The sequence below is a fragment of the Podarcis liolepis genome (assembly GCF_965112155.1).
Source record: "Podarcis liolepis genome assembly, chromosome: 3".
In the NCBI taxonomy this organism is placed as follows: domain Eukaryota; kingdom Metazoa; phylum Chordata; class Lepidosauria; order Squamata; family Lacertidae; genus Podarcis; species Podarcis liolepis.
This window is the reverse complement of record NC_139557.1, coordinates 3,209,720-3,322,780: the sequence shown is the minus strand read 5'-3', so window position 1 is coordinate 3,322,780 and position 113,061 is coordinate 3,209,720. Positions and strand designations below refer to the sequence as shown.

At 43.0% G+C, this 113,061-nt stretch overlaps 2 protein-coding genes and 3 long non-coding RNA genes across 13 annotated transcripts; 2 read left to right on the top strand and 3 right to left on the bottom strand.

The window, feature by feature from the left end:
* Positions 1 to 3,262: 3,262 nt before the first annotated feature.
* On the top strand, positions 3,263 to 55,008 carry B3GNT2 (UDP-GlcNAc:betaGal beta-1,3-N-acetylglucosaminyltransferase 2). 6 transcript variants are annotated; one of them, XM_083495278.1, is made up of 3 exons: positions 3,263 to 3,381; positions 20,535 to 20,625; positions 51,377 to 55,008. In XM_083495278.1, exon 3 carries the CDS (start codon positions 51,386 to 51,388, stop codon positions 52,577 to 52,579), a length of 1,194 nt encoding a protein of 397 aa, XP_083351404.1. In that variant the 5' UTR covers positions 3,263 to 3,381; positions 20,535 to 20,625; positions 51,377 to 51,385; the 3' UTR covers positions 52,580 to 55,008. The 6 variants fall into 6 exon arrangements, with proteins under 6 accessions (XP_083351404.1, XP_083351403.1, XP_083351401.1 ...); XM_083495277.1 differs by lacking the exon at positions 3,263 to 3,381 and adding an exon at positions 3,762 to 3,791; XM_083495276.1 differs by lacking the exons at positions 3,263 to 3,381; positions 20,535 to 20,625 and adding exons at positions 44,277 to 44,408; positions 47,116 to 47,446.
* Positions 13,435 to 17,740, bottom strand: LOC310703575. Its single transcript, XR_014524267.1, has 2 exons — positions 16,150 to 17,740; positions 13,435 to 13,977 (listed from the first exon to the last, which is right to left on the bottom strand). It is a non-coding gene; the product is annotated as an uncharacterized lncRNA (long non-coding RNA).
* Positions 21,301 to 24,126, bottom strand: LOC310703219. The gene is made up of 2 exons (XR_014524005.1): positions 23,446 to 24,126; positions 21,301 to 23,210 (listed from the first exon to the last, which is right to left on the bottom strand). It is a non-coding gene; the product is annotated as an uncharacterized lncRNA (long non-coding RNA).
* On the bottom strand, positions 38,817 to 44,074 carry LOC310703215. The gene is made up of 3 exons (XR_014524001.1): positions 43,262 to 44,074; positions 40,224 to 40,298; positions 38,817 to 39,998 (listed from the first exon to the last, which is right to left on the bottom strand). It is a non-coding gene; the product is annotated as an uncharacterized lncRNA (long non-coding RNA).
* Positions 55,009 to 67,051: 12,043 nt separating the features above from the next.
* On the top strand, positions 67,052 to 94,857 carry LOC310703093 (uncharacterized protein). 4 transcript variants are annotated; one of them, XM_083495136.1, is made up of 10 exons: positions 67,052 to 71,660; positions 80,613 to 80,686; positions 80,982 to 81,021; positions 83,284 to 84,903; positions 85,625 to 85,690; positions 86,576 to 86,676; positions 87,429 to 87,517; positions 87,802 to 87,947; positions 92,867 to 93,019; positions 94,255 to 94,857. In XM_083495136.1, exons 1-10 carry the CDS (start codon positions 71,582 to 71,584, stop codon positions 94,566 to 94,568), a joined length of 2,682 nt encoding a protein of 893 aa, XP_083351262.1. In that variant the 5' UTR covers positions 67,052 to 71,581; the 3' UTR covers positions 94,569 to 94,857. The 4 variants fall into 4 exon arrangements, with proteins under 4 accessions (XP_083351262.1, XP_083351263.1, XP_083351264.1 ...); XM_083495138.1 differs by lacking the exon at positions 67,052 to 71,660 and adding an exon at positions 81,985 to 82,301 and having other exon boundaries at positions 80,607 to 80,686; positions 83,290 to 84,903; XM_083495139.1 differs by lacking the exon at positions 67,052 to 71,660 and adding an exon at positions 81,982 to 82,301 and having other exon boundaries at positions 80,611 to 80,686; positions 83,290 to 84,903.
* The last annotated feature ends 18,204 nt before the right edge of the window (positions 94,858 to 113,061 follow it).

The window sequence follows — 113,061 nt, the reverse complement described above, 5'->3', positions numbered from 1 at the left end:
AGGTCGGTGGTTCGAATCCCCGTGACGGGGTGAGCTCCCGTTGCTCGGTCCCTGCTCCTGCCAACCTAGCAGTTTGAAAGCACGTCAAAGTGCAAGTAGATAAATAGGTACCGCTCTGGCGGGAAGGTAAACGGCATTTCCGTGTGCTGCTCTGGTACACCAGAAGCGGCTTAGTCATGCTGGCCACATGACCCGGAAGCTGTACGCCGGCTCCCTCGGCCAATAAAGCGAGATGAGCGCTGCAACCCAGGAGTTGGTCATGACTGGACCTAATGGTCAGGGGTCGCTTTACCTTTAAGAACATAAGAACCAGGAGTGCCAGCTTGCCCCCTGACCATGGGTGCCCTGGGTCGTGGGTGCCCAGCCCCTTCATGGGGAATTTGGTGGGTGCTCGGGCACCCAGGGCCGCAGAGAGTTGGCACCTGTGATAAGAACCCTGCCTAGGTCCATCTAGTCCAGTTTCCCCCTCTAGAATCATAGAATCATGGAGTTGGAAGAGACCACAAGGGCCATCGAGTCCAACCTCCTGCCAAGCAGGAAACACCATGCTCTAACCATTTGGATGCTACTGGGTAGCCCACAAGCAAGACCAGTTCCCCACTAACTGGTGTTCAGTGACCTGTTTCCTGGACATCCTGGACATGGTTGGTTCCAGTTGGCTGTCATGAAAAGGAGTCATGGGTAGACTTCTCCTTAAATTTCTCTAATTAAAACAGAGCACTTCATTTTGTCTGTCTTGCATTCACTCCCAACCCATTTCATTTGGGAACCCTCAATTCTAGTGGTACGGTCAGGGTGGGGGCAGAGAGAGAAAAGCAGTTTTCTATCCATTCTCCCCACCGTCGGGGATGATAAGAGACTGTGGGAGTGGAGCTCACTTATAAGCTTGCTAACATCTTATTCTGCTCTACGTCATTATTTGAATTCTTATAACACTTCCTAAAACAGATGTTGCTTATTTTATTTTATTAGACTACAACTTCACTAATCCCTGACCACCAGGGCTTTTTTAGCCAGAACCCAGTTCCAGCACCTCTCAGGTGGGTGCCATGGCCATTATAAGAGAACAAGGAAGGCATTCATGGTGAGTTCCAGCACCTCTTTCTCTAGAAAAATAGCCTGGCTAACCTCTGACTATATTGGTCGGGGCTGAAGAGAGTTGGTCCACTATCTGGAGGGTACAGCTTAGCCACCCACCATAGAGGCTGACAAACTGACTCCATCACAGACAGTTACTATCTCTACCTTATTTCACAGGGTTATTTGGATTAAAAGGTGGGGGGAACCCACTGGCTCTCCCTCGAGCTCTTTGGAGGACTGATATAATTGGCATCCATCTGTCTCAAGAGACAATGGCGTGCGCCTCTGGAAGTGAAGCCAAACGGCTGCATTAGCAGAACCAAAGTGACCTCTCTAGGGTGAAGCCTGGCCAGTCTGTCTGGAGGTCCTGGGCTGCCCAGACGACAAGACCCCCCTCTCGGCCTCACTGATGTGGTCCAAAGGAAAGCAGAGCAAGATGCATGGGGTGTTAGGGGAAGGGTAGAACCTCTGGTGAGGGACACGCCGTGCTCCTTCTGTGGTAGTTTGTCCACCTTGGTCCCCACCCTGCCCTCAGCGCTCACCTATGGCTCCTAGAAACTGTCAGAATGCGACAGCAGCAAAGCCCCAAAGAACGGCTTCAAGTAGCTGTCTAAACCTGGTCAGAGTAGCCGATGGGTCTCAAACCCTTGGTGGTGAGGGACTTCCCCTGCATGCAAGGACAGGGTGCAGTGGATTGAGCAGACAAGACCAATAGCAGACTGATAGAAATATGATTAATAAACAATAAAAAGTGTTGGTTATTATTCTGAATGCATTAGCACTCTCTCTCTCTCTCTATATATATAGCAACACACACACACACACACACATTATATATAATACCATATCCTCCCATCTTTGGGGACAGGGCTTGGCTGGCAATGGAGAAATCTGCCAAGCAGCTTTCACACTAGATTGACTCTAAGGGGATTCATGAAGAATGACACGTCTAGCTTGTGCTGGCTGGAGGCTCTGCTTTTTTCAAGATCTGCTTTCTCATATGTCTAACATCTCTCATCACTAATTGTGCTGCTCCTTTACAAGTTACATAATACTGCACTGCTGAAAAAGCTTTTGTTTGCTGAAAAGGGTAAAATTTCACAATGGAGGTAAAACACACTAAAAAGGATATGGTTATAATCTCATTCCAGTAGAAGATCCTTCTCTTTGCAGTGCCTTGCCCACCCCCTTCTCCATCAGCCAAGGTTGATCAGGTTGCCATCTCTTCTCTGAAGTGGTCCTCAAGACTCTGAATACAATTGTAATTTGCACATAACAGTCTCTTCTGTGTATTAGATTTTGAAGCCCTGTTGATTAAAACAAATATACACAGATCTCCAGCTTTTAAAATGTGCTATTGCAAGCAGAGGTGTAGCAAGAAGTACGCTCAAAGGAAAATCCTGGATATTAAAACGACATTGTCTTATCCCATCAATTTCCCTTTGGAAATTTATTTGCCTGCCAGGAAGGGACACCTATTGATGGAAGATTCAAATGTGCAAGAGGATCCAGCTAAGCTTTGGGAATGGCTGTCCAGTCAACTGTATCAGCCCCAAATGATGGCGTGGGGACAGAGGTTCCCTAGATGCAGGGCTGTATTTTTGTTAAAACAGTTCTGGATGCAGATCTTTGCTACAGATAATACGGATATTACTGGTCAGCCTTGCTTGAATCTATCTGTGCCTTATAGGGAAATGGTGGTGATGCTATTAGGAGTGGCATGTATTGAGATTGCACAGCACTGGATGTACAGTGGTACCTCGGGTTAAGTACTTAATTCGTCCCAGAGATCTGTACTTAACCTGAAACTGCTCTTAACCTGAAGCACCACTTTAGCTAATGGGGCCTCCCGCTCCTGCTGCGCCGCCGGAGCAAAATTTCTGTTCTTATCCTGAAGCAAAGTTCTTAACCTGAAGCACTATTTCTGGGTTAGCGGAGTCTGTAACCTGAAGCGCATGTAACCCAAGGTACCACTGTACATATAAGGTTTCTCCTTTAACAGGTTGATGGCCTGTGTCTGATCTGTTGCACTCAAAACATTTGCTGTTTTTAAAAGAAATATCATTTTGACACAGTGTGATGTAACCTTTTTATGTCAACTGCCATATATATATCATCCCCCATCCCCCTTGTTATGTAGTTGAGAGGTTATGTATCCCCAGGTTTTTGAGTGTGAGAATTTCAAATCTGCAGTTACTTCTGTGATTGGACAACATTTCGCTTGGTCAGTCTACGTTTGATGCAGAAGCACATAAACTGCTTTCGGAAAAGAATTTGAATTTTACCTTCTGAAAATGTCAGGTAATGCCTAAGAATAAGTATGCAACTGCAAGTACTTGGCATTTTTTTTAATGATTTCTGTGCCATTTCACACAATTTTTACTCACCAAGCAAAACTAAATTGTATTAATTTGACCCAAATGTATTTTGCATTTCCACGTCATGGTGCAATTTTTTAGCACCTCTCAATTTTGGAATTGGAAAGCTGGAAAATCCAGCCCGTGGTGCCGACGCAGGGCCTGTTTGCCAGGGCCCCCACTGTCTGCTGTTCTCTGGGTGGCCGTTTGGAGGGCCCCCGGGCTGTGGGGGGCCCAGACTTTGGCCCCAGGGCCTCCTTGCCTTGGCAGCAGCTCTGGGCCTTGGAGAAGAAGGAGGCCCCTGGAGGTGGGGGAAGGGGAGAGGCTTGCGCTGTGTGGAAGAGGGCCAGAGAGGTAAGGGGGCAGAAAACAAGCAGCCATGGGGCTGGAAGAGGGTCAGGGAATGGAGCTGCTGTGAGAGGGGACGGGGGTGTGGGGTGTGTGTGTATGAAGGGAGAATACTGAAGCATCCCAGAGGAGGGAAGGGGGACTGGCAGCCATTTTGTGGCAGGGCTTGAAACTCCACATTTCCGACTTCGCCCCGGGGGCCCAAGAGGCTTTCAGGAGCCTTCAGATTTATGGCTTCCTCGTGTTTGATTCCCTTCCCACAGCAGAAGCCTGTTAAGGTTGTTCTGCTCCCCATGTATAAATGCAGGGAAACCTTGGTGGCGCTGACTTCCCACCATCATTCCTGTGGCCTGTGAGGTTGGAAAGGGCCTGGGGGGCTGGAGGGGGGTCCCTCTGTCAGTTTTCTGCCTTTGAGGCCTTGTGCTCTCAAACTTCCTCCACAAAAATATACATAAATATAAATAAAAGAGGGTCAGAAATAAGAAAGCACATTCAATTTGCACACCTTTGTTTATGTACAGGTGAGGAAAAATAATTCAGATTGAAACATCCTTTTATATTGCAGTGCAGATCAGATCATCAGAAGACATAAGCATTAGTAAAAAAAGAAAGAAAAAAGGTGAACTTACTATTTGCTTTTTAAAAAAGACCTTTTCTGGCCTTTTTTGCGAAAAAATTCAAACTACCGCATGAAAATCAATAGCTTTGGCAGTGTTTGATTCAACACTTAGCCTAGCCAAATTCACAAGACATTTCTGAGACATTGTAGATAATTATTAATTAGCTAAAATTTGCTAAACAACCTCTCTCCAGAAGCTACTGTTGCTGAAATTGTCAATAGTATACTTAATACTATTAACACAAACATTTGGAAACAGGTCACAAGTTTACTAGATCTAATGGCTTTAACTTGATATTTGATTTGATTTATTATATTTCTATGCTGCTTTTTATTCAAATGAATCTCAAAGCGGCTTACAAACAATAAATAACAAGAACATAATAGAACATAGTAGAACATACAGCATAAATCATAAAACAATTAACAAATCATCAATGAAACAATTACAATCTATAAAACACTTAACGAAGCAGCAACTAAAAAAATATGCCAAACATCACAATTTCCCTCCCAGATCCCCTTTTTGACCCTGGGCAGGAGTACAATGTACCCCCCTGCAGCCCCCTCCCCTGGTTTCCAAACAGGTGTCATTGTGTCAATGGGACTTTGTTCTGAGTAAATGTGCTGAGTGTTGCATTATTGTATGAGGCCAGCTAGTTGCTAGTTCAAATCTTACTTTGATGGAGAATTCACAAAGTGGCCCTAACAGTAAGTGGAAAACCTACATTCTAGGTTGTTCGATAGATTGCTGAGAAATGAGCTGGGCCTGAGTGAATCATAGAATCATCGAGTTGGAATAGACCACAAGGGCCATCGAGTCCAACCCCCTGCCAAGCAGGAAACAGTGAAAAGTGCTTGGAAGCTCCTAAAACACTTTAGTATTGTGCACCTGTTTGGCTTTCTTTTAGAATCTAGCCTGATTGCATTTTTAGTTTCTGTTCTGCATTCTCATTCAGACATAGTCGAAGATGTTTCCTCGTGCTACTTCCACTTCTCTGCTTTAAAAAGGTCCTCTTCTTTCTCAGCAAGCCATAGCTTATTTCTCACAAGGGCAGAAATGTCTGTTGTGCCTTTCCCCCCAAAATTGAAATTCTATAATATTCTTAATTTGATTACTTACGTCTGTCTTGCCATCCTTAGTCTCTCTTCTTACTGACTTTAAATTGTTTTCTCCGGCACATTTCTTCACAATACAGATGAACCCACCAGCTGGGATGGGATTAAATAACAGGATAACCAACCCCTAGGAAAAATGGTACTGTATTGTAGTTCTCTGCTTATTTTAAGAGAGATGCAATTTTCATACTCTTTACTGACCATATTAGGCAGTATGCAATGTGAGGGTCTCCCTCTAATCTTTACTAGTGCTGTTATGTGCCTTCTCCATGTAGGGTCTAATTTCTTACCCCACATTATGCCCCAGTCGTCTCCTGCAAGGGAAGAAATATTCAGACCAAACATCTTTCTGGCAGTATGCTTGTGAAACAGACAGGATCAGGAAGTGGTGGGCTTTTCTTCATTTGCAATATTTTTAGCAGCTGTCGGATGACTACCTGTCAGGGATGCTGGAACGGTAGATTTCCTGCATTAGGAGGGGTCTGACTAGATGGCTTTTGAAGCCCATTCTAATTCTGTGATTGCGTGATTGGCTGCCACTAGCATAGGATGAATAATGTTGGAGGGAAATCAGGTCTGGACTATCAGATGTTACAGGGAAAGGGAGAAAGTTAAATGTGGTGGATCCTTATCCGAGAGATGTTCACAGATGATGCAGACTTGACAGCACACTCCAATGAATCTCTACAGAGACTCATCAGCCATTTTGCCGAAGCCTGCAGGGAGTTCAGCCTTACCCATAGCCTGATGAAGACCAATATCTTAGGTCAGGACATTGCCAGGATTCCACACATCAGCATTGGTGATCACACACTTGAGGTGTTGACAATTTTGTCTACCTACGTTCCACCATAACCAGCAATCTCTCCATCAACGTTGAGCTGGCGAGGCAGCTATGGCAATGGCTCACCTCTCCAAAAGGGTATGGGAGAACGTGATGCTAATGTCCAATACCACGATAAAAGTTTACCAGTCTTGCGTATTGAGTATGCTGCTTTATAGAAGTGAGTCGTGGGCAACTTACAACCTATTTGGAGTGATGTCTCAATGCCTTCCACATGAGCCATGTCAGGAGGATTTGGGGTATCAAATGACAAGACAGAATTCCAAACAAAGATGTGCTCACATTCCCAGCATGTTCACATTCCTGTCTCAGCGACGTATATGCTGGCATGGTCATGTCCACAGAATGGAAGATGTCCCAAGGATGTGTTTCCAGCACCAGGCCAATTGGCAGACCAACTCTGCATTACAGAGATGTCTGCAAATGTGACAAGAAGGCTGGTAACATCAACCATGCTATGTCTCCAGGCACTTGCAGACAACCACAATCAGGGACAGATTTGGGTTTAATGAGACCCTAAGCTACTGAAAATAGGACGCGGGTGGCGCTGTGGGTAAAACCTCAGAGACTAGGACTTGCCGATCATATGGTCGGCGGTTCGAATCCCCGCGGCGGGGTGAGCTCCCGTCGTTCGGTCCCAGCTCCCGTCGTTTGGTCCCAGCTCCTGCTTTATAGCGGGAAGGTAAATGGCGTTTCTGTGTGCTGCGCTAGTGCTGGCTCGCCAGAGCAGCTTCGTCACGCTGGCCACGTGACCCGGAAGTGTCTGTGGACAGCGCTGGCCCCCGGCCTCTTAAGCGAGATGGGCGCGCAACCCCAGAGTCGGTCACGACTGGCCCGTACGGGCAGGGGTACCTTTACCTTTACCTTTAAGCTACTGATGGTAATGGGGCTTAATATATGTCCAGCTGTCCTTTATCAACAACAAATTGTCACTGTTTTTTGTGTTGAATATATGCTATATGGTAATTTATAGACTTAATGGATATCTAAAGCCATTTGCACATAACAAAATATGTACATCATAGGAGCCTACACAACACAAAACAATGTTGCTGCATGTAGGTTTTATTTTATTTGTTTTTTATCTTATATTTTGGAAATGTACATCCAGTTGTTTTTTCCTTTAATTTTTTTGGGGGACCCCAAGAGATTGGGGCCCTAAGCTATAGCTTGTTTAGTTTATACATAAATCCAGCACTGACTGCAATGCCTGGAGATAGGCAATCAAATTGTGCATCCATAGCAGTGACCACAGGAGAAATGACCCCTGGTAGGAGCACAGAGAGAAGAAACATCATAGTCCCAGTGGGACGCCTTCATCTGCCCCAGCTGCAACAAAACAGGTCTCTCCCACATTGTTCTCTACAGCAGTCACTAAAATCATCCAACAGCTTGACCCACCCCCAAAAAGTACACTCCTCCATTGTCTCCCAAGACAGACGGATTCCAGCCTCAGTACAGTGCAGCCTCAAAATGCAGGAAATTTTGGTCCTGACACACTTCCTCCTCCTCCCCATTCTGCCTCCAGTTCTCCATCTCTGCATTTACTGCAGCACTACAAATGCATACCACACCTTTAATGTTTAAATGCAGAATAGTTTGTTGTTGTTTTTTAAAGCTGCTGTTCCTGCCATTGCTACTATAATAAACACCACTTACAGGAGATATTTTAAGACTGGGAGAAAGTCAAAAGATGGATGGAAGATTGGCATGATGTTTATTGGACAAATGGCTAAACAAATTAGTACCTGTACTGGATCTGGGAGTTCAGAAAGTGGAGGCTTGTTCAGCCTGCTTCAGTTCCCTCTGAGAAATCTGCATGCAGAAAGAAGCATTCTGTTCATCATGGTGGACAGATGTAATACAATTCTGGCAAGACAGAGGCCTGTGGATGATTGGTTATGCTATATGAGAAATATGTCAGTTTCCTGTTCTGGATGAAGCTACCTTCCGTCTGCAGGAGCATGTTTGTAGTCTGGGAGGATTCTTTGATCCATCATTGTCATGGAGGTTCAAATGACTAGGAATGCTTTTTACCAGCTTCCAGCCATGTGCCAAGTCCAACCATTTTTGGATAGGGATATTTTAGCTACAGTGGATGATGCACTGGTGGCCTCAAGACTGGATTATTGCATTTTATGTGGAGCTCCCCTTATGGTTGGTCCAAGAAAGCAGCAGGCAAGTGCAGAAGGCGGTAGCATGACTTCTAGCTACTTCTGCTTTCCGACAGCACTGCCCATTATGCTACTGGGCCACATTTAATATTTTGCCACTAGTTTATAAAACCATAAATAACTTGATCTGAGGAATGACCGCCTTCCCTACATTTCTGTCCTGCCACTGTGGTCATCTGTAGGCACCCTCATGGTACTGCATTGCATCAGAGAATCATTCTATGGCTATACCGGTTAGGTCAGCAGTGGGGATTCTTTATCTTTAACCAGGTATTTATCTCCCCTCCACCCTGCAGGCCAACTTTGACAGTTGGGTTGAGACCTGTCAGAGTTGCCCCATGGGGCTGGAAGTGACCAAACAAGACTGAACTCCCCACACATCAGCTGATGCACAGAGAGCTCAGTCCTGCTTTCTGCAGGGATCAGCTGTGTGAGCCACAAATCTATCTCTGCCTGCGCCACATCTGACATCGCATATGATGTGCACACTAGATTTAAGCCTCCTAAGTATTGCTCAAAGGGACGCAGGTGGCGCTGTGGGTTAAACCACAGAGCCTAGGACTTGCCGCTCAGAAGGTTGGTGGCTCGAATCCCCGCAACGGGGTGAGCTCCCGTTGCTTGGTCTCTGCTCCTGCTAACCTAGCAGTTTGAAAGCACATCAAAGTGCAAGTAGATAAATAGGTACCGCTGTGGTGGGAAGGTAAATGGTGTTTCCGTGCGCTGCTCTGGTTCGCCAGAAGCGGCTTAGTCATGTTGGCCACATGACCCGGAAGCTGTACTCCGGCTCCCTCAGCCAATAAAGTGAGATGAGCGCCACAACCCCAGAGTTGGCCACGACTGGACCTAATGGACCCTTTACCTTTAAGTATTGCTAACAGCTGAGCTAAAGAAGGACTTATTCTTTTTCATATGTATGGGGTAGGGAGAAAATGCAGTATGTCAAGTAGTGCTAGAGTGATGGAAAAGTTGCACTTGGCCAAATGTGCTAATGTTCACTTCAGAGGCACAAGCTGAGAAAGGCAGGGAAAGGCAGCAAAGACACTTTTGGCAGAATAGTTGCCTGTTCTTGCCTCCTGGTTGACTGGGGACTGGAGCTAGTAAAGGAAAGTATTTGTCTTCTGAGCAAATATTGTTGAGCGAGAACTTATTATGAATGGTGGCAGATATGTGAGACGGTTGGCTGGGAGCATCTTCTGTGATCCTCAGAGTGCCCTTTCCTGAACTGATCATCCATTGATAGAGCTCTTCTCTGACATTTTCTGGTGCCGCTCTGTTTTACATTATAGTGAAACCAGGGTGTTCTGTCTTATGACAGACCCTGGGCATTTTATAATCCTAATTGAATAACATTAATGTAATTAAAATAGCACAAACAGGATGTTCTTGTTCATTCAGTACAGTGGATCTGGTTCTTTGTAGAAGATTTCACTTTTGAAAGCTTTTTCTGTCATGACAGCTTTGTCATGAAGGAACAGGTTTTCAGTTGTATTTCTGCCTGATCTGTCTTTTTGTGCATGCAAAATCCCAATTTTTCGGCCAAGAATGCAGCTTGCGCCACTGTATTTTGCTACATCTTTTCTTTTGCAACAGTCAAAAAGGTCAACTGAATCTACAGCATTTTTGGTCAAGAGACAAATTCAATAGAACCATGAGGTCAAATGGTGTTAGAGCTAAGCTGGAAAGACCCCTTCCTTTAGCTTCCATACTCAAGGCAGAGAAATGGGGTGGCGAATTGGGCCATTTTTTGCAGCAAGAAGTGAAACTACCCTAAACCATTTCAAGGGGTACTTCAAGATATAGTGCTATTCCATTGTACCCAGCCACTCCCACACCACCCCCAGAGTTCTCTCTCTTTTTGCTCTGTAGAGATGAATGGGGACATCATTCTTAGCCAATGAAACTGTACCAGGTTAATCCAAACTGGTTTGGCCCACCCCTACTGTAAATACAAACTGAAACAAAGATTTTACTATTGAACAAAAGACATAATTTTATCATATGCTTGAAGAAAGCACCCCTTTTTGTTGTGATTAATAACTGGGAGGGGAGAATAGTTTTTCCCAATGCCTGTGAGACCATGGTGGTTTGAATAAGTGCCTGAAATGTAATTTAATGCAAATTACTATTTGCATAGAGCCCACAGCATCACTGATGTCACAGCTCCTCTTCTCCCCAATGTTTACACCATGTTCAGATAGAAACACCGGACCTCAGTCTGCTAAGAGGTGTTTACATGTCATAGGAAATGCCCATAGTTCAAGGCACAATGTGAAGAAGGTGGTTTAAAACTATGGCCATAGCTAGTTTTACTTTGGGAAGGGATTAATCAGTAGTGGGTCAACACTGCACCTCACTCTGCCCTCCCAACAGAAGATAGCTGGCCCCAGATGTTGCTCTGTAAACGTATACCTTTTGTCTCTGGGATAGCAACCATATAAAAGGTAAAGGTACCCCTGCCCATACGGGCCAGTCGTGTCCAACTCTAGGGTTGCGCGCTCATCTCGCTCAAGAGGCCAGGAGCTAGCGCTGTCCGAAGACACTTCCGGGTCACGTGGCCAGCGTGACTAAGCTGCATCTGGCGATCCAGCACCAGCGCAGCACACGGAAACACCGTTTACCTTCCCGCTATAAAGCGGTACCTATTTATCTACTTGTACGTAAGGGTGCTTTTGAACTGCTAGGTGGGCAGGAGCTGGGACCGAACAATGGGAGCTCACCCCGCCGCGGGGATTTGAACCGCCGACCTTACGATCAGCAAGTCCTAGGCACTGAGGTTTTACCCACAGCACCACCCAGCAACCATATAGTACCTGGGTAATACAGGGACGCAGGTGGCGCTGTGGGTTAAACCACAGAGCCTAGGGCTTGCCGATCATAAGGTGAGAAGGGTGAGCTCCCGTTGCTCGATCCCTGCTCCTGCTAACCTAGCAGTTCAAAAGCATGAAGTGCAAGTAGATAAATAGCTCCAGCAGGAAGGTAAACAGTGTTTCCATGCGCTGCTCTGGTTTGCCAGAAGTGGCTTTGAAATATACTCAGAGTCGCAAAGTGATTTAGGCTTAGTCATGCTGGCTACATGACCCAGAATCTGTACGCTGGCTCCCTCGGCCAATAAAGCGAGATGAGCGCTGCAACTCCAGAGTCGTCCGCCACTGGATCTAATGGTTAGGGTAGCGATTTTTATGTTGTGGACAGAGGAGACCTGCCTCTTGCAGAAATGCAGTGAGCACAGCTGTTTCTGGCACTGGAGATGCAGTGGTAGATCCTTGCCTGCCCGTTTAAGGCACAGAGTCTTGGCTTGTAAAATGGCAGGGGGACCACTATTTGAGTGTCATGGCAAATGACTCATACACACTACATTGGGAGACGTTTGCATTTGTCCTATATTGAAAGACAGGTCACTTATAGGATGTGGGCCCTTTTGGTGGATATGAAGAATTGCAGATAGTGGCTGAGCTCTGCAGAATGCTAGTTTTTCCACGACCTTGCCATCCAGCAATACTTTCAATCAGGGCTGGCTCAAGACATTTTGGCAACTGAGGCAGACCCCAAAATGGTGTCTCTCCTCCTTGCCAGGGAAGAAGGGGTAAGGGAAGATCAGGAACAAATGGGGAAGAAAAATCAATATTGGGATCTTCTGCCCTGGTGGATCCTGCTGCCTGAGGTGGTCACTTCACCTTGCCTGATGGGTGGGCCGGCCCTACTTTAACATTCCTTGGGAGCATACAGAAGCTCTAGGGGAAAGACTGTGACAGATTGGGAAGGATGGTGAAAACATGCTGATAGCAACTCCATAAAAATGAACGTGGCCCTCTTTTCTAGCACTGAACAAATAAGTATTACCCTTATGTATCTGAGCTAGCTCACCCCCTCTCCGCTGACCTTTTTGCATAGAAGCAGAGGCTATTGCTCAAATGCCTTGAACTACATAGATGTGTCTACACTGATTTATTTAAAGTTTCACATCAGAGTGCTGAGTTCTTTCACAAATGAATACTGAAAATATGTGACTGCAACCCCTGGGAAAGGTTGCCTGCCATTCTTCCTATATCGTCAAGGACTGTGTACACACTAAAGCTTTAAAACACATTCCAAGCACATTCTTTCCCTCAAGGAATTCTGGCCACTAAAGTTTGCCTGTCACAGAGTTACAATCCTCAGCAATCCTTAACAAACTAGAAGGCCCAGAATCCTTTGAGGGAAAGAATGTGCTTGGAATATGCTTTAAGGTGTTGTGTATACCCAGCCCTTGACAATGTACAAAGAATGGCAGGCATGCTTTCTCAAGTGTTGCAGTTGCATAGTTTTCAGTATTCACTTTGGAAATCAGGAGAGCTGGGTCTGCTTCCATCCCTGCCCTGATAAATGTCCCAAATGACCTTTGGCAATGCTTTCTTCTTACATAAGAGGAAAACAACACATACCTGCTCCCAGGCCGCTTAATGCATGGATACTAATGCAGTAGTGTGTGTTGATGATGTCTCTTTCTTCTTATTGCTGTAACAAAGTGCAATAATCTTGTTAATGTTATGATTCTTTAGCCTTTGGTAAAGGAAGATTTGCACAGCAGTTGGTTTGGGGTGGGGGCTGCCAAGTCAGCATTGCACTGGTACCTTGGTTCTTAAACTTAAATCATTCTGCAAGTCTGTTCCAAAACCAAAGTGTTCCAAAACCAAGGCACATTTTCCCATAGAAAGTAATGCAAAATGGATTAATTCATTCCAGACTTTTAAAAACAACCCCTAAAACAGCAATTTAACATGAATTTTACTATCCAACAAGACCATTGATCCATCAAATCAAAGCAATAACCAATGTACTGTGCTATAAAATAAATAAGACAGTATTGTAGATGATAACATTTTTTAAAACAAATCTTACCTGCACTGATGATAGTCATTGTTTAGATGGGGGGCTTTTATTCATTTCCGCAGTCACACAATCAATCACAAGGGGCTTGTCTTATACACAGGTAGTGCTGAGGGGTGTTTTCTTAATTTGGAGTCCCCAAAATTATACATGGGGGTGTCTTATGCACTGAAAAATATGGCAATAATGATTTGCCTATCTCAAAATTTTTACATATGAACTGGATTTCACTCTTGACTTTGAAAGGGAACTTAGAAGGGTATCTCACAAAAGATAAGACATAGGCCAGACATTCTCTGTTCTTCCCTTCTGAATTCAGCTTCTCTGGCTTCAAGATGATGATCCATGTTCCAAGGTGTAGCCAGATAGCAACTGCTGAACCTCGCTTGACAAGTTTCCATGACTTCTGCGTAATGTTTTTCTCCCCAGAGTGAGACACGCATTGCCTGGAGAGATAGCATGACAGGATTGTAGCTTTAAAATGAATGTGTTCAAATTCCCCATCCACCAGTCACTTCTCTGTATAGCCTTGGGGAATTCACTTAACTTCTTTCTGTTTTATTTCCTTACCTGTGAAAGAGAGATGGGTAAGCACAGTACTACCACTGGGGAGCCAGTTAATAGCTTTAACAGGTTTACGAGACTCAAGCCCTCAGCCAAAAAGACCCTACTTACTTCAAATTAGGGGGCGCCATAACAGAAGATATAAAAATATCTAAAGGGACAAGACAGGGCTGCCCGCTCTCTCCGCTGCTCTTTATAGTGGTGTTGGAGGTTCTGCTAAACGCAATAAGGCAAAACAAACAAATTAAGGGAATATCATTAGGTTCAAACGAATACAAAGTTAAAGCATATGCTGATGACGTGGCATTAACGGTAGAAGATCCTATAAACAGCTTAAAGGGAATTCTGGAGGAGATGGAGGAATTCGGGAAGTTAGCTGGATTCAAACTAAATAAGAATAAGACAAAGATGATCGTTAAAAACTTAGACCAAGACAAGATAGAATTATTACAGGAACAAACAGGAATTGAAGTAGTTAAAAAAGTTAAATATTTAGGACTCTGGCTTACCAATAAAAATATTGACCTATACCAAAATAATTATATCCCAGTGTGGAATGAAATTAAGAAAAATTTGGAGATTTGGGCAAGGATGAAATTATCACTCTGGGGTAGAGTGTCCATGGTCAAAATGATGGTACTCCCCAAAATGCTTTTTCTATTCCAAACAATCCCGATAATAAAGGGCACAAAAAACTTTAAAGAATGGCAAAGGGTGATTTCTAGATTTGTCTGGGAAGGAAAGAAGCCCAGAATTAAGTTTAAGATATTAACAGATACCACTGAAAGAGGGGGCTTCGCCCTGCCAGACATGAGACTGTACTACGAAGCGGCATGCCTTTGCTGGATTAAAGAGTGGATAAAGTTGGAGGATACAGAGTTATTGGATTTAGAAGGGTATAAGAACAAATTTGGATGGCATGCCTATTTGTGGAGAGATAAGATAAAAGTACATAAGGGATTTTGCAGCCATATCTTTAAGGGACCTTTGATAGAAGTTTGGAATAGATATAAGAACATACTAGAACCAAAAACCCCACACTGGTTATCACCAGTGGAGTTAATAAGTGTAAAGAAAGTCAATATGGGGAAAAAATGGGGTAGGTACGAAGAAATGATATTGAAGGAAGGAGGGAAGTGGAAAATTAAACCATACGACCAGGTAAAAAGATATACATACGATTGGCTGAGTTACTATCAGATAAATGAGATATTTAAAAAAGAAGTGAAAGAGAGGGGCTACGATGAAAAGACATCGAAATTTCAGAGAGAGATAATAAACTGTGATCGGAAAAATCTGTCAAGTATGTATAAAATACTGTTAGAATGGAACATGAAAGATGAGAAAGTCAAAAAAGTGATGACTCAGTGGGCAAAGGACCTCGGTCATGAGATTCAATTGGAGAATTGGGAAAAATTGTGGAGAGTGAATATAAAATTTACAGCATGTGTACTGTTAAGGGAGAATATGTTAAAAATGTTATATAGGTGGTATATAACACCCGTTAAACTAGCCAAGATGTATAAAACAGATAACAAATGTTGGAAATGTAGACAAAAAGAAGGGACGTTCTATCACCAATGGTGGGAATGTGGGAAGGTTAAAAGCTTCTGGGGCGAAGTCTATAATGAAATCAAAAAGATATTAAGCTACACATTTGTAAAGAAACCCGAAGCTTTTCTATTAGGTATGGTCGGAAAAGATATTAAAAGAAAGGATTGTAAAATCTTCCAATATGCGGTAACAGCAGCTAGAATCGTGGTGGCGCAGAAGTGGAAGCAGGAAGAAAGCCCAACGTTAACAGAGTGGAGATTAAAATTGACGGAATATGCGGAGTTAGATAAATTAACAGGGAAAATTAGATATATGAAGGATCAAAAATTTATAGATGACTGGGGAAAATTTGCGGATTATCTGGAGAACAAATGTTTAGTAAACACAACGCTAGTAGGATTTAAAGAGGCACTGTAAAACACTAAGAAGTATTGCTTATGGAAAACAATGTCTGAAAGATGGTACTAATGGCAGTACGAAAGACTGGAATGCGTTATAAAGAGATAAATACGAATGAATGTCAAGGACGTTGAAGGAAGTCCAAAAAAATGAGATGTATGAAACACGGATTTAATGTATATATATGGAAAGATTAATAAATTTTTTTATTTTTTTTTTAAATACTTCAAATTAGGGGGATCCTTTCAGGATAAATGGGGTCCTTTGTGGCTGTTATCTTGAGGTGAACACCACACTTCTCTGCTTATGAAAACAGAAACTACTCAGGAATGAGTAACGGTTCATTTGGTGCCTCCTATCTCTTCTTTTTCTTCTTCATTTCAGTTTCCTTAGCCAGGGCCAGATTATATGATGTGTGACAGTGGGGCGCACAAGGTTCAGAGAGAGAGAACAGTGAGAGCACATTCTAGCAAAAGAATCTGATCATTGGAAACTAAAAAAAGGGATGTGTAGTAATAATAATAAAAAGTGCCATGATTTGTGCACTTAGAGAGTGACAAAGGATCCTTGATTGTATGTGTAAAACAAAAGCATTCCTTGTTGCATTCCATTTGCATTTAACATTTTTATTATTAGAGTCAATTTTAAAAACTAATTTATATACCACTTGATTGTAACAAAAAACTAAGTGGTTTATGAAAATGTTAAATAAAGCATTAAAATTATCAGTGACAACAGTTAAAAACAGGTATTTAAAAACATTATTAAAATCAACAGTAGCTAAAAAGAGATAAAACACACATTATTTTTACATGTCTGGATAGGCTTGTCTGAACAAAAATGTTTTAAGAAGGTTCCAAAAATAGAAGGTTGCACTGAGTCTTGAAGACACCAGGGCATGAACTACTGTGGCCAAGGTTTCCCTGTCCAGGAATGGCTGTAATGGTTACACCAGTCACAACTTCTAAAAGGCACGTCTATCCACTAAGACTACCTGGGCCTCTAGTGACAATACTGGATCTAAAAGCACTCCCAAACTGCGGTCCTGTTTCTTCAGGAGAAGTGCAACCCCTGGCCAGAGCTGGCAGTTGACCAATTTCTGGAAAACAGGAACTTTGATCTTATATTTGTTCTTATTTTGTTTGGGGGTACCTGTTTAGCATTTTAAATACAGACCATAGGTCTGCAGAGGTGTATGGGGTGGTAGGGAAGGGGTAGAACCTCTGGTGGGAGACATGTCCTGCTCCTTCTGCGGTAGTTTGTCCACCTTTAGTCCCCAAGCTGTACTCAGCTCCCGTCTGTGGTTCCTAGAAGCTGTCAGCATGCAACAGCAACCACACCCCAGGAACCAGCCAGCTAAACTAGGTGAGGGTAGCCGATGGGTCTTAAACCCTCAATGAATTAGGGACTTTCTCTGCATACAAAGACAGGCTCCGGCAGATTGAGTAGATGCGACCAAAAGTGGGTCTAAAGGCCAAGAAGGCAGTTTCTGCATGTGGTGTAGAGGGAAATGAGGGGCAGATGGGGCTCATCAGCCAGGGAAGGTACCCCATCTAAATGAAGGAAAACTCTGATCCTTAATCTCCACTGCCTTGTCAGATATCTTTGGGAGAAGACTAAGGAGTAAATCCTAATATCTAGAGTGGAGTCCCTAAGCTGCCTGGATGGTGGCTTGTATGCCTTGTTCCAGTAACTCTTGCAACCCAGTTGGTCCCAAATGTATTGCTCTGCTTTCCTTTGGACATCAGTGAGACTGAGGGGGGAGGTCTTGTTGTCTTGGCAGCCCAGGACTTCCATACACCAGTGGCATAGTTAGGGGGTGATCACCCCAGGCAACACTGGGCCTGCAGGGCACCCAAGCTGCCAGCTGGAGGGCGCCTGGGAGGAATACTCTTTACCTTGGCACTCAGGTCTGTTCATCTTTCTGTTCTTGCATTGCACCAGGGTGTTTTGTTTTGTCTTGATTTTTTGATATTATGTCAAATAGGAATTAGTCAATGCCTTTCTTAATGGACTCATTAAATGAAGAGCCCTTTGATCATTTATCTGAAATTTGGCAGATGTGCTTCATTGGGGGAGGGGGAGGAAAATGTCTGAAATTTTTGTTGCAGCTGGATGGAAAATTTGTGTTTCTCTCCTATATCTTATCATCTGATTGAAGGTTAGTGAAATACAAATGAGAATCCAGCACATGATTCTTCTTTTCAAGATCTTCTGACTACAATAAAGTGTTTCAGATACTAACCACCCATCAGTGTTTCTGGATTAAATGATATTTTTAACCAGGGCCTTGTGGCTTCCTCAGGCACTCCTTAATAATGCTATTACAGATAGTTCTTTCATTATGACCATCTTAGGAAAAGGGGGACTTACTTTTGTAAAAAGGGATCTACATCAGACTTTGCTAATCTTGAATTGTATCTTTCTACCATTGGAAGCATCTTGTGAGTGGAGTTCCATTCACAGGATGCTTCTGCTGATGAGAAGGAGTGAGGCAACACACAGTTTCCTTGTCGCTACAGCCCCTGAAAATGTGCTCAGTAAGGGGAGCTGCAAGCAGAGGGGAGAATCAGTGAAAACTGCCTCCCTTTTTCCGCCCATTTGTTAGAATGACATTTATTTCATCACAAAATTTTACCAGCTTTCATAATTCACAGTTGTTCCAATGATTTCAATTAGAGACTCTACTTCTACAGCCTGAAACATCTATACTTTCTGATATTGGTGACATTTATGAACATTTGATAACGGGATATTAAGTTTTCCATTCTGAAATGACTTATTCCAGAAATACCTGCACACAAATTACAGCTGCCAGCTGCTTTGTGAGTGCAGGGTAAAGGGGAAATATCTTGGAGGACGGGGGGAGGGGGAGTACCCATCATTAATTAGTATAAATATGGGTAACTATCAGCTTCTTGCCATCTATTTAACTTTATTCCTGCCTACTTCTTGATGTGAGATTAACATTGAACATTTTGTGGTTGAGTCAAACAATCAGTGGTGCCTCTGTTTAAACGCTATGAGCAGCTGTTTACTAGCTTAGGGGAAATGATTGTACAGTTCCAAAATCCATTAGCCTCAGTACTTGTTGCATTAAAATGTATTTAGCTGGACAACCATGTGTGACAAAGCTACACATATTCCTTGTGAGGTAGGTGAAGCTGAGAGCGAGAGGCAGCCACCACCCACATTATATAACCCTAGTCTGAATGTGTAAGAATTCAGACCTCTTCTGTGGAGAACAGCAGATCTGGGCCAGTTTCCTTCTTTTAACCAGGTAGCTTTAGGCACAAGTAGCCAACTGTGGGTGAGGAAGACTGTGGGCAAACAAAACCTTATTCAGTCAGCTCCAGGTTTATCATTAAACTTTTTATTAAAGGCTTCAAAATAAGCAAGTAGAAGAACAAGAAGCAGCATGAAATTTAAAAATAAACAAGTGTTTTCTAGCTAACCTCACCCTGATATAGATTCTAAGCTAGGTTTGATAAGTTGAAAGTAGAGTCCCTTCAGGCGCCATGCAAACAAGTCATTGCAGGGTACCCTAGAAGGCATTCAAAGGGGTGACAAAAGCACCAGGGGAGATCTCATTGTGTGGAATTCAATGTAGCCCAAAGTGGGTATGCATGCATGCCTAAAACAAGGTTGCCACCCTCTCTTCTCTCTGCGTGCACCCCCTTAACCTGTGCTGGGGGTTCCCCAAAACCCTACAGACAGATTTAGGGGATGCAAGGGTGGGGTCCCATTGCACAAGTGGACCTCATTCTGTGTACACATCAGCTTAAATGAATCCTGCCCATTCTTTTTCTCTCTGGAGATTCAAGAAAAGGGCTGGCCAGGAAGAAATGAATTGATGAATCAGGGGAAAGCCAATTCTTCTTGGGACACCTGGGGTTCATCATGTACACAGAGGGGAATTGACCATTAACACTTGCCAACAACCAAGTAAGCTGATAGAGTACTGGTAGGTAAGAATGGTAACAGTCTCCTCTTGGTCCCTGTCCGATGAGATTAACTAAGAATAAACACGACCTTAGAAAGTTTCTGGACTGAGATAGAATTTCTTAAAGTAAAGAAAGTCTGACCTGGTTTGTATATTTGAGGCCTGGGAGTCCCAGTAGCCAAGTCACCAGTTCCCTGCAAGTTTGGGTCAGTAGAGGGGATGGCATGAAGCTGGTGTCCCGTTCTATTTTTCTGATCACTGCCACTAACTATGCCATACCTTCTCCTCCCAGAAATAACAGCAGGATATTCATACTCCCCTCACACCTACCCCCACCATGCTTACTCCAACATATCCTGCCATGCTCATCACACCACAATTAATTGCTTCTCAGTTCTCCACATCCTCTGCCACTGAGGAGTGACCCATTCACTCCAGGATCACAGATTAACATCCACAAACAAATATGTTCCCAAAACCAAAGAAAGATTTTTCCACACAACAGGGCCACTACCCTGTATCACTATATCATATGAACTATTGATGCAAATTCTGCATTACAGTCCCAGCATCTAGCAGACGGCATCATGCCTTTTTGAAAAAGCCTCCAGGACATCCAATACCCTCAATATATATACTTACTTTTAAATTAATATTTCAATTTTAGGTCCAAGGAGACTGAACAAATTGAAGTGAAAACTACCGTCCGCTGTTGTCGACACATTTGAATTCTCTGCTTCGCTCCTCTCTTATTTCTTGTAAGTTACATTTTGTCTTATATATACATTAATGGTTTTTAATGGTGGTGAAAATATGGGCCATTAGCCAAAATAATACTCATAAAAATATGAATTTGTTCAAAAGTGACTGGCAAAAGATTTTTGAAAACTGCACATATCTTTTTTATATTTTACTGTATAAAATTTTTATACTTTTATAAAACCATGTAAAAATGGAGTTTCCCCCCATTATGAACATTTCTCCACCCACCCATGTTTATTATTCTTGTGGTTGCCTAGAAACTTCTATGTGCAACTGAAACTGCAAAGAAATTATAATAGTGAGTTGACTACTACTTGAGAGTGAAAGTATACATTGCTTTATATTAAGATGAAACCTTATTCAACTTTAGTGCCTGACAGAAGTCTAGAAAGCAGGAATACTGGACTTAATTGTTTAACAGTAGACACGACAACTTGTTATATGTCCCCATGGATTGTTATAAATTGTTTCTTTCAACAAAAAGCTCTTACCCTGGGAGGGACATGGAGAATGATAGTCATGTGACCATACCAAGATATGGTTAGCTTCCCTCTTCCCAAATATGTTCACTTGGATTCCAGATTTTTTCACTGCTCTCCCTGTGAGCAATGTTTCCTTTGGTCTTTTATTGGAAGAACTGTACTCTCAAGGACAGACCTATCACATGCATGTAGTGTTATATTTATTGTGATTTATTTAAAATATCTTCACCCCAACTCACCTCAAAAAGGGTTCCAGAGCAGCTTACAAGGATAAAATACAAGAACATATCTGACATTGTGCTGATAATCTAAGATACAACGCAAAAGAAGACATTGAGAGGGAGGGAAAAAGAAACACTCAGCCACTAGACCTCAGTGAACAATGTTCTTATAATGACCAGCTGGAAAGGAGCAGTTCAAGAAAAGGAGGAGCCAAAAGTTGCTCATCTCCCACTGAGGGTTAGCAACACTTGCTTCCTTGCAGCTTGATGGTATGAAATGACTGCTGCCAGATGACAGTGGATGAGGAAGGAACATGATGGAGGTGGTTTAAAGAGATTACTAAATCCCTTTAGGGTGTGGGGAAATGTTACAGTATTGTTTTCTTAAGTGATCCAGATCCTTTGTCTTCAGTATACTGTATAGTGTACAAAGGTCTCTATTACAGATTTTTGCTTCTAGCTGTTCCAGGCTCTATTCCCAAACATACCTGGACTGCAATGTCACATGTGTGACAGAGAGAGTGCATGGGCAATAAACATATGATAACGGTGCATTGCAAAGTGGACCCAGATTGGTCATGCTTGTGGAAAGTAAAACATTAATGCACACAGGGAAGAAGATTTAAGAGGTTTTCTGGTGCCTTGTATAGCAGGTTGAAGTGTGACATAACCATCAACTCTTTGATTCTATTATTCATGCCATTGCGTGTAATGTTTATAGACCAATCAAAGTCAATTAAATCCCATTTGGGGAGAAAGCAGAGGGTTATGCATGGGCTTCTATCACAGTTTCTTCCTAAAGTTTGAAACACATGGTTGTCTTTCTTACAAGATGACTGTAATATTTGATTAGCTTTCCCTGGTGGAAGGCTTACTCTGTGAGGTGGCATCAGCAGAATCCAGGCAAGCACTCTCACTCTCAGTTTCTATGGCTGTTCCAGATTTGTGTTGCTGCAGAATTGACTCCGTATATGTGCCAACGAAGTACTCAAGAGTCTTGTCAAAGAAAAGACTCAGATTGTGGTCTTGTAAGCGTCCATCACCAATTTAGTTTAAAACTGAATGCTGAAGGCTTTTTGGGTTGCTGAGAAAATAATCATTTCTGAGGGGAACGAAAGGAAGCAAAAAGTGAAGAGAATGCCTAAGCTTTCTTACAACCCAACGTCACAGGGACATGTCTGGGGCAGGCAGTATTGCTGAATCGAGCTCTGTGTCCTTCAGTCATGTTAATCCTTTTGGCTGAGACATTACATAACCATTCCCTTCCATATTTCTGTCCTGTCTGGCCTTTCAGCAGCCTTGGCTTCACATTGGCTTCGCATTATGAACATATCCCAGGCTGAATCTGGTGGTGGTGGCTTTCATGCTAAATAAATAGCTTGTAAGCCAAATTATGTTATGTAGTCAAGAAGAAATTCACCTTTTCTTATGAGCATTTATTGGGGGAAGTCACTGAAAGCTAGGACTATAATTTTCTCAGTTATGTACTATGAAATTTGGAACGCTACAAAACCCAGAAGTTTTAAAAGAACAGAAAGCAAGGCAAACTTACCACAATAACAAAGGAGGTACTGGGGTGGGGGAATCCATTGGAATCCAGCAAGATCTTATTTTGACATGGGTAAATAAGGCAAATTTGTTTGTTTGCAGATGTGGGTATTGTAAGCAATATATAACGTGTGTTCTCAGCTTCAACTGGAGAAAGACTAGGTTTTGAGAGTCCTGTGGGCAGTTTGAAAGAGTGATCACATCTTATGGTGAATATAGTCATCCCACCTTTTCTACTAGTAAACAGGTTTTGCAGGTTTTTGTATCTTTTCATTTCTAAATATCTCTCCCACAAGTTGTAACCATGAGCGACTCATAATAGAACAAATCCTTCCAGTAGCACCTTAAAGACCAACTAAGTTAGTTCTTGGTATGAGCTTTCGTGTGCATGCACACTTCTTCAGATACACTGAGTCAGTGTATCTGAAGAAGTGTGCATGCACACGAAAGCTCATACCAAGAACTAACTTAGTTGGTCTTTAAGGTGCTACTGGAAGGAATTTTTTTATTTTGACTATGGCAGACCAACACGGCTACCTATCTGTAACTCATAATAGAACATAACCCTAGAACCACTTCTGAATAAGAAGATGAGTAGCTCTGCTGTATCAGATCTAAGGACCACCAAGTCCAGCATTCTGTTTCAAGATGTGGCCTTCCAGATGCCTTTGGGAAGCCCACAAGCAGGATATGAAGGCAAGAATTCAAGTAGGCGTCAAGAATCTGGTGTTGAGGAATGCTAGGCTCCACCTGCCATGCAAGGGAATAATTGAGAAGGCCTTGCATATACACATAATAACTTTGCTTTAGAACTGAGTAAGCCACAAGCAGCCTGCAGGGATCTGGGATAAAGAGAAAGCTGTAGGGCAGACCTGAAACAGGTCTAATTCCCATTGCTTCAAATTCTGTCATATAATTCTTAGCTATATGCACATATATATGTGAAAGTAATCACTAGGAAGCAAGCAGCTACTATAGCAAACAGTTATTTTTCCTGAACTCATTCCAGCATTTGGACCCTGGCCTGTTCCAGCAAGTGGTCAGTTTTGCTTGCACATGCAAGACTGCTAGTCGCAGTGTCTAATGCTGATGCTGTTTTATATACAGATAGAAAATGAAACATGCATTCTAAAAAAAAGTTGCATTCTGCAAGCATATATAAAAGTGCCCAAGTTTGCCTTTTAGATATAAAAGGCATTTTAAAACATGTTTACAAAGAGATCAGTCCCACTGTTGTCAAATGGTTCCCCCCCCCCCTAGAATTGGGAGCCACTTTCACTGAGGTTCCATTATAGGACATGTGTAAGTGGGGATTCCCCCATTCTACCCACCACCACACCCCATTCCACCTTTTTTAGGGCAGAAAAAAATGGAGAGATTTGGCGCAGAAAAAAGAGGATTTGCAGATATGCAGAAAGCATGGGTGACATGAAGAGGGAGAGAAAGAGAGAAGAAGGGCACCCCACAGCACCCCTGACCAATTGTTGTCACCCAAGGGTGCCGAGGCACACAGGTTGAAAACCTCTGGTTTAGACAGATAAACAAGCATGTATCTAGTTATGATGAAGACTGTGTAATTCTTTTTTATACTTTAAAAAGAGGGATCCTCCTACTCTGAAGCATGATTATTTCCTTTTAACAAATGAAAATACTCCCCTTATAATATTTGTATCTGTGCATTACATGAGAAAAGAGACTGCCATTTCCAAGGTAATAGAAGGACATGATACAAATGTGAGGGATAAATAATTACTTGGGCACATCAGGAAATAAAAATTAGTTGCCTCATCACACACTAGTGCTTCTCATCCCATTTCAGCAAATAATAGCACCACACTGCAAGGATCAATATTACAAGCTATACAATGTAAACACCATCAAATCAAAGGAAAAGTACCCCTTCCTTTTTTTTAAGTCCATAAGCAACAGAGTGAAGGTGAAATTTGCAGTGATTTGCTTACTGAATACAATAAGGTGAGGCTTGATCTGGCAAGCAATAGTTCCTACTCAGTTATTTCCCAAGAGAGAAGCATTCAAGGGCTTTCACCTCAACTTTTATCTTATCGTACATAATCAGTCTTATCTTTCAAGTCTACTTCTCATGTTACTTTTTCCGGTACAGAGACAATCTGATGTTGCAAAAAGTCTGTATCTTGTACTGTCTGATTTAATTTCACCACGATTCTGCAGAATTCAGCTTCCTGAGAATCTCAGCTTTCATTTGAAATAAAGCATGTTTCTTGCCCTTACCTTGATGATGATATGCTTGAAAGTGCATCTGCTTGGTCACATGTCAGAAAAACAAAACAATAATCCTCAAAGAATTAGTTAAGTAATTAGCAGATAAAGTCATTGCATCCATGCCTACTTTGATGCCATAGTTGTGACAGTGTGTGCCATATGGTCATGTCACAGCTTGTGAAACATGAAGATGTGTACCACCTACTTGGAGGGATAAGGTCTACTATTTGTCTTCCGGAGTCATGCCTATCTTAGCTGATGAAAACTGCCAGGGTTGGGTGTGTGAATCTTTGATGTCGTGAAAACCTTTTTTGAGGGGAGAATGATCCCTGCTATTTTTAAAGAGGCAGTAGTGAGACCCATGGTAAGAAGCTTAATTTAGACATTTGGTTTAAGAGATCTACCTCCCAGTTTTTAATGTTCCATTTTTGGTAAGCTGATGTGAGCAGGCAGTGTCAGGTGATACTAGCAGCCATAATTGCCCAAGTGGATGACTTATGCTGGAAATGGATGGACCTGTTGCCTGGGCTGGGATGCAGTGTTGTGGTAGCTCTGGTTCTTCTTGGAGAATCAGTTACAGAAGGTGCTGCTGAGGAATTTGTTTCATAGGCCTTTGACTTGTGGGGTGCCTCAGTTTTATTCTGTCCACCATATGTTTTAACCTCTACATGAAACCAGAGAAAGTTATCTGCATGCATAAGTGAATTGTGTGTAAGTGAGGAGCACCCCACTGCATCTCCAACTCATGAAGAGACCTTCGCCAGAGCCCAAAAGGGACATCCCCTTCAGGCTCCAGGGAGGGCCTCCTTGTGAGCCGGAGGCACAGCAGGGCTTTGATAAGGCTCTTCAGGTCTCTCCCCCCACTTCGAGTTTTCTGGTACCATGTATATGCATGGTCGCACATGACTTGAACACACGTGAGATGCCTGTACACTAATATTGATCCAGTGTCGTAGGCTGCCAGTGCCCAGTTACCACACCCAATTCAAAGTGGTCATGAATTTTAAAGCCCCAAATAGTTTGGGGCAGGTTAAGTTCTACTCTAGAGGAACTGTTGAGATATTCACTTGCAGAAATCACTAGGAATGCTGAACAGAGCCTTCTCTGCAGTGATTCCCCCAATTATGGAACTTGATTCAGCATGAGATCAATTGCTCATAAAGAGGACAAATGAACCAGCAGAGACAGCAAGGAAGATGTAGTGGTACTTGTAACATGGAATGGTACCTTCAATTGCATGACAGCTTCAGTTACAGAAACTCCATGTCTATTCCAGTTTTCTGGCATTTAAAGGTAAAGGGACCCCTGACCATTAGGTCCAGTCTAAAGTATCTCTGGATCCTAGCCCTTAGAAGCTTGTGAATGTCCCCAAGAAGAGGGAGACCAAAGCTTTTCTTATAAACTACACATGGCTTCTACTTATCTGAGGGGGGGGGGGGAATGCATTAAATTGATCTACATATACATTTCCCAACATTGTGCCCATGGGCACCGCAGCATCCTCAGGTACATCCCTTGGCACCTGCCAGCACCCCTGCCTGGAGTTTGGCTTTGTTGTTGTTTTGTGGGGTGGCATTGCCTGTAGTTTTGGGTGGACTATTGCCTCCTTTTTACTATTTTATTTATTTTTGGAGTGTAAATAGCTGTTATGCTCGAGGGGCTGTTGCATGCAGGAGTGGTCTGAGTATCACTAGTTTATCTGGTGTGAATTGAGCACTTTGTGGTGCCCACAGCAGTTTCTTAGATTTCCAAATCTGCTCCCAGGCCCAAAAAGGTTGGGGACCCCGATTTACATTAAGCAGAGCTTTCCAAACTGTGTGTTGTGACACGTTAGTGTGTTGGCTGCAGTGTGTCACACAAACGCTCCCCACACTCCTCCTGGGGCTGGAAAGGGATTAGTTTAACCTCTGGTTTGCTAGTAAAACTCAATTACTGTGTCACGAAATGATGCATGTCTAAAAAGTGTGTCACCAACATGAAAAGTTTGGAAAGCTCTGAATTAAATACAGATTTTTTTTCTAAGCTTAAAATACACACTTTTTACAACTATACTCTTGAGAACTTTGCACTCATCTACAAGTTTTAGCAGGATGATTAATATATACCAGTGTTTCCCAACCTTTTTTGGGCAAAGGCACACTTGTTTCATGAAAAAAATCTCGAGGCACACCACCATTACAGCCCCGTGACATCAGTGCGCAGCGTCACGCCGGGAGGGACGCACGAAAGTGTAAGTTTCAATCTTTTTCCCTCCCCCTTGCCTTCCTTCTGTGCCAACCGCCAAAAAGCCAAGAATCGTGGGACCGCCGGCGGAGGGGGGGAGGGCGAGCGGAGGCAGCGGCGAGCCCCGTTCCTCCCCATCCACCCCATTCCGTGCAAGGAGCGTGAACAGGTGTGAGAAGGGGGTCAAACCTGCGGGTCGGCGCCGGGGAACCTCCAAGCTTTGGGGGTGGGGGGGGGAGGAGGCAGCAAAGCGAGGCAGGAAGGAGAGCGCGGCTTGGCTGGGTGAGCTTTGGCAGGGGCAGGGAATGAGAGCCGCGAGGCGGGCGCTGCGGACGGAGGCGCTGCCCGCCGAGCTCGCAGGCAGCCAGGCAGGCAGACGGCGAGAGCCCCGCGCTGGGGGGCCTCTCCTCGTCGCCGCCGCCCCGCCTCTCGCCACCCGACTCGCCCGCCTCCCTCCGGGGACGGCGCCCCAATCAAAAATTTTACTTTAAAAAAAAAAAATCTTTCGAATTTTTTAATTTTTCCCACGGCACACCAGGCAACATCTCGCGGCACACTAGTGTGCCGCGGAACAGTGGTTGAAAAACACTGATATATACTGACATTAAACTGCATGACATTAATTTAGAAATTTGATGACACATGAACTCTCTTACACACAAAAATATACTGTAGTCTTTAAGACATAGTGCTACAGTGTGAACTAAGAACTTGTTTACATTTTCCTGTATGACTTGTGTTGGGAAGGATGTTGTCACTGCAGTTCTATCCTAAGTGAGGTTACTTTAAAGTTGGAGTGCACAGAACTGAACCCTTAATTTTGTTGCACTCGGGTGAGAGAGTAGATGAAAGTGCTGGAGGGGGAAAGGGGCTCCATAGTTTTTAGATGAAAAATGGACTCACCCATACACTTTGCTATTATATGGCTCACTGATGCTTATAAAAGCAAAATGAGTCGGCTGCTATGGACATACAACCAACTCAAGTGAGTCTATTTTAAGTTTATACATAAATTGTTTGAATGTACCAACATACCACAATGCTCTCAAACTACACTGCTTTGTAACAGTTTAACCTCAAATTTACATGAGAGTTGGATTGACCTTTGGAACCTGATGACTCTTACTCCTTTCCCCCAAAATAGCTTTCCCCTTCCATACCAAGGTCTGAATTCTTGTCCTGTTAATAGCAATTATTACATTGACTTTGGTAATGAAGTGACTATCAGAACTAGCAGATGTCTTGTAGAATTTAGACTGGCTGACAGCTGGGGACGATATGCAAGGATCCGTTTCCTTGTATTTGTGCTGAATTCTAATGAGAATTTACTACAGCAAACCCCTAGAGGAGATTCTGTTTTGGTGCACTAATTGCTTGTGTGTGTAATTATACCAAATGTAGATGAAAAACTGAAGCCCTAATTTGTCCTGATGATAGTGAAGGAAGAACAGAAAAGCAACAAAGCAATTGGGGGGCTTCCAGACAAATGAGTTACCGTAAATTTGGATTGAGTTCATGAACTTTTCATATGCTTTTCACAGAGTCCACACAACATTGTGGGCATCAAAACGTTAGCCTGCATTTATTGATTTATTGATTTACACACCCTTAATCCAGATTTCCCCTTAATGTAAAAAATCTAATAAGTAAAAATAACCCAGCCACCCATCCAATCACCCCCGGTAGAAGATTGTTAGTGTATTTTTTTGAGTTGGCCTTTTGTCACACATGATGTTTCAATAAGCAGCCTCCTATCACCACACCCCTAATGTCTATTTGCCCCTCACCTGAGCACAGTAGATGGTCACTCATCACACCAATTTCCTCCAACTGCTGTACCCTGAAAGTACATCTATAATCTATAATTCTGCCACCTCTGTACAACTCTTAAACAAACCTTATGCAAGTCAAGTAAATACCACTCTTCCACAAGATCTCAGTATTTAAAAAACAACAGGAATGGATATTGCCTCATGCAAAAAACCACAAGCTTCCATTTTTCCTATTGTGAAGAGAATAACTAAGGCTATTGTTATTATTGTTTATTAAATTTGTATACCACCCTCATCCAAAGATCTCGGGGCGGTTTACAACAGAAAAATACAAAACAGCTAGTAAGATTTATTCTTGTGTGCTTCCTGGGATTATTTTTAAAGGCGCACCCAGGTGCCGAAATGCCTCTGTACATGCCCAGAATGGAAAGAGGGCTGGCAGACCTTTGATTGAGGAGCTGGCAGAAATATGCAACCCAAACAGCCAAAACCCACCCACCGGGGAAGAGGGCTGAAGAAGCAGGAATGTGGTGGGGGCCAAGGTGCCAAACCCACGGGGGGGGGGAAGGATCTTTACGACCCGTTTACACGAAAGGCTCTTGTCTGCAACTGCAAACGCCCTCGTTGGCACCTCACCCGCGGGCTTTACAGCAGAAACCCTGCCAGGCGCTCCGGCGGCGTCCCGCACCTGCCAAGGTGCCTTCAAACCCCCACCCCGGCCCCCTCCGGCTACGTCGTGCTTCGCCCAGCGGCCAAGGGAAGTTTGAGCAAGTTTGTTTGTTCAGACGTGGCCGCGATGGGCTTGTTTCCTCGTTAGATCCGCAGCTGCTGTTTGGCGGGAATTGCCAGCCTTGCGTTTTCCGACGGCGGCGCTTCGCCGCGCTCTTCTTCCCCCTTCGCCCCCCGCTCCCTCCTTTGCTGAACTTGGAGCGGGCGCGGGGAAGGAGCGGGACTCTTTCGGGCTCCCTCTCCCTTTCCGCCTCCCCCCGCGAGGCCTGTCTCCGAGGGGCCGCCCAGGAGGTGGAGCTTGGCTCCGCTCGCTCGCTCGCTGGCTCGCTGCTCTCCCCGTTCGCCGTCTGTTTCCTCCGGTGGCAGCGGCAGCGTGGCTGCCTTGGGTTCCTGCGCGAGCGGGGCGAGAGGCTGGCGGGAAGCGGAGCAACCTCGGAGGGCACCCGAGCAACAAGTGGCCGCGCCGCCGCCGCCGGCGCCCTGCCCTCCCCTCGGAGCAGGTAGCCTCCTGGCCAGCATGTCCCCCGGCACCCGGCGAGCTGGCGGGCCCGCGGCGCCGGTACCGAAGCTGCTGCTGCTGGGTTAGGCATTGCCCGCGCTGCGCCCTCCAGAGCGCCGAGCGAGCGAGCGAGGGAGTGAGTCACTCGCGCGCCAAAGAGGGAGGAGGGAGGCCGGCGGAAGCGGCGTCTCCCCCCCGCCCTTTCCCGGACTTCAACTCTCCCTTCCCTGCTGCCGTCGGGGAGAGCCGAGGGAAGCCGCCGCCAGGCCTCCAGCACCGGCCTCGTTCCCGGCGAGAAGAGCGGAGGGAGCCGCACCTGGGGGCGGGGAGGCGCGCCGCGGCGGAAGCGGCGCGCAATGGGAGCAGCCGCGGCGGGTTCGGGCGCCCCAGACGAGGCCATCGCCACCTGAAAGGCGATGGTGGCGGGTCCACCGACGACGGCACGAGTAGGAGCAGCAGCCGCGGCGGCCCGGGCCATTGTCTGCCAAGGTACTGCGAGCCTCCATCGCCAAGGTGGGTGTTTGTGTGGAGCGAGGGCGAGGCGGGAAAGGCAGGACTGGACCCGCGGCCACAGCCCTCCTGCGGGGGGGGGGGAGGGGAGGCTGCGCTTTCGGCCGGGCGTCGGAAGGGGTCACGCGCAAGGAGTTGGCGGACTTGGCGCCCTCTCCCTCCCTCCCTGGCTCCCCTTCCCAGCCCCAGGCTCCGCCGGGCGCCCTCAGCCGCCAGCCTGCTGCGGGTGTTTGGCTCGCTTTCCGCCCCGCTCCCCGGGCTTGGACGTGGAAAATTCTAGCTCAGCCTGTGGCTTCAAGAATGGGCGTTGAGGTCTCCGAGACAAAGTGGGGAATTTCCTCTTCGGGCGGCCTCGGTGGCCGCGTGCGAGCGAGACTCAGATTTGTGGCGTTGAGATTGGAGCCTGTCTTCTTCTCGCCTGGCTCTTTTCTTCTCTTTCTCTTCTCTTTCTCTTCTCTTTCTCTCTCCCCCCCCCCCAGTCCGCTGCCTGTCCGACCTGCACAGGCCATTCATCAGCCTTGTCTATACTGTATTCAGGAATGGTAGAGGTCATGTGGGCGCAAGTGAAAATGTAGAGGGGTTTTGTCTACAAAGACATTTAGGTTGCAATCCCAGACACATGGACTTTTCCATTTGACTGGGGGCGGGGGCGACGACTTCTAAGTGCATATGTATATGGTTGCCCCGTTGGGAGGGGGCGGGTGGTTGATTAAGGGTGATGGTGAAATCTGGCTAGTAAAAAGAAGTTGGGCCAGATTTCTGCTGCTGTTATTCAGGTATCAACATGACACAGAGCTGTTCCTGTTTCTGCTTGAGTGGAAAAGTAAGTTGGCCTTGAGATTTGTTTAGTGTTAACTAAACAGGGCTCCCCCTAGTTGCAAATTTGGAAGGAGGAATATAGCAGGCGCTTGCCCTGGCTGCTCTTACCTTGTGATCTTCTGGCATTGGTCATGAATTACAGTATATTAAAGAAATTTGCAACACAGAGCCCTTGTTGTGAAGTGGGACAGTTCTACTGACAGTTGCCCCTTAGAAGCTGCAGCCCTCTGCTGTAAAGTGGAAAAATAATTCATTCTAAATTGGAAGTGGCAAGCATAATCCATGCCAACTTGCTCCAAGCATAGAAGCATCCTCTGGAATTCAATTGGAGTTCTTTTTTTAGCATCTGTGCAGGTTTTCTTCTTTCACATTTAGTGGAGTTAATTTTATTGTAGGGTTTGACACAATGATCTCACTCCATGAGGGTGATTTCACGCATAAAGAATTTACCACACTGATATAGGTGCAGACATCAAACATGAATAAGCCTTAAAATAACCTACTTTAAATTTAGTTGGTCTTTAACACAAGAATGTATAGCAGAAATTGTTTTAAAAGCCTTTAGCATGACCTCCAGATAACAGCCCACCATGGTGTAGTTTAATGATTAACTTTAGGATTCAGCTAGGTAATATGGAATCTGTTTTGACAGGAATTGGTTACCTTTCATCAAATAAGGGGAATCCTTGATTCTTTTGTGCTCTTGAATCTTTCCATTCTTGCCAAAGATCACAAAAATTACGTGTTGCAATGAGTTTTTGTTATGTTACGAAGCACTTTATTAAAATTGGTAAATACCACTGTTTCATAGATAGGGATATAGTCATGGTTATTTATGTTTCCATACCTCTACCTCTAACTAGTCACCTGTATGACAACAGTAATGTTAGCTTTCATGAAATGTCCCATTCTGTAGATTTTTCCCAATAAGTGTCATTTAATTTTCATATAAAATTTTGATTTTCTTTTTTAGACCTGAGTAGAATATATCTGGTATGGCTTAGGTGAAAGGTAGCAAAAGGGTGTCTTTTGAGACTTCTCATAATCCAAGGAAGTGAATGGACTATTTCCATAATTCCCTGGTGTGTCACCATGTTATCAGGGTGTTAATAGGCCTTCCCCTTTATGTCACATGCTGGGTCAGTTGTACAACAACCTGGAGAAAACTTGCCATGCTACAGGTAGGGAGGGATCAACTGGCTGCTTAAGAGTCTGGTTGCAAAGAGTAGCATGTAGCCATGGTAGAGAAATAAACTTTTAACATAAGCACCGGAATTTTGTGGCAACTTGGGAGATGTTTGTGATATACATGAAAGAACTTCAGCCTGCTATAAACATGTCACCTGCATTCCTCAGGTTCTGGGACAGAACTTAATACACTTACTTATGAGAGACAAACACACATCCTCACCTGTTTTGTTTTGTACATTATAATCAAAAATATATATTTTTTAAAGATGGGGGGGAAAGCTGACTGCTTAAGAGTCTGACGTAACCTCCCTCAACCTGATACCAGCCAGATGTTTTGTGTACTTTAAACACCCATCACCCCCCAACCAGGATGCTTAATTCTTAGGATTGATGGAAGTTGTAATCTAAAACCAATGTTGAACACCAGATTGGGGAAACCTGGAATGGTGGAGGAGAAGGGACTGTTGGCAAGGGAGTGGCACTGGAGAGTATGGAAGGCAGTAGCAGAACACCAGCACGCTGATTGGAGCCGAGGCAGACTGAAGAGAATTATGGTGAATCTGATTCCAGGCTGTAGGAAGTACTGAAGCTCGATAATTGCGACCATTCTGTTTACAGACACTGGTAAATGAAGGCAACTGCTCAGTTTCAAGTGTCTTCCAAATATGCTGCTTGGTAGTGTTTGCATATGTGTTTTCATGAAAGAAGCCTTAGGGCTCGTTGTGCATGATGCAGATTAAAGGTAGATTACAGAAACTGAAAAAAGAGTTTATGCTTGGAAGTAAATCCTGTTGAGTAAATCCTTTGTAATAACTCAGTGAAAGTTATTACTGAATAAAGGTTTAAGTGTACGTCAAATGTTATGGACAAAGGACAAAACAAACATAGAGAAGTGTGTTTGTCAATGCATAGCTCTTACATGCTACTCCACTTTTCAGACTTTGAAATCTATATGCTATTTTGTAGTTAATCAGGATTGTAAAAATCATGAGTCTGCTAGTCTGACACACACACTTTAAGGAACAAGTTATAATAAAAGGTGAGAATCTCTTAGAAGACCATGTTCTTAAAAAGTCAGGATGTTCTGTGTGGGTGGATCAAGGGGATTTAAAGTCATGCTTTGAATTGCCAGGGGAAAGGGCTGATTATAAAATGTCCTGAATGTCTTGGTTGCCGTAGCAATTAAAACTTACAGAATCATCAAACTGGAAGGGACCATGAGGGTAATGTAGTCCAACCCCTGCAATGCAGGAATCTTTTTGCCTAATGTGGGGCTCAAACCCATAACTTTGCGATTAAAAATCTCATTCTCTTCTAACATTATCAAAGAACCTCTGGTCATACTTCTGGGAGTGTAGCCCACACATGTGAGCTGCAATGATTTGTAATTGCTTGGGGCAGCAATTGTGAAACTGAGGATTTCTGCAAGTATACCAAGCAGCATAACACATGAAGACTTAAGTTTGGGCACTGTCGAGAAGCAAGGACACCTAGATAGTTGACAGAAATGTTTCTCCTTGTTACAAAAGTAAAACGTTCTTGCCACCTGATTGACAGTAAAGATAGTCCTAGCTTGCCGTGCACAATAATAAATACCTAACAATACACCACACATTTTAGGGTGGGCATACTTTAGGCTAATGGGGGTCTATTTCGTTTTTTCATTCCAGAGCCCCAGATCCACTAGCTGGAGTTGCTCAAAAACAGCAACTTAAACATAAGGGTTATCTGCGGCAATTCATAAAATAGCAGGTCAGATTTTAGCTGAATGCAGTAGGCCTTATAGTCCTTGGTGGGCCAAAGATTGTACCTGGAATATTCAACAGCGTACGCTGCATGTTTACCCAGAAGTAGCCCTGTCAAGTTTCTAGACTTGATTCATTGTGTAAGTGCTTACCCTTTTAAAGCCTTATATAAATTGGGACCCAGGTACTAAAGTATTGCCTTCAGCGAATGAACTGGTCCATATGCTAAGTAGACCTTTGGAGAACCTTTTCTCTTTATCTCTGCTTTTTTTGGTGTTGGCTTCCTGCCTCTGGAATGTCTTCCTTAGGGAAGCTTCTGGCAAAGGCTCTAACACATTAGTGTTGTTATGCAAATGCCTGCTTATTTCCCCAGACCACCTTGGCTGAATTTTGTTTTATTATGCTGTTGCAATTTTATGCTTTTGCTATTTTATTGCCCTTTGATTTTATTGTTTCTAACTGTTTTATTTATTTAATTAATTAATTAATTATTTATTTTCTATACTGCCCTATACCTGAAGGTCTCAGGGCAGTTCACATAAAATATCAAATACATAAAATCAAAACAAAAATAACAACCCAATAACTCCCCTCCCCCCCCAAAAGAGCCAGCATTTTAAAAAGGGTATAGGATGTTAAGACAGGGAGCCACTGCAGAGAAGGCCCATTCTCATGTTGCCACCCTCCTCAAGAAGAAGGGCCTCAGAAGATGATCTCAGGGTTCGGGTAGGTTAACATGGGAAGAGACGGTCCTTGAGGTATTTAGGTTAGCCATCCTGGCAGCAACAATGTCACTTCAGCAATACTGAGGGAGGGGGTAAAAATATTCCTAAATAAATAAGCACCACTTATTCTGCTGGGCACCAACACAATGTAAATTCTGGATCTGAGAGGGGGGGAGTACCAGTGCATGCTACTAATTCAACTACTATGAGAGAGAGAGCATACTTTCAATGAGTACTTACATAATAATATGAGATCACTGAGCAGAGAAAACGGAGTCGAGAATAGGGCTGTGTAATTCTAACCTTACTGGCTTAGCCAAACATTTCAGTTGCTAGCCCTCCCCCCACCAGTTATAACCCCTTCTCTGATCCAGAAAGATGTAGAGAGGATCATGCACTGTTGGGCAGTATTTCCTGAAGGCACACAGTGGGCATTAGGCCCTGCTATCAAACATTTTGCCTGCATGCCTCTTTCGTCTGAGAACCACATTGTCTTCTGGACAACTTTCCAGGGATCTCATGTAATTTGTTGGCAGGGCTAGAGGCCAGGGTGGGAATAAATGCAATCTTGTGAGTTTATACAGTAGGCTACCTTCTACCCACCCACCCATCCACACCATTCCCTCTTCCATCCAGGCAAGCTAGGGCTGCCATATTTCAAAAGGTGAAAATCCGGACAAAATCCCCCCCCCCCCCAAGGAAGTTGTTGAGCTATTTTTAAGGGAAATCAGCAAAAACAACACTGCTGACATGGATTGCCATACGTCCAGATTTTCCCAGACATTTCAGCAATTTCTGCCCAGACTGCTGAATCCTGGCTATGTCCAGGAAATTCTGGGTGTATGGCAACCCTAAGGTAAGCAAGAGTCATTGTTAGAGTGGAGGAACACAAGGTCATTGAGGGATGTGGCCTGGGGAGAGTTTCAAGAGCTAGTTAGAGATCTTGAGGGCCACATTTGACCCTCAGGCCTTTGGTTCTCCCATCCACAATATGTAGCCTTTATCCAAACCTTGGAACTGGAGAGGGAGTGGGGGGGGGGTCACCACATAGTTGCTTGGAGATCTCCCATGTACCTCAGGACCTTCAGAGCTTGGAGGATAGCTGGCAGATACTAGAGAGCAGCAGCATGTGGCTGAGACTGATAAACGCTACTTGTTCTTAGCCATTGCTCAACCAGCCATTATCACACTTATGTTCCAAGCACTACTACTGGAGTGTCTTTCAGGAATGCAGACTACTCTGCATTCTGCTACCACTTGACCAGAAAAGGAGTGAAGCAGCTGATTGATTTACCCTCCAAACACTGGCTCCCTCGGCCAGTAAAGCGAGATGAGCGCCGCAAGCCCAGAGTCATCCGCGACTGGACTTAATGGTCAGGGGTCCCTTTACCTTTACCATTTCAAATTATACATGTGCCCACAAGCAGTTTTCCATGCTTTTTCCTCACCTTCCCTGTATGCATCCATGATGTCTGCTGTTATAGAAGAAGGGCCAGCACAATCTGAGCATCACATTTAAAAAGGGAACACAAGTGACAGTTTCTACCATGACCAAGACAGTAGTCAGCATGTCCCCACCTCAGAGCTCTTGACCTATTTACAATGACTTCACCTTCAGAAGTCAAATACAGTGGTACCTCGGGTTAAGTACTTAATTCGTTCTGGAGGTCCTTTCTTAACCTGAAACTATTCTTAACCTGAAGCACCACTTTAGCTAATGGGGCCTCCCGCGGCTGCTGCGCCGCCGTCGTGCAATTTCTGTTCTCATCCTGAATCCAAGTTCTTAACCCGAGGTACTATTTCTGGGTTAGCGAAATCTGTAACCTGAAGCGTCTGTAACCTGAAGCATATGTAACCCGAGGTACCACTGTGTTTTTTGTCCCTGGGTTTGTTTTTAAATAGAAAGAGTTTGGGTAGTATTCAACTAAATTTTACTTTGAGTAGAGCCATTGAAATGAATGAACATGACTGTTAGATGCATTGATTTCACTGGGTCTACTCTGAGTAAAACCTAGTTGAAAGCACTCTTAAACTCTAGTAAAGGGTGTTGGATGAAATTTAATGGGTTCAGTTCAAATAGGTTTTGTGTTTAGACCTTTAATAATGCAGTCACATAATTTCAAACCATGATATTTTAAAATGAAATGTGTTGTTTTATGTTTATATTCTTCAAAGAATCTGATTTAAATAACAAGTGTGTAATGATTGCAAGTGTGTAATGATTTAATGATTTAAAATTATTTAAATAGCAAGTGTGTAATGATTGCAGTCCTAATATTTTCATCTTAGCTCTGAAATGTGGTTATTTGGTTTCCCTTTCAGATAAGAAAAACTTAACATGCTCTTTACATATTTGTAGAATCATAGCTACTAAATTATCCTCGAGTTTTTTCATGTGCATCTTTAACCAGTGACTCATCTGACACCTCACAGTAAGCCAAGGGTTGCTAGTGTGGCAAACATGTGCTAACAGAGGCTTTCCCCACTTTCCCTGGTGTTTCCTTTTTGGATGTCAAGTAGAGAGACAGCCGAGAGTGGGAATAAGAGAATAGAAGGAGGACAAAGTGTGTTAAAGCAAGCCATAGTTCCTTTGGTCACCTGAAGGCCATTGAATCTGGCCGTTGTGCACAGTGGACAGAACAACATGGATACTAAACAGATGCTAACCTTGTAGAGCAGGGGTAGGCGATGCGGCCCAATCGCCTTCTCAATCCAGCCCACGGACAGTCTGGGAATCAGTGTGTTTTTACATGAGTAGAATGTGTCCTTTTATTTAAAATGCATCTCTGGGTTATCTGTGGGACATAGGAATTTGTTCATTTTTTTATTTTATTTTTCAAAATATAGTCTGGCCCACCACATGGTCTGAGGGACGGTGGACCGGCCCACGGCTGAAAAAGGTTGCTGACCCCTATTGTAGAGTAACAACTTTCACTCTGGAAATTAGCGCTAGCATTGGTGGCAACAGCTAGATAAGTCACACATCTTTAGAACATTTAGATGCAGCACAGAAGATGAATAATGAAATGTTGCATTACTGTATACTCAGCTAAGAAAAAATAGAGCAGAAACCCCTTGAGAGGCAATTGATATTTAATCAAATAGAAGTCCTAACCAGTGTTTTAATGCTGGTTGGATTTTTTTTTTTAAGCAGAGGGAAACTTGATGAAATAATTTCATCATCAGTAGCTTAGTATAGAGCCTAATTAGACATGACTAGAATGAATAGAATGTTATGGGGTGCAGGTGGCTCTGTTGGGTTAAACCACAGAGCCTAGGGCTTGCCGATCAGAAGGTCGGCGGTTCAAATCTCCGTGATGAGGTGAGCTCCCGTTGCTCGGTCCCTGCTCCTGCCAACCTCGCAGTTGGAAAGCACATCAAAGTGCAAGTAGATAAATAGGTACCGCTCCTGCGGGGAGGTAAATGGCGTTTCCGTGCAGCTTAGTCATGCTGGCCACATGACCTGGAAGCTGTACGCTGGCTCCCTCGGCCAATAAAGCGAGATGAGCGCCGCAGCCCCAGAGTCGTCCCCGGCTGGACCTAATGGTCAGGGGTCCCTTTACCTTTACCTTTAGAATGTTACTTGGCATGGTTAAATATTTCTGAGGTCTAAACTTACTCATGGAAAACATCAAGGCTTCATTTCAGGCCCCTGCAGTATAATGTGGGTGATCCACTAGCAGAATGCAGCACCTCTTCAACAGTTGTTGGATAAACTGGGACTAAGCTCACTTGCATTGTCCATGATCCCATTCCAGGAGTGCTGAGCAATAACTGATCTTTCTTTCCATTTTTTGTTGGCCATCTATGGAAGGGGAGGACGTAAGCCAAGTAGCCCAGTTCAGAAATCATAAAAATACCCATGTTATAGAGCAGGGGTGTCCAACAGGTCGATCACGATGTACCTGTCGATCACGGAGGTACCTGGTTGATCCTGGCCAGTCGAGGGACACTGATGCCCCCCCAAACAAACACAACAACTTTGGCTGATCCTCCCCCCAAAAAAGCTCAACAACTCCAGTCAATCCAATGTGTAGATCACTGCCAGTTTGTTTATAGTGGAAGTAGATTGCAATCTCTTGGAAGTTGGACACCCCCGTGAACAGAGGACAAGCATGAGGGCTCCTGGCTAGTCTTTTTCTTTTTCTTTTCGTTTCATAGTTGAAGAGTTTGGGTTTGTCACTGTGGAAAGCTTGTAATCTTAGTCACCATGGCACTTGGAAAGTGTTGCATGATTCATTACTCCGTCCTTTCTTTTTGACACATCATTGACTATTCAGATGTTACTAAGAATCTGAACACATGATGGATGCATAACATAGTGCAACACAGGGGTGGCCCTTCTGAGCTGCCCTCTCATTGAATTGCTGATATTTTCCCACAAACATAGTCAAAGCAATTGTAACTGGCTCATGGTGTTTACCTATTCACAACATCGCTGCTTATCTTGTTAGATGGTCATGCATTGCAAACAGTAATATTTGGGTTAAAGGTCTGTTCTTTGCTGGTGGAAAAAAACCCAAAGTTTCAGAAGAGGCAGCCAAGCAACTAGTGATCCATTTAACCCCTCTTGTCTTTTCTTCCAGCTTCTGTTAATTAGTAGCTGAACTCCAGCTTTTTATCATTCTTTTTCATAGTAGTTTAGCTGCTAGGAGCTCTGCAAGCTGTTGAAAAGCAGTCAGAGATTAATTCAAATTCTGCTCTCTTTAATTTTGACTGTTGTTACTGAAATAAAAGTTCTCTTTTTACCATATAATTCATTATCTCAACTATCAAAAACTAGTTGTATATTCTGTCATCATATCTTTGTTATTTCTTTTAAAACAATATTTCTGAATTTTATTTCAGTCCCTTGATTTCCATTACATGAATTTTGTGGTGCTACTTACAGCATATCAGGAGTTCATAGTTCAAAGTATATAGAACCCATTTCAAGGAACTGTAATGCAGGTTTACCACAATCCCTGTTGGAAAAGAAATTGACTAAGAACTTGACACAGACATGGGCTTATGAGAACTAAATTAACCAGAAGCTGAAATGCTTTACCATTTCAACCTTTACTGACTGCAATCTTAAATATTCTTACCAAAAAGTACCTCGTGGGATCCAGATTCTAAGTAAACCTGTTCAAAATCAAGGTGAATGACAGGCAGAGCAATCCTAAGAATTCTTTCTCAGAAATAAGTCTTTTTGAGTAAATAGGACTTACTCCTTAGAAAGTATGCATAGGCTTGTAGAATTGGATACTTGAAAATTAGACATTAACGTATGTAAGTGCAAACTGAATTTTGTGCCTTGTGAGCAGAACCTGTGTTCCTGGAAGGGAGAAAATGTGATTAAGTAATCAGAGTTTCTATAGTCGTATCACAGGAACAAAATTAACCTACTTGGGCATCTGGAAATTCCCATGCTGTAACCAGTTTGATCTAGCTATTCAAATACCATTGCTTCAACAGCTTTTTTCATCAGCATTACAGAACAAGCATTTAATATTATCCCTTAGACATTGTGGCTGGGGTAGGAAGGATTCCGGCTGAAAAAATTAATACTTGCATGATTGACTTTGTGTAGTTTAACCCTGTTTCTTCTTTTCATGTGGAGGGGCTAAGGCAATGATCTGAGTTCACACAACAAAGAATTAATAAGCCATTTATTGCAGTCTGCACAATGTAACATAGTCAACACTAGAAAGATCCTTTTGGTGTAACAGTAGATAACCGATATAAGACAGTCTAGAAAGTAGCGCTTCTTGAGAGACTAACAAATAAGCTGTGGTTGACATGTGGACAGATCAAGAAGGGTGGCTTCACCCCAGTGGTTTGATTTTATTACATATGCTATGTTGTAAACAAAATCTGCCCTTTTTCCCTTATGGGGTATCCAAAAGCCCGTATAGAGTCCTTACGTGGGTTCCCTCTTGGTAGGAGAAAATAACAGAAAATAGACATTTTTAATTCCCTGCCCTGGAGCTCAAGACCACTCCTCCATACATCATACATACATCACAGAAGGTGTAACCCAAGACACCCCCCCCACAAACATCATACCTACATCACAGAAAAGGTGGTCTACAACAGAAATTTGAATGTTGTTTCTTTTCCTGTCAGTCGGGTTATCTGATAATGCCTTATCTGATTGCCTTTCCTGGTAGTCTGCCCGTTCCTTTGAAATGGTGATTACCCAATTCCTGTAACAAGGAAGGTTTTTCACTTCCTTCCTCCTTGCAGAGAAACATTTGGTCAGCTTGGGAGTCAAAATGGTTTCAGGTCGGTCTTCCTGTGCTGATCTGTGCTTGGTTGGTACATTTATGAACATATATAAGACCTGAAATTTTATTATTACAGCTAGTATGTATGAACAATCCCGCCCCCAGCCTTTGGCCCACTTTGGTTTATTTAAACAAGATCTTCACTTCCATTCTCACGTTCAATTATATATCAGTACCCAATTTTGCCTTATTTGAAACCTAAAAAGAAAATGATTATTATCCATATTCAGTTTTAACACAACCACAAGGATATTTGACTGGACAGTTGGCTACGTGATATTGAATGTTAACTGTTACTTTTATCTTGTTTAAATTATAAACCAGGAACCTATATATTGGCCACTAACCACAAGCCAAATGTCTGAGATATGCTATTTTTGTTATCCATGAATGATGATACAAGATGGTTTTGGTCTATTTATTTGGTTTATTTATTTATAATTGTGGTCCTTTATATAAAACCCAATAAAGAGTTATTAAAAAAAAAATTCCAGCCAGTGGCCAGTGAAAGAAGAAAAGTTAGAAGTACTGTATCTCTTGTTTATACCGTAATCCTTCCCAGGATTAAAACTGCATAAAACAAGTGAAGCAGTTTCAGGATGGAGCTGCTAACTTGAATTTATTGTTGTCTGACACAACAATAATAATACTGAAGCATTAAGTGGGCCTTCCCCAATTTGTGGCCTTTCAAATGAGACACAGCTCTCATTAGCCCCAGTCCTCATGACCAATGGTCAGAGATTATGGAAGCTGCTGAAGAAGGCTGCCAACCTATTGACTTTATAAAGTGTACATTAATCTAAAATATGCTATCTATGATTTGAAGCTAATTGTTTAAAATTCACGAACATCAACCCCAAATCTTTATTTGCTTGTCGCCCCCCCCCCAATCCTTTTACTGATACAGAACTTTGCATATTACTAAATTGATGATAACTTTACTGTTCAAGTGCCAGGTTAACAGAGGCTAGCCATAATTCCACTTTTATAATAGAAGCGAAACTTTTTTTCAATAATATGAAAGCTGCTGTATTTACTTATTTATTTGTAAGATTCCTTGCCCTTTGCCATAAAGTCCCAGGACAGGTTGCAACAATATACAATTACAAAAACAAGTAAAGCAATTATCATTTTAAAATAAGTAAAACACATAATATAGGTAGCAACCATTTTGCACGGGGGTTCCATTCCTGCCCCCCCCCCCATTAGTGGAGCATGCATAAGCTTGCTCTGTTCCATCCCTTGTTCTGCCCTCTTCTGGGTCTAAAAGGACCCAAGTGTTGGTGGTTGTGTGTCAATCAGACGTGCGCAAAATGGTCGCTCCCTGTACAGTTGTAATAACCTGAACGGTACATATTCAACAAAAGGCATCCACACACTGAACACCTTTTCTGTGGTGGCTCCCTGCTTGTGGAATGCTCTCCCCAGGCACCTTCATTACATATCTTTAGGTGCCAGGCAAAAACATACTTCTTCTTCTTTCAGGCCTTTGGCTAATTAGCCAATCTATGGTCTTTTAAACTGTTAGACGGGGTATTGTTTTTATTTGTTGCTATGTTATGTATTTTTGCCTTTTTTAGATTGTAAACCTCTCTGTGATCCTTGGATGAAGGGCAAAATAGAAATTTAATAATTCATTATCACCATCATCATCTTACCTAGTTTCTCCTGCCCACCTAGAGTGTCTTAGGAAGTGGAGGCAGCTGAAAGTTAGGTGGAGAAAGCAGACCATGTGTTGAAAGTTGAGGATCTGAAGGTGAATATCTAGAAGCCTTGAAAGCAAGTGACGCCTTAGGAATCACATACATTTTTGTGCTTGAATCCCAGAAACAATGCACTGTGCATTGTAATTTAAAACGATTTCGTAGATTGACTTAAGACTGCAACCCCAACCCCATTTACCTGCCCTATCGAGTTCAATACGATGTATTTTTAGTAGTCATGTTTAGGATTGTACTGTTTAGTTTCTAGAGATGGGCAGCCTGATCCTATGCATGTTTACTCAAGATGTAAGCTCCACGAAGTTCAGTTTGACTTGCTTCCATATAAGCGCACAGTCTCACATCATTATGCAGAAGTTCCATTTAATGCTGTGGGCTTCATGACACACTTTGTATTTACAAAATTTAGCTCAAAAAACAAAGTAAACTACACATATGTAAATTATTGTGTAAAATTGTTTAGAAGATTTGTTCTTTTTCATGGCAGTTTATCAGATGACATTTGCAAAAGCCTCTGAATTACACAATCTCTGCAGCTCCAAATATGGGCAGCAGCTACTAATATTGACCTACCTGAATACATAATATTGGCCTACCTATATAGTTTGCTGTTACTTGAAATCAGTTTTCACGAGTGTGTTGGATATCTAAAATCTTACACTTCCTACCCAATTGTGTTGGTGCTGGTACATGAAACTCATGCTGTGTTGCAGACGGTGTCCCTTCTTTCTGAAGTCTGGAGAGGACTTTTAAATATCACTTCAGTGTATCCAGCTCCTAATATGTGCTAACAATGCACTCTGATGTCACGGCATACAGAAGAAAGTGCCAGTGCAGTTTTATGTAGCAGCTTCTCCCCTGTATGCCTTACAGTTTTTCTGTTAGGAAGAGTCAATACCAAATCCTCTCCTTTCCATCTGAAATTGTAATAAATTCAGGTTTGCTAGCCTGATATCATAGCTCATTAATGCCATCCTGTCTGTATTTTATATAGTAGTTTGATAGTCATTGAGCTAGAATGAAGTTTTTTATTTGCTTAATTTGAGTATCTTCCATATTGCCTTCAACCATCTGGAAGTACTTGGTAAGTTTCCTTTTGCTATATACAATATTATTAACTGCTTATCTGATTGGCTGTTGATTCATAGTCAAAAGGCCAACTGTGTGCCATCTGAAGCAGTGAGGTTGTGTTCGCACGTAATACTTAAGCCATGGATTAAAATGCAGCACTTAAAAAAACTAATTCAATCAGTAATAATGCTGTGAGAAAATTTCTTCCAGGCCCACACTGAATGAAGTGCATGGGGAAGACTAACAGATCATATGACCCACCATCTTCTAGCCACAGGGCCAGCCAACCACCACCATTGCTATTAACAAACCAGCTGGCTGTCCGCTAACATAATTACCATATTTTTCGCTCTATGAGATGCACTTTTCCCCTCCTAAAAAGCAAGGGGAAATGTGTGTGCATCTTATGGAGCGAATGCAGGCTGCACAGCTTTCGCTGAAGCCAGGAGAGCAAGAGGGATTGGTCCCTCTTTCTCTCCTGGCTTCAGGGATAGCCGCCCGAAGCCTCCTGAGCACAGCAGGAGCCTCCCACTGTGCTCAGGAGGCTTTGCATTGCTTTCACTCCCACTGCGCTCAGGCCCCTTCAGCGAAGCGGGAGAAGAAACTGAGCCCCTTCCTTTTCTCCTCCCGCTTTGCTGCAGAGGCGCTGAACAGAGAGGGAGAGAATATTTTTTTCTCTTGTTCTCCTCCTCTAAAACTAGGTGCGTCTTATAGAGCGAAAAATATGGTGGCTGGTCTGCCCATCTACTGCTGCCACTTCCCCCTACTCCCTCAACTGCTCCCACCAGCTGCAGTGGCATTAGAAGGCCTGGCTTCACTTTGACAAAGAGTTCCCTAGAGTGAGGCCTTGTGGAAGCAGTCCCCCAGAGAGTGCTTGCACAGTTTTTGCTTCAGAATACACGTCAACATTTTCTTAAAACTTTAGTGTTTTGAAGAAGTTTATAATTGTATAGTTAAGCTGTGATTGAAGTGCTGCAAAGTGAGGGCCACACTGGCACTCTCTGGACGCCCTCTTCCGCAATGCCTTGCTCTCCCTTTCCTCAGAGAAGCCAGGAGCAAAGAAAGGAATATGCAAGGCAGCACAGCAGTATTAGGAGGCTGGGCCCAGTCTTAGGGGTGCAATGTCTTGCCCCCACTCTGGTTTCTGCTAATGTTAGCAGAAATCTGCTTCTCTGCATTTTCTACCCATCTGTTCTAATCCCACCCTCTGGAGCAACAGGGAATACTCATACATGAGAACCCTTCAGATATTTGAAGACCACAGTCATGTACTCCATTAATCTTTTTGAGAATAAATGTACATAACTCATATCACTTAGTTACCAGACCCCTCTTCCTTCTTTGGAAGCACTGTAGTTAGTAAGTATCATTCTTTTAATGTGGTGCCCCCGACTGGGCACAATACTTCAGATGCAACTAAGTCACATAGGACAGGATTCAGCTAACGAGTCCCGTCAATGGAAGCCCTGCGCAAGGGCTTCCAGTTGTTCTCCTCTCCTCCCCAGCACCCCCAGAATTGGCTTGGGGGAATCAGGAGAACCACAATTGGGCTAAAATCATGGTTTAACTTTGCATGAAAACACAACCCTTAAGTGTAGCCAAAGCCTGCAATCTGCTATATCTCAACAAGTGAGTAAAATTCGCTTAGATAGCCAAGATTCCTTCTCCTTAGTGTGCAACAAAAGCGGCCATAAGATTGATGCCTACCTTATTTTTTTTGCACATGTCTCCTATGAAGACGTAAATGGATTAATTTACATTTAAATAGCTCAGTCCTGGCAATTACTTTGATCATAATTATTTTGTTTTTAGAAGTGGTTTGTCCTGGAGTTCAGTTATTTATTTTTACTATTTATTACAGCATTTTTATACTATCAACAATAATTACTCTTTTTCACACTATGTACCCCCCTCCAATACAGTGGTGCCTTGCAAGACGAAATTAATTCATTCCGCGTGTTTTTTCGTTTAGCGAATTTTTCGTCTTGCGCAGCACGGTGTCGGGAAAGTTTTGGAAAAGCTTCAAAAATCACCAAAGTCTTCAAAAACCTCAAAAAAGGCTACCACACCGCGTTCTATGAGTTGCTCCTCGAAGTCAAGTCGCAACTGTATTAACGGTGTTAAGAAAAAGGAAACAAACTTGCAAGATGTTTTCGTCTTGCGAAGCAAGCCCATAGGGAAATTCGTCTTGCGAAGCAGCTCAAAAAACAAAAAACCCTTTCGTTTTGCGAGTTTTCCGTCTTGCGAGGCATTCGTCTTGCGAGGCACCACTGTATAAAATATAAAAATACAATGTGAACATAAAATGAAAATTCAAGATTACGCCTTTATGGGAAAATTCAAATGGATATTTTAACGCTGGGCTTGCAAACAGCCACTTGCCTGATAATCTGTGGTGAATAAGAATTGCCACCAGAATTGCTACATTAAGACTTTAGGTTGCTTACAGTGCAGCATGACTTTCCCATTCCCTATACAACCCCCAAAGCTTATCCCAGGTGTTGAGGAATCCTCAGAAAATGGTTGGAATTGGAGGAGGAAAAAATTGGTATGAAGCCATTTTGCACAAGAAGCATTTATAATTTCCTATCTAACTGCTCTTGATTGATCTTGTCTTGCTTCTTAAATTTCTCCCATGGTAAGCAGTAGTGAGAACTTAAATGGTGGGGACCCTAACTCTTTTACTTGCCTGCTCCTTCTCTGATTTTTTGTGTGTATAGGAAGCATGCAGGAGAAGGAATGAGAGCAATATAGATCACCGTCTGCCTGTCAATACACCTCTAGGCATACCAGATGAAGGTGGCTACAGAACAACACACACAGTACAGTTGTGTACCAGGGTGCAGGTTGGATCCAGACAGCTGCTGGCAGGGGGCGGGTTTCTCAGCTTTTGGCAACTCCTTCCAGTAGTAGCTCCCCATGCTGTTCCTTAGGGTTTACAAGCCCTCTGGATTGGCTTTTCAAGGGGGAGCAGGGAACTTCAGTGGAAAGGAGGAGGGGGGAAAGCCTCTAGATTCTTAGGATCCATCTTGATATCAAGCTACGTTTAAGGTAAGCTTACGTTCCTGCTACTGTTCCTCATTCACGGTTTAGTATTAAATACTGGGCAAAGTTATTGCCCCAAGATAAAAGCATATTTGCTTTTTAGCATCCTAAAAATAATTTTGCTCTCTTTTAAATAACTAAGGAGCTTGCCTTTATCTTCAGAATGCTTTAATTAAAAATCAGGCATAAAATAATTAGCAGGTAGTTAATTCCACAGACTGTTTTGACTCTTTAATTATGAGGAAAGGCTGTGTTCTCCTGCATTTTGGCGGATGTGTGGGTGTTTTACTAGGGCAGGGCCTTATCAGCCATTGCACACAGGCTCTGAATCTCCCTCACCTCAGTGAGACATCTGGCCTCTTCACTCCTGGCTTCTGTCTCCACACTAAGAGCGCAATCCTATACATTTCTACTCAGAAGTAAGCTCCACTGAGTTCAATGGAACTTAGTCCCAGATAAGTGAGTATAATATTGCAGCCAAAAACTGTTTTGAGAGCTTTGGGAATAGTTTACTTTCTGTTTGCTGTATTTGTTTCTGTGCTTGTTTTGCTCTCGGCTATTTGGGTTTATCTATCCTGCCTACATGAGCTTTTTATATATATATCATTGAGATTGTGGCCGCTTCTTTAAATGTTCTGTTTAGCAGAAAAGCATGTTGTAAATATTTTTAAATGAAAGTAATGCAAGTGGCATAATTCCAAGGGGAATTCAGGAATTATTTGTGTGATATCCAACTGAGTAATGCCCTGACTGCCATTGAATATCACCCTTTGCCATGAGTATTTTTTGAAAAGAAATTCTAATTGCTACTCTTGCACATTCCCTTAGGCCTGTAGGGTAAAGATTGCTGCTTAACCAGTACTGTACGGTGGAACTGGTATTACAACTTCCAAACAAGTAACTTTGCTGCTGTTATTTATGTGTTCTACGCTGTAAAGTGCCACAGATGTCTAAAGGCACCCCTTGTTTTCAGTCTGACCTGCTACACGCATGTGGGAAGGGTTTGGTTATTTAGCAAACAGAAAACCTTCCTCCTCCGAGATAGTCTGGTACAGATGGATGTGTCCCGTCCTGTCTCCCCCACCCCCAGCACTCATTTGTATCCTTGCACCAGCCTTGATAGTTGGTTATGCTGAGAATGAGTGGCAGGCCAAGGTGAGCTTCATAACTGAGGGGGGGGATCTGAACCTGAGTCTTTCAGGTTCAAGCCTGGCACTGCCCATAATGCCACACTGGCGCTAGTTGTAGAATCGTATAAGGGCACTGCTGCAGCTACAGAAGACGACCAGCCCTTGGGTCTCTGCGGTTGAATGATAAAATTTAGGAGCAAATTGAAAAGCATTAATTCCCAGTCTGCTGCACTAGAATTTAATGCAAGCTTTTCTATGAAAGGGAATTTTGAAATATTTTTCAGGGCTGGGAGGGGGAGGGGAATCTTAAGCACACAATCTTTCATATAAACTTTAAGGTGCCAATATATGAAAGGTCTCTGTCACATAATTCGCATGCTTAAATCAACTGTATACATCAAGTTTTACTTTACAGACTCCTTCAGCCTTTCCTGACCCATAACTTCCAGTTAGTGCAATATGTTTGTTGGTGCTGATGGGAGTTGTAGCTCAAAACATCTGAGGGGGCAATAGGTTGGGGAAATTGTGCTACTTTTTCCCCTAGGAGGATCAAAAGCAATATTTTTGGATCCTCCAAACGTGAAAATGAGAGTTGACAAAAGCCTCTCCTTGTTCAAACACTCCATTTGGAAATGGGAGGAAAAACAACCAATGAGCTAGAGCTATATGAAGGTAAACTCAGGCTAGTTTTCTAACCACTTACACTCTTGGTGTGAGCTGTTTTCACAATTGCCTCCTTTAGAGTAAGATCAGACATTGGTAAGATGGGGTTCAGGGGACCTTCATTAACATCCTGGTTATTAAGCAACATTTTACTTACCGTATTTTTCGCTCTATAACACGCACCCGACCACAACACGCACGTAGTTTTTAGAGGAGGAAAATCCGTAGGCATGCCACCCGTAGGCATTCCCTCCATAACACGCACAGACATTTCCCCTTACTTTTTAGGAGGAAAAAAGTGAGTGTTATGGTGCAAAAATTACGGTAATTTGTTCTTAAATTACATGTTCATGTTGCAACAGTGACTTAGAATTAGATTGGTCATAGCAAGATCTTTTATCTGATCATATTGAAGAACGTCAAAAGAAGCCTTGTATCATCCTCAGAGATCTGATGAGTGGTCTTCTGTTGAGATTTGGACAGGGTCAATGAATGACGGCCTTTTCGGCCATGCCTGTGGATCATTCTCCCCAAGGGAGCTTCTTCTCCTGCCCCACCCCTTCAAGTCTCCTTGGTGCCAGACAGAAACCTTTCTTTTCTCAGAAGTCTTTTAATTGTTTTCAACATTTAAAAAATCTTAGCTTCTTTTTCAGCCAGTGTTTTAATTTTGCTTATTGGAATTATATAACCTAAGAGCGATGTGTGTGTGTGTGTGTGTGTGTGTGTGTGTGAGAGAGAGAGAGAGAGAGAGAGAGAGAGAGAGAGAGCCCGTGCTTGTGGTGGGATTGTGTTGCTAGCTGTAGTTTGATCATTATGTTCAATACCGTTAATCTGTTTTAAACTATACATTGCCTAGAGGCATACATAATACTGTACTTGTAATAATATTCCACACACTTGTAATAATATTCCACACACTGCAATGCAACATATGGGCAGTGCTTTGTAAGTCAAAACTTATAATGAAAACTACAAGTAGTACTATGGAAATAAATTTCTCTAAGTTTATTTTATACTCCATATTCAGTTCCGCTTTGGTGGATAATATGGTATGCCTTATCAGTAATACAAATGACTAATCCAGTACATTAAGAACTATTTTGTTAGGTAGCTTGTTCTCCTAGTCGGATATAAGAGCATGTGTCCGAGAGAGAGAGGTACCCTTGAGGTTTAGCTGCCTTTATCAGGGCCAAACCTTTAGTGTGTGGCCCCCCCCCCGCCCTGTGGAACTCCTAGCTTATATTTTATTATCTATTTATTAAATTTCTATACCACCATACATCCGTGATCACAGGGCAGTTTACAATATAAAAACACAGACATACATAACATAATGGCAAACAAAAACAATTCGTCCCCCAGTATTTATTTTATTATAGTAGTTTGGCAGGAGCATTCCTTGCACATTTTTAGACACCTTCTAAAAACTTTTATTCAGACAGGCCTTTCAGATCTGAGATTCTTTGCCAATCAGTTCTCAGTGATATGTTTCACATTTTTACAGTGGTACCTCGCAAGACGAAAAACGCGCAAGACGAAAGAGTTTTCCGGTTTTTGAGTCGTTCCGCAAGACAAATTTCCCTATGGGCTTGCTTCGCAAGACGAAACATCTTGCGAGTTCTTGGAGTTTGTTTCCTTTTTCTTTAAGCCGCTAAGCTGTTAATAGCCGCTAAGCCGCTAATAGCCGCTAAGCCGCTAATAGCCGTGCTTCGCAAGACGAAAAAACCGCAAGACGAAGAGACTCGCGGAACGGATTAATTTCGTCTTGCAAGGCACCACTGTATTTTAATACTGTGTTTTTAGTCTGTATATTGCCCTGTGATATTTTATATGAAAATGTGGTTTATAACTTTCAATAAACTGTAAGGGGTTGGACTAGATGAGCCTTGGGTCCCTTCCAATTCTATAGTTCTATGAAATAAAATCTTGTCGTTTGTTCAGTTTTATACCTTTCATTCATACTGGTTGCTGTAAGCAGCTTGTGCATTACTGTATTCCCAGTTCAGGATGAGATTTTGATTTACTGAGCTTCGCATTCTTCCAAATACCTAGTCACACAATAATTGCATTCATCTGGAACAATATCTTGCTATATATACCATTACATGTTTTTCAGATGTTAATGGCTCTTTCTTTTTTCTAGATATGAGACATGAGTGTTGGACGCAGAAGATTAAAGTTGCTGGGAATTCTAATGATGGTCAACTTCTTTATATATGTGATTGTGGAGGTGTCAAAGAGCAGTGGCCAAGCAAAGAATTCAAAAAGGCACGTTATAATACCACAGGCCAAATTCTGGAGAAAATTTGTTCCTCACAAGGCATATTGGAATAAACAGCAGCAGAAGCTGGAACGCTTATCCAATCCGATTTTTGCATTGCTTACAAATATGACAGTGGAAGAAAGCTTATCTTCTAATGGCAGCTTTTCAAATGCGTGTGATCCTGACCCATTTGTAGCTCTACAAATTAATGGCTTTAAAGACTTGCCAGATAGATTTAAAGACTTCTTGCATTACTTGAGATGTAGAAACTATTCATTATTAGTGGACCAACCACACAAGTGCAAACATAAACCTTTTCTGCTTCTGGCTATCAAATCACTTATTCCCCATTTTGACAGAAGACAAGCAATCCGACAGTCTTGGGGGAAAGAAATTAAATCGGGAGATGCAACTGTTGTGAGGGTCTTCCTGTTAGGCCAGAACTCTCCGGAGGATAACTTTCCTGATCTCTCAGATATGTTGAAATTTGAGAGTGAAACCCACCAAGATATTCTTTTATGGGACTACAAAGATACTTTCTTCAATTTGACCCTGAAAGAGGTACTGTTTCTGAAATGGGTGAGCAATACCTGCCCAGATGCCCAGTTTATTTTTAAGGGAGATGATGATGTTTTTGTGAACACGCATCAGATCCTGGATTACTTGAAGAGTTTAACCAAGGATAAAGCCAAAGACTTGTTCATAGGTGATGTGATCAAAGATGCTGGACCTCATCGTGACAAGACACTGAAGTACTACATCCCAGAAAGTATTTATGAAGGCTCTTACCCTCCGTATGCAGGAGGTGGTGGGTTTCTCTATTCTGGTGATCTTGCATTAAGATTAGCCAATGCATCTGACCAAGTCCTACTCTATCCCATTGATGATGTCTATACTGGAATGTGCCTTCAGAAACTTGGGCTTGCTCCCGAAAAACATAAAGGCTTCAAGACTTTTGGCATTGAAGAGAAACACAGGGATAATATTTGTTCCTACACAAATCTAATGCTGGTCCACAGCAGGCAACCCCAAGAAATTATTAAGATTTGGACGAACTTGCAAGATCCAGATTTAAGTTGTTGAGTACATATATGTCCAAAAGTTCTCTCCAAATTTGGGTTTAATTTCTTGGCTAAATGGTTAGTACTTTGAATAGTTTGTTTTGCAAAGCAAAACTCGCTATAAATGGTTTGTCCAGAACTTCTAAAAGAACAATTACATCAGTAACCATGCACATCATGAGGATATGGCATGTAGATGCAATCCTTTATCTTTCCACTGCCACGCATTCAATACTTTGACCGAATAAAAACCTGAAAAAGAATACCCTTCAGAAGTTGTGATTAAACTATTAATTTAATGACCATTTAGCTCAAATATTAGAAGACCTTTCCTGTTTTCTAATTATAATAATTATTTAATTGTGGTGATAGAAGCTATACACTGATTTGTTTTCCTGAGATAAGATATCTCAGAGACTGTTTTGGAACTCAAATTCGGGAAAGTAACTTCAAAATAAATAGACTTGGGTGGAGTGTTCAGCTCTCATACTCTGAGTACTCCTATTGGAATTAAGTTACAAGTAATTTAAGTTTATGGATTTAAATGGACCTACTCCTGAGTAAAATGCAACTCATGCCACCAAACAGTTGGTTTTTATGGCTTTCCTTTTCCACTGTCTCGTTATATCCTCCCACTGAACAGTATTCAGTTAAATGTTATGGAGATCTGTGTAATGTGTATGTAACTGTGTTTAAAATATCAGATGATACATATCTATGGCTGAGAAGCTGTATAGTTTAAAGTTAAGTGGAGGTTAAGTGTTGCTTTGCATCAGACTTAGCTAATGGTCAAGCACTTTTTCTTAAACTGGTATCAGACCTACACAGTCTCTTTATTTCCACAGTAGGCTTAACATTTGCTCTGTTGTCTTTTATGTTGCTAAAAAAAATCAGGCAACTTCACTGATAAAATTAACTGATATGTGAATTGTTAATTGGCTTACAAAAACTGGGTCTTCCTTATGGTCTAGGGTTAGAACCTTATGAAAACGTGCAATTTCTGAGATTCCAAATCACTCAAATGACCCCTATAATTATTAAGGGTATCTCAAAGGCACAGGTCCTAAAACCCTCTATCTGCCATATCTTCATCTGTGTTATATCAGACAATTATTCAAAACAATGACTGCTTTCTTTATATACGTAGAAGTGCCTGTATTTATTGTTCAGATGGAAGACCAAAACATTTTCTTAAATATATTTAAGAAATATTTGTATAGTGTTGTCAGTCATATTTAAATAGAGTAAACTATTTTAAATGTGTTGAAATATAAAAAGTTAAATAAAGTTAATTGTTTTTGAATTTCAAAAAGTACATGTGTGTACATCCCAATTTGTATAGACAAGTCTAAATAATTCACACTATAATGATCACCATCAGTATGTCAACTTTAATGTACTTGGGTCTGTGGTTTGTTGCCCCATAAGATGGGGCCATGTTCTTGTCCATCGCACTGGTGCAATTTCTACCATTGCACTGCTTGCCAGGAACAAATTATAACCAGTCAACAAGGAGTGACATTTTGCGCTGGAAAAGCCCCTCTGTTTCTGTGGGTGCAGCAAAGTTGTCCAAGTTCATTTCCATTTCCATGGTGTAGGGGAGGCTTAGTGGTATTATGAGGTAACATTTCAGTGGCAGAGAGACTGAGAAAGAGATCTACAGGCAGCAGCCTTGGTACTAAAGGGGCTTACAGGGGCATATATAATGCTTGTCTTGACGATAATCCAAAACGTAGAGCAGTGGCATTCTTCCACATTGTTTTGAGATAGGCTCCAGTCTCCTCAGAGGGGTTTCTATCTTTTTGATGTTTAGATTTGAAGGGAAATCTGTTCACTCTTAAAAATATTCTATCCTGATATAGTTGTATGCTTACGTTAAGAAAGAAAATTGCTGAGGGAGGAATTCATCATGGCAGTCATTAGCACAAGCTTTTCAGCTTGCAAGAGGAAACCTTCTTCTTCCCCCGCATGCATTTCTGGAGGTTGTTCTTATACCCCACAGCCAATTTGGGGTGGGGGTGGAGGAGAGGAAGGGGGAAGCCCCATTGCAGTAGCAGCACTCATTAGTGTATTCCCCTACTCTAAGGCCACTGTTCTGTTCCCCCTTACATGGAACAAGCACCGTTGAACTCAAAGGGGCTTATTCCTGAGTAGACATGTAGAGGACTGGACTTTAAGGCCCGTATCCTGTGAACATTTGCCTGTGGATAAGCCCCAAAGAATACATTGCAACACACTTCTGAGAAAACACACAGTAAGCTTGTTCACCTTAGTCCTTGTCACTCACCTCGTTTTTCCCCATTTTTCTGTATTCTGTTTTGTTGCTTTACTCCACGCTTACTGCACCACAAAGTTCATATTGTCTGCAATCTCCACGTTTTATCAAGAGATAAAAATGAGTTTTTTAATTCTATTTTTGTAAATAAAATAAAATGTCTTTGAATTTGAAAAGTGTGTTTCTGTAAGTTTTGATTAGAAACTTGTTTGCAGTATTTTAATACTTTGACTTTACAGCAGATTGGTTCTATCTGGTACGTTCTGTGTATGCAAAAGCAGGAACGTATTCCACTTTATGTTGGTAGCAGCATTTTGGCTCTACTGAAATAGGTGGGTCAAGTTACTTTTGACTTCAATCTCATTGATTTCAGTGCTGAAATCACTAGACATTATCCCAAAATAAAACTGAAAACAACACCTGGCCATTGAGTAAACTCCATGTATGCTGCTCTGAGCTTCTTAGAGAGGAAAGATACAATATAAATGTGATTGATTGATTGATTGATTGATTGATTGATAAATAAATGGTAAAGCCCTTAACACAACAGTAAGTTCCCAATAACTTAATGAATGTAATGAAATTCAGACAATTTAGACTGTTGCCTAAGGCTGTAACTCCTAATAGGGAACAGGTGCTGTAAACTTAGGAACAGTCCAAGATGTGCTGTACATCTTAAAAAGCAAGTTAATGAGAAATACACAACAGTCCCATTTCAAAATTACATGTGCAGCCCAAATTCATGTTTATTCAGAAGTCTTCCTAGTTCAGTGGCACATACTCCCTTTCCCTTCATCATGGGGTTCCAGACCTGTTCATGAGGGCAGCACGAGTAGTTTAGAAGCATTACAGTAGAAATCGATGACGAATGCAGCACAAACACTCTTAAGAATCTGAAAGCATGCGCTGCCAACTTGTACCTGTTAAAGTGGTCAACTAGAGCTCTAGCTATAGTAGTCTATTGCAGCAAAAGCAAGAGTCTTGTGGTGTCTTAGAATGTTTGGCATAATCTTTCCCTGGAAAAAGGAACCCCAGCTGCAAGAGTACACCACTTCCAGACGCACTAAAATCCCTGTACAATACTTGGATAAGGCAGCACAAATGTTACAAAAATCGATTTAACCCACAGCTCTAAAGTTCTTAAAATTTAACCAACTATTTTAAACTGCTTTGAATAGATAAGCTGAACTGAAAATGACACTGAGAAGTTAAGAAAAGGACAGCAGAAAAATGATGAGTATCTGAAACAGCGTCACCTTAATTTGTTTTGACTGAGTATACACCTTGTTGCACCATTGAGAGTAAACCTTTGCTGTTAAGATAATAAAAATATAAATCCTATAATATATGTATCAAATAACAATAGCCTTAATAAAGACACATGAAACCTCCATAAACCATGAATCAAAATAGTTTATTGGGCAGACTGAGCCTTGGGCACTCATTTATCCCCTTCTTGGCTTTGAGAAGGTACTATGGGAGTGGTTCTCAAAGGGTGTGACTGACGTGCCACATTGGCAAGATCCGGCAAGATTCAAGGACAATAAAGAAACATTTAAACATTTCAGTTAATATTATATATATATATATATATATATATATATATATATATATATATATGCAGAATATGGATAGATATCTTTTCAAAATAAGAGCACCAAGTGATATTTAGGACATATTGTTGTGAACAGGGATTTTCAACTGACAAATATGATAGCTCAGAAAAGAGAAAGGTTTCTTTTTGTTGATTAGGAGATGATTTCTTTGTCTCAAATTAGACCTAATATAAATGAGATTATCCAGCAAAAGCAAGTTCACACCTCTCGATGAGTTTGTACACATATTAAGGTTCAAATATAAGAGGCTTGTTTATAATTATAGTTTGGGAATCATTCATGATCTTATGTAGTTGCATTATTTTATACTTTCTGGATGTTCCATGATCCTATTATAAAGTAATTGTGTTCTGTACTATGAATCAAGCACAGCTAGGAGTTGTTTCTTTTTAGTTTTTCAGTGTATTCCTTACCAATAAAAAATTGGGTGTGGTGCAAGTTTATTCTGAAAGTATGGGCCAGAGAATTTTCTTTTGATAACTGCTGTACTGTGGTTTGTTAAACCCAATCCTGGTTTGTAAGCAGTACTTAGTTTGGACATCATGGAAAGCCATGGATTAACAAACCACAGCATATTCTGCAGCTGTGTCTTTATATATTGTTGCATGATTGTGCTATAATGCGATCAAATAGCATTGTAATTCTCTGACAACAGTAGTTATGACTTCAGTTCTGTAATTAGGTTTCTAAAATAAGTTAATCTTTCACTGTAGTCTTTTCTCTCCAACATGTTTCATGAGCAGAATATGTTAAGCATTCTCCACTTTAGGACAGCAGTTTAATATGGAGATAATGTTAGATGAGGCTGTGTAAATAAATACTGGAGTGGAGAGTGGGAGGCAGAGTGTGAGCTTTTCAGATTTGAGTGCCTTCAACTTGACCTGGCACAGCAGGACTGGATAAAACGCTTCTTTCTTCTTTCGTCTTGTTTTGAGCAAGGCCTGCCCTGGGTTGCTTGGACAATATTCAAAAACATGCTTCTTGTCTGAAAAGGTTCCACAGGGATCAATTAGACAATGGTAATAGCTAGCAAAGCACTACTTAGGTACGTACATAAATGATAAACAAATCCATATTTTAAAGTAGTGCCATCTCTTACGGGGGGGAAAATCGCATGAAATAATTTCATGTTCACAAAGGCCCTTTTCAAAATGTGAATGCACATCCAGATTTTCCACATACTTAACTGTGGAGTGTTTTGTTTTTTAGGGCATAGGCAGGCGATGTATTTCAGGTTCTAAAGTGAAACTCACATTACAATGCAAGGTTTAAAATACTTGAGAAATTTAAACAAATACCAGAAAGATCTGTGCCTGTTTGAAATGCTCCTACAATGGATGTTGAATGCTCCTACAATTACACGCTCTCTTGTTTCTGTGGAGCAAGTGTGCAGTTTAAGAAATGCAGGTAGATCAGTCTCCTCTGCTGTGCATCAGGCTGTATGTCTGATTTATCATTCTTTAGGTCTATTCTTTCTTAGCATAAGCAAAAGTGAACCTGTGAACTAGGAACACATGAGAAAGGCACAGGGTGCGAAGAATAGCACCTGTTCTAACCTGGTGCTGATCATATTCTTTTTTTTTATAAATATTTTATTAGATTTTCAAATACAAAATTAGAAGCATACACTGAAGGAAAAATAATTATATTCTTTTAGGGTCATACTAGGTGTGAGGTTAACTGCATATTTTAATGCAAATAGTGTTTACAGGGAAGCCTGAGCAACTTTTTTAAATACTGTTTTTATTTATTTTCATGGTACAGAAAATTTTTGAGAAAACAACTAGTAACTTGTCCTGATAAAATTACAGACATTTATCATGCCAGGTGTTAAAGTTTCATTTGATCACGCCACATTTTCCCATGAGTGCTGGGTGGATTCCTGCCACAGCCTGAACGATTTATGTATTCAGTAAATATTTGCCATATGTTATACAAGGAATATGGATTGTGTTTGCCCTTTACCACAAGCCTGAGCAACTTGGAGGGGAGGGGATTCATAGAATCTTAGAGGTGGAAGGGACCCAAGGGTCATCTAGTCCAACCCCTTCAATGCAGGGATTGAATTGATGGTTTCCCCTCTGAGACGTGCATTTTAAAATGTGTTGTTGTTTTTTGCCGTTTGCATTTTGAAGGAAGCAAAGATGGTGGCTGTGAAGGCTTCCCGTGGAATGCATATAGCTGCTTCAGAAAGACAATTTGTTTGTAAGATTGCAGTGGGTGGAAGCTAAACGCTTTCCCCTTTCCACTCCCAGGACCCTCCCTGCAGTGGCCACTTGCATAACAACTGCAACAATAATTATCACATAGTCTTTGGTCCTTAGACAACTGGAATAATAGAATTTTCCTAAGAACCATGCCTCCAGATGTTGCTGGACTATAGCTCCTCTCCTGCCTGCCTATTGGCCATTCCTGGTGAGGAGAAGCTAAGAACATCTGAAGATCATCATGTGGGTTGTCACTGGCATGGAAAGCTCAGTAAGAAGCTAAGCTTGAAGCACAATTAAAAGTCATCCTTGTCTCTTTGTGTGCAGAATTCACTGGAACTAGAGGTTTGTTGAATATATATATATCTCAGGATTTAAGAGGCAGAAGGGAAAAAAATTACGTCAAGGATAACACTGTTCTTTATCAAGCTCTGATTGGTCCCATGTGATTAAATTACAGCTCGCTTACATGAGACCAAGGGAGATATGTTATTTTTCAACACAGTTACTTTAATTTTCTTCACTCATAGGAGAGGAGTGAGGCCGGTGGTGTCCTTGGGAATCCTGAGCCCTGTTTGCATGGAAAAAGATTCCATTCCATTATTGAAATGGAAACACAAGAGTTCTTTGAAAGAGTGGTGGACAAGAGATTCTCATGAATTATAATTTTATGTTATTTTATGTGAACCGCCCTGTGATCTGCAGATAAAGGGCAGTATACAATTTTTTTTAATAATAATAATAATAATAATAATAATAATAATAATAATAATAATAAATGTTCAAATGTCACATCTCCTTAAAAAGTCTTAAAAAGTATGAATTGGGTACCTTTCAGTTGTACTTGCATAAACATAACTTGTAGTCCATCATTTTCACAAAATAAATGCAGGTGGAAAACAATCTTAGTTTTGCTTCCTGAGTAAGAAAGTAATAAGAAATTAAATACATACATTATCTTTACAAGTGCTTTTATACTGCAGTATTATGGCAAAAGAGCATCTCCAGCATTCAAAAGTAACAAAAGGCTATTCCTTCCTTAAGTGGTGTGGTCATTTAAGAGAGTTGCATCATTCTGAATTAATCTCATAATATATAATATGCTTTGAGTATCTGCATCACGTCACACAACCACTTTTTGTGCTACAATCATGATGGTAATAAATGCACTGCTGTGGCTTGAGACATGAAGGATGTTTACAACATGAAACAAAACACCACCCTGTAATAATGGAGGAGGGGAAGAATTTGGTATGCAAAAAGGTATCTGCAAAGCAGCTAAGCCACATTTAATAACCTTTAGTGGGAGTTAGGGTGCTTAAGAGAAGACATAAATTTGGTTTAAAAGTATAATAAATCAGAAATTCTCCAACCAAGCAGCTTTGAAAGAGAGAAAAAAATCAGTTATTTGCCTAAACGTTCAGACTTTCTGTATCTATGATTCTGCCTGAGATAAAATGGAAAGAATTCCATATGATATGGAAATGCCTTCTACTTGGCAACTTTGCTGGAAAATGCAGCGCTGGCTGTGAGTGAAAGAAAACCAAAATTGGTAAAACAGCATCTCAGTCTAGCTTTTGATTAACTTGCTTTTTAACTTATTATTAACACAGTTCTGCTATCGGCTCATATCACATTGTGCTCCCCCCCTTTACTCCATGCTCTTCTTGGCCCACCTAATTCCCCTTCAACTAACCTTCAGTTGTTTTAACACATAACATTTTGTCTTACATGGGTTTGGAGGTGAAATGTGTACACCTTCTGCCTCAAAATTGCACAACTGTTTTGTACTTCCACGCATATGCAGTAGAATACTATGGCATGACTTTAATATGCCTTTAATGCACAGGTCTGTGTGCATGATTGAGGGTATTGTGTGAAGCAGCTGTTAGATTTGACAGAAGAGTTTTCCTGTTGCTGGACTGGAGCCTGGATAGGTAGGATACAACTCTTGGCCTGCTCCTAATCCTTTGTTCCTAATTTGCAGCCTTCCACTGATTTGGAATAAAAGTGAAAAAGTTGTTAACATCAGCAGAAATCTAACATCAGCACAGAGGTAAAACTGCCTTTTTATAGTATCCCTAAGGCTGAAATCCAGCACACTTCATTTATACTAGTATCTGCCTCTCCAAAAAGTTTCTTCACATCGGACTTCTTCCCGGGCTTCCTTATCTCTCCCCAAATGCTGCGCTGCTGATTCAGCAAGGCCATGTACAGGTTTATCTGTCTCTAGTCTAATTAACCAAGTGGGGTGTGACTCAGTGACTGCTCACAGTTCTGTATGGCTAGCACTGAATACATCTTTGGGATATTTTAGCAGGGTTGTGTTGCATCATGCCATTCTGTGTTGCTCACTGAACAATACCGCTGCAGGAAGCAAATAACAACCCTTGGACTTAGGAATCCAACACTTCTTAATCCAGTTTGCATGTCTGTAAACAGCTGACTGAGGGACGCGGGTGGCGCTCTGTGGTCTAAACCACAGAGCCTAGGGCTTGCTGATCAGAAGGTCAGCGGTTCGAATCCCCGTGACAGAGTGAGCTCCCGTGCTCTGTCCCAGCTCCTGCCCACCTAGCAGTGATATAACACTCTTTCTCTTTTTACATTGTACTTTTTTAGTATGATGATTAGATCCTGCAGAAGGTTGGCGGTTCAAATCCCTGCGACGGGGTGAGCTCTCGTTGCTCGGTCCCTGCTCCTGCCAACCTAGCAGTTCGAAAGCATGTCAAAGTGCAAGTAGATAAATAGGTACCGCTCCGGCGGGAAGGTAAACGGCATTTCTGTGCACTGCTCTGGTTCGCCACAAGCGGCTTAGTCATGCTGGCCACATGACTCGGAAGCTGTCTGTGGACAAACGCCGGCTCCCTCGGCCCATAGAGCGAGATGAGTGTGCAACCCCCAAGTTGTCTGCGACTGGACCTAACGTCAGAGGTAACTTTACCTTTAAACAGCTGACTACACCAACTCCAGTGTGACAAACGGCAGGCAAGAGAGTGAGGAAGCAGCGCTGGTGGGAGGCCTTGAACCAAGGAGTGGGGGGAAGCATTTCGGAGAAAGGTTTAGAAGCCACTCTGTGAAGTGCCTCCCTCATTTAAAGGCAAGTGGAGGATGGGGGTGATCTGTGAGTGAAGGCGCTTTTGGCAAGGGAAGAGGGGCAAGGGGTGGGGGCAGTGTCAAGGGAGGAGGAGGTGGCCAGGGGTGGCAGTCCCTTGTATTTCATAATTACATCGCATTTCAAATCCTCCATACCAATTCACACGGAATACTTTTAGATTGCATCTTAATTATTACAAACTATAGTGCTATATCTTTGCACCATGACTGAGGTCTGATTCAGAACCATTTGTACATACAGTGGTACCTCGGGTTAAGAACTTGATTTGTTCTGGAGGTCCATTCTTAACCTGAAACTGTTCTTAACCTGAGGTACCACTTTAGCTAATGGGGCCTCCCACTGCTGCTGGAGCACGATTTCTGTTCTCATCCTGAAGGAAAGTTCTTAACCCGAGGTACTATTTCAGCGGAGTCTGTAACCTGAAGCGTCTGTAATCCAAGGTACCACTGTAGTTACATTAACAGGGATAGATTTCGGCATGTTCAAGGCCAGTCACTAGATGGTGCGGCCTTTTGTTCGGAAACTAGCTGGTGAAAAATGTTGCAAATGTCATGACCAGAGTTGTGTTTGTGGAGCATGTGGGACTCCCAGCTACTAGCATGCTACCTCTAGTATTGGAGCCTCTGTGCTTCTGAATACCAGTTGTTTGGAATTACAAGGTTACCCTCAAGTCCCACAAGTAGTGGCATCTGGCTAGCCACTGTGGGAACAGAATAGTGAACTAGATCGTCTTTTGGTCTGATCAAGCAGGGTTCTATTTATGTTCTTAAGCATACTTTCTTTGTAAATCAGTGAAAATCAATTATGTTAGAAAAGGGATATTTAACACAAACATATTTCATGCTTTAGAACTCAGATGAATTGGCTTAACGAAAGAAATTTCCTGCCAGGTGAGTTTGCCAGGTAGCAGAGCACAACAGGGCCTAGCAAATAACGAGATGCTATACAAACATAAATTGTTGCTGTTCTCAGAATCTCTTTACAGTGTTTAGTCATGATGAGGGCAGGGAGTTATGGATACCAACAAATGAATCACATACGTTGCACTTGGTCATAGTAAAAGCATGTGGATATTTGCAAGTGTTGTTCCATTGGACCAATGCCCATTACACCAATAAACTGGGTCATCTTATGCACCGTGCACCAGTTTTGCCACCTTGCAACTCAACTTTTTGGCTGAGCCAAAACCTCTACAGTTTGGTAGAGCATTCCTCACAGGCAAAGGAAGCTTCATCCTCAGCTCTTTCCTGTCTGGCAACCATTGCACGATTTCTACAGAACTCTTTTAACAAGAAACTTCTACAGAATTCTTTCCTTAGTGGTTCTCTTTTGTGCTTTTGTCACTGAAAAGTATTCCACCAGGAAAGCCTGGTGTGATCAATACAGTCCCATCAAAAGATAGTTCCTGGATAGCTCAGCTGGATAGAGTATCTTGATAATGCCAAGGTTGCAGGTTTGATCCCCATTTGGGACAGCTAAACTCTTAGGTTGGGATTCCACTAAGAAGCCCCACCAGCAGAAGCCCATGCAAGGACTTCCTCTAGCACAGTGAGGCTTTGCCCTTCCTGTCCCACCAAATTGACTCAGGGGGAATTGGGAGAACCCCCCAGAACAGTGCATGGGAGGAGGAGGAGAGGGCAAATCATTCCATCTGGCAGGCAGAAATGCATGCACAGACAGAGCAATCTGCTTAAGTGCTACATTGAATTCCTCCCAAAATGAAAACATCCAATTTCCACAAGGAAAATTAAATGCAAAGCTCCCCGCCCCATCACAGCAGAGAGCCCTGCCACTTCTGCTCATCTTCACCCATCAGAGGCTTCCCCCAATGGGCTGGTGCCTTCTGTTGACTCTCTCTGGGGCTACTCTGCTGGCATGTGCTTCCAACACCATCTTGCAATGCTTGTGTCACCTAAGAGGTGGTCTTCAGACAGCCTTGCAGCTGAGACACCTAGCCGGGCCCTCAGAACAGCAACCAGGCTAAACAGTTCTGGTAGCAGAGGAGATGGAAGATGCCAAACAGTCCTCCCCCCCCCCCCCCGCCCATGCTCAGCCACTGTAATGCTGCCCTCATTCTGGACTTACTGCATAGGCCAGACCATATTTTTTTACCACGTCAGATCCTAATTTGTAAAAAGGGAACAGGTTATTGTATGGGCGTTGCTGTCGCCCTCAAAAGGAGAGATACTTTAACATGAAATGAGCAGAGATGAGCAATAGGGCACTGACTCACTGGCTCCTTTTTAGCAGACCACTTACTTCTGTGGAGGGCTGGTTTCATTTAATGTCACCCTTGTGTGTTACTAATTTTGCAAATGCAGTCATGTACTGCTTGAAAGGTTTTCTTACATCACTTTTCAGATGATGTGAAACATGTATTCTGAGCATACCTGCACTGTTTGCATTCTCTAGGCATCTGTTTCACCACCCTTTCATTCTACAGTGCCCTCCTTTTGGTACCTTCCTCTGCGAGGTATAAGGGCATTGTCTTGAGCTTCCTCAGCAGAGTCCTGGCAATCGGCCAGTACTCAGTTCAAGGAACATCTTCAGGTGTGGGATTTTCCTTAATGCAGATTGCTGGGATAAATCATCAGTCAGCTTGAGTCACTACAGCCTGTGCCCGTGTGCTTGGAATTAAAGAGCAGAGGTTCCAAAACACATAGTAATTTCCTCCCCCAAAAAGGGAGGCACTGTCTAAATTCAAGCACCTCCCCATGCCTGCCTGGTAGTTCTTTGAGGCTTTGACTGAAATGCCGCAATGAAAAGATTGCCTTGGGTGTCCACGTGTTCTACTTTACAAAGGAGAGGCTTCTGTTTGAAGGGCTTTCAGTCCATGTCCAATTTAATTATAAAGAATTCTTACTCTTATGTTGTTACTTCTCTATCCTACCTTTTCCTAGCCATGGAACCTAGAGTGGGCCTAGTGATTCCCAAGCTGTCACCCATCCAGAAACTGACCACACCCAGACCTGCTTAGCATTAGCAAGGTTGTGGCCTCATGTGCCTTCAGACCATACCCAGCCTAACCGTAAAGAAGGGAGAACTGGGGGCTTGAAGTTGCCCATCAACACTTAGTAGCTCAGCAGCAGACTGAGCAGACAAACAGGTAACTTGGTCACAGTCTTCAGGTGAGAGGGGAGAGATGGGGAGACTTGTTTGGATTTGATTGGGAGTGTTGCTTCGGAGCTGATCAACATTACTGGCATATTATTGATTATAATGCATTCATATATTGCGATTTATACTGTTTTGGTTCATAGATTGTATTTGTTATATCTTTACTACATTTTTTCTGTATTAGCAGTTGTTTTTATTAGTTTTGTTGTTGTTGTGAGCTGAATGAGCTCAGCTTGGTTGTTCCAAAAGCAGCATACTAATATTACATCAAATTGAAACAGTCTACCCAACTGTGGCAATATTAGTAGTATTTATATTTAAACTGGAGTGATTATTTCTAAATTTGCATCTCTAAACTAACATACACAAAGCTTTGTCCCCTCTCTCTCTTTGGGGATGTCTCCAGGAGGGAGACAAATGAGCATCAGTTAACCCACCATCTCCTTTTCACCACAATTCAAAGACAAGCCTCCTGTTCCTATCCTATCACCTGCCCCTAAGCAGGAGAATTCCTCTATCAAAGGAGGCTATCAAGACCCCTGGATTCCTCACCTTCTACTCTTCAGCAGTCTCCTACCTGCTTTCTTTGCATTCCTGGGATTTCTAGAGACTCAGATAAGAAATGTAACCTTCTCAAAGGGTTTACTAGGTCCTTTGCAAGATTTTTGTGACCAGAAGATTGCAAAAGTGACAGACTGATCAAGAAAGATCAGTAAGAGGACAGCTTAGTAAAAAAGGTACAGTGGTGCCCCGCAAGACGAAAAACCCACTAGACGAAAGGGTTTTCCGTTTTTCGATGTGCTTCGCAAGACGAATTTCCCTATGGGCTTGCTTTGCAAGACGAAAACGTCTTGCGAGTCTTGCGATTTTTTTCGCTCCCCCCCTTTTTCTAAGCCGCTAATAGCCTTTTAGCCGCTAAGCCTTTAATAGCCGCTAAACCGCTAATAGCGCTAATCCGCTAAGAGGGTTGCTTCGCAAGACGAAAAAACCGCTAGACGAAGAGACTCGCGGAACGGATTACCGTATTTTTCGCTCGATAACACGCACCTGACCATAACACGCACATAGTTTTTAGAGGAGGAAAACAAGAAAAAAAAATTCTGAATGAAACAGTAGATGTATCATTTTTGTGCTTCATGCTGTGGCCACAGACATGTGATTTGACAGTGAGTTTGGGGTAGCCCAATGCAAAGATCCTGAGGATCCATGTGGATCTGTGCTTTGTAACCACGTTTTTGCACCATTGCAGCCCCAGGCAACAGTGGGTGCGTGTGTTTTTTGGTGCAGGCTGTAGCCATGGACATGCTATGTGATCTGATGGTGAATTTGGGGTGACCCTATGCAAAGATCCTGAGGATCCATGTGGATCTGTGCTTTGTAAACATGTTTTTGCACCATTGCAGCCCTGGTTTTGCATCAGATCATTGCTATGTGATCTGATGGTGAATTTGGGGTGACCCAATGCAAAGATCCTGAGGATCCATGTGGATCCGTGCTTTGTAACCACGTTTTAAGTGGGGAGGGAAGGAAAAACATAGAAGGGACAAGGAGCACCGAGAGGGGTATGTGGAGAAGCAGCTGGCTAAGAATGCAGGAGAGGGATTTTACCGGAGGGAGGAAAGGAAGGCAAAAGTCCCCCCCCATGCACCCCCCCAAGCCAGCCAGCTCTCTCTCCCCTCCCCACCTGCATGTTGCAGCACCGTAGCAGGAGAGGAATTAGAAGGAAGGACGCTCTGCTTTCCCCTCTGCTTGCCTGGAGGGGAGGGGTTTCCTCTGCTCTTTGTTCCGTTTGAGCAAACACAGTAACAAACAGAAGAGGGTGGGCAGTAAGACCCTGAGGCAGAATGCAGGAAAGCAGCAGCTTCCTCTTTTCAAGGCTTCCCTTCTCCGGACGATTGATATTTGCCTGATTTTTGCCTCCACTCGCACCTGCCGGCTCCAGGGACCACACATTCGCTCAATAACACGCACAGACATTTCCCCTTACTTTTTAGGAGAAAAAATCTGCGTGTTATAGAGGGGAAAATACGGTATTTTCGTCTTGCGAGGCACCACTGTAAAAGAAAAGGACCCCAGGACAGTTAAGTCCAGTTGAATTCGACTATGGGGTGCAACACTCATCTCCACTTTCAGGCCAAGGGAGCCGGGTCATGTGGCCAGCATGTCTAAACTGCTTCTGGTGCAATGGGACACCGAGACAAGAAGCCAGAGTGCACAGAAATGCCATTTACCTTCCTACTGCAGTGGTACCTATTTATCTACTCACGATGGTATGCTTTCAAACTGCTGGGTTGGCAGGAGTGGACCAAAACAACAGGAGCTCACCCCATTGTGCGGATTCACACTCCTGACCTTCCAATCCGCAAACCCAAGAGGCTTGGTGGTTTAGACCACAGCACCACCTGTGTCCCTGTAACTTAGCAATAGAAGTTGAATCAACAGAGCCACCCTCTTCCAGCCTCCTGAAAGTTTCAAATTCCTCACTTTTAAAGGCTGGACAAGATTTGGGGGTTTGACCACAGAGCTATCAATAAAGACAAGAGAGAGAGTGGACACTGAACTGAAGACTGATAACGAGAAACTGGAAGACCAGGCCAGAGATGTCATAATCGTATTGGCCAATTTGGGGTGTTTTCAGTTTCCTCTGTTGCTAGGCAAACTTTAAAATACTTTTTTTTTTAAAGCTCCAACAACTCTAGCAATGATTTCAATTCCTCCAGCTATTCAGTGTGTAATTATGTAATTTTGAAGTTGATACTGAAATCTGAGAATTAGCAGAAATCTCCACTATGTCATCAGTCAGAGGCTGTTACCAAATCTACTCACAGACACATAGACATGAATCTGAATCTTACTTACAGACATTTTCACAGAGCTACTACTTTGAGTATCTTTATATGGCACAGAAATTATTGCTACTGGCACAATTACATTAGAAATGACCCATATTGCTTTGCTCATTTGGGGGTAATTGGCAGGAATCAATAAATGCCAATATTATCTTGTTTCTTCAGGGGAATCAGCAAGAACCCACACCATATGCTATGCTTTGTTTATTTTATTTCTACAAAATGACGAAGCGCAAACAGGAATGGCTTCGTGGCTTGAAGCACCAATACAGAAATGCAAGAGAGTTAAATGGTTACAAATTGTGCAGGTGACCCACTTCTCACTGCCTGGACCCTGAGCTTACACTACAGTTCCTACTACAGAGAGAGAGTCAGGTATTTCTCGGGCAGGCACTTAGAGACCCAGTGAGACTGCAGAAGGAAGAAAGAAACCAGGAGGAGGAAAAGTTGGCCTGCAAGTTAATGGAAGGCCAGGTCTCACAAGAGCTTTAGGTAAGTGAGATCAATGAAACATGAAAAAGAGAAGTGAGAGGGATGACATGCAATGGTTATCTGTCTTTAGAATGAGGGAAGCAAAGAGAAGCAGTTTCTTTGGTTTTTACTAAGTTCACTGTCATGGCTGGGTCCAGGGCTGCTGGCAATGGCTAAGCTGTTGATTCTGGGGTAGTGGAGACCCTGATAGCTATGTACCACACATCTAAGATGGTTTTAGTTTGAGCTTGATAAATTGAAACACACATATCCCCATTTTGCTTTTTCATATGAAAAGGTGACCAGGATACTAACTTCACCTGACAAGCAGTACAGCAATTGATGGCTTCCAGCATGATTTGTGTGACATTCAGTGGACTGTTCAGTCATCTCATCTATTGTGGGGGGTGGAGTAGGGAGGTCAGTTGCAGAAGCATTGGATTTTCCTCTTCCAAGCTTCACTGTTGCATGAGTAGGAAACATGCTGTGTTCAGTAAACAGGACCCCCACTCTGTTTAGCCAAACCCTGAACACCAAAATTCATCACAATAGTTTTAACCCCAAGTTAAAGAACACAGTGATAGGATGTTTCACAGAATACCTTGCCCGCGGTAGCAAAACCACACCTTGCGTTTCCTGAACTACATATAGTGGAGATGGGAACATGGTTGGTGGCAGCAATTAACCAAGTGAGGGCCTGGCAGGGGAGCCAGGAATTCAGAAGGACCCACCGGCTGGGAGCTGATTCTGCCACTGTGCAGGGCCTCAGCTGGCATAGGAAACAGATGCATGCAGTGGGAAGCTGTGAAGTACAGGACTTTTGAATGAAAGTTGTCTGTCTCCCATCTGCAAAAACTTATCTGGCATGCAAGGCCCACCTGGCACTGCACACCTTCTTGCCCTTCCAGCAGTTCTCCTTTCTGAACACACCTTATGTACACTTATAATGTCCTGCTAATATTCCATGACACATCTCTAGTCTTTGGCCTCTTCCCACTTTCCTGTTTATATGGGCTGCTATCCATTTCATGGGAAAGGCAGCCTTGAATTAACTAGTTTAGTTATTCACTCACCTCAGTAGAAACATTCAGTTATTACAATGTGTTTCTCCCTACTAGAAGTTAACTCAGTCCTTCGTGTGTGTGTGTACCCTGCTAGTTGCACAGATACGTTCCTGTCAACACAGGAACCACTGAACTGGCTTTGCTCATGCTATTCAGGAGTGCTGATGCTGATCTTTATCTCTTTAACTACTTCTTAGATATATGTTGCACTCTCAACACTGCTAGTAGCCTACAGGCAGGGCTGGGGTGGGTGTGGGGAGATAAGCTATGCTTGATTCATGGCAAGATCAAGGCACTCACTTGGGGAGGCTGGGTTCCCATATCTGATAAATCGGCTGCCCAGCCCAGGGTAGCATTCCCCCTGAAAGAGCAGGCATGCTGTCTGGGGTGTTTCTGCGTCCAGCTTTGTCACTGGAAGCCCAAGTAGCCTCATTGGCTAGAAGTACCTTTTATGAGCTGCGCCTGGTATGGCAGCTATGACCGTTCCTGGACCAGAAGAGCTTGATCCACAGGAGTGCAGGCACTGGGGACGTCAAGACTGGATTGCTGCAGTGCGCTCTAGATGGGCCTTCCCTTGTCCTGGAAACTGCAGAATTCTGTAGCCTGGTGTCTAAACTTCAATGGATGGGAATCCAAGTGTGTGCTTGACTGGCAGTCAACATATCCATTTATGATGTGCATATTCTTTCTAGCTATGGAAGAAACTTGATGTGAGAAGGAATAATGGAAGGTTCCTTTAGTACACTCTCTTGTTACATTTGGGCACAGCCTGTTCCCATTTTCCTATGAATGCAGATCATACCTCTGTGTGCTGGGTTAATTAGTTTGACACATCATAAACAAGGCAAACCACCAGCATTAATTGGCACCTGCCTAATTGATGCTTTATAAACTCTAAATTACAGCATCGTAAGACCTTGAGTTTATCACTGTGGCTCGATCAGACTGAACTCAGAAGCTCAACTTTATATTACAGCAAAACACTTTCATGACTAACTGGTACACTGTATGTTATGACTCCAGGTTCTGCCAACTCAAGCTTGGCAGCCCATGAACCCAGGTGGGACTTGCAGGAGGAGAACAGATGCCAAGTGCAATTTGACAAATGAAATGGGTGGGGAGGTAGGGAACATGCTAAACAAATTCAGTACAAATATTCTGAAGAGAATGCGGATTTCTGCATACAGCCTGACATTGACTTCGTGGTTGTTACTGCTGTTGCTACCATTATTTTGTGTGACCTTTCTCAGAGAGTTCCTTTTGTACTTAGAGGCTCAGCTTCCTTGGGCAGAGAGAATATTCGAGACTGAGTGGTTTTGTGCTATTTGTTTATTTACAAATGCACAGCTTGAGCAGGGGGAGGAAGCGTGTAGGCACACAAACAGATAGTGCTAGTGGCATCCTCCCACCCCGCAAATCCTGGTGCCCATACACCTTAATGCTGCTTCTTGGAAACCAGCAATATAAATGCAAGCTGTTTCATTTCATCAGGCCTAAACCAAAGTGCCTCTTTCTTTTCCATTAGTTTAAAAACCAAACCTGCCTTTTGCTCCCACGAGGACTGGCAAGTGCCACTTCCTAAAGCTGGCTTCTTAATTTTTTTAAGAGGATCAGCCATACCAAGACCTGAGGAGAGAGCTACTTTGCACAATCAAAGTGGATGTTTACAACATCATTACTGCATGCAAAGTACATTTTAAGTGGCTTAGTCATAAAGAAACTACTTGCCCCAAAGATCTCAAAGTACTTTTAATGGAAGGAGAAGAGAAAAATTAGAGGGACAATAAAAGAAGCAACAAGCTTTCAGTAAAATAATTCTTAAAAATCAGTTTTCCAAGTTGTTAAAATGTCTGTTTAAATAAGATTCAGTATCAATTCCCCACCCCACCCCACTTTTTTGTTTATTTCACTGGCCTTGGAGTCTGGCCTTGATGGCTGGTTAAAACAGGAATAAGTTTATTACCCAACCTCAGCAATACAGCTCATGAGTTCTTTTATTGTACCAGAAAGAGTCTATGTTATGTTATCTTCATTTTGTGGTCCTATCCATATGCTCAGCTCATGCCAAAACTAATGAAAGCAGCAGCATCTAGCAAGGTATATAAACTGGCCATTTGCAGACTTAGAAGCATAGTACTGTAGAACTTGTTTTCCTAGCCAATTTGCAAATTCTCCCACTGGACAATGTTCAAGGACAATTTTCAAAAAGCTGCTTACTGTTGTTTCTAATAGCCTGAAATGTGTTCTCCTATTAGTGCTAATATCTCTTTAAAACATAAATGACCAGGAAATCCTGTGTAAATATCATTAATGTTTATTTCTCATCTTCAGCCTTTTAGCACTGATCTTTCTGAAGCCAACACAGCAACAACCTGTGCACAAGAGAAAGGTGAACCCTGAGATGCACCCAAATAAAATAGATATTTTATTTTAAAGTTTGTTTGTTTTTTTAAACCCACCCAAGCAGTGCATGCATGGGAGCTGGGGGGCAGGGGGGGAGCAAGTGCTGGAGTGGGGGGGGGGGGGCTGGTGCAGAATGAGCTGAGGAGGAGGGAGAAGCAGAAAAGAAGCTGGAGTGGGGGTGGAGGAAGGCAGGCAAGGAGACAAAGCACCAAGGAAGCGAGAGGTCTGTGTAAGGTACAAAATGCTTTTAATTGATCAAAGCAAAGTGGGCGGAAGAGATGGTACAGATATACACACAGAGAACACAGGGCGGGAGGAGCAGCTGCCACTGCCGCTTGCCAGCCTGCCTTGTTGTATCTCACAGCCACACAAGCAGGTTTTCTGCCAGTCTCTTTCTGCGTATCCTCCCAAGCCCACTCCATTTCTTCCCTGAAAACAACCTGGCTAAGCACCAGAGTGTAACCAGGCTGAGATACCCTGTGGCTGCCCTGTCTCCCCCGCCCTCCAGTTCCATTCCATAAGCAGCACAGGTAGCAGCAGATCTTCCCTGCTTTCCTGCATCCTTTGAAATCCCTGATCCTCTGCAGGCCTATTAAACAATGTCCAGCCACATGAGGCTCAGTTGCAGAGCACATGCTTTGCATGCAGAAGGTCCCACGTTCTACCCCCAGCATCTCCAGGGCTGGGAAAAGACTCCTGTCTGAACTCCTGGAGAGCTTCTTCCGGTCAGTGACAACAATGCTGAGTGGGGCATTTGGGCACCTGAGGCAAACCACAAAATGGCACCTCCCCATCCCAGCCAGGGAAGGAGGGGTGAGTGCAGATGCAGATCAGGAACAAGAGAAGGAATAAAGATCTACTTTGGGATCTGCTGCCACTGTGGATCCTGCCCCCTGAAGCACGACCGACCCTGATGCTGAGCTTGGTGGATCAATGGTCTGACTCAGTACAGGGCATCTTCTTGTGTTGCTCGTGGGTTTTGCTCTGACCATGTGGCTCAAAGAGCCTTGTTCCTTCCATGGCAAAGGGCTTGAGGTTCAAGGCACCATGCGCTGAGGACAAGCCCAAACCTCAGTCACCTGGAAGCTTTACATTGGGTGGGGCTATTGGTAGCAGAGCACATGCTGAGCACATATTAGGTATCAGGTTTTGTCCGCAATATCTCTAGATAAAAATGAATCCAGGGAGAAGGGCTGGGAAAGGCTGAAGAGCTGGGGGCAGGGGCGCCTGTCCATGCAGTCGGTACTGGAGAAGATGGAGCCAGGGGGTGACTCAGGCTGTTTTCCAGCATGTTTCCTCCTGCTCTGGAGGGCAGGACCAGAACCAATGGATTCAAGTTACAAGAAAGGAGATTCCGACTCAACATCAGGAAGAACCTTCTGAAAGGAAGAGCTGGCAATGGAAGGGACTCCCTTAGGAAGCTGTAGACTCTCCTTCTCTGGAGGTTTTTAAGCAGAGGTTGGATGGCCATCTCTCAGGGATGCTTTAGTTGAGATTCCTCCGTTGTGGGGGGTTGGACTAGATGACCCTTGCAGACCCTCCAAGTGTCCCTATTTTCCAGGGAACATCCCTGATTTAGAGAAGCTGTCCCAGTTTCTGATTTGATCCTGGAAAATCCTACTTTTCTTAAGGAGAAATATTGGAGAGTATGGCGTTATCTGACCCCTGAGCCATCTGGTGGCAATCCTGTACAGGAAAAGGTTTTTTTTAATGTTTAATGTTTTATTACATTGTTATAGAGGTTGGAAGTTGCCCATAGTGGCTGGGGCAACTCCGTAAGATGTGTGGGGTATAAGTTTTAAAATTATCATTATGGAATGGGACATCCCTATTTTCATTGGAGAAATGTTAGAGGGTATGCCCTTGGGCTCCCTTCCAATTCAGCATAAGACATTGTCATGAAATTAGTCAGCAACAAAGACAAACAAATCATAAAAATCAACTGATATCAAAATTAAGGTAATAACAACAACCTACCTAGGACTTTAAGGGACGCGGGTGGCACTGTGGGTAAAGCCTCAGCGCCTAGGACTTGCCGATCGTATGGTCGGTGGTTCGAATCCCCGCGGCGGGGCGAGCTCCCGTCGTTCGGTCCCAGCTCCTGCCCACCTAGCAGTTCGAAAGCACCCCTAAGTGCAAGTAGATAAATAGGTACCGCTTTATAGCGGGAAGGTAAACGGCGTTTCCGTGTGCTGCTCTGGTGCTGGCTCGCCAGCTGCAGCTTCGTCACGCTGGCCACGTGACCCGGAAGTGTCTCCGGACAGCGCTGGCCCCCGGCCTCTTAAGCGAGATGAGCGCGCAACCCCAGAGTCGGTCATGACTGGCCCGTACGGGCAGGGATACCCCTTTACCTTCACCTTTTTACCTAGGACTTTAGGGGTGTCAGCACTATGGATGTGGAAAGGCAGGATCTGAGCCAAGTAAAGTTAAGCTCTTTGGGGTCCCTTTCAGTGGGACAGAGTTGAGTTGAGTTGAGTTGAGTTCAGTGGGACAGAGTTGAGCATATGGGCACATGAAATTGCTTATCTTGGCTAGATCAAGCCCTGCGACTTTTGAGCTAGCAATTGCAATTAATGTATCATCACCACCTTATATCAGCCACTACACATTTTACCATTATTGTATTAAGGCCATGTTTCTTCATGGAATATATCACATGTTCATCTCCGAACACTACCTATGCATGAATCCTGTGATAGAGTTGGGGGTGGGAATAAAAGAAAAGTATGTGGAGCGTTTTTTTAAAAGACAAAACTGTATTCAGTAAGACGGGTAGAATTATTATTTATATATGGCCATCCATGTGATTCTACTTCTCAGAGGACAAATCCCTGTCCTGAGGAGCTTACAATCTAAAATTTGCCAAAGGAGAAACAACAGTGGAGGAAGGGAGAGTAGGAGAGGCCAAGAGGAAATAAACACGCTATTGTTTCACTTCCACATGATTAGGCTTGGTAGCAGGCTTAGTTTTCGCAGGGCACGGGAATTAGAGGGTTGAGCCCTGAGTGTCGCAGAAAAGAAACACTGGGTTTGAAAAAGCAGCAGTTGGAATTGCATATGGTATTTGTGAAGCCAGCTCATGTGTGTCATTTATGAGCTAACTTTAAACCAGGATTGCCGCATGCTGAAAGGTCACGGGCACGGGTCCCTAGCAGGTTTATCAGTCACCAAATTGCGAGAACAGCATTTCCTTTCCAAGGTCACACAGGCTACTGCCGTTAAACCTTCATGGTTCCGCACAGGCAGATTTGCATAGGCAGATTTGCATTGGTAACAAGGATATTTGCATTGAAATGAACACCAGGATACAAAATACTCTGTTTCCCACACCCCAGATCTCTCTGAGCAGTTTAGAAGTCTAATAAACATTCGAGATTTCCAAGAGCTGGCTTGTTTGTTTTTAGCACAAAGCAGTATGCAATGGTGACACCTGCTGTGGGAAAAGAAAACTGACTTGAGGTTGCAACCCTTCCCTGAACACTGATTTCAGAGCAGTCATACGTGGGAGCCTAGGAGCCAACTCCTAGGGGCCAAGGTCCCTTCGGCTCCCCCTAAAGTTGATGGCCATTGCCATTCAAATGATGTGCACACACCATGTCATGTGATCAGTCATGTGGGGCAAGGCTTACCTGCCCCCCCAATTTTATTCCAGTTAGCACTCCTACATGGGAGTGTGCTGTGCTGTAAAAGTATTCAGCCGTTTCAAGCACCATATATTTTCCAGAGGGGAAATATAAGGCATTGGTGAACTGAAGGGATTTTTATCAATGTGGCATGATTTACCAAAGGCTTGATGCTTCTGTTGCATTTCTTTAAAGAAAAAAAGCAGCATAACAGAAACACAAGTTTCTGCCCGGATAACAAGACCCCCACCCTGCGGCCTGGCAGAGGTGGTTCAAAGGAAAACAGAATAATTTATCTGGCAGCAGCTGGGCTGCAGGGGTTGCCGGAAGGAGGCCTACAAGGCACTGTCCTCCAACCATTTTAGGGACTCCACTCTGAGTTTGTGTAGGGTTTACTCCTTAGCCTTTTCTTCTCCCGAAGATCTCCTGCAAGACACTGGAGGTTTAGGGTCAAAGATTTCCTCCTTCTAGATGAGCTACCTTCTCAGGCTGACAAGGCCCATCTGCCCCACATTTCCCTCTGCAGCTCGTGCAGAAACCGCCTCCTTGACCATTGGACCCACTATTGGTCTCATCCACTCAATCCTCCAGAGCCTGTCTTCGTGGACAGGGGGAGCCCCACTTAGCAAGGGTTTGAGACCCATCGGCTATCCTCACCTGGTTTAGCTGGCCAGTTGAAGCCATTCCTGGAATGTGGTCACTGTCGTATGTCGACAGCTTCCAGGAGCCACAGGTGAGAGCTGAGTGCAGGGTACTGAAGATAAAGTGAAAAATCAAAGGAGCAAGGAAATCATCCCCATTAGCTGCTAATTGCGAGAAGGGATATTATAGATAAAAAATTTACCCTTGGATTTATTTATTTATATTCCATGTATTTACAGGCCACACAAGGCAACATACAAGAACAAGAAATAAAGGCAACATAAAAACAGCAATACAGTGGTACCTCTAGATGTGAACGGGATCCGTTCCGGAGCCCCGTTCGCATCCAGAAGCAAACGTAACTAACGACGGCACATCTGCGCACGCATGCGTCGCTTTTCGCCGCTTCTGCGCATGCACATGACGCCATTTTGACCATCTGTGCAAGCGGCAAAACCCGGAAGTATTTTGCTCTGTTACTTCTGGGTTGCCGCGGAGCGCAACTCGAACGCGCTCATCCCAAAGCACATTCAACCCGAGGTATGACTGTACAAACATCTGTAAAATGTTGATACCTTAAATGCAATCTTAAAACTTACAAAGCTGATTAGAGTAGTACAGCAGCAAGCAACATGCATCCATCAGACAGAAGAAAATACTTTTCCAAAACAAGAAGTTTCCACCTACCAAGAGAAGTGAAAGAGCCAAGCAGCTTCTCCTGAGGAAGCAAACTCCATCCAGACCACGCAGATGCCTCTGGCCTGCTGCTTCATCAACCCTCCAGAGCAAAGAACGGGCAGTCGCTGTCTTCATGGCCAGAGCCACTACATCTCTTGCATTTCTGTCTTTCTTTAACCATTCAAGGCCCAAAGCCTCTTTGGGGGGAGGGGGGCAGGGGGATGTCACTCAAATGGCTGTAATAAATTCCTATGGCTGCAGCCTGATCCCTTCCGTGGCACTTATGGCTACAAGCAGCAGGGCTTCTTTATTTAAATACCTGTGTAGAAAGGGAAACATTTGCAAGGGCAGCTTTTTCAGCCTTGAATAGAAAGCGGAAGCTAATGAAACTCCTTCTTCTGCACAACTATTCAAACTGCAGGAGCTTCTGGTTAGGCTGCCCAGCTATTCCCAGCCATCACTACTGTTAGCATGCCATTCTTCTTTGTAATATTTCCAGTGTGTGTGTGTGTGTGTGTGTGTGTGTGTGTGTGTGTGCATTGTGGGCATTGGCTAGTTTTCTTAGTTGTTGAAGACCCAAAATATATTCCTGTTCCCAAAATACTGTTCAGAGAAATCCTACACTCCTTGCATAAATGTTTTGCTTGGGAGGCATCCATTGCCCATCCCAGTCCATGTTGCAATCGCACACAAACATCTCATGTCTCTCCCAGCCCCTGGAACACCTTCCCAGGCAGAAAAATCACATTAGGTGCTATGTCAACAACGTCTCTACTTACAGACGTCAGTATTCATTTCAGGACAGCCTTACAGCAGGTTAGCAGTGAAAGGAAACAGATGTTCTCTTGTCTGAAAAACATTGGCCTTAGATTACCTTCTCTGGTCTCCGTTCAAAGCCGTCTTCACAGAGTAAGGCCACTGATTGATGAACCAATTTTTTAGCTGTTTGTGTCTATATACCTCTTTGACCTCAGTAGGTACTCTACAAATATTTGCAGGGTTAGAGCCAAAGTTGTGGATCAGATACCTTTCTCTCCTACTTCAGGGGGGAAATGTGTATGGCTTTATAAAACTTCAAAGCAGTTTCACTTTTCCTAATCCAGGCCTGTCCCACCACAATCTCTGGAGCCAAGTGAGCAGGGTGCCTGATTTCTAAAAGTGGAGGGGCCTAGGCTCACTTTTTCTGGGGAGCCAGCCTTCCTAATTCCAGCTAACAGGGATAGGTATTAGTCTCATTTTTATTACTTTGTATGTTCTAGAGCACAGCATCAACAATGAAGACAATGCTGCCGAATTCCAACCCACAACTCTTGATACGGCTGCTCGTTTTCCTGCTGTCTTCAGTCTGTGCCTTCAACAGTAGCCTAACACATAGAAAATTTAGCAGCTGGAAATTTTCTTCATCATTTCATGTCCATGGCAGGAAAAAAGGAAAAGCTTTACTTGCTTAATTTCAGTGCAGGGCTGGACCTAGACACATCAAAAAAGCAATTCAGTTAAATGTGTTGTAAACTTCATACAGGGAAATTCGCTTGGCGAAAGACAGGGCTCCACAGCGCCATCTGGTGTCACAGCGTTGTAACACATATAAAGCACTTTGTCTTTACGAATGTAGGTGAGACCAAGGAGGCAACTACTGAAGCCACAGGACTGGGATCAGTAAAAGTATTCTTATCACCTCAGTGGCACTTTTCAATGGACAAGACATCCCTTTTCTTCTATCTCCTGGCTTTTGCTCCATGAACAGGAGCAGCTTCTGCCCACGGATCCAAGACTCTATATTTGCATCAGCTGTCTGAGCTCAGGCTGAGAGGTTGTGAGGAGCCCATAGCCCTAGAGGTGGCTGAGCTGAGACTTTCATTTCCAACCTTTGTGCATGATATATGCTGCATGTGTGTCTTCCATGCACCATCTCTGAACAGCAACACGGGGCCAGGAAATCTAGAGAGCTGCTCTGGTATTTAGGCTTGTGGTCAACTCATAGCCTGAGCCTATGCACGTTTACTCGGAAGTAAGACCCATTGTGTTCAGTGGGGCTTGCTCCCAGGTAAGTACATTAGATTGGAGCCTAAGGATATTTCATTAAATTGCCAAGAGTTTTCTGACATTCCATACTATGAGCTGAACTGGCACTTAAGTCATGACTAACTTTCCCCATTGTTTTCGGTGGAATGTGGGTTCAGCTAGCCTAGGCTGCATTCTGAACCCCACTTACCTGGGAGCAGGCCCCATTGAATTCAATAGGCTTTCCTACTGTTACTGCTTGCATGAAGAGAGATACTAGCCATACAAAACTTTTCCCTGTGCCTTCATCTGCCAAGAAAAGTCTGCCCCACTAAATGTTCTAAGAATACAATTTTGATCAGTCAGCTACTAAGTTGTACTATATTGCAAGTTGCATTTCTTGTTAGGAAATAATAAACACATTGAAACACAATTAACCAGTTTTTTTAAAAAAATGTTTACACTTGACAGATACATAATTTGGTAGGAAGTAATACAGGAGCATGAAAACAATATTCTCATTTAATGTTTAAGTAGGGAGCATACTGATTTCTTGGGAAATGTCCTCTCTGCTGCAGCTGACGGTGCTTTGCCCACTCAGCTATCGGCTTTCTTTGGTGCTAAAACAACACATGGCCACCAGAGGGAGCTAGAGGACAAGCTTTACTGTATATCCTTTCAAAGCTTTTTTGGTACCAATAATTCACCATTTAAAAGGTGGGGCTGTTGTAAGTGCTGTGCCGAAACTTACCAACATGGGTTCGGGAAATCTTAGGTTTATTGGCCTTGGTCCTTTATGGTATGTGTGTCATACATTATTCTATTATTTGACTTCAAATTCATACTAAGTCTAATTCTATCTAGCCATTGAGAATGTCATTTAACTCCGTTGGATTTTCTTTAGGGAAGTATTTATTTCATGAATAAACGTGTATTTTATTTATTAACAATATTTCTATGCCACCCCATGACTGAAGTTCACTTCGAGGCATCATGTACATAAAAATGGTTAATATAGATAATATAAAGCAATATAAAACACGTCACATGAGAGATGAATCAATAAGAGCAACAGGTAGGACTTTAAAACTTTAGGAAGCCACACAAAATCTATTAAAAGCCCCTAAAAAGCCCAGGGTATCCCCCCCCGGGTTTGCTGATCAGTAGGTCGGCGGTTTGAATCCCCACGACGGGGTGAGCTCCCGTTGCTCAGTCCCTGCTCCTGCCAACCTAGCAGTTCGAAAGCACGTCAAGTGCAAGTAGATTACCTTCCCAGCGGGAAAGTAAACCGTGTTTCCGTGCACTGCTCTGATTTCGCCAGAAGCGGCTTAGTCATGCTGGCCCCATGACCTGGAAGCTGTCTACAGACAAACGCCGGCTCCCTTGGCCAAAGAGTGAAATGAACGCGCAACCCCCAAATCGTCCGCGACTGGACCTAATGGTCAGGGGTACCTTTACCTTTAAAAAGAATACAGAGCAGGTGCCTCATGAACCTCTCTGGGAATGGTATAAATAGAAACAATCTTTATTATCAAATTCAAAGGCATGTTTTACAACAACTTAGAGAGTACAGTCCACAGCTAGCAAACGCCATTTACTCACATTTGTTTTTATGTCCGTCTGCAAACTTATTTCTTGGGGGCTTGGCTCATTAAGAAAAGTGAAACTTACTTCCAAGTAAACATGCAAACATCCTCTCAAGCAAGTGAGCCCTCAACTATTTAATTAGTGCTACTTGGCACCTTGTAATCTGATTGGATAATAGAGTGCTTTTGGGTGGAGGGAGAATTGGCTGGCCTTGAAAAGTGAGAGGGAGACCTGCAACAGGCTTCCCTAAGAGAAAGCAAGTGAAACAGCTGCAGCAGACACTGAATGGTTTAGGAAAGGAGCAACTGTGGAGATATTTAATGGAGGGGCTTGGTAAAACTTTATGATGAAGTTGCTTTTTCCACTGGCATTATTTCTTCTTTTGCTTTGCTCTTGCTCATTAGGGAAGGAAACTACTAATCAAGCTTCCAGGGTTTTCCCGACACCAAACTTTGATGTAGGAAAACATAATGAATGGGTGAGTATTGGTGTTGTCCTAAGAGTCAAGTCAAAACACATCTTGCCCCAAGAGGGCTTCATGTAAGCACCTCATTCTTCCATTTATATCCCATGTACCTCTGATAGAAATAGCCACATATGTTAAATAAACGCACCATTTCCTCTGTAAAGTAAACTGTGCACTTCCCGGAGTTAATGGGATTTTGGCACTTAATAAGCAGTGAGCCCTGGAATGACTGTGTGTAGGGAAAAGCGCTTGTATCTGTGCTATACTTGCATAATAATAAGAGTAAATCCCTTGGTTTTCTTTTTAGGCAGACACAAGTCTTAATGGATCCCAGGAATCAAAACCAGGTGAGCTTTAAAATTGACAGTGAAGGAGCGAGGTGATTCATTCATGGGTTTGACAGCAATTTTGTACTGTGCACAAGTATTGTTGGGATTTGTGTACTTTGGAGGGGGGGTGCAGTATGGCTGCAGGGTAGGCTCAGTACCAAAGGGATGATTCAAATGGTGAGGTAATCCCTAGAGGCTAGTTGTCTTCCTTCCAGGATGGGGAGTGGGGCTGCTGCAGGGCAAGGAGCCTGTGAGCAATGGATTTCTGCTGCTGCTGCTCTTCCTGACTAAGCCCTTGGGTTGGGCTCTGCTAAAACAAAGAGGGAGAACTGCCAGAGAAAATGTCAGTCCCTCTTTTAAATCTGGGAAGCAGAGGTGGTGTGTTTGTTTTGTATCCCCCACACTTTAAATGCACAAGTGCCCACAGGGCAGTATTTACATTATGTTTATTTCTAAAGTATCACATTACTCCCATGGCAGAAACAGCTGCCTCTCCTATTCCAGCTTTAGGGTGTTCTTTGAATTTTGCAGATCTGGTATTTTCATGCCCCTCAGATGACCACCAGTGGGATTCTGTGATTTGATTTATTCTTTGCCAGTTTTCCTCAAGCCAATGTTTCAGGCTCAGCTACGTAGGTTATGAACTTTGCAGCTGAGCAATGAGAAGATTCAGATTAACTGAGGAACTGGAGGGGCTGTAGCACCACATCCCTGGAATCTCTCTGTGTTGGGAGCCCTTGGGAGGGAGGTGTTGGGCTCAGTGCCTGGAAGCTGCAAAGAGAGCCATAAGAAGGAGAAGTCAAGCAAAGCAAATCCCCTTACTGGATGTGATGGCTCAGGTGCAAGAAGATGGAGGCTGTTATTTCTGAAACATATAACCCTGATCGACTACCTATAGTTCTCAGAGAGTTGTATTTGTGCTCTTGATAGCTTACAGCAAATGGGATAGGAAATACAAACTTCCAACATTTTCTTCAGCAGATTTTGTCCAAGTGGCACAATGATTGACTGGTTGGTGTCAGAAGATTAGTGTGGTGTTTTCCATACTGTCACAACCACAACAGTGGCCTCCAGTCAGCACCAAGGAGCAAGTGCTGTCAGCTTTTGACATACATGCCAACTGCACGTATATGCCAAGAAGTAAAATAAAATGATTTTTCAGCTTCATTCTTAACCCTGGATGATGTGGAGTTGTTTTATATCTGGAAAGGATGTGTGAAGAGGCCCTGTGATAAATCTTCAGAAATGTTTTCTCTTGCCTTGAAGACTGGCAAATCGCAGTTGTGTTACCTCGCAAGGTGTGTCCAGAGTCAGCATTATTTTGAAGTTGCCTAAACTCAGGCAGGCTTCCACTTGTTCCCCAACCAGTGATCTGTCAACATCAGCAGTCTGCTTCTGGGGTGTGTGTTGGGGGGCAAGGGGAGCTTGTCTGAGCAGATCTTTTATGCTGTCTCTCTTTGTCTATTGTAGACCTATAGTTGGCCTGTGAGCAATATGGGTATACTGCAAAACAGGTAGAACACCAAACTGCCTGGCCAGATTGCCATAAGCATAACTAATACAATGTATGAAGTGCAGTGGCGTAGCATGGGTTGTCAGCACCCGGGGCAAGGCAAGTAATTTGCGCCCCCTAAGCCGTGGATTTGCGCCCCCTAACCCTAACCCCCAGATGTTGCACCCGGTGCGGCCGGCCCCCCCTGCACCCCCTACGCTACGCCACTGATGAAGTGCTTCCAGATGCTCAAAGCATTGAATAAAGGCCAAGAAACCAGGCCAGTCCCTACTTAGCTTTGCAAATGTGCTAGCAATTTTATTGTCGTTCTTCTAATGCAATAGACCAGGCATAGGCAAACTCTGGCCCTCCAAATGTTTTGGAACTACAATTCCCACCATCCCTAGCTAACAGGACCAGTGGTCAGGGATGATGCAAATTGTAGTCTCAAAACATCTGGCTGCAATAAACCAATCGTGCTCAATAAATGGATCCTCCAAACTTCCATTTGTTCTGCCACTACCCCCTGAGGAAACCCGCAGTTTAGTGCTGAATTGGAACAAATGGCAATTGGTTGTTTCGCAAATTGCCATCTATTCTGATTAGCATGAAAGAGCAGGTTTTCAGGAGGAAAATGGTGGGACAAAGGCAAAACCACTCAGACCTGTGCCAAGAAAGCATAGGACAAGCAGAAAACCCCTTGGACCCATGCTTTCTAGGCTCCGAACAAGCGGAAGTGTGGATGAGCCCAAAGTGATGGTGATTGTACACCTTCTTTCATCTTCCAGCTACAGAATTGGGATCCCCTTGGCTGCTGGTGTATCTTCCTGTAACGAGTTGCCACGCTGTCTTGGAGGGCGATGCTGGAACTTTCTCTCCTCCAGATCTGAGCCGGATGCCAGGCAACAGCTGGTGCAACTGGACTGTCTGGGCTGGTCCTCACAAGCACATCCTGATTTACATAGAAGGATTTGAAGGGATTTCACAATGTGAAGAAAATCAGGATAAGCTCATATTCCAAGGAGTCTTATCAAGTGTTGAAAGCAAAGTAACTTATGCATGCAGAAACCATGGTACTTTGGTGTTTGCTGCACAGGCTGTGGCTGTCCATATAGTGTTTTTGTCAACAATGTCTTCTCACAACCATAGTCATAAATATTTTAAAGGACGGTATTATGTATTTGAAGATTATGAAACTTTTACTGGTGGTGAAAGGCCAGTTGTGAAATCTAACAGCAGTGCTGGATTTTCTCCCAAGTCTTTTATAATGCACTCTCAGCATATTTTGGATTTTGTAAACACTAGCAGAAAGCTTAGCAGCGAAAATGGGCTTCCAGCAACTAGTAAAGAGAGGTGGTGGGGAAATAGCAAGGCTACAAGCTTAGAATCATTTCTACAGCCTACGGTTTCTCTCTTGAAAACCAAAAAAAAAGTTACCTTGAAACCTCTTGATATAAAGAGGATACATGTTGCTAAGCCAACTATTGATGACATTAGGAATGGGAATGAAACCTCTTCCAGCAACTTCAAGAAAACTCTAGTCTTAGAATCAAGCAGTTTTGAGAATGAAGACAAAGCAATTATGTACAAGCCAATTGCCTCTTCAGCCACACTACGTGTGTCCCAAAAGGTCAGAATGATGACAAAATCGGTGGCAATGAAAGGTCATGGAACTGTCACTAAATCTGTCAATCTTCAAAATAGTGGGCACAGAACCACACGCTGGAAGCCAGCATACATGAGCAATACTGGGAGAACAATATTAGGAACATCTGCCTTGAGTGGCACTACTTTTCCACAAATGTTCATGGAAGATCAGAGAACTCCAGTTTCACCTCCTAAAAGTATCCCAGAGAAGAAGCAAGAACAGGTTCCTCACTCACTGCTGACTAATTCTGAGTTCTCCAGGAAAATCATGGATGAAATGGAATTTCAACACTTGGAACTGCAGGAAGTATTTACAGGAGAGCAGAGGAACAATCAAGCCTTTGGAGAAGAGAATGACAACAGTGATAAGTACATAGCAGTGACTACTGCTGTAGGAAAAAATGACTCTCTTGGAGCAGAGCAGCTCACTACAGAAATGCCAGACATTCCTACAGCCAAACCAAAAACCTATCTGACCACTGTAGGGTACCCTAATGTGCTGCCTGCTCCTTCTCTAAGGATGCTTAACAGGAAACTCTTGGGCCCCACAACCACTACAGCTACGAATTTCCAGGCTGTTCCCTCAAAGAACTCAAAAGGTACCCAAGTAGAGGCAGTTTCTACTTCGCCTCTCAACAATCCAGTAACCAGAAACGCAGAGCTACTGCAAAAGAAACGCATAAACCCAAATCCTCCCTACTCACCTTCTGCTCAGGTGTCAAGTCATAAAACTTCATTGAAAGCAGAGAATAATTCCTATGGTAAGTCTTGTTACCTCTAAACTGCTTATCTGTCAGCTGAGGCTGGTAAATGAACGGAGCTAATTGGGGAAAGTACAGAAGAAATCCTTGCTAGCCTGTGTGTTTCAGAAATCTGGCTTAACTCCATTGAGCAGTGTGTGGTTTTCAGCTTTTTCTAGTGTTTGATATAGGAGGGGGAGTCAGTAACTGTTAGCAGACGAAACAAAATTGTCACTCTAAATCCGAGCTGCTTCACACATTGAATTTCCCCCACTCGTTCAGTACTGGTCAGTCACTTTTATTATGAATGGTCACTGCTCTTCCTTTGCAGAATTTTCACTCTGTACTGTTTGCATTTAATTGTTTTTATTTTATTTATTTATTTTATTGATAATGGAACCCTACTGTTTGACAAAATGCCAGCTATGTTTTCTCTCTCTTTCTTTGTGTTTGTGTCTATATTCGCCTACCGACTGATATTCTAGTTCACAAAAGACTATGCCACAATCCATTTGTTAAATCTTTAAGGTACCACAAGGCAAATGCCCCCAATTCTCTGAAGGCTGTCAAATGTCTTGTGTTCATTGATAAATGTTTTACTTGTGCATATAAACATGTGTGCAAGCATAAAGTGTATTTTCATTCCACATATTGCATATGGGGCTAGGGTGGGGGGGTTATTTTACAATAAACTGTATGTACTGTACTAGATTGATATTTTTCCGTTGTCTTTCTTCCATAGAGAGTGATTCTGTTTTGAAGCCCCATGACAATAATTTTGTACTGGAATCTGAGCACAATCCTGGAGGTAACGTTTCCGTATCCCCTTCCTCAAGGGTGGAAGAACTTTTAAAAAACTTGTTTTCCCAGTGTAGTTTAATAATAATAATTAATAATTTATTATTTGTACCCCACCCATTTGACTGGGCTGCCCCAGCCACTCTGGGTGGCTTCCAACAGATATAATAACATAACAAAACATCAAACACTAAAAACTTCCCTAGACAGGGCTGCCTTCAGATGTCTTTGCAAAGTTGTGTCGTTATTTATCTCCTTGACATCTCATGGGAGGGCATTCCACAAGGAGGGTACCACCACCAAGAGGGCCCTCTGCCTGGTTCCCTGTAGCTTCACTTCTGCCAGAAGGCCTTTGGAGGTGGACCTCCGTGTTCAGACTGAACGATGGGGGTGGAGACACTCCTTTGTGTATACTGGGCCAAGGTTGTTTGGGGCTTTAAAGGTCAGCTCTGGGAGCCAGTGTAGATCCTTTAAGTGGCTGGGTGACCTGACACATCACTGACTGTTAAACAAATGATACTCATGCTGCACGTAGGCCATTTGGGTGCAGGGAACACTTTCCTTTGTGCTCACTTATTTCCTGCATTTATATCTCACCTTTTCCTCCAAGGAGCTCAAGGTGATATACCTGCTTCTCCTTCTCTTTTAATCCCCACAACAACCCTGTGAGATAGGTCCATCTGAGAGACTGTGACTGGCCTAAGGTCACCCAATGAGCTTCATGGCTGGGTGTGGATTTGAACCCTGGTCTCCCACGTCCTAGTCTGACATCTTAACCACTAGACCACACTGGCTTAGGGGGCTGTTAGCTTTAAATACGGCGGCAAGCTGTTGGAATTGCTCTGCTATTCTCTGTATCCTCACTGTACTTCGGCAATCTTTGGGTCTTCTGCAGATCTTCTGTTTGAAATAAGTTTTGGTATAGAAAACAAAGGATGGAGCTCTCCCACTGGAAGTGAGTTGGAAAAAGCTCTCATAGACTCTATTAAGAGTCAGGTAAGAAAAGAAATGGCACTGGTTGTATGGTGAAGCCGATTGTGTTTGTAATGCTATATGTCAGTCCTTTTAATAGAGGAGCCTCAAGTCCTCAATTTTAGTTCTTTATTTTTGAGGTGGGGGCACACCTTGCCTGTGGCGCGTCATGTTGATGCTGGTATCATGTCAGTTCCACAAAATGAGTTTAATAAATTTTCAAAGTGCACAGTTAGTTAAACATGGGTATTCAGACAAATTAAAGACAGCAGAAAGGTTGGATTTTCACCTTTTTGTGACGAATAAAATGGAAGCACAAAGAATCACCAGAAGGCACACAAGGAAATAGACATCTTTGGGGAAATGGTGAGCATTCACTATTTTTGGAATAATAAGAGTTTTTGTGAAAGAGATTCAGAGTGACTAAGAGATGTTGATATTGAGAAATGGAATAAGAATTTTGTGAGTTAGAAGAAGGGAAAGAAGAGTGGAAACATATTGAAGAGATATAATAGATATATAATACATATTTATTATAGGTGCAATTGAAACACTTGAAGTAAAGTTATAAAAACAAAATAGTATTTTTATATTACATATTCTTGCGTAGTTGTCCCATAGTAGGAAAAACTGAGATCCACCATACCTAGGTGAGGCTTTTGTTGTTATTTTTAAGAGGATATTAATTATGCTATCAGCACCTTTGTCTCTGTTGCCATTGATTTAACCATTGGTTATCTGTAATATAAACTCACAGTTGGGCTTTTTTTCTTCAGGTGCAAGAGAAAGTGAAACTCCTCTCAATCAAAGTCAAGGAAGTCAAGCTAAAGGAAATTATAAGGAAAGAAGAAACTGAAACTGATAGGTATGTCAACTAAGCTACAGATTGCCCTAAAATGGTAACAAACTTGGTTTAAAGCACCCTGAATTTGCGTGCTATTCTTTATCAGTTGCACTTAATGAGGAAAAGCCAACAATATTATTTCCAACCCTTCTTCCTTCCTTCTCTGTAGTAAACCTTCAACTTGCCTTCTGTCTTCTTATTCCCAAGCTGAGATAATACCTTTATTATATGTGCTCAGCTACTAGAGAAGGGAAGTGTTAATGTACTCACTCATTTGAAATTAATACTTCCATTTTTATATGTAGACAAAATGGTCCAAACCTGATATTCATGTTCTGGCTCCATCTAACACCAGAAGAAAAGAATATATCTCACTTATTGCATTTGCAACTGGAAGACCTTGGTGGAGCATCTGTGGAACTTGGCAAGGTTCAGACAGTTGTGGTGAGAGGTGTGTAAAAAGAGTTACACTATTTATGGGTGGTATAAAATAGCAAGTTAGATAGAGATGGGGAGGTTTGGGATGGGAGAGTAAGGGGGGGAAATTCCATAGGTCTTCCTATCACTAGCTAGAAAAGAAACTTTAATCATTCAGTGAATAAAATTCTGGGCTTGCTATTTTTGCACCAGTGAAAGTAGGAGGAAAGATTAGGCCTTTAATCCACAGAACAATTAAGCTGATCACTAGAGCTGGATTCAACTGAACAATTGCATTAATGAGAGCCAGCACAAGAGGGCTTATCCCAGATAGGCTAGGGGAGTCAGGAGATCCCCAGAATAGCAAACAGATCGCTATTGTTCCATCATGCAAGCAAAAGTGCTTTTGCAGACAGAACGATTGTAATAGTGTAATGTTGAATTACACCTTAACATTGTGTTACTGTCTCCTAAATCAATTTAGAAGTTACATGGCATCAAATGGGACTGAAACTTCATTCTAGTTGGTCTCAGGATGCAATCCAGGTATTGCATGCAGTTTGACCCACATAACTCTACAGCATACAACAAAAGCCTAATACCTGCTTTTCTCTTCAAGAGAGGAAAATTTGGAGCAGGGAAGCCATTAAGGGGCATGTGTAACTCTTTCCCACTGAGAGCCAGTGTGGTGTAGTGGTGAGAGCAGTGGACTCGTAATCTGGTGAACCGGGTTCGCGTCTCCGCTCCTCCACATGCAGCTGCTGGGTGACCTTGGGCCAGTCACACTTCTGTGAAGTCTCTCAGCCTCACTCACCTCACAGAGTGTTTGTTGTGGGGGAAGAAGGGAAAGGAGATTGTTAGCTGCTTTGAGACTCCTTCGGGTAGTGATAAAGCAGGATATCAAATCCAAACTCTTCTTCCCAAAAGTTGCTTCTCTCCAAATCATCTTGTTTCTCCATCTGCCTTCCCCTCATGGCGTTTGAAGCACATTCGCCTTTGGCTTCTAGCACTTTATTTTACAATGACAGGTCCTGCTCCAAAGCAAGTCATTGTTGAAACCATGCACATGAAGACTATGGGTTATCCCCTCAGTGTCCATTCCCCAGCTGCACTATGCATTTAAAGCAGGATCAGACCACTTTAAGAAGTTATGGCATCCCTGGGGACTGCAGTTTGTTAAGGGTGCTAAGAATTGCTAAGAGACCCTTATTTCTCCTCACGGAGCTACAATTCTCAGCATGATTTTGTTGGGGGTACTGGTCATTCGTTTTCAGAAAACTGTCTTCCTGAGTTTCTGCATGTAAGATGAAACTCTGGTTGTGAAGCTGGATTGTTTACACCGGTGCAAAGATAAGACAGTGAAGTCATGGCCACGCGCAGCACATTATTGAGAGTGACTAAGAGAGCGTTTTGGTTTTGATCTGCTGAGAGGATGCAAGCAGATCTGCTGCAGGGATCTACAGTAGTTTCTGTAAATAGCAACAGGCAATAAAGTAATCTGCCTCATCAATCGAGACTCAGGGCCAATTTCCTCACGCTTAGCTGCAGACTGTATTTCAGCTCTGCTAAAAGTCTGGTCGGAAGTGTGCTGGGCAAATCTGTTTATGGCAGCCTTCATGCCCTAAACAGCAACAGCCAATCCTTTCCAGGGAATTCTGAGAATTTTAGCTCTGTGAGGGGAATAGGGGTCTTCTTACAACAAACTACAGTTCCCAGGATTCTTTTGGGGAAGCCATGACAGTTTAATGTGGTATAACAATGCTTTTAGGTGTATAGTGCAGATGGAGCTTTAGTGTTGTCAAGTTAAAAAGCTAGTGGTGGTGAAGATCATCCACCCTTGACATTTCAGCCAATTTTGTTGACATTCTGGTGCGCCACATGCAAAGTACATGCTTGAGCAGGATTTCTGGTGCAGCCATAATGGAGGTTGCGCAGTGCTTCCACCTGTGAGGAAGTGCTTGTGACATGCATAACCATGAAGTGATCATTGTGAGTGAAAGAACTGGGCGTGGAGTGGGGTAACATAGAATGGGACTTCCGGGGAGGTGCCTCCGGTAATGGCGGAATTCCTCTGATCGGGAGGAATTTGCCCCGTGGGAATTTGGGTCTGTACCGCCACAGCAAAGGCGGAGACCCGTAAAAAATACAGGCGGGAGAAGCCTGTGAATGTGGATTCAGCGGGCACCTTTTGCGCCTCCCCTACTCGCGGGGAAACCCGGTTTCGGGGATCCGGAGTGATGTGGGGTGAGCGGCGCAGTGCTTCGAATCGTCTGCTTCTTCCATGGAGCGAAGCCGCATAGCTGTTGCTGGAGAGCACTGACCTTTTCCTGTGGACAATTTGACTCTAAAGTAATTACCCGTGAGTAGAGCTGAAGTGGGGGAATTGGATTTTTAAACGTTTAATTTGGCATCGAAACGGGGAGGTTCAATACAGGAAGTCCGCCTCCCCTTTTGTAAATAAACTAAAGCAACGAGCCTGCAAGCTGAAGTCTTGGAAAGCCTTTTGTAAAAGACTAAATCTCCATTGGCAAAGAACTAAACCCTCCCTTTGGAGACAGGAGAAGGGGGGGGAGTGGTGGACTGAATATGCCTGTAGGAGAGAGTCAAGAGAGTTAGAATACCGCCGCTCAGACCCTGGAAACGGGCTGCTAGCAGGATCGATGTCTTTTGGAATGTTCATTGACAGCGATTAGAACGTTCATTGACAGGTAGCTAAACAAGAAAATACATTGTTTCTACTGTCTCCGGCTGTTTTTTAAAAGTAACTGAAAACTGAAACTAACTTTGGATTATTAGAACATTGTTTAAAAGAGGACAGTACTGACTAATACAAATAGAAACTGTTTTCCCCTAGTGGAAGCTTTTGAAATTGGTTGCTCTGCAGGAGCTGGGCTAGGGGAATTTCCAGCTGCAAGATAAAGAATTGTGAGGCTCTGGGGTTGACCTTGAATCTCTTTAGTGTTATGGCAAATGGAAAGGAAAAAACAGACGGAATGTCAACAGAAGAGGCCTTAGCGGTCGTATTAGTGAAAATAAACGATTCGCTGGAACAGCTTCACAAGAAAACAGACGTGATAAATGTGAAAGTGGATGCTGCAAATATTAAAATAGACTTAATGGCAGAAAGTTTAAATAATCTGGGACAAAAGGTGAATACCAATACAGAAACCATCCAGAAATTGATACAGGAATCTACTTTGATACGGCAAACTGCGGATGAAGTCAAGGAGAAAACCCTTGCTGCTGAATGTAAAGCAATACAACTGGAGAGAGTCCCATCCATACAAGGACAACTTGATGAACATAAGCTGACATTGGTTATGATTGAACTTAAAGAGAAACAGATGAATTTGAGGATCAGAGCCCTACCTGAGGAAAAGGAAAGCTTGACAGAGTTTCAGGAGGAGAGAGGACTAACATCGGTTGAGAAAGAGAGGTATTTGGGGGTTAGCATGACCGCCAGAAATGTGAATTTATTCAAGGATAAGTGTGAAGGACGTTGGATTGAAGAGAAGGGGGATATGGAAATATGGGCAAATCTGAAGTTGTTATTGTTGGGCCGAGTTGCTGTGGTTGGGATGAGGGTTGCTGTGTTGTTGGGGATGTTGCTTTTGTTTCAAACATTGCAAGCTTTGGATGGGATGGATTTGTTTCAGGAGGTGGCAGAGGGACGTCTCTAGATTTGTTTGGCAGGGCAGGAAGCCTCGATATTGATGGATGCCAAAGAAGGAGGCGGACTTGCCCTGCCAGACCCTTAAACTTTGTTGTGAACCATCTGCTTTTTGCTGGCTGAGAGAATGGTTGCTTCTTGAAAGTACTGAAGTGTTGGATAATGGCAGATGAAGTTGATGGACTATATGGAATTGGCGGAAATGACTGGCAAGATCCGAGACCAGGGAGAAGAGTCGGTGGAAGAAGACTGGAAAAAGTTTAAAGACTATTTATAGAAATATTGTAAAATTAATGAATGTTAGAAGAATGTTGGAATGAAGTTATATGGCTTTAGTAGAAATGTTATAAGGAATTAAGTATAAATAGATTAATAGAAAATTAAAGGAAAAAATAAGGCAAGAATGTGTTAAGATAATTATAGGATAGAAAACATAGGAAGATGGAAAGGAATTGCTGAAACAATTAATAGAAGTGGAATACAAAAAGGGAGGTGTGAGGAGGTCGTTGGAAATAAGCGAATGAAAGATAAGATATTGAAAATGTTTGAGGTGTTTTTAAATTGTTTTTGTTTGTTTTTGTTTTGCATGTAGTGTTTTTGTATTGTTCTTTTTTCTTTTTTTCTGTTTGTAGTGTTGTGTTGAAACTGTTCGAAAAGTAATAAATATCATTTTTTAAAAAAAAATAGAATGGATGCTACAGGAAAAGTGGGAGGGAATTTTTTTAAATGTCTACTGAAAGAGGTGAAGAAAAGGAGAAGATGGGAAATTAATCAGCTATAATACTTCAAATACTGCATGCAGTGCTCATATCTAAAAAGGTAGCTGGCTAATAAAAGCTTTGTGCATGCAAAGACTAATCCTTAACATCAGGAAAAGCCAAAGCTTAAGGAAAATCTATTTTATTCCATACATATGGAATGCCATAGCATTGCATACCCCAACATTTTCATTTATATTTTTGTTATTTTGACTTGTCCTCTGTTTTCAGAATTGTTTGTATAAGTTGTTTCTAGTTTATATCTGTTTAGCTGGGATTGTGTAATATCTTTTTCTTCTTGTTTCTCCTTGCACCTATGGGACTTAGGGCTGTTGTCTTGGTGTTTATTCTGCCAGTCCATGGGAGACATAAGTAATGAGTGGCAGTAAGACAGCTTCCAAGGCATACTAAATTCCTACTTAATTGGTTAGCTGTGGCTTATATGACTGGTAGCCTGAAAACATGCTATTCAAAGTTTATAACCATGTTACTGCAGAACAATTTTATTCTCTCTCTACCTGCCAGATGTGAATGAATGCAGCTCTGGGATTGGGCAATGTGGTGACAAGGCAATCTGTCGCAATGGATATGGCACATATATATGTCAATGTAAAGAAGGTTATGAGGATCGTTCTCCAAAAAATTCAGGAACCCTGTGCTTTCATAATCCATGGACAGGTATGTATTTATAAATGTGCTTTGGGATTTATTTATTTAGTATTGGGAATTAGAATAAAAATAATTAGTAAGAAAATATGTTATGCTGCTTAACATAACAGCAGTTTGCATTAAAATGTTAAAACTAAAATATAAATGCTTACCACAAAATAAAACAGAGACACAGCAGACCATTAGGAGGTTTCCCTTCTCGTTCTATGGGATATCAGTTGGGTGCACATCTTAATCTGGAAGCTGCTTTCTTGCTTGTAGTGGGGTGTGCATGGGGAAGTATATTCCTCTTCTTAAACCCCAGCCAGCTGGCACAAGACTGGGCTCATCCTACGGCAGGTTTTTTTTCTTATGAACAGTAAATCTTGTAGAATCAGACAGAAGGTGAGTTTGAAATAATTGTCCATCTTAGAAGTAGTATGCTATTTGCATTGGAAATTCAACCTGCCAGTTTACCGTAGCAACCTCTTAAGCTGTCAGAGTAAGATTAGGCCTTTTTAGTTGTACTGTGGCTCCTGAAAGTCTTTGATGTAGTTATGCTTCTGTTCATATCACCTGAGAATATATGGATGAAGGTGGACACAGTGTTTAAAAAGCAGTCACGGTGAGTTCTTCAATAGTGTGAGCTTCGCCTTAACAATTTGCATGACAGACAGATATTCAGGCATGTGTGCCAGCAAGCCTTATGCTGATTCAGCCTTCACTCCTGCATTTTGCTTCACACTTGGTGCGAGCTGTCTTCCTTTTGTTTCAGGTGTGATGTGCATTATGTTCTGTTATATGTTCTTCCTTGACCTTATAAAAAAAGAAAAAGAAAGAAACAGCAAAACATTTTGATAGTTGCAAAACTGCCCTAAGCAGTGTAAGGAAGTGATGGTTAGTAGCCTATGGGGGTTAATGGACAGGGGGGTTATCCCAGATTTGCTTTTAAACAAAGAAATTCAAACTGTGCATAATGCTGCAGAAAGCAGGGCCATATTTTCCAGAAGAGGGCAAGTTATGTTTGCACTGCGTGTGGCAGATGAACTTCCAAATTCAGCATTACTATGTTCTAAAAATGTTGTGTCTTCACCCTAAGATAGTTAACTCCTGTCCTGAGTGTGGAGGAGCATGAAATGTGAATGTTGGTCTCCTAGAATCCTTGACTTGTTCTATGAGCTCTTTTGAATGTGGAAGGCAATTTTGTGCGCAAAAAGCATTCGGGAAAGAACGAGTTCAACAAAGCAGTTTTATTTATCTTGCAGGCATTAGCTCCTTGTTCCGCTATACCGAGATTCTTGTAGGTACCACTGTTTTTTTCATCTGTGCTCTTGTAGTGGTGATCAGTGTGCTGTGCAGCATAGTAAAAAATAAATTTACTAAGAAGGACTTGCACTTTCAAGAGGCTGCTTTGCCTGGGACATCTACATCATTTGATCAGAATAACATCCACCCTCTCCTTAGTCTAGACCCCGGCCTGTTAAAACTCAGAGCCAAGTCGCCAGAACGGCCTTTACAACAGAGAACCAGCCCCAGTGAAACGTACAGAGTATCTATTGAGCAGTCTGAATGTTTATAAAGAAAATGCAATATAAGTTGCACCCCCCCTTACCCAATTCATAATTAATCTCCTTTCATTTCTTGTTAGTGAGTTGATGCAACTTTTTGTTTCTTAGCAGTTCGTACCGAATTCTTTTTATCACCCCTTGTTCTCTGTCCGTTTTCCCCAATATCTTAATTAAAATGTAACTCTTATAGTATTTTTTTCTTTCAATTTATGGGCAACTGTATTTTCTGCCTAGCTTTATATATAAACAGCAATGAATGTGACTTCTGTTCATGACTGTTAATAAACCTGATATCCTGCTCTTTGTGTAATCGTGTATCTTGGTTAATAGTCAAAATAAATGCATGGGGCAATGGAAAGGCTGTAGGGTTGTTTCCGGACAACCTGTTTATTCAGGTGTTCACCCTGATTTATTTTCACAAAGTTTGTGGGTAACGTAGACAACACCAGCTATTTATTTAGCATATGTTGTGGTCTGTAAACGAAGGGGAGTCCCACGAAGCTCCGATGCCGGGCGGGGGGGGGAAACGCCTCCTCCCCCCCGCCCGGCATCGGAACGAAGCTCCGATGCCGGGCGGGGGGGGAACGCCTCCTCCCCCCCCCCGCCCGGCATCGGATGGCTTTCCTGAAGACTTGGGGTGGGAGGAGGGTTTTCCTTCCCACCGCCAACATTCAGAATGCTGTTCTGAATGTTGGCCGTGGGGAGGAAAAACCCTCCTCCCACGCAAGCCCCGGGAACAGAGGGAAAGCGCTGCGCGCCTTCCCCTCTGTTCCCGTACCTGTCCTGAAGGCTTGCGGTGGGGAGAAAAGCCCTTCTCCGCACCGCCAGCCTGGCAAGCGGTTTCCCTAGGAACGCATTAATTGATTTTCAATGCATTCCTATGGGAAACCGTGCATCGCAAGACGAAAAACTCGCAAGAAGAAAAAACTTGCGGAACGAATTAATTTCGTCTTGCGAGGCACCACTGTATTTGCCTTGCTCTAGATGCTTGTCAGCTTCCCAGAGACTTATTTTTCCCCCTAGTACGATGATGAATGTCTTCTTCAGAACATCTGAGGCAGGCTGTGCCCTTGGACACACACAGCCCAGTCCAAAGGCGAGTTAGGTATCTCCTGACCACCTCTCATCACTGTAGAACAATCTCTGCTAGTGGGAGTGCTAGCAGGCAATATCTTAGCTTGCCATAACTCCAACTGGAAGTCAACATATGTTGTGGTCTGATTGTGCAGAGATCATACAAAAGTGTAACAAGCAAGTAAATGCTTTCCCCCGTTGCTTTCCTTATCACAAAAAGTCTGGGTTGGGGTTGTTGGGTGGTTTTTTTTGGTAGAAACAGGTTTGTTCCACAAGAACTCCAAACTTTAATTGTGTAAACTGAATTTTTAATTTGTGTAAACTGATTGAATCCCACCCTTCGTTGCAGTCAAGCTAGCTAGCACAAGGAACCTCTGGCTGCCTCCAAGAGCAGAAGATCTGAACCTTCCTCTGTCTCTTGCCAGTAAGTAATGTCTAGTAAAAGCAGGGGCAGCCCAAGACATTTTGGCACCTAAGCCAAACCACAAAATGGTGTCCCCTTCCTCACCAGGGAAGAAGGAGCAAGTGAAGATCTATATGAAGAACAAAGGGGGGGATCTACACTGGGATCTGCTGCCCCTATGGATCTTGCCACCAAGGGTGTTGCTTACCTTGCCTCATAGGTGGGCTGGCTCTGAGTAAAAGGCAGATGGTATGATGTGATGATCAGAGCTCCACAGCTTCTGCTCCACTTCACTGGCAGTCACTTGCGAGAGTTGGGGGAACTCTGATTACAGCAACATTTCGTGTGGTGTCTTCAGAAGACATTAGCAAGAAGATGTGGGGCAGCTGCTCTTGCAGGTGACCAGGCAATCATTGAAACATCTGGCTCTGCAAGTTCCTTGCCACCTTGGGATTTTTTTTTTTTAAGTCAGCTTATCAGTTTATTAAATAAATGAATATCACAAGGTATGATCTGTAAGCTTCAAGCTATTGCAAACTTCTGGTACTGCAGTTTGTGTCCCTCCCCCCCCTTTTTTAAAAGAGCAAGATCCCCTTTTCTCTTGAAGGGTTGCAGAGATGAAAAACGTTTTGTTTTGCACCATGTCTAGTTTGCAATAGCCACAGATCTCGACACCATCTGTGTTTGAGACACAGTTCCTCAGACAACGACTCAAAGCAGCGGCTGGGCAACAATGCTGCTACTGAGCGGTATTCAGTCGATTGCAGACTCCGGACGATGCTCACCCACTGCCCACAATCGCCCGGTCCTGGACACAAATCTCCCTTTCAGCCCATCCCTCACAAAGGGGAATTCTCAACGTGGGTAGAACCCATAAGAAACACACCTGAAGGAGGACAAGCTTTGCTACTGCATTGCTCAGGCTCTTCCTGGAAGTCTCATTCAAGAGGCTGTAAATTGCTCAAAGCCAAAATGATGCTAGGTGTATGAAATAAATAATAATAAACAAGCAATAGCACTTGCTTTTACCTGAGAATTCCCACTCTCCCTTGATATGATGTAGCCTTAAATAATTCCTTATTTTTTAATTTTGAAAGCAGAGCTGTGTCCACAAGGTGGCAATGTTTCCCACAGAAAGAAGAGTTGAGCTGCTTTCATATTACAAATGGTACTAACATTCTCTGATAGATTTTATTTCATGCAACTATTTGCATCCAAAGCAGCCCTTAAGACTTTTGTATACAGCCCCTTACCCCAATAATTCCCACAGTAACCCCTGAATATGTGCCAAACCAGGAAGGCAAACAGACAACAGCAAGTCTCTGCAGAATGCAAAGCACCCTATAAACCCTTGCTAAAAGTAAATCAAAGATTTAGTAAAATCACTCAGCCAGGTTTGTTGTGAGGATAAATCCCGCGGGCCCCATACACCTGTTTCCTTCCAGCCCTGATATTCTTGAGTCTTGGCTCTTTTAAATATTTGACGCTGTTGTAGATGTACCATTCTAAATACTATGGAAATTAATCATAGCTCTAGCTGTAGTAAAAAGTTGAAGCCCTCGCGCTTATGCCTAGACCAGAAACTCTTGCCACCACAGTACAGTACTACAAATAATTGCCTCCCAAGTATTTTGCTTCACCCACACATCACACTTCAAATGTAGCAAGGCAATCTACTTAAGGATTTTGTGTATGACAAATCTTAGCACCAAGTAACTGCCTGCATCGAGGAGCAAAGGATAATTTAACATCACATAATTGTGTGTGTGAAGTCTTTATTTTCTGTTTCTAATCATTTTTTCAATTTCTTTTATTCATACTGTGACTTAACAAAAGGCTTTGTTTCATTTCTGGGTTTCCTAAGCAACTTGAAAAGGTTCAAAATTTCTGTATCCCAAGCCTTCCTCTCATATTTTCTTGTGACGAGGACTGCATGCCAGATTGACCACTGGCTAGCCGGCTCATGAAGAGGCCATTGTTGAGCTCAGAAAGGCCTGCCTGTGTCCAGGGGACTCTGGGAACTGCGAGAATCATTGCTCAGCACTTTGCATATCTCGCCCCTGCGAGCAACTCTGCCAGGATTCCTTCAGCTATGTGAGCCCTTCTGCAAACACCACGAACCAAACGGGGCACATATTTTAATCCACAGTCTTTCATATTCACACACATGATCACTTTTTCGTACATTTCCCCCCTCAACACTTGTAGAAAATCATGCTTAAATACAGCTGTGACAGACCCTACAGGAACTGAAAGAAGCGAATGTCACACTTCGCTCTGAAAAATGCAAGTTTGGAATCCAACAAGTCTGCTTCCTGGGGCATATTACTAATGCAAATGGGATGAACTCAGATCCAGAGAAGATCACATCATTTGATAAATGGTGAACTTCTTGGGATGATTTTTGTTAAGTAATTTAATTCTCTGAAATTGTAAATGCTTGTATGCAATACTGTGGTAATTTGATTGGTTGGTAACTAAATTCTAGAGAGTTATCTAGTAGTTTTCATGTGATTGGCTAATGTTGGTCACATGGATGGTATCTATTGATGGAGAGACTCCATTTTATGTGAAGCAAAATTACTGAGTTTTAGAATGCACTGTGAACACTGCTAAATCCATAGTAGACACCAGAGTGTTGGGCCTGGACAAAATAATCAGTTTGGTGGCTGGGACTCTTAACAGAAACAAGAAATGAAGAGATTTCTGGCTTGCATTCAGAAGGGTAGCCACTAATGCTAATTAGTGGTATATGTACCACTAATGCTGTTGCGCAACCTCTCTCCTTACCAGGGAAACTGGTATCTTCTGCTCATGGACTGCTATTTCTCATTTCCAGAAAAAGCCACATTGGCTGAACTGACTTCTCATATGGTTGTCCAACATTTCCAGGCGTGGGGCCCCACAGCTTGTGAGGAGTGATAATGGACCTCAATTCTTTACTGCAGAGATTTTCAACCTTTTTGAGTCCATGGCTCCCTTGGCCAACTACATTCTTTCTGTGGCACCCCTGTGGGGCTCAGGAGCCCAGTTATGTCTCCCCCTTGCCTGCAGAGCTGGCAGCCCCTCGCCCCTTTTCGAAGACCCTCCCTCCCTCAGCCTCCTCTCCTCTCCCCTCTCCTTGGGAGGCCTCTGGGCAGCTGCTGCCATGCTGTCTCTGAGCTTGACCCCCACCCCCCCCCAAAAGAGGTGCCTCCTCACACTGCCCCACAGGGGCCTGGGACTTGTTCATCCATTCCCACCAGCAAGGGCAGGTAGACTGGGTGGCTGGGCTCCCTCACCCACTTGCTTGCTTACTCCAAGGCCGCCTCTGCTCCTGGCAACCAGCACCCCCTGGTCAGCCCCAGAGGCAGCATTCTCCTGTGGAGCTTGTAGCTAGGGCTGGGGCAACAAACAGCTGTGCAAGCCTTCGGGAGACAGAGATGCCAGAGGGTATCAGAGGAGGGAGAGAAGGAAAGAGGGACAGAGGCCAGTGTTACCTGCCGCACCCCTGACCATCATTCAAGGCATCCCAGGGTATGCCCCCCCCAAAAAAAAAATTGTGCCAGGGTGATGCCCCACCCCCACCTCACCACACTATGCCTCTGGGTTTCAGTGTGTTGTCTTTTGATTGGAGTCATTGGCTGAGGTCCCAGCCTTGTTTTCTTTGCAGGCAGGGACCCCAGAACCTGGTAACTGATCAAAGTAAAAAATTATAACATACTTTATCAGTCAGTCTTTATTTCAACAGCAGTCATTCCTGGAGGATGCGTACCCCATTAGCCATCAATCATTGTGAAGCTCTAGCGTCTCTGCACACAATTTGAGCTACACAAGTAACTCAAAGTTGACTTGACAGTTACATTTTTCAGAGTATCGAAAATTGGTATTTTACTCAGAAATTATCACAAAAATATTTGGCATCTACTTATTTGAGAACTGACGTGTGTGTGTGTGTGTGTGTGTGTGTGTGTCTATCTATTATTTATACGTGTGTGTGTATAAGTGTTAACATTGTGTGTGTGTGTGTGTGTGTGTGTGTGTGTGTGTGTGTGTGTGTATCCTGCATTCAAATTTAGATGACAACAAAAGATAAATCACGTACCACAGAGTACATCTGTTTTGTCCATATTATTGTAATGTCATACAAAATTGGCTGTATCTTTTGCATTTGTGGTAAAGTCAGGTGGTATATGCAAGATACACAATGTTCAGAATTTTCTTGAACTAAATAAAATAAAAACAAAAACCTCCCAATTTACACTTCTGTCTATTTTGCACCCCCTTTTCCTGCTTTATTTTGGCTAAACAACCCACTCTCCATAAAAAGGGAGAGAGACACAGCTGGAACCTTTTGCTGTCCTCCGTTATGCAGAATTATCTTCCGTTAATGGTTTGTGCCCACATCCCTGTTATTTATTCCAGCGAACTATGAGCTCAGCAATAAAGCAGAGCACCACTGAGATAATAAACTGAAAACATTAAAAAAAGTAATGCTTCCTTCTTTGAAATTTGATTCTTTCCTGTCTGCTATCAATTCATGGGTTTTGTGATGAATACAATTCCACACATAATTGAATAGCAATCAGATTTGGAAGTGACACACAGCCTATCTATAGATGGCTCTCTTTTGGAAGATGTGATTTGCTTCCCCCGGCTTCTGCCATGAACTTAGTCCTGTTCTAGCAGCAGCAGTTTGATAACTGTGTACGCGTAATGGAGTAATTTTAGTTTCAGTACAGAAGTCTCTTCTCAAGTTTTCCAGGCTGGAGATAGACAATAGATTTTTCAGAGACTTGAAGGTTTGGAAGAGGGGCCAGCGCTCATGAAGTGCAGGCTCATCTTGCCTATGTCTGTTAGTATATTGTTGCAAAAACCTACATAACAGTTTGACTGGAGGCAACAATGGGACAAAAAAATGCAGCAAGTGTAGCAAGGGAAGTGATCCCTCTAGCAAGTAAATTTCTATTCTGATGGTAATTATTGTCATTCTGCAGTCTAATTGCAGTTACATTTCCTGATCCTTTACCACTCAAAACAGGTATGCAGTTTCACCCCAAAGAGTAAATCTGCACTCATTTTTCTTTTAAAAGGGTGTGTGCAGGTATGCAGGTCTTCCGCTGACCAGGTGCTTTAGGTGAACACTTTAGGTGAACTTTAGGTGAACACTACCCAGAGAGCAGAAGTGGGGATTTGTCAGGCCCACCTCTTCACAAGATGCAGTAAGATACTTCAGCACTGTACCATTTTTCAACCTCGTCTTGAATGTGGTATGATAGTACTCTCGTTGCAATGTGTACACTTTCCTATTATGGTTTCTAGTCTTTTTTTTTTTTTTTTTTACTTACTATAACTTCTGCTCGATTCAGCCCAGAACACCACTGCACAGAAAAAACTGAACAAATATACCCAGAGGCAGGGATAATTCCAATATGACTCCATTAAACCTCTGAAAAGTTATCGAACATGTTGACCTTAGCTGTGATTCCTGGCTACCTCTAGGCCCAAAATTTCTCTCAAGATGCCCAAAAGTGATAAGAAATGAATTTAAGATTGTAACCCACATAATCATGTTCATTATGAATGTTTAAAAGTATGAAAAATCTTCTCTGCTCCATAATACATCACACACATTTGCCTTCAGTGTGGTGTAGTGGTTAAGAGCGGTAGTCTCATAATCTGGGGAACCGGGTTCGTGTCTCCACTCCTCCACATGCAGCTGCTGGGTGACCTTGGGCTAGTCACACTTCTTTGAAGTCTCTCAGCCCCACTCACCTCACAGAGTGTTTGTTGTGGGGGAGGAAGGGAAAGGAGAATGTTAGCCGCTTTGAGACTCCTTAAAGGGAGTGAAAGGCGGGATATCAAATCCAAACTCTTCTTCTTCTTCTTCTTCTAATACATCACACACATTTGCCTTCAGTTCCTGATATCTTTTCCAGTTTTGTATTTTGAAATAGGCTAGGCCCAAACAATTTGATTGAAATGTGAGCAATCAAAATAGATGTGCTAGTTCCTAATTTTTCTCTGTGTTCAGTTAGGCTTCCTCATGGTTTCAGTGCATCAAAGTCAATTTCATGGAGCCATTTACTATTTCTCTTCTGGGATAAATGTAGCTTTTTAAGCTTTTGCTATCACCTCTATGTGTTAACCATGAGAAATGAAAGGACAATATTTCTGCTGCCAGAAAAAGGGGCTGCCAAGGGCACTTGCCTAAAATAAAATAAAAATAAAATAATTGCCATTTCCTTCCTCATGAGTGTGCCTGAATGAGGAAGGGAAGCATAGTGTGACACTGCAATTTTCTCAGGCAGCCGCTTGCTATGGCACAGAATAAATGTGCTTCAGCCGGCTCTCAGCTGTGTCTCCAGCTGCTTTCCAAAGGGATTGCTGCTGATAGTCTGGGACAAAGCGCACCAGTCCACGTCACGGGCAGATTTATTTTAAAACCAGTATGTGCAGTTAATTACCATGCTGTGGAATGCTAGAGGAGCGTCCGGGAGAAGCAAATCAAAGCTGCAACTCACATAGCAGCTGCTGTATGGATGCCTTTCCAAATAACTCGGCACAGCAAGTCGTTCATGGCAGTAGCTTACCATGGGAAATGACGGGTTTCTGCATCTGACCATGAATTTGTTTGTTTCCTTTAATTTATTACGTTTCTATCCCACACTTCCCTCAAAAGATCCCGGGACAGAAAACAATAAAACAGCAAAAAACTACAAATATTTGGAAACATATATTCTCACACCTAAACAGATCCTCAACCCTGCTATAGAAATTCCACCACAGGGCTTATCTGCAAATAGCGCTTTTGCCTGTATCAAAAAGGCAATATGCTGAGTTTACCTTTGGGCTCAAAGTTCTGTTACGAAATCACAGTAGTATTTAACAGATGGATTGCCGTTGCTAATGAACCAGAATGAAGCTTTAACAGAGAGGGAAGCTGGCAAAAACCAAGGTTTTAATCCCTGGCCTTGTCACATGACCAGATTTAAGTTTAATACTATAGGCTCTCTAAGTCACTGTTGAGCAGCTATATAACAGAACATCTGTTTGTACTTGCATGTATGCATCAGAAGTGGTTGATATTATCTTTGTATTTTGTGTGCTCGCTTCGGCAGCACATACACCAAAAATCTTTGTATTTTGTTTCTCTTGGATTTTTGTCTTGCCTATTGTAAACAAAACTGTTCTTTCAAGGCCTTTGCTGTATCAGTATTGCACATTAAGAAGTTCTGAATTAGGTGGGTCTCACCATGTAATGCTACTGTCTACAAGTATTCTACTGATGTACCTGAATGCTTGTGGCACTCACATTCGCCCTCATATCCATGCAATAAAGCTTGGGAAATTGCCCTTTTGGAAAAACTCTGTCAAAAATTGTGTGTGGTCAAAGGGAAGAAATGAATGTTCTGTGAACTGCCCTGAGACCTCCTGGTATAGGGAGGTATATAAATTCAATTAATAATAATAATAAATGACACGTTCATAGCTGGGGGGGGGGGATTATTGTTTTTACCAGCAGAGCAAATAACACTAGACCAGTACTGAAAGCCTGTGGATTAGACCTCTCATACTGGATAATGTAAGCTAACTCTCAACAAGGATCTGTACTAGAAATATCGCATGCTATTATTGCTTTGTGTTTATTTGGTTTTTATTCATTTTATTGAAAATAATAATAACATAATAATAACAAAAAAATACTACATTGTGTTTAGGTTTATGCTTTCCCTGATTCTCTGGGGGAAGCTGTGGCTGCCCAGGGGCCCTCCATGGGCTTTAAACATAGAGTGTGGATATCTGGAATGGATACCTGTTGGTTGAGGGTATTTGGAAGGATCTCAGAAGAGAGCTTTCCCAAAGATGGCTTTGCTTGATCATCTGATGGGAATAAGCAAGGCTTCAACCGTCTTGGTGTTGTATTCTCTCCTCAGGAAGCTGAGGCTTAGAAAAGGGCCTGCTTATCCATCAAGGTAGTAGCACGCATGTCATAAAAGCAACCAAAGAAGGCCTTTTCAGAGTGAGGCAGGGAGATGAATATGATTGCTTTACAAATATTTTAAAGTTCCCCAAAGGCTTTTGAAGGTGAATAAGGTTGTACAAAACATGAGTGGAGAGCCACCAAGGAAGTGCACCTATTGCATTTTGGGTACTTCCTTCTTCTGTGGATTAAATTTTGAAGGAACTGTTCTGCTTTTCAACAGAAATTTGATTTATCCAGTACTGATTGCTGAGTTCTTGTGTCCTTCTTGGAAGAGGGATGTGCACAACAGGGAGTGGGTGGCTCAGAGCCCAACAAATGCCTATTTTTCTTTTTTAAAAAAATAGCAATGAGAATTGGATCAACTCTTTGGAGAATGGTGTCTCTGTGTGGTTTTTATTCACTTTACAACATTATGACTTTGTACTTTAAGAAACTCTTGCAGCTGAATGTTGGAAATTCTTTACCTCAGTCCACAGAAAGGTAGCTGTGTATTGAAATCAATGGGTCAAGCAAGGAATTTAGTTCACAGTGCTTAGGTACATCTAACTCACATATTTCTTGGATAAATTGTTCAGCTGAAAGCCACATTGGCCCAGCTTGAGAATGAGGGCTGGGTTAGTTTAGATAGATTGTATTTAGGATTTGCTCCAGAACTGTCATACAATAAAATGCCAAAGAGAGAGAGAGAGAGAGAGAGAGAGAGAGAGAGAGAGAGAGAGAGAGAGAGGCAGGTTAGAATTTCCCAGTGGAAATATTCTGCTTCCACCCAAAGGCTGATATTACTAGAAGAAAATGCTGCTGCCCTGGGGAAAGAAGCTCTTCAAACCTCATGTGCTGCAGCAGCCAAAGGAAGTGCTACCAATATATAGTCATAACTTAAAACTGCCCAAGCCCAAGTATTGTGCAATTTAAGCATAGCAAAGGTCTGACTCACATTATTTTCCCTCTTGAGCATCTGCTTTTTGAAAAAGTATCTGTAAGAGATTTTGGCTTCCAACTGGAACAAATACATATTAGCACAGCCAATCTCATGTTGTGGTTTACCTACTTTTAAACAGGACCGTGAATATTTATGTAGCCATGGGAGAAGTAGCCAGGAACTCTGCAACCTGGAATGTGTGATGCAGTCTACTAGTGAAGAGGCTGAGCTGTAACCCAAGAAGACTTGACTTCAAAGCTCATTGCACCTGCCAGCTTCCAAATTGTTCCATAAGCAAGGACTGAAAAGAGAGCTTTCAATCAACACTCCACCCACACCTCCCCATTGGAAGACTTTGCAAGGTCCTTGCCTGGCAGATGCTCCCTGACCCCAGATTCATGTTCCATCCTAGCCATGGGGTGGAGGTAAGGCAGGGATACCTGCATGCTGGGGGGCGGGGAGCACTGCTATTTAAGCACAAAAGTAAGATACTGTGTGTAACGGAGGCTTGTTAAGCAAAAATGAGGTTTTATTAGAAGTGATGTGATAAAAGAGAGACCATTTTACATATGGGAACAATTTAATGCTGTGTATGTAAAAAAATGTTATTCCACAAATTTATATATCATGTGACTGTAAAAGAAAACAAACAAACCTTAAAGCAGTTTACAAAAAGAACAATAATTATTTTACAAAAAGTATTTAAGTTCTAAGTTCTGTCAGATGAGTGGTCCCTGTAGGCCACTGTTATCCACTCTTGTGAGGTTTTGTCCTGTGAAGGTGCACCAGCTGCTCCAAAACCAAATAAATAGAACATGTGTGGCATTTATGTGCTTATGTGTTGGTGACAGATGCTCTTAAGCCTGATTACTGTTTATCCAGAGTTTCAGTGAACAGCTTGGACAACTGATTGAGCTAAAGGGTTAAAACTATGTCCAAAGGAGCGAAATACCAGCAAGCCTTCAGTTAAACACTGACCACTAGAGGGAGAAGTGTTCTCCCCAAATAGGTTTTATAGTTACCGGTATTTCCCATTGTTTATGATGAATACTGGATGCAAATAGGGAAGGCATTTCTAAAAGACAAAGCTGTGCCAAAGTTAATGGCCTTTGGCTGCACCTCCGGCTTTCAGCTCCTCCCTGCTAGTCACAAATTAATATGGGTACACTAATGTAAACCACAATCCAAGCAATATAGCAGCCTCTGGAGCTTGGGTGCTGCACTTAAAAACAACAGAAGCTCAATACGATTGGATTTTGGCCCTGCTTTTTGGACTTCTCCAAATGCATAACACAGCTTCGTGAAAATTGCATAGATCAATGCAAACATCAACAAATTTAGTGCAAAATAATGGAGTATACTTGTTATGTAAAGGCAAAGTTTTGTGCAAAGCAAGTTCTGCAGCAGACAACTGGTCACAAATCTCTTGACCCAAGCAGTAAATGTACAACTTGCTAACTATTTGGGCCTAAGAAATAATATGCTGCAGAAAGCAACAGAAGTAATGGAAGATGGCTTTAAAATTATGTGAAAGGTTTCTTGGTCATTTCTGAGAGGTCACCTAAAGCTTCACAACTTGACCAATGCTAGGGCTGAAGTTTTTCTCAAATAAATGCTAACATCGCTGCTCTTCTAAGGAATCCTTCTTCAGCCAGCCTATATGTTCCTAACAAAATGGAGAAAGAAGATGAAGGTCCATTTCTGTTTTATGTCTAGTATCACAGTTTGGTTTCCAGAGGTTTTTCCTCCATTTGGATGGAAAGCTTCATAGCAGGTCCGTATTGTCCCCTTGCCCTGACTTCAGGCAAGATCTCCACAAGGCTGCTGCCACCTCAGTGTGCCACTGGTGCCTCCCCTTGCCCCAGTATTCTGACTCCAGACCAATAGCGCATGGAGCACAGACATGTTAGCAGGTCCCATAACATCATTCTAGCCTGGGAAGCTTGCAAAAATCGATAAATGTATGGGTGGACAAAAACATGCCCATCTGGGTGGATTTTGACATTTTAAAGGAAATGTCCAGGGTTTTGAGGGGGGTGGGGGTGGTTGGGTGCATGCTGCTCTGCACGCCACAGCTGCTGCCAGCCTGAGTCAGGGAAAGAGGCACATGGGGGCAGCAGCCCCACCCGCCCACAGGCCTCTTTCCCTGGCTTGGCCTGTCCTGTTTTTTTGCTCTTCAAGATATGACAACCCTATTCTACTGTCATACATGAAGAACAATCTTACTTTCATTATAAAATGTAGAATACATGTCAAGTCAGCTCAATCTTATCTATGTTTACCAAACACACTGGCTGGCCCCCGTGACTGAGGAGGCAGGTGCACAACATGCACATGCTGTGTGCACACGTTGTGCAACTTGCTGATGTCATGCGAGCATGCTACATGATGTGCACGCACTGTACGCGCATGCTGCGCAATGTGCTGAAGTCACTCGCACACAATGTGCTGACATGTCATGCACATGCCATGCAGTTTGAGCACATGACACAAGCTTGCTGCGCAGCTTGTGAAAGTGATGTGAGCACAGCATGAGCACAGTTGCCACAGAATTTTGAGGGGGCCTGGTCCCTTCCTTGAAACTTTTGGGGCACCCTCGCCCCCCCCCCCATGGCACCTCTGATGTTTACTCCAATGTGGGTGCCACTGAGTTCAATGGGACTTATTCCAAAGTAATTGCGGCCTTTGACTTTTAATTCATGCATACAGTGGTACCTCAGGTTAAGTACTTAATTCGTTCCGGAGGTCCGTTCTTAACCTGAAACTGTACTTAACCTGAAGCACCACTTTAGCTAATGGGGCCTCCTGCTGCCGCCGCACTGCAATTTTTGTTCTCATCCTGAAGCAAAGTTCTTAACCTGAAGCACTATTTCTGGGTTAGCAGAGTCTGTACCCTGAAGCGTATGTAACCTGAAGCGTATGTAACCTGAGGTACCACTGTATTGAATTTAGTGGTATTTACAGAGAGGCTCCTCACGGGGTCTCTGCCATGGGAGCATATTCACCCAGTGCTTTTCCAGCTGCACTGGCTCCCAGTGGAGTACAGGGTCAGATTTAAGGTTCTGCTTTTGACCTTTAAAGACCTCCACGGCCTAGGACCCTTGTACCTACGGGACCGCCTCTCCCGGTATGCCCCACGGAGAGCCTCAAGGTCCGTAAATAGCAACACCCTAGTGGTCCTGGGCCCTAAGGAAGTTAGATTGGCTTCAACCAGAGCCAGGGCCTTCTCAGCACTGGCTCCGGCCTGGAGGAACACTCTGCCTCATGAGACCAGGGCCCTGCAGGATCTGATTTCTTTCTGCAGGGCCTGTAAGACAGAGTTGTTCCACCTGGCCTTTGGCTTGGAGCCAATTTGATTCCCCCCCCCCCCTTTCTTTTTCCTTTCTCCTCCTGTGATGAGGCTGCATTTTAGTATTTTAATGTTTCAATATTTTAATGTTGTATTTTAATCTTGCTTTTAAGTTGTATTCATTCAACTTGTTTTTATTATTGCTTGTTAGCCGCCCTGAGCCCGGCCTTATCATCATCATCATCATCATCATCTGTGTAAACCTGCACGGGCTTGGGCTAAACTGTTGTACTGCTAAGCGTACTGTTATGAGTTTGTGGGTGCCAGACACACATAATTCCTGGATTTAGTAAATCAATGCTTGGAGAGTTAAACTAGAAGTCAGGCTCTTAATAGTAGAGGGGTGGAGCCAGCAGTCCCTCCCAAAGTGCTGGCTCCACCCCCTCTGGTAGCCAATCAGAGAGAGGCTCCAGCCCTCTGGTGTAATTCTGACGTACTGCATCACCAGACTCTGGTCTGGCTTGGCTGTCCATCACAATAGACCATTAACAGAGAACAAAGACAGGGAGATGGGCTCTGAGCATGCAAAGCCTCTGCCAGCCAGCAGATGGGAGGAACCCCTCTCCGGACTCTGAGAGAGACAAAGCAGAGTGGAGAGTTTAGGATTGCGGCTGGGGTTGATAAAGGCTGGAAGAAAACAGATTCAGCCTGTAAAATGCAGCAAGCTGAAGAAAGGCCGAGCCATGGCTGGTGTCTTCTGAAGCCAATGCTGTAGACTCAGGTTGTATATATGTGTAAATAAACCATACAGTGATACCTCTAGATACGAACGGGATCCGTTCCGGAGCCCCGTTCGCATCTAGAAGTAAACGTAAGTAGCGACGGCACGTCTGCGCACGCACACGTCGCTTTTTGCCGCTTCTGTGCATGCGCGTGACGTCATTTTGAGCGTCTGTGCATGCACAAGTGGCAAAACCCGGAAGTGACGCACTCCGTTACTTCCGGGTTGCTAAGGAGCGCAACTCGAACGCGCTCAACTCGAAGCGTATTCAACCCAAGGTATGACTGTATGTCATAAAGACACCACATTCTCCGCTGGGCCTCATTTCCAATGAAAACACGAAGCCCAAGTAAGTCCCTGGAGCCCTAGAATCTGACACCGCCCACAGATTGTGGTGATGTGCAACAAAACATGGTAGTGTGTTTCATTGTTACTGGCAGCCATCTTCTCAGTAAATGAATGTACCAATACCAGAGAGAATAACTTTTTGTCTTTGCAAAATATAGCTCAGAAAGAACATTCCTGGGGAGAAACAGCATATACTTTAGATAGTGCTGAATGCCAAGTGATTAGCTTTTAATTATTATGGTGTAAATTACTTAACAAGTTTGTACTTTTCATGGTAACTGTTATCACATGACATTTACAGAGCTCTCTCTGAATTTCACAGTCACTGTGGCAGCTGCATAATTACAGATCTTACACAAAATGGGTATTGTGCCAAGGTTCTAACACCCCTTTTTGGGGGTGGGGTGGGGGGCTTAATAGCTAGAACGAGAGCTTGGGGATTTAGATAAGAACTACCAAACTGAACCAGATCTCTGAACCAGATAGCTCTGATTGTTATAGGCGTTTTGCATACACCCACACCCATTATATTTCTAAAATTGAAAATCCAGTCACAAAAGTTGTTGAGCTCTTCTTTGCTTGGGGTGGGGGAGCAAAGTTTCCACCCGGATGCTGCTTATGGACTTAAAGGAAACTTACCGTATGTAGCACATTTCAATTACGAAGTGATTGGTCCATTTATTATTCAGTCTCATGGTTCCAGACTCTAGAGTTTTATACACCAAGCATAAAGCTCCTTCAACAGTTATCTCTAGTGTACTATACTTGTGATGGTGAAGCCTCGGGCTCTGACTGATTGGCTGACCTGTGTGAAGGCACAGAATTCTGTTAGAATATTTGCTGTCCTAATTCTGCAGTGGGATGGAAATACATGAGCTCGACTGGAATTAAAAGCTCACTCAAGCTACAAGGACAATAGGCAAAATTCCAGGTGCTGCAGAGGCACAAAGCTAAGGTGTGAGAGACTACTCTCTGCAAGTTGTGCATTTCTTCTGATTCTACAGAATTTGTTGGTAATTTGTTGATGAAGCTGCAAGCACCTCACCACTTATTTGCTTCCTTCCTTGTTAATTTCATCAGATCAAGAGGAGTTGAATATCCAATTCCAGGAAGTGGGCGGGTGGGGAATCTTGTGCCTTCAAGTAAATTATTTTTGAAACATGGAGATTGTTTCAACTTTCGACCAGCTTCAAATTCCACTTCCTTGCCCCTCTTTTTGAAGTGGTGTTTGAGTAGATAATGGCCTCTCAACTCCAAACACTCTTGGATGACACAGGATATCTGGATTCATTTCAATCTGGCTTCAGGTATGGTTTTGGAACTTTTGGCATTGGAACACTATCATTCTGATGAAGAACTTTCATGAGAAAATGGCAGGGGAATGTGGTCCTTGTCATTTTCCTGAACCTCTGAGCACTTCAGTACTATCAAAATTGTGTCCTTTGGCGTTCAGAATTCAGAATCTGGGGAACTGTGATCCCATTCATACTTATCTCATTGATTCCAGGTACTGGTGCTGGGAGTGGGGGGACAGTTGCTCTGACAATTGTGTCATGGGGCATTATAGAACTATGTTCTGCCCTCCATGCTATTTATTGCCAATGTAAAGTTGCTGGGAAATATTGTTCTAATAATTGGGTTGAAACATCAGTAATACTGACAGGGTGCTTGTGGGTTTGTGCTCAATGCTGTGCCCTTCCACCCCTTGACATTCATGACTAATCAAAGTGATCTTGGGGGGTGGGATGACTGGATGGGTTCTGAGTGTGTTTTTTTGCATGAGGGGCTCATGCCTGCTGCCTTGAAGGAGTGATAATGGTCCATTCCTGGTGGGGGGTGGGAACCACTCTGGAACAAATAGAATTTTAACAGCTACTACCCAGTTGCAAATACTCCCCTTTCTTGGAGAAACTAGTTATCTAGACCCATTCCAATCTGGATTCAGGACTGCATTTGCCTTGGTCATTGTATTGCCCGAAAAATGGCCAGTTGGTGGTGCTCCTGGTTTTGATGTAAATGTAGCTTTAAATCTTTATATATCTGCTGAAATGTCATGGCTTGACCAACTACCAAACACCTGGGCCCCCCTGGAGAGAACAAGATGCCTGACAAGTGACCTGTACCTAGTTTGGCCCCAAGGATATGCCTGGTGGCTGACCATCAAGGCTATGAGAACAAAGTGATTTCATGAGCACACCTGTGCTCATGGTCTCTTGACCATGCTCTCAAACCCGTGTATAAGAGCCCAGTTTCAGCAGTTCTCAGAGACTTCTTGCACAAGACTTACCAGAGGACGTTGGCTATTGTTCCCAGGGTCTCCACAGCAATTGAGGAACCATGAACTTCGCTTTTGTAGTTATCTCCCTAATATCCTTTTGTTTTTGTATTTTTTGCTTGGTCCCTTATGTTAACTGCTATTTTATTTTATTATTAATATTTTCCGATTAATAAACCACTTCTTCACCTGACAGTCTGATAGTCCTCCATCTGCTGGGATCCGAAAGAACCTCTTGCCTGAGTGATAGGAAGAGTGATTCTGCTGTTCCCTCTCAATATCATTTCAGCTTTTGATATCACTGACTATGATATCCTCATACCAGATACTGGGTACCACTTAATATTTAAAGTTTATTGGGCATTAAGCATAATACTCCATTCACCTATTACTCCCTGGGTTACTGAATGGAAGATTCAGCTTTCCAAGGACCAAAATTCATTGACTTTTGGGCCTTCCTATCCATTAGTAGCCATGCTATCCACCAGTTTTGGAGGATTACTTGATCAATCACAATGTAATTCATAAATGAAGTGGGCTTTATCTCTGTATCACTAGCTGCAGATGTTACCTGGCAGTGATTCAACAGCTTCATCTAGCACTCTAGACTGAATGTTAAACCATTACTAGCTACAATGGAACAGAAAATGCAAGAGCTTATTAAGTTTACATAAACCACAGGATGCAAGATAAGGACAAATAAATAAAGGCTTTGACACATAAAAGAGATAAATCAGAACTATATCCTGAACTCTACCTTTTGCATCTTCAGAGAAATACTAACCTCTTCCAAACAATCAGCAAGCAAAATAATATTTTTTCCTTACTTGGAAGTAATCTATCTATACCCTAGTCATCTGAAGGCTGCTGCTGAGGGGCTAGGGATAAAAAAAAAGGCCAGGGTTGCTGGAGGAATCTCTCATATGCCTCATTCCAAATACAGAAAATTAAGCGAGTCACAACACTAAGGGTTAATTCACGCAAACATCTAGCTCATTTGATTTATCTCCAGTTGGTGACTTTGGCTGTGTTCAATTTAGTGGCTTAAAATGCAGTGATGCTGAACTCATGTGAACGTGGCTTCAGACACAGCAATGGGAGTGCCCTGGAGCCAGAGTAAATGGAAATGTGTGCACAGCCCTTTTCTTCACTGCATGTATAAAACGGCTGCAGTGTAAAATGTGTTTGCATTGACAACAGTAGGGTGTGGGTTTTTTTAAGCTTGGTGTTTGATCTGCGATTGCTTTCACAAATGGAAGTAAGAAAATTATAAAATGATAGGCATGCAAGCGTAAATCAACCCTAAGACATTAGCAGACAACTTCAGCATTGCAAATGTAGAAATCCAAGGATCGGTGGGTACAGCAGCCCACAAAACCGGTGGGTTGGTTAGACTCTACACCAGGGGTCAGCAAACTTTTTCAGGAGGGGGCTGGTTCACTGTCCCTC

Bases quoted from the DNA above. Each gene is read 5' to 3' on its own strand.
- B3GNT2 (XM_083495278.1), top strand. From the start codon at position 51,386: ATGAGTGTTGGACGCAGAAGATTAAAGTTGCTGGGAATTCTAATGATG.
- LOC310703093 (XM_083495136.1), top strand. From the start codon at position 71,582: ATGTTTATTTCTCATCTTCAGCCTTTTAGCACTGATCTTTCTGAAGCC. The intron at 71,661-80,612 runs GTGAACCCTGAG...CTTGCTCATTAG, and splicing joins AACCTGTGCACAAGAGAAAG to GGAAGGAAACTACTAATCAA. The intron at 86,677-87,428 runs GTAAGAAAAGAA...TTTTTTCTTCAG, and splicing joins TAGACTCTATTAAGAGTCAG to GTGCAAGAGAAAGTGAAACT.